The sequence below is a fragment of the Aspergillus mulundensis genome, assembly GCF_003369625.1.
Source record: "Aspergillus mulundensis strain DSM 5745 chromosome Unknown scaffold_4, whole genome shotgun sequence".
In the NCBI taxonomy this organism is placed as follows: domain Eukaryota; kingdom Fungi; phylum Ascomycota; class Eurotiomycetes; order Eurotiales; family Aspergillaceae; genus Aspergillus; species Aspergillus mulundensis.
This window is the reverse complement of record NW_020797892.1, coordinates 2401911-2536447: the sequence shown is the minus strand read 5'-3', so window position 1 is coordinate 2536447 and position 134537 is coordinate 2401911. Positions and strand designations below refer to the sequence as shown.

The window sequence follows — 134537 nt, the reverse complement described above, 5'->3', positions numbered from 1 at the left end:
TCAAGATCAGCCCCGGTGAGCCTTGAGTGTCGCGAGTCAGTCAGGCTGGGCTGCCAGTGTCCGTCCGCAGTCAGCAGTCAGCAAGCATGGCATTGGCAGGCCCTGGCCCCAGTGCAACATTCCTCTGACTCCGTGATTCCAATGCGAAACAAGGTTGGCCTTTTGCGGTCTGCCATGCATCGACTCGTTGGTCAGGCCCGGGCCAGGTACCTAACTACTCCATAAGAGTGCGTCAATAATATAAGTGACTTGCTGCTTTCGTACTTTCGTACTTTTGTCTCTGGCATCGTTTCCCGAACCTGTTCCATTCTTGATGGGCGCGAAGCATGTCTTAGGTTTGGAGTACAGGGTACCTTATCCATGCAGGCTATTTTGCAGGGGCCAGAGGTACCAGTGACATGTCAGGCCGGAGGACGTTGGATCATGAGACCTTGGCGCATCACAAAGTGTCCCGATCTGGCCTCCGCCGACGTCAGGGAGAGACAAGTTAAGACTTTGATCGTTTGACTACGAAGGATCACCTGCACCCGAGTCAGACTCTAATCAAGATGATCGCCCTGTCTGACAGCCTGCCGCCACCGCGATCGTCCACCCTCCCATCCAACACCGACTTCTAGAACGGCAGGATTTCAAATATTCATTCCACAGATCAGGGTGTTGACCGTTCTAGTCTCAGACTTGCTCGACTGTAGTCGTCTCCTGCTCCGTCGTCTCAGCAGAACATTAGTCCATGGTAGGCTGAGGCTAAGACTTGGCCAAAGTTAGAGGCACATACATCCCTCCACACATCCATTCCATCATCCATCCCTTGCGCCGCATCAAGGGACTCTGTCCATTCATCGTTCTGATTAACTGTTCATCGATGAGGGACCCACTGCTGAGGCTTGTACGTGCACTAGATACATTAGGTCTATTGAAAGTTGATACATAAACTGCCGGAGCTCCAAATGATGTATGTAGTTCCACCCGGCTGTTCCAGTTCCCGCCCAGGTTGGCAGCCAGTTCCACCCTTAGGGCACGTTGACGTCTCCAGTCTGGAAATCCGGAGTGGGTTCTCTGTCGTTTGGTCTAGCCCAGTAAGATCGATTATGGGTTAGGTAGGGAACCGTAGGTTAGCTTTACAATTTAGATGCTGCTGTCCGGGGAAGCGAGTCTAGATTCTGGGTACGGAGTACCGAGTCGATGCATGGATTCGTGCGAGTCTCCATGTTCGACTAGCCGCTGCTACCGAGGCTGGATATGGTACTCCATCCAGAGTACTCCGTAGGTCGATACTCTTCGGGGTACTCCGTGGTGTGTAGTTAATCGGAGACCGTGTCCGTCGTTCGATCAGAGCCTGATTGTTCGATCTTTCGCATCGAAGTAGATACGAACTGCCCCGTAGATAGATCCCAACCTGATTATTTCTCGAATGTCAATATTTCCATGATGTCCGTACCATATTCCACGATGAATATCATCTAGCACGCTTTCAGCGCGTCTAGCACAAGATAACAACGCCTATACCTCATCCCTACCCTTGCCTACGCCCGCATCTCAGGGTCGATCGGCGGGAAGCAAGCCGGTTGGCGTATAGCAAAATTGGGCATGTGCTACCCAAGATGATTTTCTATGTATGTACTATGTATGTACAATCGTACATACAGCAGAGGTAGTCCATCCAGTACCTTGGTCCGGATGCAGGCGGTATATCCGAGCGGGTATTGGCCGCGGAGAGTGGAAAAGGGATCCAGCGACGTGGCGCCCGCGCGATGAAGCGATGAAGTCGTTTATTATTATTTTTCAGTCGGGATCGAATTAATATCTGTGCCGTTCTATATCCATCCCATGCCATTAGCAGCGGGTCATGCTAATGCTAGGCTGCTGGTCAGAGGTCTGTCATCGCGGGCCGAGGTTTCCTATCAATTATTGATAATGCCATGCGAGTCGACAGGGTCAACTCCATAGATAATCTGATTCCGATCGGACTTAATATCACGGCAGTTATAGGTACCTTGGAACAGCTAATATCGTAAACGATCGGTTGGCGCCACTGAGCTCAGGCCTCTTGCCTTCACTTCGTCAACCTCGCGGAACTGTCAGCCTCTTCCGCCAGGTCGCCGTTGGCGTTGATGAAACGGGTTGGGGAAAAACGCAAATTTTAATTAGGTTGCGAGATTGATGAGGCTGTGGAGACGCGGATGGATTGGGATTGGCATCGACAGTTGACAGTGACACACTGACAGGCATGATGGGCCTGGGAGCCGCAGGAACAGACAGCAGCGTAACCACAAGTCCACAACCTCTCGGAGTCGGAACGTCGGGTGAAGGAAGCGATAAAGTACGGCCTTTCAGGCGCTCACTAAGATCTCGTCCGATCCCTGCAATAGCGCGGCGCTGTCAGACCAGAGGGCAAAAAGCAACGAGGGCGCTCGCCCAAGATTGGAAGAAAAAGCAAAGAGTTTGTGGACACTAAGCTTGGGATGGTAGGCATATGATGCACCTGCAGAAGATGGCGCATGCACTGACCGGACGTACCTCTGCTACCCTTGCCTTTGCGCCAGAGCATCTTTCCAGCTGCCCTCTGAGAACTCGGGGCAACAGTTCTCGTCTTCCGGCACGTCCCTGCTCATTGTCAGCTCATAGCGTCGATATTAAGATCATTGTTCCAACAATAAGAAGTACGACAACAGTACACACGGGCCCCTTCCCCGGGGGCCATGATTGGGCCGGGGAAGCATGGGTGTCAGAGAGGGCCAGCAGCAGGTCGCCCCAAGAGGCAGCGCTAGGTCCACTGCTGGGAGCGCGTACTTTGGGCGCTTGGGGTGTCAGACTTTGGGGGGCGCCCCCCGGCCCACCTGCAGAAAGTACTGGGCTTGGTCCTGAACAACACCCGACCCGACTCTCGCGATCGAAAAAGAAAATGGATGCATGCATACCTGCTATTATTATTATTATTACTATGATTATGATGCCTCTCTAAGTACCTGACCACTATTAACTGGACACTCGCCCATTGCCTACCAAACAATAATCCCGATCAGCGAGCGACTCTACTCTTCTCTGCTGTTTCCCGCTGTTTCCACCTCCTCCTCTGGCCTTGAGCGATTATTATCTGCTGCTCTGACCACCTCACGCCTGGACTCTCCCTCCATCGCTTCTTCTCTGACAAGTGACCGCAGAAGGGCTCTTGTTTCTTCCCCCCTGCTCTTTCAAACTCTCTTCTGCCACCTCTTCCCACGTCTCTTTTCCCGTCCCCCCACCTTCGTACTTTCGCACCTCCATCCCCAATCGACCCGCCTCTTTACTTACTACAACCCTTCATCAATCGACCTCGCTGTGCATGCTATGAGCAGCCCACCATCGCCCGTCTGATTGCAGTATTTGTCGTTCATGATGGAAGGTTCCTTTCCTCCTTCAAGCTTGTCAACTCCCACGCCTGCTTCCTCCTCATCACCTGCCACGCCCTCTGGCCAAACCCCATTCACGCCTCGCAGGTCCGAGGACTGGAACAAGTACCGCCCTTTCATCGAGCAGTACTACCGCAATGATCAGCTCAAGCTCAAGGATGTCCAGATGAACATGTTGCGGCACCACAATTTCAAAGCATCGTCTGTCCTCCTTCCTTGGTCTCCTGCCCCTCTTCTCTGCATCCGGTTTGGGTTGTTTGCTACCTCAAACTATACCCGTATTGCTTTTTACTCGCATCCTTTTCATCCTTTGAATGCAGTCAGACAGTCAGATCACATCTAACACTCGGCAGGGAGAAACAATATAAAGACCGCCTGCATTCCTGGAATGTCCGCAAGAATATCAAGAACAAGGAGGTCAAAATCATGTATCGCAAGCAGCAGAAAAGGGCCGCCATAGGCAAGCAGACAGTTTTCCGAGTGGCTGGTCAGAAAGTCGATTCAAAACGCATTGCGCGTTTCGTCCGCAGGTACGGACCGAATTTCGACAGCGAGTCTCGCTCTGCTGGAGCCTCTCGAGACGGCGAAGAGAGCCCCGAGCCATGTATGTTTCCACGAGCTGTTCCTTCTGGTATAGAAATTGACCTTTGAACAGCGACTCCTTCAGATATGAGTTATTATACTCCCGAGCCAGACGAACGGCCTACTTCGCTGTCGCTGTCTCCTCATCCAGAGAACCCTCCACATTCCTGTGAGACGCCCGGTTCCAAGGCTTCTGGCACAAAGGCCGCTGTTAATCAGAAGAAACACTTAGATGATTCCTTAAATACTATTACCGACTTCGGAGAGGACGATGACGCGACCCTCCCTCCCGGATTGAAGAAGGAGTACGAGAAGTTCACTAAAGATGGCAACCTCAAACCCATTCCACCGATAGCCAGTGATCCACACGGTGCATACACTATGTACAATCAGTACATTTTGGCGCTCGGCGCACAGCTCGAAAAGGATACAGAAGGATGGCGGAAACCTAGTGACGACCAAACACAATCGACGTTTTGAGTCTAGGACTGTTAACGATCAGGGATGCTGTTAAACAGTCTTAGAAAGCCGCAATCATGAATTCTATCTGCCTCAATGGTAGACAGACGGACCAGAAACTGATACTGTTGCCTCATTTTCTTGCTTCTAGGCCAAGTGGTCTACTATTGCTCTGTAATGTACCATTTCTCTTCAAGGAGGGTCTGCTCGGCACATTTATTCGCTCTCCCCCATTTCTTCACAATGTGTTGGTTATAGAGCACGCATGGGCTTGAATGTATTTTGAGTTAACCAGAGGGCAAAAAGATGATGCGATGACAGCATCAAGGCTGGAGACAAATGATTTCCACCAACTTGATTCGGATGATACCTTATGTCTAATCGCGATTATAGAATTTCCCTCTACCAGTCCAGGTCAGTCTCTGGTCCAAGAGACCCTGGACCGAGGGATCCTCGCAGCACGGTAGATTACCAGACGCCATCATACACTGCTTCTTTTCCTACGTGCACACGTCAAGTCTGCCTCGTCGGGCATCGAACTAGCGGACCCAATGGTCTAGGTCCTATGATCGACCCCCGAGAACCAAGATTGGTGGCCCATATGCCTGAGCCCTTCAAGCCCCAAGGAACGATCGACCCACTGGGTCGGGCCTGTTTTGCTCCTTCCTCAGCATCCACTGGACGGAGACCGAATCCCGGTGCAAATTACAGCATATCGCTACATACTTCTGCGAGGCAAGCTGCAATGAGGGATTTGAGGCGAGATCAGATCGCAGCCACAGCCTTGTCGGTCTCCATGGCTGGCGAGCCGGTGACAACGCCCATCAGGACTTTATTCCCGGCCTTGACGATGAACGAGTTGTATAGACCTACTCTTACACCTGAACATCCTGGCAGTTTGGCAAATTGGCGATAGTATACAAGTTCGACTTCCGATCATCGCACCAAATTAGGTAATATGGCGGTCATTCATCGGATCTCAAGCACGGACCAAAGCTGGACGATCGACTTTAAGCCTAGGGCTTACCAAAGATCTAACTTTCGCAAAAGTCCTTGAATCAGAAAACACAAATCATGCTCGCCATCAATAAGTCCAACCTCCGTTCTTTGAAAGCTGCGTCTTGCAACAACCAAACAAGCACTGGGCAGCCATGAAACAACTGGAGGAATCATACCACACGCCTGCACGAATCTAGGCCTATGTTACGCAATGCAGCCGCGGCAAACAAACACCGGGGGTAACCCGGATCTTGGGACCCAGACATCCAATGCAGGTTGCTCCGCCTTCTCTGGACGGTCGCACAAAGGTGCACACGACAAATACCGACGTAGCTTTTCCGCGAACCAGGGGAACACGGAACGCCAACGCCAAACCAGCATGCGGGGAAACCCCGTCTACCGGAGAACAGGGGAGGGTTAGGTTTGAGTGATTCCAAATCGAGTGCACAGAAGGGTTGGGTATGAAACCCCCACGAATCGGAAGGCAACCCATTCGTGAATAGGATCCAGGCACGAAGGAGAAACTTGGAAGTTGAATGGGATTATCGAAACCTAAGTTTAAGGTTCATAACCTATCTTAAGTGGTGCTAGGGTCAATAGTGACGGGGAAGGATCTGGACATGAGTCGTGATTGCGGATCGTCTCGATAGTGCCTTGAAGCGGTATGCCCGATTTCAATCTTGAAATCTTGAGAAGATCTGTCGGATCATCAGATGCCAGATGTCAACGGAGTAGAGTACGGGGCGCACTACAGTTGTATATCCATCTTGGTAACTCCGTAGTCCGACCCGCTGTCGCACTTCCCCATACTCCTGTTCAGTACAACCAACAGCCGAGATAGATACACCAATGTCCTTTTCGATGCCAATCAAGTAGTTCCGTTAGTATCCCAGAGAGCCGAAACTGTCCAACTGACTCGCGTCCATGTACGACTGTAACCTCCGTTGGCTCCTTACTTGACTTCTTCCTCCTCGCCGTGCTACTGGCTTGGGTTTTGTGCTGACTACCCGTATTGCGATCCCAACCGGCCTTGATGATCAGTGCGACAGTGCACCGCTCCTCCATTATCGGCTGAAAGGGTCGAGGTCTACGGAGTATCTGGTCTTAGTCTAGCTTCGATTCCAACTGCCGATGCAGGTGCGAGGGTCGGGGTGCTGGGAACTGGGATGGATGCAGGATGATGTAACGAGTGGCACTTGCCACCGTTGGAGATACAAGAGCGTCTGCACCTGACAGCTTCAGGAAATAGATTACTCTGTGGACGTGGACGGAGGTCTCGGGTTTCAGAATTAAGATTCATGTGGTCGTGGTTGTGGTTGCGGTTTTGGCAAGAACGTGACTTTTGCCTTGGACTCTCCAGCTTCTCCGACTCTTGAGTCTTGACAAGAATGTCTTTGTCTGTCCCGTCAAAACGGTAGACCTATCCACTAACCCACGTGTCCCGTGAAGAACCCAACAATCAGTCCATACTCCATCGCTTTGGCATCTCGGAAATATATTTGCGGACGGTTTCTGATGCCAATGGTCTGACTTCTTCTGTCAGCGACTGGCAGGACAACCCATGCCCATCAACAGGGCTGTGTTTCAGTGTGATTGATCCCTCAGTAGGCCATGCCTTACTCAGGGTCCTATTAATAGGGGTTGGTGCAGTGGCTTACAGGCTTGGTGTTCTACTGACAATCTTTATCGCTTTAGATAGACTAACGACAGCTATTTTCTCCATTTTTTCGCTGTTGATATTATTCACGTTACGGGCGGGCGCGGCTCAGCCTGTCATGGCTTCGGACTCCGCACTGAGTCCAGTCAGTGCCCACAGTTGGATGAGTCCACACGGGATCCGGGACCGACCCGTCTGTCACGGTTCACACCAAAGTTCCAACAAACATTCAACAGCGGAGTCGATGGTTGGCTAGACGGATGAGGCTATCAGTCAAGGTCTGCATAATGCCCACGGCCAGCCAACGAGCAAGACGGCTTGTGATGAGCCTGAAAGCCTCTGTTTCGGGTTAGGAAGTAAGAGAGCCTCCCGCTGTCAGTGGTCGGTGACAGCCTCCTGCAATATGGCTTAGTCCTTGCTAGCGCAGTTAGTGACGCGACGGCCGACATCGCGACAGGCTCAGCTCATTTTGGCCCTCATCTCCAAGCTCAGCCTGCCAGGGCCAGGTCTGACAGGAGTCCAGCCACAACCCAAAGCTCGCAGCGGGTTTCCCGTCCCCTCAACTTTCTTTTAAGAGTCTGATCTGCGGCCGCCCGCGCTGTCGCTGACGCTTCGTCTTTTTCTGACCTGACGTTGTTCTGTGGGCTACGTTTACTTTTTCGCTTCGTGCATTCGTGCTCTCGACCGCGACCACGTCTATCGCACTTCCGGCGATATGCTGCGAAATCTTGCCAGACTTGTCCCTCTGGCAGTTCTCCTGCCACTGGCTAGAGCGGAAGGGACGGTGCAGGATCTCTGGAACTCCCCACAGTATCCCGATTACACCACCAACTACACAGCCGGTACGACAATCGAGATCAGCTGGCAACATGCCCTTGCTACACAGTTTCAGTTCTTTTGCGAATCCTGCGATATCACGAATGTGGACTTGTGGGTGACGGGGAGCAGTTATACTCGTAAGCTTGAGGGTATGTCTTCTCTCTTTTGTTCATGTTAAGAAGCTCTGCTAACACAGCGAATCCAGCTGGGGTGAATGTCAACGAGTCAACAAGTTACGAATGGACGATTAATCTGGACGACGCGGATGTCGAGGCCTCAACGGAGTGGACATTCCGCTTCCTTCCTGCCGACGTCTCATGGGGCGATAATCAGGAGGAAATCTCCTCTGCCAAATTCAATCTCCTGCCCAAATCCGACAGCAGCTCATCCTCAACTACCACCTCTACCTCAACGTCGACTACTTCCACTTCTACCGCAGCATCGACCTCCACCTCTACCTCAACGACAACAACCACGTCCCCCACGGCCGACCCAACGTCCACAACCCCCGAAAATGCCACCGATAGCGACGGCACCACGTCAGAGTCAAACTCAAATAATGATGGTCTTTCCACAGGTGCCAAAGCCGGCATCGGTGTCGGCGTCAGCGCGGGCTTTATCATCCTCGCCGCTCTGGCCTTCCTCCTCTGGCGGCGCATCAGAGCCTTACCGAATACCAAAGCAACTGGGCCTGAGGGCGCCAATGGGGGATACAGCCAGGCTCATCAAGGGTACTTTGCTGACCCAGCGATGGCCAAGAGTATGCATGCAGCCCCGCCTGCTACGGTTGTCCCAATGTCTGAGTTGGCGGGAGACCATGCGGGAGAGATGGATGCTGGTGTTGACTCTCAACGGCCGCCTGTTGAGTTGGATGCGAGTGGACTTTATTCGCATCATGGACGGTAGTTGCTACCTAATATCTATGCGAGCTGACCAACCCAAGAAATAATAATCTGCAATGACGACGGTGCGATTGACGATATCAATCTCGATACGGACAATTCAACCGTCTTATGCGACATGTGCACGATATATCATTCCGCCTATTCCTCTTTCTGTTTATTCGCATTTATTGCATGGGTACGGGGACACATGTGTATGTCTATTCTTGTTCAGTCTGGTGTTATGTTGATATCCAAGCCTGCATCCATGTATATTTGATTACACTGCTTTTTCCTCTCTACCTACGGGGTATAGACAATATATAATACACGAACTTATAGAACTTATGCATTGGTTTCCCTCCCACAATCCCACACGGATTTGTTTTCCAGTTGAGCAGAGGGGTATGATCGACCAGTCTTGCTCACGATTTCATGTCTTCCATGTCACCACCATGGGCCGGATTTACTATCGTGACATGGGCATCTGCTCCACCAGCGGCCGATAGCGGCCGGCGCCTATGTGCTGGGCCATAGCTGAGCCAGGCCACTGAGGCTGAGAATGAAAGCACTATGTTTTCGGTTTTTATGTCCTTAATATCATACCTTGCAAGAGCTTGTCCAGAGTGGGAGTCCAGACTCAGAGAGACCCAGAAGCAAGGAGAGCTCGGACTCACGAGCGAGGGCGAAAGACGGCAAGACTCCATAATAATCCGGCCCCCAACAACGACGCAATTCAAGGCTATCTCGGCCGTGGACCTGGTTTACTCTAGACTAGACTCACGGGGCCGTGACGGCCCCATAAAATTAACTTGCGAGTTGCCAAGTTGAACTTGACGGTGGCCCAGCTCCTTACGCGCGGGCCAATTGAAGGGCCGCGATTTGGTGATCGATTCGAGCTGTTGATCAGCAGACTCCCGAGCTGCCAGCTAAGCCTACGGCGCTGTTCTTTAGGCCTAGTGTGTTCACTGCCACTTCTATGAAGTATGCCCTGAGCCTGCGTATGACGATGCACTTCCCGGTCATCTCAGACTCAGACTTAGAAGCCTAAAGTACGAATGTGCTGGCCAAGCCTCGTAAACCAGAGTATCCGTGTTTGCCTCAGACTCAGTAATGGGTTATCCCTGTGACGCGTGAGTTCAAACTGAGCGTGTACGGAGCACCTTTTCCTTGATACATCATACGAGCTGTGGCTGCAAGATATACATCACCCGGCGCATCTATGGCTTGTTATCACCTACGCCACAAACGACCTCTCAAGAAATATTATACGAGGCGGAAGTTCCTCCGCAAGTGCTAATTGGTGGGCGGATGGGCATTGTAAGAAAGTAGGCGTGAAGTATACATGCATATAAAGTACCAGCCTTGAGGCTTAGGTGGAGCTCTGTCCAAAAAGAAAAGGAATTTTATACAAGGCGGATTTTACTCCGCAGGATTTAATTGGTGAGCAGATAGGCATTGTGGATAGGCATTGTATGTAAGACAGTAGGCATGAAGTACGGAGTACACATGCATATAAAGTAACAGCCTTAGAGCTTAGAGGCTTAGAGAACTATATCCAAAAGAAGACCCAACAAGCGAAGAATAGAACACTACAACTTCGCCTTCCCCTCCTTCGGCTGATTCTGCCAGGCGAACCCAATCTCCTTGCCAATCCCAGGCTCAACAATAACATTCACAATCGTAACGGTATCGCTCGCGAAGCCCTCCCTCGTAGCCCTCTCGAGCTCCTCCTCATTCCGAACAAAGTACCCCTTCCCACCACACATCGTGGCGAGCATTTCGTACCGCGTCTCGTAGAGCAGACTAGTCGAGCGCAGGCCCTTGGTTGTACCCTGGGCATCCGACGCGGTGGGCTCGGACTTCTTGGTGTCGTTGGCCACAGTTTGGTCTTGTAGTGTCCTCCACGCATCTTCCGAGGTACTATCACCGTGGTAGATGCCCGAGTTATTGACGACAAAGATCAGTGCTGGGATACGGTACCGCGCCAGTGTCTCGATCTCCATCGCGCTGAAGCCAAACGCGCTGTCGCCTTCGAAGGCGACGATTTTCTTGGGCCGCGATGTGCTGGTTTCGGGTGTCGCGTTGAAGGCCTCGTGTGCGGCGACAATGTAGCCCATTCCGACGCCCATGGTGGCGTAGGTCCCTGCGTCCAGACGCTGGCGCGGGTGGTATAGCGGGAAGATGGAGCGAGAAATGTCCATTGTGTTGGCGCCTTCGGAGACATAGACAATGTCCCCATCATCGACTGGCGTCAAGAAGTTGAGAGTCGTTTTTATGATGTGATAGGCGCGTTGATATGTTAGTGGCGAGCCGGGGGCCGTCTGTCTGAGCGCTGCCTTTTCCGCCTTGTCTTCATTCTTGTTGGCCGATTCGGCGAGGAGTGACGGGAACTTTGCAGAGGCCGAGTATTTCCAGTTGGATAGGGATGCCGTGATCTGATCAACGACTAGACTGATATCTCCGAGGATGCCGAGCTCGGAGGCCCCAGCGTTGCGCCCGATCTCCTCCGCGCAGATGTCTACCTGGATTATCTTCGCGCCAGGGGACCACTTCGGCGGCTCACCAAAGTGTAGGATCCAGTTCAAGCGTGCGCCGAGAACAAGCACGACATCTGCATTTTTCAGTGCGGCGCTTCGTGCGCTTGATGCATTCAGAGGATGTGAGTCCGGTACCACTCCCTTGCCCATCGGCGTAGGCAAGAACGGGATTTGTGTCTGCTCGACCAGTTGGCGAATACCCAACTCTGCACGCGCATACGCTGCGCCCTTGCCAATGATTATGAGAGGTGCGCTAGCAGCCTTCAGCAGCTGGGTGGCCTTCAAGATCAACGCTGGATCACCGCTCGCTTTAGGTGGTGCCGAGACGAGCAGGTTCTCTGGCTGCGGTACCTCGAATCCCCGTGCCAGCTTCCCTTGGATAATATCGGCAGGCAGATCGACGAAGGTCGGCCCCGGCCGACCATACCAGCATGTCCGATAAGCATTCTTGACAGCATTTGGGATGAAGTCGAGTGATGAAGCGCGCGCAGCGAACTTTGTGTGAGGGGCCAAGAGGGTGATGGCGTCTAACTCCTGGAAAGCGCCCTTTGTGACGGCGGTGGTCTCAGCTGACCCAGCAAGCACAAGGAGAGGGAAGTTGTTTGCCGTGGCATTTCCAATCTATGCGGGCGTCAATTATGATGGTATTCAAGTGATCGAAGTAGGCAGCCTTACTCCGGCCAAGGCATGGAGGACTCCAGGCCCCCCGACGACAAGACAGACACCAGGGCGTCCTGTCATGTATCCATAGACACTGGCTGCATAGCTGCAAGCTTGCTCGTTCCGGAATGCCACGAATCGGATGCCTAGGTTGATTGCCTCTTCTGCAATCTCGACAACGGGGATGCCGACGATGCCGAAGATGACTGTCACCCCGAGGTCGCGCAGGGTGCGCGCGATGAGCTGAGCGCCTGTTTTCACAGCCATTTCTGCATTATTTCAGATGGTTTCATGGACTGGAATTGACCATGTGCACGATGGTAGCCTAGACAAGAGTGGAGAAGGCAACGGCTGGAGCGGAGAGAATGCGGGACTCCAGTGCCGAGGCAAAGAGATGAGGTCATCCATGATCCAAGTGGCTTCATGCAACAGCGTACATTCTAGATGGGAGTCTGTCGCTAGTATTTACAGATATCCAATAGTATCTAGGCCCAGCCCGATTCATGCCCTCACGCTTTAGAACTCAAACTCCTTGCGGAATATATTGACATCCATGCCCGCTTCGACCGAATCGGCCAGATCCCGTCGGCCCATTTGGCTGAAGACTCGTCGCAGGGTGTCGTAGAGGTTAGTGCTTTGGTTCGCAACAATCATGCGGTTGAGTTCCGCTTCGTTAATGGATCCGTCCTTGCCGCCCACGATCTCCCGGGCGCGCTCTTTTCCTTCTTCCTCGACCACGCGATGCATCGATAAAGCTCCCAGCAGGTGTTGCGCTGCTTCTGGGTAGCAACCGATGTTGATGCACGATACACCTAGATTGTATCGTGCTCGGACAAAATTAGGGTTAATAGTCAAAGCTTGTTCGTAGGCCTCAATAGCCTCCTCCGATCGGCCAGAGTTGGCGAGCGTAGCTCCTAGGCGGTTCCAAAGCAGGTGAAGCTGCTCTCTCTGGTTCGTGGTTCCGGATTCGGTGCTGGCCAGGGCTGTTGTAAAGCAGTCCACAGCCTTCTCGTATTCTTCTGCGCAGTAGAAGAGCACTCCCAGGCCAACCTGAACATCGGGATCCATTTGCGCCCCCGACGGCGATAATTGAGCCGCCTGGATAAAGAGGTCCGTGACACGTTCATGAAGAATTTGGCGGTCAGTGAAGCCCAGGTCGGCGTCTGAGGATAGGTTATCGGGGTTGATGATTTGAGGGTATTTGACCGAGAGCCAGCGCTCGAGTGTGCGGTAAGCTGTCGAGTCATACCCTTCGTTTGTGTATGACACAGCAAGTCCCATGAGGGCATCGAGATTGTTTGGGTCGGCCTTGAGAGCCTGCTCGAGTGCCCGGATGGCAGGGAGTTCCTTCTCATTCTGGGCCTGAGCGGTCCCCAGCATAGTCCAAGCCTTCACATGTTTAGGGTCTTTCTGCACCGCGGCCTCAAATGCCAGGGCTGCCAGGGACAGATTACCGCCCTCGTGCATGATCTTCATACCCTCTTCAAATGGATTGGTGACGTCGCGGAAGACATTCTCCTGCTCGAACGAGTAATCGCCCAACCGAGGCTCCCTGAACCGAGTATTTAGATTGTCGAAACCGTCCCACTCGGCCATATCACCCATGTGTAGATTATCATCAATATTGTAATCGACGTCCTCCGCCAATTTCCTATTCGTTGCCGTCTCAGCTTGAACTCTCTCCCATACGCTCTCAAAATGACTGTGGTCATCGGAACTGGTGATGGGGACTGACCTGTCAAGATCATTCAACTCCGCCTCTATGGCTGCATTGGCCTCATCGTCTAGCTTGCCCTGATCCGCCGTCTCAATCTCCTTAAACTGAGCCTCCCAATTCTCGTCGTCGAGCTCAATCATCCGCCCCTTCCCTTTATCTTGCGTTGCAGCCTCAGCTGGCTGCTGTTGTTGCATACCCATAGGGCCAAAGCCAGGCTGCATCATTCCCATCCCGCCGTAACCCATGTACCCCATACCCATTGGCCGCTGGTAACCACCCATCATCGGAGTCTGCCCGGCGGTAACTGGACTAGCGGATTGCGGGACGCTCATTGTACTTTGCTGTTGGAAACGGGCAAACTCGGCCGGCGTAAATCCCGATCCGTTGTTCAACATGGGACCCTTAGGCCCGGCAAAGGCAGCCTCCATACGAGCTTGCTCTCCTGGGTCGAACTCCGCAGCCCACCCCGGGGAGCCCGTTCGTGGCGTTGTGTGCATCTGCTCTAGTTGTTGCCTCACTTGTTCCATCTCCATCCTCATATGTTGCTGTGGGCCGCCCGGGAGCTGGGCAGACTGTTGGGCGAACTCGTCCATCATCTAAACAGCACATTATTAAGCAGCTGTTCAAGAAGAAAGTCCGGGGGGAGCGCATGTACCTGGTCGTGACCCCCCATCATCCCCTGCGAGCGCATACCCTCTTGCATTCCGGGACCGCGCCCAACAAGCCGGTCTCGCTGAAGCGACTTGTCATCTTGGACATGCTTCGTGAACTGTGTCAGTGGGTTTCCCGCGGTGGAACATTCAGCGCCACCAAGGAATGACATTGTGGGAAAAGCCGCAACAACTGTTACGGCAGAAAGATAGAATAGAAAGACTGATTCGGAAAAGGCTGTGAGAAATACACGGGCGTCGTGAATAAGGATAGGATGGACGAGTGAGGAGAAGTTGGAGGTTCAAGTTGACAGCCCAGATGCTCTGAAACGTGGGGTTCGGCGCGGAAACGCAAAAACCTGCCGAGGTCCCCCGAGTAGTCACGTGGGATACATGTCTCCGTACGGGCAAGAATACTGGTATGGTAGGTTTGTAGTGGTATCTTCGATGATATGCATGAATATATAGTACAGTTTATACGCTAAGAATACATTCAATCAATCCAGATGCATAGGTATAATTGTCCCAACTCCAAAGTGCCAAGATCAAACAGCAACAGGAAAGCCTCCTTGGGCCGTCTTCGTATTGTTGCTAAAAGTCACCAACAGCCGCCGCCCGTAAGGCTTCCGGTGCGCAAGCTTTTCGTGTGCGACCATCGCACTCTGGATATCAAGGAATTCTGCGTGAATATATCCACGGAGCGCACCTGTTTCGCGGTCTACCGTTACCCGCACGTCAATTAGACCAACTAGATCCTTGACGAGATCGTGAAGGTCTCGGTCCGTCATCTCAAACGGCATATTGCCGATATAGAGCGTGTTCGTGGGTTTGGGATTCTTCCAGCTGTTCTTGAGGTTGGCCTGTGCATAGTACAGGGTCACACGGCGTCCCTCAAATACTCGCATATGCATCGCATCGATGGCGCGTTTTGCCGCAGCGTTGCTACTAAATTGTACGTAGCCATACCTGGAGCACCACATAGGTTATGCATTAGCCACGAAGACCCAAAGAGCCAGCCAAAATCATGAAAAATGTGTCAATGACTTACCCTTTGCTAATGCCCCGGTTGTCGTAGATAATGTTCACGCCTTCCACAACGCCGTACTTGGCCATCTGTCTCCTGAGGTCCTCCGCCGTGACGTCGTAAAAGAGGTTCCCGATGAATACTGTTTCCCTGGGTTCATATTGCAATCGCCTCAACAACTCCAGTTTCTCGCTATGGGTCATATGTTTATTTGAAGCAACGGCCATCGCTTCTTTAGCGGCTGCTTCCCTAATTTGCGAGATGTCGAAATTTTGGTCGGCGTCATATTCGTCATCATCTCTTGTGGCCATCTTTGTTATTTGGGCAAGCATAGCTCCAATAGCCGAGCTCCGCTCAAGCTCTTCTGGCTTCTTTTCCGCCGCAACCTTGTACCCGGGTGCCGCTGGGACACTGTCAGCGAGAGTCGTTTGGTTCGAGTCCGTGGAATATGTGTTTCCACTAGCTGCTCCATCTTCTTGCTCCTTCTCCTCAGTCTCTTCTGATGTCTCTTCTGTTAGAACGCTACTCGTAGTCGCAGTATCCGAAGTGTTCGACTCCAGTCCATCTTCCAGATCCCCTTTCACAACTTCCTTCTCAGCAGCAGTCGCCTCTGGAGTCTCGACTGGAGATGGCGAATCCAGCGTGTCATCTGTGGCTCTCTTTATCGTAGTCGCACCGCCCGTATTCGTCACTGTAGGCGTATTCGTCGTTGTACTTGGCGCGGCGACATCTTTCGGTTCCAACGGGCCTTTCGCCTCCTCTGCCGTCGATCTACTGTATAGAAATGTTCGACGGGCAATCACGGGCCGATGGGCGCGCGGTACTGCGGTCAATCTCGATCGGACTATCGGAGCTGGTGACGCCAGAAGGCGACAAGCGGCGCGGCGGAGGGAATACCTACATGGCATCGAAGTAAGCACGAGTTCTAGAATGTCAGTCTGGGAGGGAAGCACACATGTCTACTTCTTTCTAGACATCAAACATTTCCGACTTTCCACGATTGGCAGTGCCAATCAAAAGATCTGTATGAAAAGTTGATGGCAGCGGACAATGCTAGTCACGTGCTGATAACGATAGTGCGCGCCGCAACGCATGGTCTAGGCCGAGTACCTACACTGATTGATAAAGCATGGAAGTAAAAATATATTGTTTCATAAGTATACAAGTGAAGATTCCCATCGTCAGCCGACGCCAGACTTATTTTCACACCGGCCATAGAAATGCTATATTTCGTCATAATCATCATATACACGCCAGGAGCGGAGATGGAGAGCATATTGGTACAATGTCCACAAGGTCCAGGGATAAGAAAATTCAAACAGTGGGGGAAAAGAATCATGGATATCAGGTATCAAATATAACGCTGTCAAATCCACCGGGTGGGTAATATAAAGAAAATGCACTGGAAAAGACAGTGCTGAATAGGAAAGTCATATACTATAGATACCTAAACGTTGACGTCTCATGCCTGCGATAGATGCAACCCCACGGTATTTCGGGCAAAAACTGGATTAAGCCCTTGATAATGGCTTGTGTCGATGTTCATGATGGGCCGTCGTTTTCGTACCCATTGTTGGGGAACAAGTTTGTGGTGCGGGGTAGGGGTCGGATTCTATCCGCAGTGCTTCCCTGCGCCGCTGCTAGTTGTGGGGGTGATAAGGGACCAGGGGTTTGTTGTATATCCATGGGAGACCACCAGGTGCCCGAAGGGTCGAGCGTCCCGCCTTGAATGTAGTTGTCCCAAGCATCCTAGGCCATGTTAGTCCTGTAGGTTAAAGGCGAATGTAAGTAGATTAACGTACCCAGTCAAGATTGACCTGCATATCCGGCATCTGGCCAAACATGTTGTTGAATATAGAGGAGGCACCAGAGGTTGCCTCTGGCACTCCGAATCCCCCGAGACTAGGCAGTGCAGGTTCTGTAGATTTCAAGGACGCATCATTAAACGCTGCACCCTGGCCGATCGGGGTCATTCCACTGCTGAGCAGCCCCAAGGTCATCGCGGCGCTTTGCTTCTCATCTTGAGGCTCGAACGCCGGAGTCACGGGTGTGCCTTCAAGCTTTCCCCGCTGCTGGAGGCCAGTCAGCATCACGCCAAGAACGCCGCTGGCTTTCCATGCATCCATTGTTTCGTCCCGAAGCTCGTCCCAAATATCTTTGCTTCGTTGCACAGCAGCCATCATCTCTTCCCGCCTTTCTCTACCCCAGGCATAGGTATCAGAAGATGTCCTGGAAGCACTTGGCAAATTGTATCCATGGTAGAGATCGAGACACAGAATCGTGGCGGCTTGCAGAAAATCACTAGAGCTGAGCGTTGTTACTCGATTCTGTCGACTGCGTAATCGACCCGTCGGCCGTGTTTCCACATGGAGCATCGACTGAAACCGTAATAACTCCAAGGCTGAGTCAATGCATGTTCGGCGCGAGTGTGTGAACCGCGGGTTTTCCCGAGCCCGAAGAAGATATTTTCGATGGAGCACACATTGCGCTCGGTGGTAAACACTCATCACCTATATGCCGTCAGAATGGGAAAGGCTAGTCGGGTCCAAAAGTCAAGGGACTTACAGAAAAGCGAGACATGATAAGCACAAGAGGATCGAGCGGGGACTCTTCGAAGGGCCGCATAAGAAGGTGTTCCGGTATCATATCGCGCGCTCGGCGAAGCTCCGAGTCCATCTCCATAACTTTGTCATATGACGGATTCTGGAGAGAGGCAGTCTGCTCAATCGCCTGGCCCAGAACGTTCGCTAATCGTGACTTGGTGATAAGGTAGGAAAGTGGGGTGGGCTCGCCCGGCGGCCGCGAAGGGGGAAGCTCTTTGCAGTTTTCGTCAAAATCATCATCGTAGAGGTTGCGTGGAAGCTCAGTGTCACTGTCCGCCATACGGATCATACTAGGCAACCCAACTTGGCAGGAAAAGAGAAGATCGGCCTGTCGAACGAAAGACCACACCCTACGGCGCATTTCGCCCTGGAAAGGCGTGATGTTTGGGAATGCTTTTGAGTCACGGTGATACCCCATCCTCATCGCCAATCGAACGATAACGCCATTGAGAACCCAAACCGAGATGTCCGCCTCCTTTGTTTGGCAGAAATCTCCATGGAGGTGGAATGCCAAGCACTCAATTAGGTACGGATAGGGTTTCGTATAATCAGCCAGCGTGAGACACATCGCCACAAGGTTTCGAAATGTGCCAGCCATATCTAGTGATTTGCCCCTGAACTCAGGAGGTTCATCACCCTCTCGATAATACGACAGCATGGAGAGCCGCATCATGGCAAAGAGCATTCCGATCCAGACAATGCAGGTCTGGGAAGGGTCTTCCCAATGTTTATTGTACTAGATCCAGATTAATCGACGATACCGTAAAGGATGTGCCTAGGACTTGCCTACCTGGGCCTGAAAAGTAGGGCCGTGAAGAAAGTCTGACCCTTTTTGTTAGCGTCCGATGTTGAACGTAGAGCGTCAGCGGGTTTGGTTGAGCACATACGGGTAGCAGGATCGTAGCAGTTGAAATAACGCGCTATGAGCATATCTGTAGTGTATTTCGAAGGGAACGAAGACATGATTTCAGCTCTGCTGGTAACTTTCATGGCCCCGAAAAGCAGGGTAGAGCCAGGAACGTCAGTGGGAAGTTTGGTTGCCTTCAATTTCTCCGCTTGCTCTTCATATTGCTTCTTATGCGTGTGGAAGTAATTCTTCACCTCGGATATCTAGGCGATGGGGTGAGTACACAGACATTGAGGTCCTCAAGATGATGAATTACCTCACTAAGGACAGACGCCCAGTGCGCATCGCTGATGTAATACGACTTGTTGTTATCCACTTTCATGATACCAAATGACTTGGTAACTTGCTCGGTTTCGCTTTCCTCCTGAATAGGAGCATCATCGTCAATGTCCAAATCATGGACATGCTGTCCAGATCCCGTGCTACTGCTCGTTCCGGATATTGCTGCCATGGCGGCTGCAGGGCCTTCGGATTGCGACCCATTGGTCATCAGTGATAATACCAGACCCTCTAGTCGGTCGATTCTGTTCTGCATGTCATCAGGGGAGGTCGAAGCAGCTTGGTTCGCGGAGTTCTTCCTTCGAGAATTGGTCTGAGCGTATGTGCAGGAATGGGCATCCCCGCGTTTGACGCAGTTCTCACAGGGGTGCGCACGGTTGCATTTCAACCTGTCGGACGTTAAGAATCCACTGGCATGAAGGGAAGGGGGGCTTTAAACATACTTCCTATGCCGACAAGGACCGCAGGACAAAGGCACTCGATTTCGTTTTCGAACGACTCTGTACTGACCTTCGGGGGAAGGACCGTTGCTTGAAGAGGTTGTGGAGGGAGGCGTCGGGCTCATGTTGATGTAAAAGTGTTTACCGAGAATTCGAGTATATCGAGCGACAGCCCAGGGCCTGAGAAAGTGCTGAGAATAATCAACCGAGGATGCCGATGATGCTTGACCAGTCACCACTCCAGACGAAGCCTCAGTGCCAGCGCCTACTTAATTAATGAGGTGCCGGCCCACTGACAAGAGGCACAATGTTCGACGAGTGTCCAGCTGCAACGATTCCCAGTCACACCTGCCAGTCAAAATAGCTGAGATCGGTCGCCGATAGCGATACCTTAGATGAATGAGGTGTATAATGGGACTTTGGTTTATTCGAGTATGTGGCGGTCGGTTTGTGCGAGAAGCTGAAATGCACCTGATACGTGTTGGCGGGCAGGTAAGGGCTAAGGGCGGGGTGAGGACGAATACCTGGCACGATGTCGAAATGCAAGCTGGAGGGAAGAGGCGACGAGACTGATAGTGTATGTGGTATTGGTACTCGGCTACCCGCCAGCAATGCTATATATATAGCAGGAGCGAGGATCAAGGTGCAACAACAAACGTGGGAATCGTCTCTGACTCGATAGTGCCAAGATCGATCGCGAACGGTGGTGAGGTACAGAGTTGCGTGGGCAGAGCCAGTCTTGACTCGTAACGTCTATCAACAAGTTAAAAGCACGCGCTATCCCGGTGTCTCTGGTGTTGAATCCGGACGGGCAACACAGTCCCAGCAGAGAAGAAGAGAAGGACCGCAAACGGGAGTCTTGACTCTTGAGACTTCCTAGCTTGGCTCTGCTTAGTGAGGAGGAGACGTTATCTCCGTTATCACCATGAGGCAAAGGCGGTCAAACTCCTGCCCTTTTGGTCAGTTCCGCCTGCCAGACTGTGTTTCATGGACCAGGACTGACCTGCGACTGTGGGATGGCCTCTGGCCTTTCTTTGTTCGTGGATGATCCAGAAGATCGGCTATGACATGGACCGCTCCTCCTACGCTCATCATCGCCAATTATAATCAGCAATGTCCGACAAGCGCCCATCATAGGCTGCCACAGCCTTCGTCACCATGCCACAGGAATCAGGCGCTAGCCCGGGGGCTGAAAATGCTCTCTGAACCGCCTCGTCTTGTTAGTCGGATCCCGGTCGAGACCTCATCTTTCATTTGCTAGTTCGATTGCAGAGTCGCGTTAGGCTGTGGCTTTGCTGGATGGTTGAGTCACATCTCACGTCCACTCCAACAAGGAGGGCAGACAGTGAGGTGGTTTGGTCTGGCATTTCACACCCACTTCCATCTTGGAGCCATACGGAGTCCACCAGCATTGGAGTGCTTGCTCAATGCTGTGCAGGATTATGAGGTTGAGTGGAAGCTTTGGACCTTGGTCCTGAAGTGTCAGACGGCGTCACGGATCATGGATGGGTTGGAGCCCTCAGACTGGAGATCCCTGGTCCACTGCATCAAAGCGGAGGCGGGTCGCAATCATAGTACCATACCCAAGCTTCATGACCAAGCTTCGTGCCTTCAGACAACCGTCAGATTTAGAAGAGACATCATCCTCCTAACCAGCAAAAGACTGCATGCAACGGCTGGAATGTAATATGTAGATACGCCGTAGAAAGCGATCTGACCAAGAAAAGCTATCAAAGTAATAAACTTTTACTGTACTTTTCTCCGGATATGCCGACCGCGTGATCTATCTAGATAATTCCGAAACATATTGGGGCAATAATAGTTACGCGGAGCAGTCTATCTGTTTGAATAAAACATTGAGTAATCGATTGATCAACAAGGGTTGAGTGGTGATGTCGACTGATCAGAGGATGTGCCTGCGAGGCTGCAGTGACAATCCCTCACCTTCCCGCAACTCAATCTATCTCTGCCATAAGGAAGTCAGCCTTGAGCTTCTCGGCGGCTTGTGGCTTGTCAATATTTGTCTCCGGCGTCCGCAGCTTGCTTTCCATCCAATTGTTGCTCTTCTACCTGTATGATCCCGTCCACGGACAGGCAGCTTGTCGAAACATTCTCGCCTACGTCCAGGACTGACTGGCGAAACCAGGCTGCAGTCAAAGCAGGAAACAGCACTCAGCCTATCATACTTGTAAGTCCCACAAGACATCATGCACAAACATCCCTGTTGTGAAGCCTTTTTTTCCCTTTGAACAAAGCTCCATCTTTGTGTGGTGGGGGAAGGAGCAGGCTGGACGTATAAGATCCCCTCAGCAACCGCGTCTCCATTTAAGCTCCTCTTCTCCCAGCGTTCCCTAACTTCGCCTCCTCCAGCTCTTAAAGTCATTTATCTTAACTTGATTTCATCCTAAACATCATTGTTCAGCATCGGCACACACCGAGCCACTCGCTTCAATATTCTCATTTCTCTATCCATCCACCATGTCGAGCGCCGGAGGCCCACCCCAGCGGGGCGGCCGCGGAAGAGGCAGTGACCGCGGTAGAGGACCTGGGGAAGGTAGAGGACGCGGAGGATACCGTGGTGATCGTGGGGGAGGCCGCGGAGGAGGTCGTGGCTTGTTCCAGGATCTGCCCCATCGTCCTGCTCAGGGCGATTCTGGACGAGGAGACTTCAGAGGTCGCGGTGGTCGTGGTGGACGTGGTGGTGGTCAAGGAGGCTCTGATCAAGGCCCTCCTATCCACTCGTATGTCGCCTTTATTTTCCCCTAGAGATATCCAGGTTTGGCTGTCATATACTAAAATTTATCTTATTAGCCCTCCCGGTGGTGCGCCGCAACCCAGTGCCAGAGTCACGCAGGCGGAAAATGCCCAAGCATCATCTCTCGTCAAGAAAGAGCGGTCTGTTGGATATCCCGAACGGCCAGGTTATGGCACCCAGGGACGGTCCGTTCAGCTCTTTGCAAATTATTTCGAGCTCAAGTCTGTCGGAAAGAGTCTATTCCGGTACCACATTGATATCGATGGGGGCCCCCGCAAACCTCCCGGGAGGAAAGCGAAGCAGATTATTAGCCTGTTCCTCGATGATCATTTCCCACAGTTTCGTCGCAGCATTGTGACGGACTACAAGTCGAACATGATTTCGCATGTGAAGATCATGGAGCAGGACCAGGTGCCAGTCAAGTACACCGTGACCTACCGCGGGGAGAAGGAAGACGGTCCTCGAGAAAACCCGGAAACCTACCGTGTAACATGCCAGTTCACAGGTCGGGTTGACCCTGCTGAGCTTCTCAACTACCTGACTTCTTCCAACGCAGCCAACATGCTCCATGAAAAGGCAGAGATCCTGCAAGCTCTTAACATCGTTTTCGGTCATCACCCTAAATCATCTAACTCCATTGCCTCGGTTGGAGCGAACAAGCACTTTGCAATCCAGGATGCCGTTACAGAGAAGTTCAATCTGGGAGCCGGGCTTGAAGCGCTTCGAGGCTACTTTGTCAGCGTCAGAGCGGCGACGGCGCGTCTGCTTGTTAATGTTCAAGTCAAATACGTTGCGTGTTACCAGGAAGGCCCTCTGGGTCACGTTATTCGCGAGTACCAGTACGATAACGGAAGAGGTGTCCCTGCGTTGAAAAAACTCCTTGACAAGCTCAGAGTACGGGTTACCCATATCAAAAGGACGAACAAAAAAGGGGAGGATATTCCAAGAATTAAGACCATCCTCGGTGTCGCCACTCCCAACGATGGAAAGTCGCTCGAGAAGCCACCAAGGGTCAATTGCCTTGGGGCTGGCCCGAACGACGTTTCGTTCTTTCTGGATGCTCCTGAACAGGGCAAGAAAAGCAAAAACATTGCTGGTCCGAAGCCCTCAGGATCATACATCACTGTTGCCGAGTTTTTCAAGCGAAGTAAGTGTCTCTTACTACAGATCGCTCTTTTCACAACAGAACTAACATTCCGAAGACTACAATATCCAGGTAGACTTTAACATGCCTGTGGTAAACGTCGGAAGCATAGCCAAGCCATCATACCTGCCCGTGGAAGTCTGTCAAGTTGTGTCGGGCCAACCAGCAAAGACGAAGCTATCGTCTAAACAAACACGGCAAATGTTGAACTTCGCAGTGCGAAGCCCAGCGCAAAATGCCCGGTCAATTGTCACCAACGGAACGAAAACGTTGGGTCTCGGGGATCATGCCAATCCTACCCTGGTACGTGCACTATTCCCCAACATCAGTACGATCGCTAATCCAATGGCCTTGACAGATGGATTTCGGCATTCAAACGAGCTCCAGCCTTATCACAGTGCCCGGGCGAGTTCTTCCTTCACCCAATGTTTACTACAAAGATGAGAAGTCAAAGGACAAGCAGATTACACCCATGTATGGCAGCTGGAACATGAAGTCTATCCGATTCTCGACAAGCTCCAACCTCCAAAAATGGGCATGCATTCTTATCAATGCTGGAGGCAGGCAATACTTCTCAGCTCCTGCCGACCTCCAGGAGTGTCTACAGCGGTTCACACAGAAGCTTAGAGAGGTTGGCGTGAATGCGAACCCCCCAGTGTCCATGACTCGCCTTGATATTACTGGACAAAGTGCTGAGACTCTCATCGACGCCAAAATCGCTGAGGTAATGCGTCAACATCAACCAAAATTGATATTAACGATTCTGCCCTGGAGCGACACTGCGATATACAACTGTGTCAAGAAGTCCTGTGACATCCGCCATGGCGTGCGCAACATCAACGTTCTCGCCGAGCAGTTTGCCAAGCGCAATGAGCAGTACTTTGCTAATGTCGGCCTGAAGTTCAATCTGAAACTCGGAGGTGTGAACCAGGTTGTCCGACCGAACCAATTGGGCATCATCGGTGAGGGTAAAACAATGCTTGTTGGTATTGATGTTACCCACCCATCGCCTGGTTCCGCCAAAGGTGCACCCAGCGTCGCAGCCATGGTAGCATCTATCGACTCTCTTCTTGGCCAGTGGCCCGCTGAAATTCGCATCCAAAGGGAATCCAGGACGGAGATGGTAGACGCCCTAGACTCCATGCTCCAAGCACACCTACGCCGCTGGGCGGCTAACCACAAAGGCGCTTACCCGGAGAACATTATAGTCTACCGCGATGGAGTCTCAGAAGGCCAGTACGATCTGGTCACAGAACAGGAACTGCCTCTACTAAGGAATGCCTGCAAGGACATCTATCCTGCTCCGGACACAGCGAAGAATCTCCCGCGGATTTCCATTATCATTGTCGGCAAACGTCACCATACCCGCTTCTATCCGACCCGCCAGGACGATTCAGACCGCTCTAATAATACTGTCAACGGCACAGTTGTCGACCGCGGTGTGACAGAAGCTCGCAACTGGGACTTCTTCCTGCAGGCCCATACTGCGCTCAAGGGGACGGCTCGTCCAGCCCATTATTACACCGTATGGGACGAGATTTTCCTCAAGCAGAAGATTACGCCCCCCGCGAAGAATGCAGCTGATATGCTCGAGGCAATGACTCACCATATGTGCTACTTGTATGGTAGGGCAACCAAGGCCGTCAGCATCTGTCCACCAGCCTACTACGCTGATCTCGTCTGCACGCGTGCCCGTTGCTACCTAAGCAGCGCATTCGAACCGGCTACGCCCACCGGTAGCGTCATAGGTTCTAGCGATCCAACCGTCATGGTCGATAGTAATGATGTGCTGATTCATCCAAACGTCCGGGATACGATGTTCTATATTTAAGATACTCTGTTCATGTCGTTCTTTTTGGCTTGTTTTGGCTAACCTCGAGAATATGATATGCAACGGTTTTGGACCCTAGATGATTACTTGGAACCCTCCTGATGCTCAAACGTGTGCTTGGAACTGGTGTAACTATAGGAACTTTTGGCTTTGAGCAATCACTAGCTAGATGGTCATTCTTACACCAATTTCGGGAAGACGTACATAGTTAACAGAATGAAGAATTTGTTTGTCCTACTAGAATATATATTTGCTCACGGATTACCCGCTCGCTTCTTTTCAAGAACATAACATTTCAGTATTTGGGCAGTAAAAGTGAAGGATTTATGTACATTGCTGAAGTTGGTTTGATTTACATTTCTACAAAGATCTAGGGGACTGCCCAAGACCACTGACTACTGAAGCATAGTGGAAGGGTTGACAATTGACGTTAAATATTGGGTATGATATTTGACAGGAACATAACAAGACTGAAGATAAAGAAAGTACGGAGGATGGAAGAAGCAAAAGCAAAAAGAGTTTTGAATGAAACAGGAGAAAGGTGCCTGGTGAGTAGTACAGGGAGAAGAAATATAAGGTACAGGAAACGTACAGTTGGTCCGCCACCAATTGAGATGGAAAGAAGAAAAAGAAGCATAATAAACAATGACAGTCATAGATCCATGCAGGCGTTTACCAAACAGAGTAGCCGTTGATATCACTGGGGATCCCGGGATTTCGGTCTCAAAGTTTGTTTCCCCGGTTAATCATGGTTAAGGTTCTGATTCGCGTCGGTGTGATCCTACTCCTCGTCATCAAATCCCCAGCTCCGCTGGTTGACATTCTGCAATGTCCGACGCTGGGGAGGACGCGCTACCTTGCTCGGCTCAGGCGACTTGTCAAAATGCCATGATGACTCTAACGCCTTAGCAGCCTTGACTCTATCCCCCGTGGGCTTCTTGTTCTCGTGGCTTACGTTGGTCTCTGGTTCATCCCAGTGGCTCTCGAAGTCCTTCTTGCGGTTGGGACCGTTATGCACAACTGAGAGGGGACGTTCTTTGCCGGCTTGCTGCTTGGCTTTCTCCTCTGCCTCGGCGTCTTCCCCCTCTCCGGCGTATAGCGTGTCTTTGTAGAGACCTAGGCCCTTGTTTCCATGTGATCGGATGATGCGCTTGTTGCCTTGCTCTTCGCCATCGGCGATCTGGAAGTGTGTTTCGGCGTCACGTCGGGGCTGCACGACGCGAGGCTTAGCGGGAGGTGTGTCCTGCTCAGGTTCGTCGTCGCTCCAACCGAAGTGGCGGATCTCCTCGCCTCGGGGTCCGCGCTTCGGCTTCTGAGGAGTCGAGAAGTCTTCAAAGTCCCAGTTGTTAACGTGACGAGAACCAGGGCGGGAGGCAGTCGGCTTGACCTCGCGACTGCTGTTATCACCGCCTAGCTCGAAGTGGTCGAATCGCTTGGGGTGCGCGCGGTAGGCAATCTGCTCTGGCTTCTCGCGAGAGGCGGTCTCATCGTCGTCATCGAAGATGCGAGAGGGCGCGAATTTCCTGCCGGCGCCGAGCTTGGGCACCATGGGAGAAGCCTGGACCTCCTCGGGTTCGAAGATGCGGGACGGGGCGAAGTTCTTGCCAGCGCCAGCCTTCGGGGCGATGGCACGGTTTCGCGAGGGCGTCTCGGGCACGTCGTCAATTCCTTCATCTCCTACAAACAGCTCACTGTAGTCACGGGGTGGAGGCTGCGCGGAGGCAGGGGCGCGAGGTGCGTGTACGGCCTGGCCGCGATCTTTGCTGGGAGAAAGGAGCTCGTACAGCGATTCGGCGGCGTAGGGGTCCTTGATGTGTTTCTTTCCGGGAGAGCCTGCGCGGGTCTCTTTCGCTGTGGTTGATGGCTCAGGCTGAGCTGCTGGGGGAGGTCCATTGTCGGCTGGTGCTGAAGCGGAAGCGGATTTGATCAGGCGAGTCTGCTTATCCGCGTCGCGAACGGGCCAGTTGCGAGAGCGGTTTCCAATAACCTCGACCTGTTTGAGGAGCGAAGCCTGGTCCCAGTAAATCCTGACGGTTTGGATTTCATTCTGCGCATTGAATCGGACGATATGGATCTACAGAAGCGACCACCCGCATTAGCACGCAGTCCACCATCGGAGAATTTGTTCATGGGAGAGCGCCCACCGTGGGGAACTTCGCGACGTGATCGAACAGGAACGTCTCGTCTAGGTTAGGGAGGTAAGCTCCACCTCCGGTAAGGAACTGAAGGTTGATCTCAATATCCAGAGACAGAGCGTTGGAGCCTTGTACACTGTCAAGAACAGTCTGAGAATTGATCTTGAGCTCCTGCTGCTTGGTGAGATGTTTGATGACTTTGTCGGCGCCCTTGATCTCAGTGGTAGTCGTGATATAGATCAAGGAGACATCAGACGCCAGCGGAGCCGCGCTGGGGCTCACTAGGAACTTCTGGTACACGTTCAGCAACGACATGGTGAGTATGAGGATTTGACTATGGAGAGAAATGTCCTTGACAGGAAAGTAAATAAAAGAAAGAGGCAAATGAGGATTTGTTTGGTTGCGCAAGAGGCGAACCACGGATGACCGTCACCACGAGTAATGTACTAGCACAGAGAAAGGACGGGTGGAAGAAGAATGCAGGGAAAATCTGGGATTGTCTTGTCTCTGCTTCCTTTATTTACAAGATTCAAGAGTAAGACACTCTGACGGGAAGGTTCAAGGCCTCGACTCTCAAGGAGGCTTCCAACACAAGGACTACAGCACAGGGCGCCACGCGGTATTTCGGCCGCTCTGGCCTCTGAGCAATAACAATGCCACGGGTCTGGTCAATCACAATAATAAGACGTCCGAATTGCAGCGTGACGGCGGCTCATCGACATCAAGGGTTCCTGGATAATTACCCAAATAATGGCCAAGGAGGCCAGGACTGGGGATCCCACATGCGACGGACGCACCAGTGTTTCACCACCACGCCCCCTCCGAGGCCGCGTCTCTCAGGCAACTGTATAAAAACAAGCATAACTGTATCGCCATAATAATAATGAATTGCTGTCATTATGCTCTATAGACTAGAAGATGCTTCAGTTCTCCTTGCCTCCAAATATCTTATTGTGTATCGGTATATTGCCTCTAGATAGTCTCCGCAGCCACTGCTCTCAGGCCACCACTTCATCCTCCTCGAGCGATGTCCGTGAAATAGATCTGCATCAGCCAAAGCAGAATCGCCCTTCTGCAAACAACAGTCTTTGGCCATCGCCAGAACTGCAGAGAGAGTAGATTGTTCAGCTTCAGCGTATGCCTGACCCAGATAATTCGTGAAAAGCCAGCGCGCCTCGCATGCTACTGCTGAGCAATTTCTGGGACGACTCTCGCGACTCGATAAGCTTGGTACCTGCGAATAGAATAGTGATTCTCCAGCGCTCCCTTTCGGGGTATGTTTCAGTGGTCGTAATCGTCATAAGCTCGAGAGCCTTGTATTCTTATAGTGGTCTGCGATAAGGTAGCGCATATTAGTACTGATAAACACTAAGCGCAAAGCAAAGCTCACCCTAGATAATCTTCTTTGATAGTTCCGATCGCATTAATCGCCGCAACATCCGGCTTGACGCCGAGAATCTTGAGTCGCAGACATGTGCCTTTCTCAATTACCTGGTCCGCATGATCGGTGTATTGTGGCGGCACTGTGTTGGGCTCCCACTTGATGTCGGATGGGATGTTCTTCAAATCAATTAGTGTCAAAAACGACAAATGCGCCACCGCCGCCAGGAGGAACGTACTTTGCGCGCAATGAAAACGGACAGTGGGCCAGCCAGGGTGAAAATACCCGTAGGCTTGACTGATGTGACAAGAGCATCAACCTATAAGCAAGTTAGACGCTATCCATGGCCGCGTCGAAGGCGCGCATACAGTCTCTCCTCGGAAAGGCTTCCAGATAATCGCCCGGTACTTGATTGTATATTCAGCTTGTCCGTTCCCCGGCAGCACTCGCCCCTCGCCGATATCGACCATGTCCATGACACATATCACAAAGTGGTCTCCGGTACACCGTCCCTCTTCTTCCTCGTTTAGGCGGTTGATAAGATATTCTCGCACATTCGGTCCGAAGTATGAGGGATGTAACGCGATGACTTTTGTCTCTTCTTTGAGGAAAAACATCGTGAAGGCTCGTCAAATTCGGGGGTGTGATAGTAGACGTATGAGGCGAGTTTGAAGGATAACTCGAAGTCGCTATTCAGCCTCAAGGGCCGTAGGTCTGTATTTGCAGCAGGGCTCTAGAAGGGCGACTCGGACAGATGGATATAAAGCCGCAGCGAGGCGCAAAGGCCGATTGACTGGAAGTGCCGGCAAAAATGATTAACGACTGAAAACTCAACAACTCATGGCCGGTCGCGCAACAAAAGAGTTTGCCGATAAGATCTGAGAAGGAGCGAAAGGTCGTGCGTCCTGTCGCGACCAGAGTCCTCTAAAGAGGCAACTTGTTGTCGAAAGAGTAACAATGAAGCTCTCACGTAGCCGGAGTCTGGTCTGGTTCGAGCCCAGAGCTGACCGCCCGATCATGTGATCCGAGTACCCGCTTACAGTACCGTATGAGCTACTGAGTCTTAAGTACGCCGAGAATCGGCAATTCCGTACTGGTAATACCAGATTGTGCTTTCCTGCGCAGAACCTCGGCTTGCACATGACGTTTATGCAGTCAGAACAATATACACCAATAAACCCGTTGATTGTAGACTATAATTAGGCCGTTATGGCAGCCAGTCGGGGTTTTAAATGCATACAGCCAGTAATAAGTTATGGTTAGCAGCACGAGTGCACTACTCCAGAGTAGGCAGTAAAACGGTCGGCCCCATTCATACGATAGCCGTTTTGATGATCTGGGGTTGGCTCATACCATCACTACCCTTCATTAATCTTGCGGAGACTGGCGGCTTGTCTTTTACAACCCACGCTTTTTCCAGTCCAGCCGCTCACCATTTTTATACCCGACTGCTCCATGATGGCGTTGAACCTTGAAAAGCAGCTCCTCTTTGTAAGTATCAATGTGGCAGGGTTTTGAAGCCACAGGAGAGATTTGCTCACGTCTCTAGTACGGCGCATACCATAACAACCCAGTATGTATTCCCCTTCTTGTCAGTTGGCTTCTACTGACTGGCTTCTAGGTAAACGTTGCAATCCATATAACATGTGTGCCCATACTCTTATTCACTGGAATCGCGATGGTATGCTTCCCGGGTGCCTCCGGAAATCCAGTATCACTGACAGTTCTTACCGTCAATGTCTAGGCATCGAACTCGCCCCCTCTCTTCAAGCTACCTGAGGTTCTTCAGTTCGAAAACCTACCTCCCAACGTCGGAACGATCGCAGCACTGGTCTATGCGGCATTTTATATCCTCTTGGAGCCAGTCGCAGGCGCTCTCGTCGCACCGCTCCTACTCGGCGCCGCAGCTCTTGGTAACCACCTCCTAGCTACGTACGGAATGACAGCAAACTACTGGTTTGGTGGAATTCATGTCGTATCCTGGCTGCTGCAGTTTGTCGGCCACGGTGTCTTTGAAGGCCGTGCACCGGCGCTGCTAGACAACCTGGTTCAAGCCTTGCTCCTCGCGCCACTATTCGTCTGGATGGAGATCCTCTTCTTCTTCGGTTATCGTCCTGAGCTGAGGGCACGATATGAGACAAGCGTGCAGAAGGAAATCGCCGCGTTCAAGGAGAAGAAGAACAAAGCATCGAAGTGAGGTAGCGCAGAGAGCTAGGCGGAAGTGTCGACCTCTATACGGCTGGACTTGGTACCGTCATTTTTATTGCAGCGTTCACGAACTGATCATCGATAATCTCCTTGGTTTTGCAGGCTTTCATTCTTAGTGCTTCAATATTGCTCAAGGCATTAGTCCTGTTTGTGATCGAGATGAATCCACAAGGTTGGAGGTATATGCTGGGAATGCTACTCTGTACAGGGTGGTGGTTAGCAAAGGTGGTGATGTAAACCTGGCGAAACTTGGCGGAATGAGAGCTTAGAACCTTGGAAGGGGTCGCGGCGGGCTCTTAAGCGCAAGATATACTCTGCGCAATCCAACAGTCCATTCTTTAAGTAATAGTCCGTAAAGCAATCATCGTTGAAGGAGAATATCAGGCTAAAAAGAGCGCCTGCAGGTCGTCTGCGGTGGTTATAGCAACGAATGACTAAGGCTACGAGAATATCCGGAGATCCGAAAAATACAAACACGGTGACCCAAAGGGAACTGGGACTGCCAGCTGTCCGGCCCGGGAAACCTCCCGACCACGGCAACACCACGGGTCTGTGGGAGAAGCTGCGTAGAGAAGTCAATTAAGAACAGAGTTAAATGTAACTTTTCCAATAGATTTATACTTCACAAAGCGCCAGGCCGTGGTAACGCAGCTCTATCCGCGGGATGTCGTTTTCATGGGGTGTCCCGTGAGCGCACTAGGGCGGGTTCGGAGGATGCTGGCACTCGGCAAAAATAGGCTTAGTCTCAGTCCAGAGAATCCTCCCAACCCCGACGACAAAGCTCTCCTTCCATCCATCCACACTCCTCCTCTCCTCTCACCTCTTCCCCCAATTACATCTCTTATTCAGAGAAACCTCTCTCCCACTCCTCTGAACCCTTTTCACAATGTTCAGGAACGCTTTACGGCAGTCTAGCCGCACCGTTGCGGCTGCCACTGCCACTGGCAGGATCGCCTCGGTGAGTTGTATCCCTGCCTAGGTCGACGACGACGACTCGATTTACCCGATTCCCATCCGAAAGTCATCTCAATGAGATGGTCAATCGCCTTTCTCGATATCGCCCTCGATTATATACCACCTAGACGCGTTGTGGTTGCGCTGCATCCGAGCTAACAAAATTTGCTTCCGGTCAACAGGTTCGCGCGGCTGTTCCCGGCCCCCTCTCTGCTGCTTCCAAGCAGGTCCGTACCTACGCTGCTGAGGCCAAGGCTTCGCCCACCGAGGTTTCTTCCATCCTCGAGCAGAGAATCCGTGGTGTTCAGGAGGAGTCTGGTCTTGCTGAGACAGGACGTGTCCTTTCCGTCGGGTACGTCGTCGCCTTTGCCGAGTGGAAAAATTTGGTGCCGACTACAACAACGCTCGATTCGTCGAACAAATCACCGAAAACCATCTCGAAATCGCTGTTATTATCCTTGGTACCGTTGACTGACTCGAATATCATCGAACAGTGACGGTATCGCTCGTGTCCATGGCATGACCAACGTCCAGGCTGAGGAGCTGGTTGAGTATGGTTTCCTGACATCACTTGTTTCGAACGCAATGGCTAACATCTAGGCAGGTTCGCCTCTGGCGTTAAGGGTATGTGCATGAACCTGGAGGCCGGTCAGGTCGGTGTTGTGCTGTTCGGTTCCGACCGTCTCGTCCGTGAGGGTGAGACCGTCAAGCGTACCGGAGAGATTGTATGTCGTTTACTACCGTTGTATATCTTCTCGCATACTTACAATCCACCAGGTCGATGTCCCCGTCGGCCCTGAGCTTCTCGGCCGTGTCGTCGACGCTCTCGGTAACCCCATCGATGGCAAGGGTCCCCTCAACGCTTCTGGCAAGAGCCGTGCCCAGCTCAAGGCCCCCGGTATCCTTCCCCGTCGCTCCGTCAACCAGCCCGTGCAGACTGGTCTGAAGTGTGTCGACTCCATGGTGCCCATTGGTCGTGGTCAGCGTGAGTTGATCATCGGTGACCGTCAGACCGGTAAGACCGCTGTCGCTCTCGATGCCATGCTCAACCAGAAGCGCTGGAACAGCACCAACGACGAGACCAAGAAGCTCTACTGTATCTACGTTGCCGTCGGTCAGAAGCGTTCCACCGTCGCTCAGCTCGTCAAGACTCTTGAGGAGAACGACGCCATGAAGTACTCCATCGTCGTCGCTGCCACCGCTTCCGAGGCTGCTCCCCTCCAGTACCTCGCTCCCTTCACTGGTACCGGTACGTACTCGTGATTTTCTTCATTATTTCAAGCAAACTGACCACGTTCGGAAGCTATTGGGGAGTTCTTTAGAGATAGTGGAAAGCACGCCCTGATCATCTACGATGATCTTTCCAAGCAGGCCGTGGCCTACCGTCAGATGTCTCTTCTGCTCCGTCGTCCCCCTGGACGTGAGGCCTACCCCGGTGACGTTTTCTACCTCCACTCTCGTCTCCTCGAGCGTGCTGCCAAGATGAACGAGAAGCACGGTGGTGGTTCCCTCACTGCCCTTCCCGTCATTGAGACCCAGGGTGGTGATGTCTCCGCCTACATTCCCACCAACGTCATTTCCATTACCGACGGTCAGATCTTCTTGGAGGCTGAGCTCTTCTACAAGGGTATCCGTCCCGCTATCAACGTCGGTCTTTCCGTCTCCCGTGTCGGTTCCGCTGCCCAGGTCAAGGCCATGAAGCAGGTTGCCGGTTCCCTGAAGCTCTTCTTGGCTCAGTACCGTGAGGTCGCCGCTTTCGCTCAATTCGGTTCCGATCTCGATGCCTCCACCAAGCAGACCCTCAACCGTGGTCAGCGTCTCACTGAGCTGCTCAAGCAGAAGCAGTACTCTCCCATGGCCGTCTCCGACATGGTTCCCCTCATCTTCGCTGGTGTCAACGGCTACCTCGACAACATCCCCGTCGCCAAGATCCTCCAGTGGGAGTCTGACTTCCTTGCTCACCTCAAGAGCAACCACCCTGAGGTCCAGGAGACCATCGAGAAGGACGGCCAGGTCAGCAAGGAGCTTGAGGCTAAGCTCAAGGACATTATCCCCAACTTCAACAAGTCCTTCAACGCATAGGTGAGCAAGCGACATATTTGTTGATTAGCCTACCATGTATTGTTTCAATATCCTGACTCTGTGTGTATAGACAAGATAGCTTGTACAATTGATCCACTGTTTTGTTTCTTCTTCACCGAGGCTTCTTACTTGTAGCTGTGAAGCAAACGAACCGGTGGGCCGAGAGGAAGGTCTCAAAATATGAATAATATCCTGTACGTTTAGATGTTTTTTGCGCGGCAGAGGACTGCATCGGACGAACAATTGAGTAATGGCAAGTCCATGGGAAAAGGAGTTGCATGCTCTATGGTTGGTCTTCGGCTGGGATTCCTTTGTCTACATATATGCACTCGAATATGATTTCCTTTGTTTGTTTCTATACCTATATCAATGAAGCAACGTCTGCTCTATTTGCCTTCTCCACGAACCAGTATGGACAGTAGTGGAATTTACAAACTGTGGACATGCCACGTAGATGCAGCAGGTCAATCTCTGCCGATCAATGCCTCTGCGCCCATGATTTGATCAAGCTTTCAATGCCATATAGCTGAATGAGGTCACAGCTAAATATGGCGAGCTGGCTGAATGCGGGATGCTGGTTATCGATAAGCGAAGTTTTCCCGCCCTAAAATTTCAAGGCCCCTCCACCACTTATGAAACGGCATTGACTCATTCCCAGATCTTCTCTCTAGTAATAACCTCATTGCGCAACGATGGCTACCCCTTCAGAACCCGCACCTTCCAATTGTAAGGTTATGCTCTCGAAGCATGTCGCGAACCGCCTGCTTGAGGAAGTCTCAGAGGGTGTCAAGACCCTAGAGAAGCCGCCTCACCTAGTTGGATTCCTGGCGAACAATGACCCCGCGGCGCTGATGTACGCGCAATGGACCGAGAAGACATGTCATGAAAAGTGAGCATTCTTTCGTTCGTATCTTGTTCTACAATGCCCATGGCCCCGCGCGCAGCCCAGTGCGGTGCAGTTCAAGCCTCGACCTGGCCGTCCGTTGCGCTGCGTTCCTCTACAATCACTACAGCCCGGTGCCTACTTGTATCTCGTAGCTAACGTAGTCCCTTCTCTGCACATAGTGGATTCCGCTACTCCCTCCGCGAAGTGCACCGCGATAACCTCGAGGAAGCCATCCTAGCCGCGAACGTCGATTCCGACGTCGACGGCATCATCGTATACTACCCCATCTTCAACAACCGACAAGACCAGTACTTGCAGCAGATCGTCGACGTGTCCAAGGATGTAGAGGGCCTCAGCCATCGCTATATCTTCAACATGTACCAGAACATCCGCTTCCTGGACCCGGAGACCAAGCGCCAAAAGTGCATCCTGCCTTGCACGCCTCTTGCCATCGTCAAGATCCTCGAGTACCTGAACATTTACAACACTGTTCTGCCGTATGGCAACCGGCTGCACGGCCACACAATCTGCGTTGTCAACCGCTCTGAGGTTGTTGGTCGGCCGCTTGCTGCGTTGTTGGCGAACGATGGTGCTTGTGTCTACAGTGTCGATATCACAGGTATTCAGAAGTTCTACCGCGGCACCGGCCTTAAGTTGGGCAGACACGAGGTTGAGGAAGTTGAGGGCATGGAGTTGAAGGATATTGTTCCTCTGTGCGATACCGTTATCTCTGGTGTACCTGGGGACAAGTACAAGTTTGATACTAGCTTGCTGAGGGACGGTGCCGTGTGCATTAACTTCTCAAGTGAGAAGGTATGTTTCCTTTATATGACGACTCCTTGGACATATGCTCATACAGGCATGAGTAGAACTTTGGACCTGAAGTTAAGCAAAAGGCCTCCCTCTTTGTGCCTTCAATCGGAAAAGTCACAATCGTCGTTCTTCTCCGGAACTTGCTGGTAAGTCGCAAGACTTTTAAGCTAAACATACCCCAAAGGCTAACCACGTTTCTCGCAGCGTCTCATTCAGAACAAGAGAATGGATGACATCAAGCCCGCTGCTGCTACTGAGCGACCTGGCACTCTTGAGGCTGCTTCATAGGGAGGCCTCGTTTTTCCCATGGACTGACCTGTCAAAATATGTTACCGAGCGCATACAGACATAGATTTCCCTGTTCCTATGTTAAGCTTTTATTTCTTAAACCTGCATAAATTCCGCTTGTCATGCTGATAACCTAGATAGAACGCAAAAAAGGTATAAACGCCGCTGGTACATACATCAACGGCTCGAGCGCAGTCATGCCGGGCTCGTAAACCGACCATGGTCGAACCCGTACCGCAGAGTTGGTGAGAAAATGACAACTCTTGAAAGTGCCAGAGAACATGGATCGGTCATTCGAGATTCATATAAAGCAGCTGGATTTGGCGCATTTCATGTCTCTGACTACCTTCGCTTCTTCGCACTCTTGGTTTCCTTGCTATCAGTCTCTTCGACTCCCACGACGCTAGCCATGCCACCGGTCTTCTTCTGAGTTTCCTGAGCGGCCAAACGCAGCACGTTGATCTCCTTGGCCAACCACTTGCGCAAAGGCTCCGGGTGAAACGTCCCGTCGGCGGAGAACCAAGCTGTAAAGGGTGACTCGATCTCCTTCTCCTCGAGAATGCTGTCTGAAGCCGATTTATACTGGATCTTTAGCTTGTAAAGAGGCGTATGTTTCTTGGCAGACGAGCGAATCGATATCTATTCCCTCACGAAATCAGCAATAGCCCAAACTGTCAATGACGGCCTCAATCTTGCTTTCAAGTAGCGCAGCAAGTAGACAGATAGAGATGGGATAGCCACATACCGTCTCGCCAGACTTGCGCTTCCCCCGGAAGACCTCGCTCGCCTCAACAGCCCAAATCCAGTACGTGAGCAGGGAGTTCAAGATAAAGTACGAGACCACGGCGGCAATAACCCATGACGACGTTGTCGCCTCCCAGCCTAGCTTGCGATCTGCGTAGAATGTAAATGCGGCGATTGCTACTGCGCTGTAGCCGAGGGCGAAGCGGACATTTGTCTTAAAGTGGTCTTGCTTGAAGGTGTAGGGTTGCGGGAGGGTGCTGAGGTAGGGGACTAGAGCATCGTCGGTTGTTGACTTGAGGTCTGTGTTTGAATCATGCAGTTAGTTTGTGCGTTGACAGTTGAAAGAATGTAATTCATAGACTGCATATAGAAATATGGATTGTTAGACTAGATGTTCGTGAGCTTACCATTGGGAGAGTAGACGGGCACCTTTGGTGCAGCTTCTGAGGCCATTGTAAGGTTTGTTATACGTAGGGAATGGTGTAGCTGGACCCAGGAAGACGCGACGGTGACAAAAGCAGAAAAAGAAGTAATGGTCCAGCGTGGTATGTTTGTCGCTGGTGTATGCAGTTGCGGCGAGCTGTCCCTTTCGGAGCTAAAGCGGCAGTACGTAGATTAAGTCCCGCCGCCTTGTCGGATCTTGTGGGGATCCATGCTCTAGCCTCCAGCACTTCTCTTGTCACCACCAGCTACAGCTTGCACCGGGCCAATTCCTTCCACCAAGATGGCATTGCAAGGCGTAGAGCAGACGATCCTCCGGGATCCGGCTCTATTGTGTGTACTCTGTTCACTACTCTCCCCATCTCAGACGAGAGACTGACCTAAAACGCGCAGCTACTGGATCTTGATCCCCATCTCCATTGTCATGGTAAGCTTAACCCTCCGAGCGGTGATATGAACAACTCTAACTAGCTTAATAGATCTTGACTGGGATGCTCCGTCACTATGCCACAGTCCTGATGAACTCGCCCCCGAAGCCTCCCGCGACCCTAGCAGAATCCCGGGAGCGTCTCTCCCTCTTCCGAGGCGTCAACCTGCGTAACCATGCACCCGCCGTGCTCTCGAAAGAGGCCTTTGAGATGCGAAAGAACTATCTCGTTACGGGCTATCAGAATGGCGCTTTCCTAAAGGATCCCAACAGTCGCGGCCAACCCCCCGCGAACCCGATGTCGGATCCTGCGGCCATGGAGGGCATGATGGGCATGATGAAGGGAAACATGATGATGATGATTCCGCAGACTTTAATAATGAGCTGGATTAATGCCTTCTTCTCAGGCTTCGTCATTTGTGAGTGATCCACTTCGCCTTTGTGGCATTCGCATGCCGGGTGCTAACGACTCGGTGCAGTGAAACTCCCTTTCCCTCTTACCATTCGCTTCAAGTCGATGCTGCAGTCTGGTGTCATGACTCGTGACTTAGATGTGCGATGGGTGTCTAGTTTGTCATGGTATTTCCTTAACTTGATGGGACTGCAGTCTGTTTTCGGATTCATTCTTGGCAGTGATAACGGTTTGTCTACCCCTTTCCGCCCCTTATATTGCACTCGAGTCATTCCCCTGGCTAACTATTGCTAGCTGCCAACCATATGGCCCAGCAGATGGGCCCTCCTGCTGGAGTGAACCCGTTTCAGCCTGGCCAAGATCCGCACAAGATGTATCTGAATGAAGCGGAGAACCTGGAGGTGTTTGAGCATTTCTCCATCCTCGACGGCATTGAGGAGAGAGTTCTGCGCAAGTATGGTGCTGCTCAATAGCGGGTCAAATAGTGCCTTCCGATATGCTTCTCTGCATTTCCTGGAACTTTGGGTGTTTTGATATATTGGGCTGAACAAGAAATATAGTAAATAGACGTTTACGATGATCCAAATACATTGGGACCTTAACTTGATGCATAGGATCATGAAAGTCATACACTAGAAAACCTGGGCCTGTCATTTCTGTAGCCATTTCATGAAGTCAATAAAGTCGTAATCCATGTCGTACTTAGGAAGTATAGTTGATAACTCCGTCCAAGACCCATACCTCGCCGTTTGAGACTTGCTCTGCGATACTGCCAACTTGAATGCCGCTCGGCTCAATCTGAGAAGCGTCAGTCAGCACCGAAATAGTTGTCCTCCATTCTTTACGCAGAAGCACTCACGTATATCTTATCCCCGTCCTTCCTCCACTTCAACTTATCTCCACCAAGTGTCTCCGCCTCTTCTCCCTCTTTCCACGGACTCTGAGTGACAACATGAGCAGTAACAAACCGTTCCAAATTATGCTTCGCTCGGTCTTGCCCTTCGTCACCTTCATACGCCTGCATCTCTCCAAACCTCTCGTAATCATCGGGATTCTCCCAAGGCTTGCGCGGAAGGTCTTGTATAGCGCTATTGCGAGGCGCTAAAACCGTCACATTCTGCGAGCGGTCATTCAGCCGAGCCTCAACTGATTCAAACTGCCGAGTGAGTGATGCAAAGATGTTGATGCCGCGGGTCTTGGGTAGGACGTCAGATATGATAAGGTCATTATTGCCGCCTTGCGCCGCCGCCGCACTAGTATCTTCTGATGAAGATGCCATCGCTGCTCCTCTCAAGGGCTGCTGGTTGCTTAGCCACTCTTTGAGGCCGTCGAGGTCCTCTAGGCTTCGCGCGCGGCGTGCACGAGGGTTGTTAAGTAGCGGCTGCGGGATACGTTTGCGGGAGATAAAGAATGGTAAGCCCCACGCTATCGAAAGTGTGCAATACAGGAATAGGAAGAGAAAAATTATTGTAGTAGATAACGGTCGCATTTTCAACTAGACAATAAAGCTGACGTTTTGCCAACCTGTTTCTCAGTCCTCTGCAGTTGGCTTCTGTCCATCGGGATCGGAGTTTGGACCCATGACGCAACCCCCTTCGATGGCGGGCGGCGCCCCCACGTGACTCCGCGGAGACCCGATACGGTAGAGAGTGGGATAGACGGCACGTGATCGGCATCGATAAGGGCCATTTGGGGGACCACAAAAAAGCGTCATGATCATGCCAATTGCTTTCGCGCGTCGTTGATAAGGTTGATTGTGAAGATGTCGGCCTTGCAGACGTTTATGCTGGTCGTTGACCATGACAAACAGGAAGCTAGGCAGATTGCCGAGCGAATTGCTCAAGGTACTGAATACCCCTCTATGAGTTACCGAGACCACGCGCTAACAGTTGCGGACGAATAGACGTCGAAAGCAAGAAGACGACACTCGTTGAAATCGTACAGTCGCTTGGAGACTATGTAAATGACGAAGATCCACTACTCCGGGGCAAGGCCGTTTCCTACTTGAGCGCTGTCATAAAGGCGCTTCCTCCGAAATTCCTCACGAGACAACAAGTCCAGGTCCTGACGACGTTCTTCTGCGATCGGATTGAAGATGCAGGCGCTGTTGCTGGGCTCGAGACGCTGCAGAAGCTGGACAGATTCACCAAGGAGATGGCTGAGGAATTGGCGATAGCGTGAGTGCTGATCCATCTATCCGGATGGCCGCATCGCCCCGCATTTGTTAGGGCTAACATGCGAGTATACAGACTATTCGAGAACTTCAATACCTTGCAATCCCGTGCGCAGTCTCAGAGGTTCCAGGTCTACCAGCTGCTCAATGAGCTGATGTCTAACCACCGATCCGGTACGTCGCATCCTGCTTTCGCCGCTATCTTATGCTGACCGGTTAGTCCTACACAACATGGGTGATACTTCTCTTGTTGGAACAGTGGATCTCATGACGGGTGAGAAGGACCCGCGCAATCTCATGTTGGTGTTTTCTATCCTCAAGGTGATCATGGTTGAGTGGGATATTTCGAGACACGTCGAGGTAGGGTTTCTTTGACTACATGGGTTCCCAATCAGTAGCTGACTGTGAAAGCTCCTGTTCGATTCTGTCTACAACTACTTTCCCATTACGTTCAAGCCGCCACCAAACGACCCTTATGGGATCACCGCGCAAGATCTGAAAGATCGCCTGCAGGACTGCATATCCTCAACGAGCCACTTTGCTCCGCACTCTATCCCAGCATTACTGGACAAGTTAGATTCGACTTCTCAAAATGTCAAGGTACGCAATTAGCGCCAATATCCACGTGCTTACGCACTAACATTCCAAAAGAAAGACGCACTGAACGCTTTGATTGCCTGCATCAACTCGTATAACCCAGACACCGTTTCAACGCATTCGATCACGATATGGGAGACGCTCAAATTCGAGATCCTCAACGCTCAAGAAGAGTTTCTGTCCGACCTCTCTCTCAAGGCGTTGCACGATATAGCAAAGCGTCTATCGGAGGGTGTGGCGCAGATACATGACCAGCTGCCTCTCGCTCAGTATCTGCGACCTATCACCAAAGAGTGCAACGAGCAACTACGGGAACCTCAGCAGAAACAAGCCAAGCCCGCGCAAAATATCCTAAAGGCTGTATCAGAAGCCTCCGCAGCCTCCTTTACCTTGATCGTGCAAGTCGTTGTTGCGCCTCTTTTGACGCTCTACCAGGGGGCTGACGGTATCACGAAACAACGTGCTCTTCTGGAAACGTTGACACTACTTTTTGAGTCAGCGATCACTGTGTTCGGGGAATGGACAACGCGGAGCCCCGAAATACCGGATGAGAACCCTTTGGTAGAGTTCAAGGATCAGTTTTCGGATATATTTGGACAGGCCTTGATGGGTACAGTCAAAGAAGAGGTCTCCTTCCGCATTTCTGCCCTGAAAGGATTCTTGCGCCTGTCGGCCCTGCGGGGTTACTTTCATGAGTCTGAGATCGGCTTGTTTGTGCAATATCTCAACGAGATTCTTCTGAAGGAAGAGTCAGAGGGCCGTGATGACTTGAAAAAAGAAGCCATAACCGCACTAGCTGAGATTTCCAAGCATCAGCCACAACTGATAATGGACATCACCTTCCCGGCCTTTGTGGCCACTCTTCCTGACTCCGATGAGGGCACAGATACCAGCTATCTGTCGACCCTAGAAACACTGGCTCAAATCAGTGTTGAGAAAGCCATTTTTGAGACGCTAGTACGCCGACTTCTAACCAAGCTGTCCCTACTGTTGCAGAAAGAACAGCCAGGTTCCGCGGCTTACCCAAAGGCTATCCTCCTGACCATCTTCTATGTCATGAACCAGAGGAAATTGGAAGGCGATCCCAACCTAGAGATGTACTATGATAAAATAGTGGTAACTCTGTGTCAGGCTGCCGCAGCAACCGCTTCTGGTAAATCGATGAGCAATATTCTAAGCGACCCCACGGTGCTCGACATACTGGGACGGCTCTGCAACCTCATCGTTAGGTCGCTTCCAAGGGCAAAGCAGGATGAAGTTACAAACAACATTTACACTCTGTTTGCCTCAGCCGATGACTTTCAGCCTGTCCCATTGAGTCAGTCACCATCTGATGACCGGCGACGTACGATGATCCTGTCGACCTTCCTCCTGGCCGGATTGCCGGCAGACTCAACACTTCCCCACAGCGCCGCCAACATGGCCGACCTTCTCGCAGATCTTGTGAAGCTGTCCATAGCCGAGACCTCACCACCTACCCAGCTCGCCATCCTCCGCCACATTGCCCTCCTCGTGAACAAATTCCTTCCCAAGTCGGACCTCGGTGTCGCAAATACCTTACTGAACTCCCTTCTCCCTACAGACTCTACGCCGGCGTCAGAGACCACGCCAGAAACCATCAAAACCGTCTTCTGGCTCTCCAAAGCCCTCATCCTCCGCCTCGCTCCAACAACAACACAAATCCTTGCTTCTCTTCTCTCTCTCCTTTCTTCCCCCTCCGAACAAACAAGCACAACGGCCTCCCGCGGCTTCGCCATCCTTCTCAAAGACGACGACATCCTTTCCCCCACAAACGGCGCAAACATCCGCCTCCTCTCCAAACAACGCGTCTTCACTACTCTGATCCCCCTCATCTCTTCCAAGATCCGTGAAATCAACATTCAAAACAGCGATGCAGCCACCACACCAAAAGAACATGACCACATCAAACCCGCCCACCTTGCAGCCCTCTCAGGCATCCTCTCAACCATCTCCCCCACCCTCGTCATGCCCGAACTCCCCACCCTCCTTCCTCTCCTCCTACAATCTCTCGATCTCCAAGCAGCAACCCGCGACTCTTTCGCCGTCCGCGCCGCCACGCTGCAAACCCTCTCCGTGATTATCCGCGAAAACGGCGTCGGCGTCATAGAAGAATGCGGACACGTCCAGAGCCTCGTCACCCGACTCCTCAAGACTGCCGAGCATAATCGTTCTGCCTCCGCTAGTGGCGGTGGAGCCGTAAACGCCCCCCGCCTTCGCGTTGACGCCCTCCGGTGCCTTTACTTGCTCGCTCAGCCTCCTTCCGCGGAGAATGCTCCTGCAGTAGCAAGGGCCGGGAAGCTATCGCCGTTTCTGCCCGTTCGAAGCCAGGTTCTCCGCGCGCTGAGGTTTGTTCTTGATGATCCGAAGCGGGATGTTAGGAAGGCTGCTGTTGATGCGAGGGGCGCTTGGCTGAGGAGTATTGAGGATACAGAGGATGATGATTGAAGAAGAAGGATGGCGTATCGAAGATCTTCTCCCGCCTATATAGATAGATAAATAGAGGAATACGTTATTTTCTTGAGCTACTTAACCGTAGACCCTGATCCTAAATTCACGAGGCTACTGTAGTTTATGCATACGCGTCTATTATTTTCAGACCCTACGAAAGGGGCGTCATTAGAATCATGCTCGGAGCTGTACGAAAGCATCATTGTTTGATTAGTGTCTTTCTTGTCTTCAAAGCAATGTCTAGCTATTTCACAGTCTGTGTCCCCCGTCACGGACTTCGGATCTGACATTAGAGAGTTTGGTACATGAATTAGGTCAATCCACGTAGGATAGATCAAGGATGAACTATTTCAATATGAACCTTAAACCGAGGACGGAACATGGGGAAGGGTAAATCACGTTGGTTGGACCGCGTTGGCATAGATCGAGAATAAACAGGATCAACGTGGACCGTCAAATCGAAGGACAAACGTGGATGGGGGTGGTGACTTGCTCCGAGGTCGGAGTCGAGATTGCTTTCCGTGCCCTACCTTCCAACGTTCCTACCGTAAACTACCAGAACTCCTTCTCCTTCTTCTCTTTCTCCGCTTTCTGATGCGCAACGATGTCAAAGGCGTCGGCGTTCATCGTCTCCTTGACGCTCTCAACTTCCTTGACACTCTCAACTTCCTTGACACTCTGGATTTGGTAGTAGTCGAAACCTTTGCTAGTCTGCAAAGTACCCTGTGTCACCGGGCCATGATTGCAGGCTCCAACAATATCCATCCTTTTGACAACTTCTTTGGCCAGTCCTACCATCTGGGCTATACCCGCCGCACCGACTGCTGCCGCTGCAGGGCTCTTGGGTGATGATTCCTTGAGAGACAGACCGGTATTCCCGAGCAAGTCGGCGCTGCACCACTCCTCGGTCTTATGACCTACTTCGAGGGCTGCATTTGTAGCGAGAATGGTCTCGATCGGACGGCTAACAAGTGAGAGCTCGTACCACGCTTTTTGCCTTTGGATCATCTCCTCCGGGTTGGTGTAGCGGGCTCTGACATATTGATTGTCCAAGGACGACTTAGCCACGAAACCGACGAACAAGTCCTGCACCTCCGTAACTTGGAGAAGGATATCCTGGTTGTCACCACGCGTGTATTCGCCAGAAGGAAGGTACCGATGTCTGGTCCAGCGTCTCATGACCACCTTTTCTACGCTGATCTTGCTTCCCTTTGGCAGCGAAGTGTGTATACAAATGTTTTTACCCCCTGGAATCCAAAGATGCTCGGCAATATGCTTCGCACATTCTTCGACGTCCGGATGAGATCCAGGTTGATACTGAGTGGTAGCCTCAATCACTGCGCGTGCGTCCCAGATACTTCTGGGAAAATGCATATTTACTGCTCCTAGGGTTGCTTTCGGGTTTTCGATGGAGGAGCGTCCCTGCTCGTCAATGACAACAATAAGCAGTTCGTCTGCGCTTGGCCGACAGTGGAACTCGTATTGCACACAGTACTCGTCATACCGCTGTTCAAATAGTTGCGACTTTCCTTCAGCCTTGGACGTTCGAAGGTCAATAATATGATCAATTTCAGAACCACAAGCGGTGAGCTTGTTCACAAACTCGGTAGAGGGCGCGGAAACTCCGTTTCGGGGTTGGAATATCTTTGACCATTCGGCCGGAGACATCAAGTTGGCATTCTGCGTCCGGGGCATGAGCGGAATCAACACGAGCCCGAACTGGATGTCAAAAGTGACCGGGCCAGGAAATGACTCGGCTGCTTCGAGTATTGGCTGCAACACTGCGAACAAGCGCTCAGTGTCTTTATCGACGCTTGTCTTCCGAAGTTTCTCGGTTGTTCCTTTCTTCTCCGCATCGTCTACGGGCTTCTTCTTCTTCGGCTTCCCCCATGCATCATCAAGTGTAGCTTGTTTTTTAGCTGAGGCGGCAGCTTTGCTGGTTGTCTTTTGGGCAGGCTTCGAGGCTTTCTGACCCATGATTCGATGGTACTTCCTGGTCGTTGCCTCATCATTGCCTTGTACGGTTTCGGATTTGGTGGCCCTTTCGAGGTCACCAAGTATCCGATTCTCAAGCAATCTGCTGTAGTCCCGTTGGCATGGCCTAGCTGGGGTTGAGGGTGTTTCGGCCGAGCTATTATACGAAAGATACAGATTTTTCAACCGCGTCTCCTGCTTCTCCTTCGAGGCCTCGAATACCTCAGAGTTTGAAGTAATTGAGCCGCTGGAGCTCGCGGGCCCGACTATGTGCAGCCCCCGAAAATCAGCGGATTGACCCTCAGTTGGTGCCGTAAGCTGGGCACCAGATGAGCTTAGAAGATTTGGTGCTTCGCTAGCGGAGGACGGTGGTGGATGAAGACCAGTCATCGTGATCTGTGCCTGCAAGCGCTCAATCTCAATGGGTTCGACCGACGTCATCACGTCAATTAGCTGCCCTTGCTTAACAGCAAGCCCATTACGAGCCTCGCTGGGCGGCCTGCTTTGTATGTTTGTGACGTTCTCATTGGACCTTTTGAGTTTCGAATTGCTACTGGAATTCTGGGTTACTAACGATGCGGCTGGTCGTGAGATAATATTGGGTTTGGTGAAGCACATAGCAGACCCCCCGGATGATGTGTTACAGTTGCTCAGAGATTTGGCGACTTTGGCGATGGGGGAGTGTGTATTGGGAGAGCTACTCGGGTTTGAGCAGTCCATCACCGAACGCTCTCGAGGCGAGTTCCTCGTTTCAGGTGAGCTCAGCTGCGACACAGAAGGGGCAGTCCTAGGCGTTTCGATCTCGAGGCTTTGCTTTGCGCCAGCTTGTGACTGGATTGGCCTTCGCAACTTGATTCCCGGTAATTTCTTGGGGGCTTCCACATTCAGCTCTAAATGTTCCGTCCATTGCCTGACTTCTTTTTCTTTCTCTGGAGAGAGATTAGAAGTACGGAGCATCAACTGGGTTTCGGCATCATTGGTTTCCGCCGGCGAGCCCAGCGCAGTAAACTCATCCTCTTTGCCAATCTCTTGAAAGACAAAGGGATTCCAAATGCGCGATTCACTGTTCTCACCTCTGCACACCGGTGGCTGAAGGAGGCTGTTTGAAGGGTTGTAGTTCCCAGTGTCCTTGTCTAGGCAATAAAAGCAAGTGACGAATATTTGTTTCATAGACGAATCAGCCAAGACGTGGCGAGGCACATCGGAATGAATGTCGTCAAACTTTTGTATCAACAATCGACTGCCAGGTATGGTGACATCGAGAGCGAGATTTTCAGTTTTTCGGTCGCATAGATAAGACTTCCTCGAGAGTCAGTAAGATAAAACAGGAAGGTTAAAAGTAACGTACCAGCGGCTTCTCAATTCGTGACAGCCTCTCCAAGGCGTCGTTTACATCGTCTTCCATACGACCAGAGACTTGAAGGCTCTCAAAACCATTGGTGGAAGTTATCTGAGTTCCAGTATGTTTTGCAAGTTCATGCAGTAGCTCGTGGTGCTTGTTTGAGCCAAAACATCCTACACCTCCCGCGGTTCCTGACCAATTCTTTGTAACTTGCGTAAAGGGGTGGGGTACGACAGTCGCAGGTTCATCATCCAACGGCAGTAACCCTCCGGCGTCTTTATTATAGGGCTCGTCCATTACGGAATCATGGTCTCCGAGAGTGGCCGGAAGGTCCAACAAGCGAATCCTTGGTGCCTGGTCCGCTGATCAGTACGGTACGGTAGGTGAAGAATCGCCGCCAACTTACATCAAGCAGGTCACTTGTGTCCTTCTGCCTTTCAATAAAGGAGGAAATGAAGATGGTGATGGGACTTATCAATTCTTCGAGTTGACCCTTGATCACAAGTACCTCTTCAGCTTTAGAATACTCGCAGTGGATATCGGAATGCGGATATTTGTGGCTGTAGGGGCGTCCATTAGTGAGTTAGAAGATCAGTGTTTTAAGGGAAGCATACAGCAACTCTCGTTCGAGTTCTTCAATCTAAGTAGAGCTCGGTTAGCGAGGCATCAACATGAGCAACCTCGAACGGTAACTTACTCCGGCGTCTTCAAATGCGTACATTGACGCGTATATGAAACGCTGCTTGAATCGGTCCATAACTGCGGATCCAAGGATGCCAACAAGGACTATACGACCTCAAAGGAAACTGAAGTCTCTAAACTAGTATCAAGGAGACAAAAGGGTTCGCCACTGAGTCAGGAGAACAAACAGAAGATTGTTTCCTCGATAAGACTTCCGTGGTTGGGCCCCAATATGGAGAATTTCCTGTCGATGATCGTTGGAAACGTCAAATGACCTAAGAAGGCGTGGTTTGTGTGAGTATCTAGAGATGAAAAAAGGAAGGTGCAGAGTAGGCGAGAGAATGGAGAGAGGAAGAATCTAAAGAGGATCAAGGGAAGAACACCAGAGCTGGTCTCCATGGCGATGTCACCAGAATTCTGCGGCGACAGGTGAAAACCTGTTTTGACTTACAGTGACCCATCATCCAGCCCAGATAATGTCTCTGGCTGTGAAAGAAAAAAGTTGATTGACAAGTGAAGACATCCAAACAAACAGTATTCCTGCAGTTTGCCGCAGGTAGGGAAAAGAAAGAGAGGACGGGAAGAGGCAGATGCAGAGTACCCGCTACCTAGCGAGCAGTCACCCGTTGCTGCCTTAACCATGAAACTCAAGGCTCCGTGGCAGGGCTAGACCTGGCCGCTGCCGAAGGAAAAATGTGCCTAGGGCAGTGTTGATCAGCTCATGGAGAGGTTTGGCCGTAGATTCAGATGTCTTACAATGGATGTCTATTAGGCTCTAAGAATAGAAACGTACTGTAGCTGAACAGCAAGAGAGAAACACCCCGTCTATAGTATTTCCCTGGGTATCAAGAAGCCAGAACTCCAAACCATGCCAAATATCCTCACCATAAGAACGAATAGGGACATGGCAGACCATTGATAATATACAATCTCCCAAGCGTGGATCTGCAACCGCGGGAGACTCCAATTCGCCGTTATATGCTTCGCAAGAGGCTGGAAAGCAGGGTATGTTCAAACTCCCAAACGTCGAGTCAATGCTAGATTCTTGGCCATGCAAAGCTCTGTTTGGCTAAGAGACGCGTTAAGGCATTCGGGCTAAGGGCTCATTCGGCGTCGTTGACCTCGCGTTTGACTTGTAAGACCCATTTCATCTGACCCTCGGTTTCTTTCAGGGATGCAAGGGCAGCGTCGAGCTTGGCCTGGCCCTGCTGGTTTTGTTCGATCAAGTCTCGCACTTCTTCGTCATGCGCTCGCTTGTAGGCCTCATACTGCTTGAACAAGGCTTCGAATTTGGCTCGTTCGAGTTCAATCTCTCGGTCTTTCTGGGCCATGACGGAATCCAACTGGCCTAATTGCGAATTTGTTTGATTATGTGCTTCTCTCAACGCAATGAATTCTTCCCGTATACCTTTCAGCCTCCGTTGTTGGTCGGATCGTTCGCGCTGCCCAGATTTCGCCAAGACGTCGTACTGAGTCTGGGAGTGATGGGCGACCTCTTGTAGTTCGGCGCACTTTTGATGGAAATCATCTTGCGCTTCATCCATCAATTGGCGAAATCTTGCCTTTTCGTTATCCGCTAGTTCCCGTCTATCCCGTTCGCCTTGGAGCTCGGCGCGCAGCTCCTCGATCTTCTTTTCCTTACGTGAGAGTGAATGTAGGTTCATTTCGTTCGAATGTTCAAGGTTGCGGAGACGGTCGGTCATATTCTGTACCTGCGTTTTGAAGGCTTCGTTCATCCGTTGGGTCTCCTCCGCGCGAGACCGGTAGACGCTGCATTCGCGGGTCAGGCGCGCGATATCTTCTTGTAGATTGTGTATGACACGTCCGGACTTGCCCGTAGCTGCGTGGCCGACGGCGGAAGACCATTCCCCTGCTGTCGCATCACCGTTCATGGGGTTTGGTGATCCGTTACTGATATAGCTTGGAGGCGGACTTATTGTATCTATGGCGATGAAGAAACAATTAGCGCACTGCCATTTGAAACGCAAAGGGAGAATAAAGAAAGGCACCAACCCATTGTATTCTCCACAATCTCTGGGCCCTTAAGTCGCTCGGGAGAGTCGACCGCAAACAAACCATTGTGCTGTGACATGTTCAGCTCTGTATCGACATGGGGCAAGCTGATGCGAGGAGCTCGAAACGAATTTGGTGTAGCTGGCACATGGGGAGTGGAGTTAGCATTCTCGGTTTCGGGTTTAGACGACTTTTTGGTCCGACCAAATCGGACTATGCTCGGCATGACGGAAATCGAGAGGTAGATTTATAAAATCGGCCGTGATGTATAATAATGGGGTGCAAATAAGAAGACGATAAACCCAACAGGCGAACAGGTGCTTTGCTGATGACGACAATGGCACATCTAGCGGTCGCACTCCACGAACTCCGGCAGGTCCGACATGAAAGGTTCACAGTACAATGCGAAAAACCGGGCAACATGGAATGCAGCGTTGCGGGCACGGGAGGGAGTTGGAATCATACCAGAAACAAGACGAGAGCCTGATAGGGGAAAAAAAAAACAAAAAGAGAGATCTGCGGTAGGAGAATGTTTATTGTTTGTGTCTTAGGTGCTGTGAGGATGATGTTAGCTATTAGCATCGCGCTTAGAATGCATTGGCCAATTGCCGAGACATCAAATTGCGGTGGCCAGGACAGGTCACAGGAGAGTAGCTGGACAAGGCAACTTACTTATGAAGGCTAATGATCACTTACGCATTAATGCATGTAGGTATAGAAGCAATGTCCAAATTCTAAGCAATTGTCCGCTGAACTAAACAATAACAATAAGGACTGGCGAGGTTGCTGAAAAATAGAGAAAAGGGTGATTAAGGAGAGAGAGAAAGGGGATTAGCCAGTGCTGTTATATTAAGCTGCAGCACAAATCTGAATAATCTGTAATAATCATAGATAGACCAATCATGTCAAGCAGCTAGAAGAATAAATGATGTGTCTGGGGCCGCTGTTAGACGGGCGCTAAAGGCTGCATGGGCTTGGGTCCAACCATCAAAGGAGTCCAGGGAACAATGAAAACCAGTCCCAGACTTCTACACACACTATCCATAAACAAAGCTCTCTTTCTGATTACCAGGTGCCATTCGGTGAGTAGAGATCTAGTTCAATTTCTTTTGATAAAACTGCACACTGCTGAGTATAGGTGTGAGACTTGATCGGCCCCCTGCCTGTGACAAACAAGCGCCGGAAAATAATTATACTTGGACAAAAAACAGAGGCGCAAAACAAGCAGCGGGATCAACAGAATGACTGCCAGCTGATACTGATAGGTACAAGACTTGCGCAAAGCAGTGACAATTCGGACCCGTCAACTGTCCAACCAGAAACTGGCAGAAACTGGATATAAATAGCCCCGACTGAGCTTCGATATATACACGACCGCAATGCGGAATGGTCAACCAGCTCCTCCGACACAACCACCTTCCGTGAAACGATTCGATCGATATATAGGCGGTGTCCGTGTTGGGCATCTCTAGTCTCAGGCGGCAAAATAAACGACAGCAGCTAAGGCTGCCAGCGTCATCTCCGGAGAGATGTATCGGACAGTGACACCGTCGTTGGTGTTCGAATGCGCCGTGCTTTTACCCGAGGTCATGTTAACGCGGGCATACGAGCTATCCAAATTAGGAATATAGCCATTGTTGCCTCTCTGGACACCGTTCCTTGCGCCGCCGAGCGGAGGGGTGCTGTCGGAGGGAAGAGGTGCGTTCTTGGACGGTGAAGGTTGTGCAGGCCCCTTGCCAGGCTGCTCAGCGAGAGTCACAAGACCAGAGTAGTTGATGTGACCGTCTTGTTCGATCTGCAAGGCATAGTCGGATCTGGCGGGGAGGGACTCTTCGGGGATCCATGTGTATGAGCCCCCTTGTGCGTCACGCGTCAGGACTTTGAGGGTCTTGAGGTTGCCGGACGGGCCCTGTCGCAGGGTGATAGTAGCGGGCTGACGTGGGTTAGCAGAGGCGGTTGCAAAGTGAGGTTGCGGGACATACAGCGTCTGAATCACCCTTCCAGTACATGGTGGCTGGCTTTCCAGTGTAGACAGTTGTTGGCCACCTGGTGAATGCCACGGTGGCCAAACTGACCTGGGCGAAACACACGCAGGTTGCGAGAAGAGGCTTGAAGAGATGCATCTGGAAATATCGTGGAGCGAAAGGAAGAAAGGATTTAACGTTGCAGAGCAAATCTGAAGTCGGATGAGATAGAAGTAAAAGTGCAGCTGACGATGGGATGATCTGAAGGGCGAACGCAGAGGGGAGAGGGAGGATAATGCGAGGACCTCAGTTTGTTGACGGTCTGGAGGCGTCTCGGGTTCCAGGCAAGAGCAAGAGCGATGTTCAACCGGTCGTGAGTGTCTGGGGAAAGAGCTATAGATCTGACCGGCGATTCTTGGTTACTCGCTACTCACTCTGCCGTGGACGCAAGTCAGACATCGTCGAGTAATGAGAGGGAGTATAGAGATATCTACGAGCGCATTCTGAGCCTCTTATTTACGCAATTCTGGGAGAAACGGAGGGGGAAGCTTCGAAATACATAGCATTCCTGTCAACTATAGCAATGGATGGCATGGACTTCGAGAATGCTCCAAGATTGCGACCATGAGTCTAGTAGTACATTCCATGGTTAGATAATATGAGATTCTTTGACTCCGTATCTTTTTTAAGCATGTCAGTTTCCGCTCTGCTGGAAGCCCACTTCTCTTCGCTGTGGGTTTGGGAATACTACCGGATGCGGAAATGACCTGGGCATCACCATGCTGGGAAGGCGCCCATGGGGCGGGCCATTTCCGGCTCCTGCACTACAGTCAGTCTTTACCATTGCTCCATTCCTCTATCATCACTCTACCTCTCTGTTTAACCTCACCGCACACCATTTGACTTACTCTTCGATCTGCCATGCACTCGTTACTCAACCCAGATCGAAGAGACTATCATTTCATGCCTACTTATAAATGATATAACCAGCTTTACAGTCATTCGTTGAACCTACACTCGTTGAAACTATATCGCTCGCAATATTCTCCGCTCACAGTACACACATTTTCTCATTCTTCTCCACCATTCCGACCCTTTTACTTCTCTAGAATCGTACGACATTGGTATACTTCAAAATGCGTGAGGAAGCCTCGACATCAGTACAGGAGCCTGGCGAACCCTCGTCTGAGGCCGGGGTTGGAGCCGAGCGAGAACGCTCAGAAACAACGTCCACGAACGGATCACAGCCGCGCTATTATCGCTCTTTGGACATTGGAGTCCGGCAAGGCCCAGACGCGGAGCCGGAGGCGCCTACACTTATTGCCGATACGTTGGATGGTCCAGAGCCTCTAGAGATGGCCCGGCTGGAAGCGCTACAAACCCTCGATGCATGCCGCCATGTGATAACGTCCCTCGAGTTGACGAGATTACGCAAATCCCGCAGTGGCCTCTACAATTGGATGGCGTTTTGGGAGCGGCTGTACAAGCGCTCATTCGCGTCTATGCTGTCTGCTCGGGTCATGGACGCTTTAGTTAAAGTTGATGTTTTATTCCGCACCGTTGCCTATGATCTCCATCAGCTTGCACAAAAGACAGAGCTCGCTATTGTGAGTGCTTCCTCCGAGAAAGAGATCATTCACGTCCTACAAAGGATGGAAGACGAGGTCAATGCACGGCGGAGACGAAGACGTCGCAAAGCCAAGCGTATCCTCGAGAAAATGAGGGTCAATATCGAAGCAATCCCGGTCAAAGTCAGTGACGAGCTTTGCGACGACATGAAACGCGGCGTATTTGCCCTAGACGTGTATTGTGACTACCACCCAGGGGACGAGAGCGCGGAACGAGCTGAGCGCATGTGGTCCCAGCATTTCATCAGTCAACCTATTGGTCTAGTCGCGGTTTCTCCATTCCTCTACCGGCAATGGCGCGAAACTATGCTTGTCGACATTCCTCCTTTGCCTTTGACGGCGTATCATTCGAATACTCCTCGGCCTCAATGCCCTCAGCGGAGTGTTTCTAGGGCTTGGACGGATGAAGTGAACGCGGAAGATAGTGGTTGGCCACTCCGGCCTGCTTCCGCATGAATGAAGTATGCCATAGAATACAGTATCAAGCCGAAATACAGCATCAAGCGGGGGCAGGCGTTGGGTGTGTGATTTGTTAAATTAGCTAGAAATCTTTACCCAGCATTGAGTTTGGCGGTGATATTGGGTAGGTAGTATATGATTCGGAACAATCATTAATCGGCACTGGTGTGGAAAGCTTTGGTATTATCTAGTGAGAAACGAAACGGTGAAAACAAGACACCAAGTTATGAGAAATCCCACAAATTTCGTAGCAGATTGCCTGGAGCCGTATCCACGCCCCCATCCTCTTCCAGCAAACGATCAGTAAATATACGCTTCGGTATCTGGTATTCCACGACAGGAACTTTCTTGAGCGGCTTCTCTCCGGTGCCCAACTCCGCCTGCAACATACCCTGATAGGTATAATCTAAGAAGTCTTCCAGGTTATAACTATGTTTCGTGAACTGCTCGGATATGATTCGGGCAATAGACGCCACGTTCGGATGATAATGAGACTGCAGACTCTCAATTTCCCACAAGCTACTCTCAATAGCCCCGGTCTGATCTGGGTCAGACTCCTCAGGGTCGAACGGATCGTCCATGCCTTCTGCTTCTAGCTCTGCTTGGAGCTCCTTGTCTCGAATGACGCGGTGAAGCATGAATGTGCAAGTCGGGTGATCCTTGAAGAGATTATAGATGAACGGGACGATCGCAACGATAGCTGGCGGCGGTGCATTGAGCGCTAGTCTAGAAAGCCGCTTGATGAAGCTCGCGACAAGCGTTGCAGGAAGATGAGTAGAGGCAAGGAAGGTATTTAGGAGGCGGAAAAAGCGGGAGCGGTGTTTTGAGTGAAGGAGGTCGGCGTCGAGCAGAGAGTAGAGCTTCGGGTAGAATTGCGGGTAGTCGAGGTTCTTTTCCTGGATGAGGTAGAATAGGCCTGAGAGGGCGAGGAGGGAGGTTGCGCCGCCGACGTTGTAGGAGTCTGTGAGGAAGTCCATGAGGAGTTCTGGGCGGTTGAACCAGGGCTCGATGTGGTGGACCATGATGCGGAGAAGGGTTTTGCGGAGCGGTTGGGAGAGATTGTTGCGGAGAATGGAGAGCCAGGCGTCCTGGGCGCGCTTTTTATGGGAGTTAACGGAGAGCAGCTTCTTGTTTTGCTTGCTGGCTTTGCTGTAGAAGTTTGTGTATTTGTGCTCCGGGGTGGGGACAGTGTCGCAGGTTGAGAGGATCGTGACGAGGGTTTCGAGGATCTCGGTGCTTCGGGCGGTTGAAGCGTATTCGCTGTGGGATGCATTAGTACCACTTGAGGGTGTGAAATCGGCTTCTGCAAAGACGCACCCAACTTGCATGAATGTATAGTAGGCGACATCGTCGTAGGGCTTCAAGAACTTCTCGAGGAATTCTGATCGCAAGGCCTGCCCGTCTCTGGCCTCAATCACAGCTTCGAAAACGTTCCGGAATAAACCCGATGTCCATGCCTGAGTGTCGTCACCAGGGATATGTGTCGCACGTTCGTTGAGGAGGCGCATGGCTAAAGTTAGGGCAGTGATCTGGTGATGTTAGCCCTGAGTCTGACATACAATCCGAAGCGCAACTCACCTGGGAGGAAGCATCACTTCCACGGACAATAGATTCCAGCAACCGCTGATATTCCCGACAGCGCTCCCTCAGCCATTGCACGACAATCTTCTCGTTCTCCGCGGCACGCTCAGGCTCTGTCAAATTTCCGCCAGCGATTAATCTGCTGAAGACTCGGCAAAGCGACACTGCGACTGCCAGGTCCGGATTCGCCCCTGACCCATCCTCACTGAGCATAGATATAAGCGTCGCGATGTTGTTGTAATGTTTCCTGGACTCGGAGATTTGGTCTTCTAACTGCTGTATCCTCGCCATGGTCTCTGCGCTCGCATTTTCTGCGACGGCTCGACGTTTCGAAGACGGAACACCGCTCTCCTTGGAGCTCTTTCGCTTCTTGGAAGTGGCTGACTTATCGATAATTGAAGGCATTATGGCTGCTGGGCGCGAATGACCGTTCTCGACTCAAAAAAGGCAACAATGCTCTTGCTGGTAAATTCCCTTGTCTCATCTATAATTTTTCGGGCATTCCTCGGTTAGTGGTTTTTCCGGTGACCGCACCATTGCTGTATCGGGACTAGCGGCCTTCCCACAAGCCGCCATCCCGACTTCAGTTCTCCTCAATTCCGTTCACCCATCACATCCTGTCAAGGTCTGACTATCGCTACAATGGCTTCGCGTCTTGCTAAGAGCGCCATTGGTACGCCGCCAACCATTCTTTGGCATCGCTTTCAATAAATGATAACAGTTACTGACCCCCAGTAGGCGTCACCCGGCTGCGCCCGACCCTTCCCTCGCGCAACGCTGCTGCCGTCACCCTCTCCGCAGTCCGTTCTGCTTCCAACGTCCCTTCCGAAGACCCAAAGCAGAAGGCCCAGTCGATCCTCGACTCTCTTCCCGGCAGCTCCCTGGTCTCCAAGACCGCCATCCTCTCCGCCACCGCCGGTATCTCCATCGCCGCCATTAGCAATGAGCTCTACGTGATGAACGAGGAAACGGTTGCCGCGTTCTGTCTGCTCAGCGTTTTCACCGCCGTTGCCAAGTACGGTGGCCCTGCTTACAAGGAGTGGGCCGATGCCCAAGTCCAGAAGCACAAGGACATCCTCAACGCTGCCCGTGCCGACCACACCAACGCTGTTAAGCAGCGCATGGAGAACGTCAAGGAGCTGTCCGGTGTTGTTGACCTCACCAAGCAGCTCTTCGAGGTTTCCAAGGTATTTAGATGGCCACTTCGAGCGTCAGCTCGATGCCGTGTGTGGGGACAATGCAGCTAACAGTTGACAAAGGAAACCGCCAAGCTCGAGGCCCAGGCCTACGAGCTCGAGCAGCGCACCGCTCTTGCTGCCGAGGCCAAGCAGGTTCTTGACTCGTGGGTTCGCTACGAGGGCCAGGTCAAGCAGCGCCAGCAGCGCGAGCTCGCCGAGACCGTCATTGGCAAGATCCAGAAGGAGCTTGAGAACCCCAAGACCCTCCAGCAGATCCTTAACCAGAGCGTTTCTGACGTTGAGCGTATGTTGCGCAACCGAAAATCTTCGGCCTGAACAAAGCTGACAGTTTCGCCCCGCAGGCATCATGTCCTCCAAGGCTCAGTAAATGGAGTTTGCTTGGTAGCTTTGCTATCAACTCATGTACAAATTAAGACCTGTTTCTGTGCTATTTAGACATATCAATACCATCTTGATTCAAAAAATCTTATGTGGACTTATACTAGTTACCCCTGTTGCTTTCCACGTGTTTTGGACGTAGCATTAGATTCCGTCTGCCACACCAGCGCGGAACCCCTTAACCACTCCCTTAATTAAAAGGGGTTTAGCGCCGTCCGGAAGCGGAAGGCAGTCTAAAAAATTAAAAAAGTACATCCCTTATTAAGGGATATAATTTTTTAATAAAATTAAGTTTAGCACCGCACTAGTGCCTATTTAATATTTAAGATTATATTATAATTTTAAGTTACTTAAGGTTATTTTTTTAAAGTTACTTTACACCAAAATTTATATATAAAAATACCTTTTTAAAATAAATAACTTTTAAAACTTATTTTAAAATAAGCTATTAAACTCCTAGTAGCAAGAAACTTAGCTTTTTTAATTTTTAATTTAAATTTTAATACCTTTTATTTTAAATACTGCCTTGTAACTAAAGTTTTATATTAATTTTTTTTAACTAGTTATGTTAATTACCTTTTTAATAACCTAGGTACCTTTAACACCTATAAATTTACTTATATAAAAAGGTACCTAGTTATTATTTTTAATACCTGCACTGGACGCGTGGAAAAAAGCTAGTAAAAATATAACTTAAAAAAATTAAAATACTAATTTAACTAAATATATAATAAGTAATAGGCCTTAAAAGTTTTAAAATATAATAAATATTAGGTTTAAGAAAAACTCCGGCCAGGTTTAATATAATTAAAAAATAGCTTAAAAAAAAGCTTTTAATTTTATTAATAATTTTATAAAATAGGTGTGTATAAAAGTAACAGGGAAGAAATATATTAAAAATAGCTATATAAAAAATACCTTAGTAAAATTTATAGCTTATTTTAAGTAAGTTAAAAAAAAAAAAAAAGCTTAAAGGTAAGCCGCGGTAATATAATAAATAAATATTAAATATATAGCTTAATACTAGGAAAACCTAACTAAAAATTAAGTAAAAAAATAAGCTAAAATAAGTTTAAATAAAGTTATATAAAAGTTTTTTAACATGCTAACTAAATTACTAACTAACACTAAAAATATAAAAAATCTAAATTTTAATTTTAAGACCTTAAGCTGCCCTCCCCCTATTTAAGTAAAAGTTATAAAAAAAATATAATAAAATTATTAAATAACTTTTTTTTAAGTAAATTTTATATAAATTTTTAATTAAATAATCCTATAATATGCCAACAAGAGCCCTGCTAAAAAAAATTTTTAAAAACTTAAAATAAAAATAAATTATTTTAATTATTAGTTAAAAAAGCTATAAAAAACTTAGGGTTAAATATTAGGCTTTATAAAATAATTAAATAAGTGCTTTGCAAAGTAATTTATTTAAATATTTTTTTAAACTTATTAATTATATTTAATAAAATTATTTTAATATTAGGTTTTTTTTACCACCGCGAAGGCATGTTATAATATTAATTAAAAAAATAACTATTTAATACTTGGCTATAATAAAAATTATTTTAATATATTAATATAACTTAAATAATAGGTATTTTTAATTTTTTGTAATTAAACCAAAAGCCTGCTTAATAAAAATTTATAATAATAAAAGCTAAATATTAAATACTTTTTTATTAGTTATTAATTTTTTATTTACCTTTTTATATAGCGTGATAATATTATATTTACTTTTATAAATATTATTTTTATATATATAAAAAGGTTCTTGGCCTTTATATATATTTTTTAAGGTTTTTTTTATTTTTAATTTATTTTATATAAAAGTATTATTTGCCTTGCCTTTATACAGGCCTTAAAGTAAGAAAATAAGGCTATTAGGTATTATAAGGCCTTAAAACTTTATTTGTTATCACCACTATGGTGTTGCAACTGCGCAGTGTTGCAATAACATAATCCGGCAGCCTAAGGCCGCCTGGCGGAGGAACTTCGGCGCCAATCTAACCGCGCGCCAAGGCAGCGGTTAGCCATGTAATATATAAAACACTAAGTTTAACTTAAAACTTTAACTTAAAAAATTAGTAATTAGTTCCTATTATAAATATACAACACTTTTTTATTACAGTAATTTATGTTTTTTTAAGCTTAGCGTAGTATATAAAAGTACCTTATAATTTTAATTGCTTTTTTTTTTAAAAAAAAACCTATTTTATATAATAGTTAAGCAGTAAACTTAATCCCAGGGGCTAGTAAATAAAACTTTAGTAAAGTAACTATAAACCCTAACTTAATAACTAACTAACATGCCTAAAAAAAAATTTATAAACTCCTAACTAGAGGAACCTAAGGGCACTTTTATAAATAAAAATTAAATTATATAGGGAATGTTAAAGCGCGAAGCACCTGCTTAGGGACATAAAAATAAAAGTAATAAAGAAACTGCTAAGGAGCTACAGGCAATACTAAATATAATTTTAGTAAAAAAAAAGAAATTGCAGGAACAAGAATGTTATAAAAAAAAAAARAAAAAATACTAATAAATCCGTGCCTAAATTAAAAAGGCACGCTAATAAATTATAATAGCTAAAGCTAATTAATAAATATATAATACCCCTATTTAATTTATTAAGTAACTAATAGTTCCCTGCTAAATAGACTTTAACACCCTTATAAATCTTAAGAAAATTATTATAAAACTGGTTGTAATAATAGCTACGTGTTTTAAAAAGGATTTTTTAAGGGAACTGCTATTTGCAAAATTATACCAAGTAAATAATATTAAGAAATTTAATAATTAAAAACTAAACATGGAAATGTACTTTAAAACCTTTTTAACCTACTATCTTAATAATACTTATAAAATATCCTGGTTTATTAAATTCCTAGTAAAAAACTGCTAACGTGAATAGTTTAATATCCGCAAGGTAAAACCTATATTTACCTGGAAAAAATTTCTTAATGCACTAGTTAAAATAATTAATAATAAAATAATACTTATTAATAATTTACTTATTAAATAGGGCAACGCAAAATAGTAACCATGGTAAATTATTAAGTAATTTATGTAATTACTAAATTAAATTAAGAAATATTTACCTTATAAATATAAGGACAACCAGCGCAGAGAACACCTATATTAAAAAATCCTAAAAAATATGTAAAAAAAATTCCTTATTTATAAATACTAAGAATTAAAATGCTATAAAAACTACGTGTTGTATTTAACTAGTATTAAGAATAACATGCCTAAATAAAAAAAGACTATTATAAAAAAAAAATAAGAATTTTTAAATTAAACACACACTAGGTTATTAGTAATAAAAGTTAAAGCGCTATTTACCTTAAAAAAAGGTGTAAAAGTAAACACTGGCATAAAATAGCCTAGTAATTTAAGTAACCACTTATTTATAAAAAAACCATACCCAGGCAAATACCTAAACTACGGCTATATTAAATATTTTAAATAATATTACTAGTTGCCGGGCGGAGGTTAAAAAAAAAAGCACCTTTATAATAGTAACCCTTAAGTAAATCTAGTAATATAAAAAATATAAAACCCTAAAGCTTTACACGGTGCAAGCTTTAGGGGTTTATATAAAATAAAGAAGTGCGCCGCGGGCCTAGGTAATTTAGGTAAAAATAAAAAAAAAAATAAAAAATAATAATATGCAAGAGTTCTTATTAACTTTAAAGTAAAAGTAAATTTTATAAACTAGCGCTGGGCAAAGTCTTATCTTATGTAAAATAAGGGATTAGCCTATAAAATATATATAATTAATAGCTACATGGTAATATCCTACAGGAGATATATACTTATGGTTTATGCTAAAGATTTTAAGCGCAATATATGCTATTATTAGTAAAACTTTAAAGCTATTAATATTAATAGTTATAACATAATTTTAGGGTTCCCGTGGCTTTTAACTATAATACTTATTTTAAATTAATGTACTAGTAATTAAATATATAATTAAAAAGTAAAGTATAATTTTAAATACTTGTAGTATATAATAATAATATAAGAATATATTATAAAAATTACTGCAGGAGTTAAAGTGCTTTTAGTATAAATTTTTAAGTAAAAAAACTATGTTATAATACACCTTAATAAGGTAAAGGTTAAAAAAATCCTGCTACCTAAATAATACTATAAATATATAAATATATTTTTTAAAGTAAAGGTAAATATTCTCGCGTTTTACTACTTATATAATTATATAATTAAGTTATAACCTAGTGCTAAGCCTTTAAGTAAGTATATTTATTTATTATTTTTAAAAAAGCTTAAGGTCCTACGTGAATATATTAAAAAAGCCCTAAAAAAAAATTAAATATATTTATTAAAAAGCCCTGCGGGAGCTCCGGTGCTATTTATACTAAAAAAAAATAATAGCTTATATTTTTATATTAATTACTAAGGCCTAAATACTATTATAATTAAAAATATATACCCCCTACTATTACTTAACGCGACCCTTAACTATTTAAGAATAAAAAAAATTTTTATATAGCTTAATTTGCGCGATATATACCACAGGCTTTAAATTTATAAAAAAAATAAATAAAAAATAGTGTTTAAAACGCGCTTTAGGCTTTATAAATACTAAATTATGCCTTTTAAACTAGTAAATACGCTAGTAATATTCTAATTTTATATAAACCACGCCCTAGCTAGGCTAATTAATGTAATTTATATTACCTACTTAAATAATATTATTATTTTCTTAAAAAATAAGAAGGAGCACAAATAATATATATAAATGGTTTTTAAAAAACTGCGTGATTTTAAGCTATATATAAAAGTTAGTAAATACTTATTTTATATTAAAAAGATTAACTTCTTGGGCTTTATTATAACCACTAATAAAATTAAAATAAAACTAAAAAGGGTTTAAATTATTGCAAAGTGGCCAATGCCAAAAAATATAAAAAAAGTAATATTTTTTTTAGGATTTTACGGCTTTTATTAAAGGTTTATTAAAAACTATAATTAAGTTATAATAATATTATTTAACCTTATAAAAATTAACACGGTTGCAAAATACCTATTAAAAAAAAAAGTATTAAAAGTATTTAATATATTACGCCTTAGGTTTACAAAGTGGCCCTTATTAAAATACTTTAATTTAAAATTATATATATAATTATAAACTAACACCTTAGGGTATGCTATTACTAAAGTACTATTTTAGCTAGTAAAAAATATATAGTAATATTTAGTTACTTTTTAATTTTATAAGTTAAAGAACATAAAAACCTATTATAAAACCCATAACTTTAAGATGCTTATAATTATGGAATACTTTTAAGTTTAAAAACATTACTTTAAAAAAAACAAGTTTCTTATTAAAGTACTTATAAACTATAATAACCTATAATAATTTATAATAATTAAGGACCTAACACAAAGGCAAGCGTAATAAGCTAAAAAACTTATAGCTTTTAACTTTATTATTAAGCACTATCCAGGTGCAAAAAACCTAGTAAATACTTTAAGTAAAAAAGCAGACTATATTCCTAAAAAAGGGGAGGAAAGAGCCGCAGGCAGGATAGTTTTTTATAAATTATAAAAGTAATTAAATAATTAAATATTATTACACCCTAAATTTAAGTTATAAATAAATATGCAAGTAGCTATGGTTAACAAAAACTAATATATAAATAAATTATAATTAAATATTAGGAAACTACTATAAGTAGCCTAAGACTATAATAAAAAGTCCAAGAAAATAAAGGGCAATCTTACAAATTTAAAACATGCAAAAAATTTTAAGTAATAAAAAGTAATAAATAATAGCTTATTATATTTTAAAAACTAAGCCTATATACTAAAATTAGTGGCACTACGCAAAAAAATTATAAAAGTAAATTATAATAAACCCTAAGGTAAATACCAAGGTATTAATATTATTATTATAAATATTTTATAAAGGTACTATTAGCTAGACATAACTAAATATATTAAAAAGCATGTTAAAAAATATAATAAATATTAATAAATCGCGGTTTATAAACATAAGCCATATAAACTTTTAAAATTATTAAACCTACTAAAAGCGCCTGTAAAATGGATTAGTATGGATTTTATTACTAAATTACCACCTGTAAAGTATAATAAGCGCGTGTACAACGCTATTCTAGTAGTAGTTAAAATATATACTAAATTTATATAGTATATTTCTTGCTTAAAAAGTATTAATATAAAATAACTTGCAAATACCCTTATAAATAATATCTTTTGTTTTATTAGTATACTAAAAAACATGGTTAATAATTATAAAAGTTTTTTTACTAATATATTTTAAGCCATGCTAAGCCACTGCCTAGGTGTAAAATAAAAATTATTTACTATATATTACCCGCAAATAAATAGCTAAATTAAAAGGTAAAACTAAGTTTTTAAGCACTATCTTCGCGCTTATATTAACTAGTATTAAAATAATTAGCCATGCTGGATTAAAATAGCGTAATTTATAAATAATAACATGTATAAATAATTTATAGGTTGCACACCTACTAAGGCCCTTATAAACTTAAAAGCTATTATATATATTAATATTAAGGGACCTAAGCATGTGTTAAATATTAAACTTTAAAAAGCCATAAAATTTAAAAAGATTTATATAAAGCTAGAAAAGCAATTATAAAAATTAAAAAAAATAATAGCCGTGTAGTATAATAAAAAGCATAAAAAAATAAGCTTTAAAATTAATAACTATATTATACTTTATATAAAAAATATTAAGTTCGCGAGGCTAAATTATAAATTAAGTAAAATATTTATTAGCCTATTTTTAATAATTATAAAATAAAAAAGGTAATTATATAAGCTATTACTTTTATTAAATATGCGCTGGTTATATAATATTTTTTATGTTATACTTTTAAAACCCTACTAAGGTGACCTATTTTAAGCGCTAAATATTAGTTTTATACTGGTGGACAGTAAAAAAGAATACTTTATTAAAAAGATTTTTAATATTTATAAATATAAAAGCAAAGTGTAATACCTTGTGAAGTAGCAGGGTTAAAATAATATAAAAAATAATATATAAAAGTTAAAGGCCCATGTGGCTAAAACTACAGCACTTAATAAGTTTAAGTAATTTTATAAAAATAAACTATAAAAAGTAAAAAAAAGGCGTACTTAAAAGTCTACTCTTTACAAGCTACAAGTAATTATAAAAAAAAAGAAAGTATTTTATTTCCGCTAATTGGCAGCGCCCGCAGGGCCTTTAATAAAATAAAAAATAAAATAAAATAAAAAATAAAACTTAAACAAGCGCCTAGGCGGCGCGGCGCGCAGAACCCTAAATACTTAATATAAAAATAATACCTAGTAAGGCATTAATACTAACCCCTAATATAAAAGCTAATTAAATAATAACCCTAAACAGCGTTGTAGCGCAATAAATACCGGACTAGAATAAACATAGATTTATAATAGGATTAGTAATATAATATAAAGTAAATTAAATATATAAATATATAGTTAGCGGCTAAAGCCGCGCTAGTATAAAGGGTAAAGGTAACTGCCAAGGCAGTGGTGGTGGATGGCCTAAAGGCGCGAATAAAAACTACACGTAGTATTAGTATAAATAATATTAGTAAAGTATAATTATAACTTATAAATAATAATATTATCGCGGACCACACGGGCACTAGCTAAAAAAAACTTTAAATTAAATATTAGTATAACTAAACTAATAGGAAGGATAACTGCGCCTGTAATTATAGTAGCCTGGATAGTTATAAAAAGAGTATTATAAGCTTTTTTTAGTACTATAATATTTATGTTTTTTTATAAATTACTATTACTAATATATATAATATTATATAGGCCTAGGACCCGGAGTAGTTCTAGCTAAATTATAGTTATATTAAATATAATATACTCCGCCGGGGTCCTGTGGCTATTCTTATAGTAATTATATTTTTTACCCGCGGGCTTAGTATATTTAAAATACTAGGTTACTACCTAAGTATAAAAATAATAACTAATTTTTTAGGTAGTAAAAAGCACGCACTAAAAATAACAAGCCTAAAATAAATTAAGGGGTAGTAAAGCAAGGGGGGCCAGGGCGGGTACTAAAAAAGCCAGGGCTAGGGCTAAAAGTTACGCTAAAGGCACGGGAAAAATAATAATAACAAAGTTAGTGGCAGGGGCAGCAAGGGCGGCAGCGCAAGTATAATAAGAATAAGTTATTTTAAAAGGCATGTTAATAATTAATACTATAAAGCATGGGCAGGGGAATATAATCCCTATATATTAAAAATAAAATAAAAAATAAAGGCTAAAACCAAGGCTTAATTACCATAATAAAAAAACATAAAATAAAACACTATAACAAGCTAAATAATTACTAATAATAATATTTAAAGTATAACATAAGACTATATTAGGTATTAAAGCAAGAGAAACATAAAGTAAAAAGCAAGCATAAAAGACCTTAAAAAATAAAACAGGGTTAAAAACACGTAATATAATAAAGGCTATAATAAAGGTAAACTATATTTAATTTAACTGCTAAAAATAGTTTTAAAAACATAAAAATAAAAAGAATTAAATATAAAAAGCTTATTAACTAAATTAAAAAGGCAAGTGCGCAGTAAGGCATAAAAAAAAGGCAGATAAAAGGCTAATATAGTAATATATTAATAGCTAAAATAAAATAACCACATATTATAAATAACTATTAAAAGTATTAAAAAAAGTATAAAAATAAGGAGATTTAGCTATCTAAAAATTAAAGCCTTATTATAAAAATTAAGTATAAAATAAAATAAAATATATGGGCCTAATAATACCAACACGTGGCTAATACTACTAAAATAAATAATACCGCGCTTAAAAAGCATAAAAAAGGGTAAATATAAGGTATTTTAACTTTAAAAATATAATTAAATAATTAAAAAGTAATAAAAATATAATAAAAAAGGTGTATACTTACAGGTGCCATCTTGCTTTAAAAGTTAAAAAAATTTAAAAAAAAAAAAAAAAAAAAAAAAATTGCAAGGGCGCTTTAGTATTAAAATTAAAATATTATACCTAGCTACTGCAGGCAGTAATGCTATATTTAAACCTAGTAATAAAATAAGGTAATTAAATTAATTTTTTACCCCTAACTTTAAACATAAATTACACGCGAACTATAACACTTTATAAACCTAAAAATAGCTTATTTTATAGCGCTTAATAAGATTTATAATTTAAATTACTTTTTATAAAAAAAAAATATAAATTTATAAATTATAAGGGCGCGATTACTTAAAAAAAAAAAGCATTATTATTACTACTATAATGTTATAACTACATAGTATTATAATAATATAATTTAGCGGCCTAAGGCCGCCTAGCAAAGGAACTTTAATGCTAATTTAACCGCGTGCTAAGGCGGTGGTTAGCCACGTGATATATAAAATACTAAGTTTAACTTAAAACTCTAACTTAAAAAATTAGTAATTAGTTCCTATTACAAATACACAACACTTTCCTATTGCGGTAATTCACGTTCTCCTAAGCTCAGCGCAGTATACAAAAGCGCCTCACATTATTTTATATTATTTTTTATACCCTAAATAAAAGAACTCCTAATTTTTAAATAGCTAATATACTAGTTTAAAAGTATTATTTATAAAGGCTTAAATACATGTCTTAGGGTTATAGGCCATGGCTAATTTATAGGCCTTTATATAGGTTAAAGTATAGTATTAATAAAGGGTTTTTTTAAAAAGCTAAGTAATATAAAAAATAGTATTAATATAAATAAATAAAAGTTAAGGCCTACTTTTTTTAAAAAAGGCCTTTATTATTTTTATTTAATATAAAAATATAAGGCAAGTAAAAACTAAATATATTATAACTTTAAAATATAGCGCGTTATAGTAATAATATTTAATTTAATTAAGGTAAAAAAAAAGTATAAAAATATAAATTTCCTAAGTATTAAAGCTATATTAATTTATTAAGGGATTTTTATATAATTTTATATACTTTTAACTTATTAAAAATAAAAAAGCTAACGCTCCCGCGGTATTTAGTTAAAATTAAATTTAAAGTATTAGTAAAGCTCTGGACCTTGGTAAATATAGTTAATATTACTTATTAATTAAGTTTTTTTTATATATATTATTAAAACACTTATAAATAGTATTATTTTATTTATTTTTAATAATAATAAGGTGGTGGTAATATTTATAATAAGTAAATTTATTTTATTTATATTTATATATAAATTAGTATAAAGGTTAAAATATTAATATTTTACACCTAGTTTAAAATTAACAAGGCTTAGTAAATTTTACACGTGATATTAAAGGACGTCCGAAAGCGGTAAATTGGGCAGTATTAATATTAAAAGAAGAACCAAATTTTTGGTGGCAGACGGAATCTATTGGTAAACGAGGCCATCATCGTTAAGCGGTCAAACCTCCGTGCTTTCCCTTGCTTTCATCAAATTTCTCATCCCCGTCAATTTCTCAATAATTCCGAATGAAATCATTGTCCTATCTGATTCCACCTAGCTAAACTAGCTTTAGCTTGAAGTATGTCTTTATCGCTTATCCGTTAAGCTTCCACACTTTTCGAGCTGCGCTTCTACACATCTTCATCCATAACCACATTTACCGTTTCCCCAAACTTAAATCCAAGAATGGTGCTTGGACAACGTCCGATTCGACAGGGGAGAGTTACGACCTGATGAGGCTAAGGATTGTGCGCGGCAACAGATTTCAGCTTCAAGCCATGGAAGGCTCGGTTACTGGGCGGCTAATCCGTGCTGAACCATGGGCAGAGGAGTGAAAAACAAACGAACATGACCTCAGGCAGTTTGCTATATTTATTCGACGACGGAATTATCTCCTTGCCGTCATTGGCTTTGAGCTGACACAGCCTCCGGCGCAGCGATCTTCTCCTTACCCTACCAAGCTACCACTGCAACGGTATAGTGGCGGAGACAGCGTCAAAGAGGCTGGGCATTGTATATTAGCATTCATTGCCCCAGGATCTGCTGCTGCTCATTTTCCGGTTCCATTTTCGCTTCACGTCGCTCACCCACTCATTGAGATCCGTTTCAACTTCCGAGTTTCCGCAACAGACAACCCCACGCGATCGACTTTCATAGACACGATGCCGTTGCGCGAGATCCTCCATAAAAAGGACCGGCTGGACAACGCCAGTGACCAATATTCACCAGGTACATTCGATGCTCACGCAAACCCGGTACCTGAGATCAGGTTCATCCGCTCCGACACCACTACCCAGGAAATCATCATCCCACCTTCGCAACCGGGTGATGATGAAGATCGCCTAGCCTCCCCGCGGCCCTCCTCCTCCTCCTCCCATCGCAGATCGCTGAATCCTTTCCACCGCTCACGGACACCGTCCGAATCGCAGGAACCTGGGTCGCCAAGGGAGCCAAGGGAACGACGGCTATCCAACTTCTTGCGGCGCGGCTCTTCGTCATCTTCCGTCAACCTTCCGCCGGACCTTCCGCGGATAGCATTCAATGCTGGTGATGATCAGGAGCGCGAAGCACAATGGGAGAAACGGGCGACTGTTCTTGCGCAACGAAGCCCGCAGTATGGATCACCGAGCCATTCGCCTGCCCCGTCCACGAGTCTTGGTTCGGAGAACGTACGGCCTCGGTCTCGAAGTTCCAGCCACAGTCGGGTAAACGATCCGCAGGGAGATGTAAGCTGTGCGCATGGTTCGTACGGTGCAAGCGGTTATCTAACAGGTCTCCAGGTCAATATTCTAGAGGCGATCAGACTTCATGAAGCTGGTGGTAAGAGTCTTTCTCTACCGATATGGGAGATTGCATTCAGTGAATTCCTGCTTACTGTTGCCTTTCCACAGAGCTGGAACAGTCGACAAACATGTTTGCACGATTAGCGGACCCCAATGGTGCCAACAATGCCCTAAGTCAGGTGCTCTACGGGCTTGCTCTGAGGTAAGGGTCGTGGTTGCCCTGGGAGCATACCGTTTTTACAAATAAACTTCTCTTCTAACTTCAGACCGATCATCAGGCATGGCTGGGGCTGCACTCCGGACCCAGAGACAGCGGTGAACTATCTTTCCGCTGCGGCGTCCAACTCGGCATCCATCGAAGCCCAAGCTCTCGAGGCAGGGCTCAAGAAAGGCGGCGCCGCCAAAGGCGAGCTTGTCCTTGCTATTTTCGAGTTAGGAAACTGCTTCCGCAATGGCTGGGGTGTGAAGAAAGATCCGGCAGCGGCGCGACAGTACTTCGAGACAGCTGCCAATCTAGGCGATGCGGATGCCATGAACGAAGCTGCCTGGTGCTACCTCGAGGGTTTCGGAGGCAAGAAAGACAAAGTAAGTGGCTGGCTGAATGATCTTCCTCTACGCAAAGCCGTGGCCCTCATCTTTACTTGGGCATCCATGCTGTTATCTCGCTTCACTGTTCTGGCACCGTTGAACCCTAATCCATGACTCGCCAATCTTCCATTCAGCTAATCCCCTCTCCTTCTTAGTTCATGGCTGCGAAATATTACCGATTGGCTGAGGGTAAAGGAAACAAGATTGTGGGAAATTCTTGGTACGTCGACTCAAGTCCTTTGCTGCCTTCTCCTTCATGTGTTGCGCGAAGCATCAAACAAATATCTTGACAAGGAGTCTTACAAACAATATCTGCGACATGGTATGATGATCAGTATGCTGCATGCATGGATCACGGCTTCGGCAATGTCTGGGGAGCGGCAGCTGCAGCTCAGTTGATAGGTTCTCCTGGTATCTTCTGCAACTGCGCCATGCAATCCGGCGTCACCGGTCCAGCCAACCATAGCCCCATGCTCACCAACCTCCCCTCTTTTGCTATCCCGGAAAAATTGGTCCAGAAGCTGGATTCAGGCTGACATTGACCTTGGCTTTTCTAGGATTTGGAAAGACAAATACGATCCCAAGTAAATCCGGCATCTCCCAGCCCTTCTCCAAAACGGGTTGGCGCTTGTAATCGCGAACCGTCTAGGCGCCCCAGCATAGCCCTATCACGCCCCCCAGGGCCCCCACAGCCCGCTTGGTGCTTCCGGTTCTCATACATACAGATGGGTCAAACGTCCGTTAGTGTTTATGCTCTGGGGCTGAAAATGCACGCATCACATCATTGCATCGCAGTCGCAGCTCCTGCTCAGCGGTCCAGACTACGGCGGCTCCGGAATCATCAGACCAAATGACTTTTGATTACTGGATTGCCCTTTCCCGCTGCACGCAAGGCGCAAACCAATACGAATCTGTCCTCGAGGATCGACTGACATCTTCCCTTTAGTCGCTTGGACCACGCAATCCCCTCATAGTAGGCTCAACGTTCTTCCCACCATGGAAGGCAGGGGAGATCCCCCGCCTTGGGTTCGTGACCCAACGCACCTGAGATTCGAAGCCTCATCTTTCTTGGTGGGAACCCAATCTCTTAGGCGATCTAGACCTTCGTGCTTTGTTTCAGATTTTGAACCCTACAGCCATTTATCGTGTCATATGCCTTATCCTATTCGCTTCTATCTGTATCTCGTTTATCTACCGATATCTCTTCTTCCTCGTTCAATTCGCGGATGATATTTCTCGCTTCGGGACCTCCGGAAGTATGAAGATCTCGAAGTGGGCAAGGGAGCCCCTACCGACCGGGCAGGGACTCGACCGTCTGTCTGCGGTCATCGTATGTTTTGTTTTATCCAAGTAGTCCACGGAGTATATCTCAGCCACTTGGTTCACCCATCTGAAACCGCGTAATTCCTCCGTTTAAATACTTTACGGTCAGGATCGAAATAAGCAGTACACCCATAGAAACAGCCGCTATAGCACACGCCATCCAGGTAACTCGCACCCGAGGGGTACTTAGTGCTCCGTACTACCTGCTTACTCGCTTATCCCCCTCACCAACCTCCGGGACTCCTCTGCGGCTCCTTCCCCTCTTTCACCCACGGTGACCCTCCAGCTGCGCACAGCCCACGCTATCTCTGTATTCCGTGAGTCCGTACGATGCCCACCAACCTGTCAAAAGTACGGTAGGTCGCACACGAGAGACCGGATCCCACCCACCCTCCATCTCCCGGAGTCTGCAGTACAACGCGAGATCGCCCATCGTTCATCCCCACCGAAACACTCCAGCGAACCCTTCGCCCAGTAGGAAGTAGACGGCCTCGCCTCCCGACACATGATGTACGCAAATACATCCATGGCGCGCTGGGCCGAGTGCTCCGTACAATGGATATGTGTGGGGTGCCGGGTTGATCCATCGTTCGTCACGCAGCAGTAGTAGCAGCGAGTCGCGACGGACGGAGGACATGGTCGCCCGCGGTGTCTACGGGGTGTGGTATCGGTATCACCATCGGACTCTACTCCGGAGTAAAGTCTGTTCGTTCGAACGAGATCGGATCGTCGATATTTGATGGACTGGACTCCAGACCGGGGTCCGGAAGTGGTGGGCGCGGTCCCGGCCGCGAACCTCAAGGAGTCAAGGCGAACAGGCTGAGTGAATGACTCGTGAGCCGCGGCCTGAGTCGTGGGACCTAGACCTGGACTGCATGGAATACCGTACTCCGTATCTATGATAGTCGTCCATTGTAACCCGTACGGACCTCATATTACTCCGTTCTTACTATAGAAAGCGAAGACTTTTCCAGAATTTGCCTTTTTGGGCGGGGTTGGGGATCGTTTGCCTTCTTTTTCCACTCTAGAACGTTCAACAAAGGCGGGAGAGTCGGCTTTTGTGCCCGGCCGCGTGATCGCTATGTACTGCGGCACTGCAGTCTAGGTATCTCCGGTGTAGAGACGGGAAAGGACCGAGGCCAAGGAAGGCGTTGTGGGTATTTACTAGAATCTTACGGAGTACGTCTCCGAGAACAAAGCACGTGGGGGTCCAAATGGATCAAGTCATCAGTCGTTATGTTTGTCAATATATACAGTACAGGTTTGTTTAGGTCCAAGAATGGTAAGATGAAGCTGGTACACACGCTTTGAGCCACAAAAGAAATCGTTTTGAGTGTGAATGCTTCAAGGAGTGGAAGGCCGGTCTGATCTATATCTGTCTGGAGGGTGTGACCCAAGCCAGATCGAGACAGACCAGACCGGGAGAAAACAAACAAGAGCAAAGGGTGACCCTGTCGGAGTATATAGAGACAAACAAAGGAAATGATGAAGATCGGACAAGGAAGGTAGAGGTAGGTAAAGTAGGGTAAGAATGGAAAACGCTGAAAAGACCACCCCGGTGGCAGCCCCGCTGCCCAGAAACAGGAAAAGAAGAAAAAGTAAACAAGTATCATCAGACATTAGAAGGACATCTCGGTTCATAAACATATCAGTCGTATCATCAGTAATCGTAACACAATTGCCGTCCTCGTCCAGTCGTTTGATCCAACCCGCATATGCAACATAAAATCATCAAAAATAAGAACCCCAAAGATAGGATGTAAAGAAGTAGAATGAACAAATGTTGTCTTCGTTCGGCTCTGATCCGACTTTTTCGGTGGTTCAGAGTAAGAGTAGCTGAGGACGCCGAGCCCTCAGCTCATGTCGGACTACCCATAGTGCAGTAGAATGACGCCGAACGAAGGGAAGTACAGAGTGTACAGAATGCAGAAGCGCTTTGGCGGCCTGTGAGATCCGTTCCAAGGCATGATCCGGACGCTGATAAAACCACGTGTACGCCGGTAACCCGCAGAAAAGTATCAAAACATCGCTAAATTGTCGCACAGTCATGAAAAAGCTAGTCGATAACATATATCCAGGCGAAGGAAACGTAAGCTGTTCTATGCATGTATATGGCTAAGTCTGGCTAAAGCTGGCCAAAAGTCGTGTATCGTTAGATTTGTCATTGAGAAGGACGTCAAAATCGTGGGTGAAGGTAAAGTGAGAAAAGCAGATTGGTCTCTTGGAGGAACGGGGGCGGCAGAATGGGAGCTGTCTTTGGATCGCTGATGTGGGAACTCCTGGTCTACTCAGGCTAGGGGAAGCCTGAAGCTTATTCTCTGGCGGCAGGAGCGCCGTATTCCTGAACCATTCGTCGGAAGTCGCGAATCACCTTTTCAGGAACACGGTCCCACATGAGGGACCGGGAGTAAACATCAGAGGTAGCCTTGTGAGGCATCCTGGCCTGCGCTGCATTGCTCCTCATCGCAGCCAATGCCTGCTGTAGATTAGTAGGCTGCTGTGACTTGTAGCCGGCGCCAGTTTCGTCAAACGTGGTGAGCGAGTTATATTGTTCAGCGTTGAGAGCAAAAAGCTGCTCCTGCTCCTGTTCCTTGGTTGGCATCGCAAGACTCTCGTGAAGCTCGTCCAGGTTCGACGTGGAGGCTGACCCCGTCATCTGAGCCATCTCCGCACCGGTAATAGTGGTGGGGAGCGGACCAGCAGACGACGAAACGGCAGGCTGGTTTGACGAGTGCGTAAGCTCTGGGGGTGACGAGGCCAGCACCGCCTTGAGAACATTGGCAGACTCTGCGCGGTATTCCTCAGAGAGACGCGGAAGGGAGCGAGCCGGAAGGGAAGCGCTGTTAGAGGCAATAAAGGCACCGAAAAGGAGGCACATGTAGAAAGCATTCCAGCTGAAAGGATACTCGTTGTTGGCGGTCTTTTCGGAGGCTTTCTCATTCGCGGCAACGACCATAGCTTGCGAAGGCTGAGCGGCATGGCCGACGGGGTCTGCGTCCAGAGAGAGGCCGTTGACCATGGTAAAGTCTTCCCAGGGGCTGCTCTCCATGGTCAAGTGCTCAAAGTCGGAAAATTCAGTGTGAGCGTTAGATTTCCCATGGCGCTCCATTTTTTCTACTGTCTCTTTGAGAACATTGTTCTTCTTTCGAAGATCGGCTGTCTCCAGGGTGTGAACGCGGATGAGTTCGTCCTTTTCCATATGCAGGCTGTTGATGTACTCCGAGATCTTCTGCTGTGTAGCCAACCATTCGTCCTTCTCGCGAAGAAGTTCAGATTCGCGCAGTCTCATATTTTGTAGCTCCTCCTCGAGCTCGTTGATGGCCTGCGTGAAATGTTTCTTTTCTTCCTCAAGTTTCTCGGTGTGGAGCTTCTTGCGCTGTCGAGAATCCAAACTAAACACCTATTAGCCCTTCGAAGCAGAGACTGTAAACGGGATGTCACTTACGCGGCCTGACGGTTCCTCAACAAGCGTTTCTGTTGCTTCAGCTCCTTGATCTCTTCCTCGTTGGTAGACTGGTTGATGAGATGGTCGATATTGTTTAGAGTCCTCTCGGCCGGGATTTCGAAGCGAGCGTTCTTCTTCCGAATGCCATCGCGACGGACGCTGAGAGGGGAGCTATTTCGGTAGGTAGGGCTGTTCTTTGGTCGAGAGCCATGATCAGGTATGTCGGTCGATGCCGGCATCCAGCCCTGACTTGACTGCGGTGACATGGCGACAGCCCCCGACGGCGCGAAACCCATGTGCGGACGATATGACATGGACGGCATACTGACAGTATTTACCGGGCCGACAGCACCACCAGCGAACGGAGCGACCGAAGTATTTTCCATCTCGGTGGGGTAATGCTCATACATAGCAGATGGTGTACATGAACCAGAGTCTTTGGAGATCGGCCACTGTTGAGGATGAACGTAAGGCAGTCCATCCATCCTCATGAAAGGATTTGGGGCAGATTCAAAGAATGGGTGGCCGACTTGCGAACTATGACGAGACTGGGTGCTGGATACTGATTGGGAGAAATCGGACCAGACTGAGTCTCGATGTTGGAAGGTGTCTGGGCCCTGCTCGTACGAATGCCTTCGGTGGTCGGCAGCGGATGTGAAGTCTGGGGACGTTGTATCAAGGATCTTGTCGTCTAGTACGCTCATTTCGTCGTCTTCAGGATATGATGATGATGACTGTGTCTTTACGTCCAAGGTGGAGGGATGCTGGTGATAAAAGTCAAAGACTGGTTGGGAATATCTTGCCATGACTGGGCAAATGAGACGGAGCGAAGAGCGACGAAGAAGAAGAGCCCTTGAGGTGATACAAGAGGCGGTGTGTTGATGTGCGGGGTGGGGGTACAAGAATAGATGTAGAAGAGAGGTAGATGGACGAGGATATGAGAGATGAGATGAGGAGAGGGCGGAGGAGGTGATGATGCGATAGATGAAGAAGACAGGAGGCCAGAGGCAGATACCGCAGAGCGATGTAGAAGGCAGGTGATGGAGTGGGAGGGGAAAGTGAATATAACTACCTGATCGCGTTATGGAGAGGGCAGAGGGTTGTGTACCTGAATCCGTTCGCCAGGAAAATCAAATCAAAAAGTCAGAAAAAATAGAACAAAATAACATTCAACCCAAGAGTAGCAAAGATCAAATCAATGGCAGAGACTCTGGATCGACCGATTCAGACATTCGGCGGTCAGCAAAAAGTCAAGAACGAGGCGACGATTTCTGAGGGCTTCCGAGCTTAACGGGCCTCGATTATTGGATGCTTCGTTGGGCAGACGTGCAGCTCGGGGCAGTTTGGCATTCAGAGCAGATGAATAAGCATCAAGAGGAGATCCCAAACAGTCGCTGCCTTAGATAATACTGGGAACCGTGGACCCTCGGGCGATCCATACACTGTAAACAGAGCCGTGGCCTATCAAGCACTCTGCTCGCTGTCGTTTGCGACACCCTCCCGTAACCCGTTCTCGCACGGACGGCCTTCAGGACGATCCAGCAATGGGTATCCTTCCACTACTCACAGCCCGACTCTGAGCCTCCATCACATCCATCCCCGGATGATTGGTTTTCCGCTCCCTCTTCGCCCTCAAACAGTCAATCCTTCCTGTTGATCAAGTGTACCTGAGTCTGCCCCATCTCAGCCGTTCATGCGCCTCTGCTTGAGGACTGAGGATGCTGCCCAAAAGGAAGCCGTCTGTGCGCTTGGTCAGGGTGCATCATCCAACTCCATCTCATGATCGTTTCGCTTCTCTTTTGGGTTAAAGGTAATTTCGGATTACAGAGCCAAAACGCCCAGTCATACGCTCTGCCCGCAGAGAGTCTCCTGTTTGAGACGAAAGAGGGGCAGCGATCAGATGAATGATTGTATAGGCCGTCTTTTTCTCAGCCTGGCAGAACCAATCAATCCCAGCTTAGTGTGACCCTCCCGGCGGCCCATACAAGGTTGGACGCTCATCGCTGCGACAGTGCGACTAGAGGGGTAGGCCGAGGAAAAAGTACTGTACTGACTGTCACTGCCCTTATGGCATTGTGACCCAAGCATGTCATAGTTCCAGCTTCCCTGAAAAAAACCGGTATCTCTGGTACATTTAGGGCCGGCCCGTAGGGATCCAGGGCTCCAGTGATCGATCAGTGACGGGCCCAGTCTGGTTTAGTGTACCAAAGACGTACTCCGTATCATAGTAGTGACTGGCATAGTCACGTACTCGGAGAGTCGGAGCAGGCTCTCCGTGTCCGTGCTCGGCCGATATGGCGATGCTTGTAGTACTACCGAAGCAAGGCGGATGCATGGAATTTCAATCGATTCCGTCAGAATAATTAGACCCCGTCGAGAAACCAATTTGCTTGCTCAGTAGGAACTAGAGGAACTTATTAGTGCCCCTCCTTCCTATTGCGGCCGTTCTGCTCGAGCTTACCGTCAGTCTCCCAAAGACGAGCTGCCATCTATCGGACCGCGGTCCACGCATAATCCAAAAAGAGTAAGGAATCAACTCTCAGTGATCTCCCAGGCGGGGTGTCAACCGGGACGTTGTCGGAGATTGCTGAGGAGCATAGACATCATCCGTCCCACCGTGTCCACGCAATTGCCGGAGTATTGCACGTTGATAGGGGATTCCTCGAGGGCTGTTCGAGCCAAATGGGTGTCGCACAGGGACAAGGCGGGTTGATTGCGGCAGAGCTTCGCTGAGACGAGGGCGATCGATAGGTTCGTCCGGTGTTGCGCATGAAGTCACTGCATCCTTACGTGCCGGGTCACGGGGCCGCAAGACACTCCTCGACTCAGTTGACTTACTCACCCAGACACTCTATTTAGGTCTACTCGGAACGGGCAGGCAACGAATGCGCCTGATGCATTAATTGGCAGTATTGGCACAGTTTGGTTGTTAGGAGGACCGAATCATGTCGATGTCCTCCTCGGGCAATGCTGTCAGAGCGCATAACTCGGCGGGTAGTACAGCGTGACTCTGCATCAGATAAGATGAAACATCAATCAGGGCGTCACTGGTCCTGGTCCACCGTTATATGCAGGAGGCATGATTTGCTCTCCTTCTCGAAGCATCATCGTCAAGCTACCTTCCTGGTCAAGGCACTCCATCTCCCGAGGCCCGCCGTCAACTGGAGAACTACGAAACGTATCTACTCCGTACTTCTGTCTCCAACGAGTCCATCTTTACGGACCAAAGACTCTGAGTCACACTGAACGCGTTTCAGAAGTCGCGAATACCACCAGACGTCATCGCCTCTGCCACGTTCTCCAGCCTGACCGTCGTCGATTCGCGAAGTAACAAATGCCGGTGTCCATGGAACAAAGACCACGGCACCTCGCCCATGTCTGCGAGGTACTTGAATCAATAATAGGAGCAGACAAAAAGGAAGTGGCGAGGTGCCAGATAAGCGAATGGGAACTCTCCCGTCGCCCTTTGGTCTCGTCCTCATGCCTACATTATTTGATATCGTGGATTATTCAAGGCCCAACCCGTGGATCCCGGCGTGCGCAATTCCTCGAGATGGTATCACGATGAGAACCTTCTTTCTGCCTCGACAAGTTAGATGCGCTGGGCCTTCGACTTCGTTCGGACAAGTCATCCTATGACCTCTTGGATCCTTCTTTCCTTTCGAAGCATATGCTCCCGCGGCGACGCAGAACTCAGAAAGACAGTAGTGAGGCTTTCTCCTCCGAACCTTTCGCTTTGGTTTTCTGAGACCGGACGATACTCTATATCGAGAAGGCTCACCCTACGGTGACGCTGCTAGAGACGCCATTCTGGCGGTGTACAAGCGCGGCTGATCCAATTGCAGGACAGGGCGCGATCATTCTGTGGAGTGTTTAAATCTCTTCACCCAAATCAGGACATCCAAAACATCTCCGTAGATAGTCCTTGGCTCCATTCTAACGTCTATGACCGAATGATATGTTATTGCTCTCGGGCGAGTCGGAATATAGACTCTACGAGGCATCATTACCTTACGGATACAACATTAGAGATCGCTAACAAGGAGGAAAACAAGGCTTGAGAGGAATCTGCCTTTCAAGGTAAGTAATCTTCCGAAACTCAATAGTCATACAAGGCAGAATCATTCATGATGTTAAAGGAACGTTAGCCGAATTATGGCTGACATTGGCTTAGTTCCATGAACCATGCCGATCCTTCTCGGACCAGCTGCACGATCTAGTGCCCAACGTTGATTCTGAACTTTAACGGTGATACAATCTGGTCATGCCATTGCTGCTTATAGATTGTTCTACAATGGACATATCTCATGCACGAGACATAAATGGTCGTTGTGCACGAAGGACTCCAAGAAACGCTGCGTCGCAAGCTCAAGGTCCGCGCGCGGTGCACCATTACCCTGAGTTGCGCAAAGAGCGGTAAAAGAGCCCAATCAGGTACTAAGACTGGGACGGAAATCTTGATGTCGAAAGTATCAAGGAGTTACGGTCGAGGTTCAAGACTTTCGACATCCAGGCTCGGTTTCAGTTGTAGTTCTCCCAAGCAGCGGTCAAGAATTGGAATATGGACTCCTCGGCCTCGATTCTACGGATATTTCATGTGAATCTGAGATAGGAGTATTACTTGAAATGGGAAATGTATCCTGACTCAATGATTATGTGGATTCTTTCTAGAAAGTTGGACTCCGTTCTCCATGTGGTGTGCTCGGACTTCTCCGTATAGTTCCTGGATATCTGCTTGCCGGCACAACCAGCACAAAACAGATTACCTCAACAAGAAGACATGCTGAACTAGCCAGGTACTACAGACGCCCTAGGCGCCAAAGACCTTACAGTGAGAACTGAATGCCGGGTCCCGGTAATGCAGGATCCAGCATTCAGCGCCCGACTGAAAGATGTGCACGAACAAAGAAAGACTCGGCCCTCGAGGCTCGCAGTCCACCTGCCTGCCTGCGGTAATCTCCCCTGGACCACCGCACGTTCCAACTACAGAGTTGGGCCCTAGCTTGCCAATCTCAATCTCTACAACAAATGAACCATGAAGAGAATCGCCTGGCCCCTCAACGCGTGGTTAACGCAGCAACACACTGCGGATGTACCCTGAACTCCGCGATGGCATTCATGCCCATCTCCAGCTTCGCAACATACTAGCCCTCTCAAGTCTAGTGCAAGTATTGCCTCGCATTGCAGCAGTCTAGTCTACATCCACACTCACAGATCACCCCAAGGGTCAGAGCCAAAGCTGAAACCAAAGCAGAGCAATGCAATGCAGCTTTCCAGTCGATCCCGCCATCCGAGTGGCCGTGGGCAATGAGGCCGACTGCTCCACAGGCCACCTGGACCAGTAGGCATTTGACAGCCCGGGGACCAGGTACAGATACATGCTTCGTACAGCGTGTCTTCGGTAGCCTGCATAGCCAGGGCATGGCATGGCGATGCAATGCACGAGTTGGGTACTATATTAGTTGATGTGGGTAAACATCCTAGTGCGAATCCTGCTGGGCGGTTACTACCTGACGTAAGTTTGATTTGGAAGTTGGGGCTTTCTTTGAATTGGAGGTCGGTCTGGTAGTGACTCATACTTCTGGGTGAGAGTGAGGGGAGTCGGATACTTGGGGATGCCCCGGGAAGAAGACCATATTGCGGGGTTCTCGACTTACTCTAGAAAAAGAAAGAAGGTAGGTAAAGCTAAGCAACTTCATTGAATTCCTAATCTCGTCATGAATGAAGATATTCTACAACCTTGATAACCATCCAATACCGCGCCATATAACTCCCGAAAGAAACTGCGAGAATCATGCCGTACAAAGTCGAAGAGGGTATCTGGGGTATCTTCAAGAAAGCAATAACGAGTGGATAGTCAACTATGTATCCAAACTGAGAGGATTCTCGCTCTATCCGCCCTCCTCGTGGCCCCGTCCGAACGCCGAATGCGAGCCAGCCCAGAGATTACAGACTGCAAGTTAGTGATGGAGTACAATCAAAGCCGGATAAAATCCTGCTGCTTCGAGACTTCACCAGTTTCTGTTCCTTCAATGAGTTCTGCCTCATCCGAAAGGTAATCCGAGTCGACATCATCGGAGCCGATTTCGTCGAACTCCTCTTCATCGCTGGAAGCATCGGATTCATCGTCACCTTCAGCTTCTTTAGGAGCAGCATTCTTCCGAATCTGTCCTGCGCGGTCAACATGGGGTAGTCGGCAGTGCTTCTTCTTGCAAACACCCGTGTTGGCATAGTCAGGACACTCGTGAACATGTCTCTCCTCGCACATCTCGCCCTTCTCACAGTATCCCAAGGTCGCAAAAGCCCTGCATACTGGCGCGCCAGGGGTGACTCGTACGTGCGCATAGCGACACTCAGGGTTAGAACAGCGACCTCGAAGGAAATGCACACATGCAGGAGACCTATGAGGTGATGGTTCATGGGACAAATCACAACTATTACCTGCGCTACACTTGCCAGTTTGAAGGAAGTCTTTGCAGATAGCGACTTTGTCGGGATCGTGGATGTATAGACATGAAGGCCCCTTGTAGCAGGTACCTAAACAAAGCCGTTGGTTAGCACAGCTCCCTGGGATCCATGCAATGGCAAACCGAATGACAAAAATGGAAACCTGAAAGTTTGGAGGGAAGAATGGGTACCCGTCGTAGTGAATCTTTGGCATAGCTCGTCCTTTTTCTTGACTGCCGAGGGCATTCTGCAATCGTTAGTCTGTACTAACAAAGAGCGAATCGGACCAATCACCTTTTCGATGTTACTGCACCTAGTCGATGAAGATTGCCGTTCTTGCTCCGGACGAACGTCACTCCAGCAACCTTCACCCTCTTCGGCGTATTGTTCGCAGTGTTCGGGTCATCTAATATATGTAAGCCAGCTCTCTCTACCAGCATGGAATGAGTGGGAATCGCACTAGAAACTCGGATCAGCTTGCCACCACCGCGGGAAACACGAAATGGTATGTCGTTGAGAAAGATCTGATACTCCCCAGAAGATTCTCCAGGTACAGCGGCCTGAGGCGCAGAGCTCGAGGCAAACTGTCTACCCGCGCCCTGTGCGAACTGCAGCACCTTCGTCTGCTCAATCTGAGCCTTCTTCTGCGCTTTCGCTTTACGCGTTTCTTCCAGAGCCTTAACTCTCTTCTGGGCCTCTTTATCATAGACGGCGGAATTAATCAGTTGCATATGTCGCGCGTGCTTCGTCACCCAAGAATTTGGTGTCGCCGAGCGACTAGTCTCATCAGTATCTATTGCCATTCCGTCAGGCGTCGAGCTTTGCGAAGCGGGGGTCGTGGAGTTGTTGAGGATAAGGGTACGGTGACGGTGAGGGGCTGCGCCACGTCCTCGACCATATGGTCGCCCACGATAAGGTGCCCAGCCTGGTCGACCGCGGTAGGAGGTGTGCCGCGCGACATGCGGACCGGAGTGCAAATCATTGTGAGGCGACTCGCTTGGAGTATTTCCATTCTTGAACCTGTTGATCTGGCCTGTGGAAGTTAGCAGCTTGAATTGGTCAACATGTCTCGCAGAGCGCGTACCAGCAAGCTGACTGATCTTGGCCATCAAGTCCTGGTCCTCGGACATCTTGGCCACAACTTCAGTACTTCTCTGTTAGCTTGACAAATATCTTCACCTTTGCCTTAATGCTGCGGTGGTGGGATTAGACTCGAGGTAGAGTGATGTTGAGGGGGTAAAGTGATGAAAGCTACAACTCCGCAGTGGCGCATATTATGAATGAGTCACGTGCACGTGCCCTCGCCGTCACAGGGCATAGAGTACGTAGTCCACTGTGCAACTAAAGGCTAAGCGAGAATGAGATGATACTAAACTGAAGTTATGATTGTATGTATGATGTGATTATTATTGACAGAATACCCAAGCGCCTGATTGAATAATCCATACCCCCAGAAAACGCCGGAAGTGCATATGCTACAGTAGAGAAACTTCTCTAAACCACATTTTCAAACTGCATGTCATCGTTATCCATGCCGGAAGCCATCGCATCGGTCTCTGAGCCCTCGTCAAAGTTGTAATCGAGACCAGGAGCGGCTTCTTGCTTGACATCCACAGCATTCGAGTAATTGCTCTCTCTCGCCTCCGGCTTCAGCTCCCACGTCATGGCAAAGTCGCCGGATTTCACCAAGTGGGCAATCATCTCCAATGTCTGCTTAAGATAAGCCTCCGGTTGCCGAAGTCTAGCTTTGAGTGTCTTAAAAGGCCAGTATCTGTACTCCCGGAAGCACTGGTAAATAAGATCCAGCAGCTCGTTCTGGGGCATACGAGTGGTCTTGTTTTCTTGTGCTTTGAGTTTCGTTGGCTTCGTCGCTTGCTAGAGACATAGTTAGCCGGAGTTTGAAGGTGTATGCGATTCCGAAACATACCACAAATGCGCCCTGGTCTCCAGGCAGAGCGTGTCTCTGGTTGAGCAACTTGGCTGGCATCTTGTCGACGTACTTGACTTCCCGCCTCGGCTTCAGAGCTTCCAGAGCCTTCTTCTCTGACAGGATCCTGAATTCTTCGTTCTCAACGGGGAGGCAGTTGAACTCTTCCTTCACATGTCCCACGAGAGCAGTCCGCTCTAACACCGGGTCAGCACACACCCAGGATTCTACCAGACCGTACACATACTTGGAATTGTTTTCCGAACGTAAGGCTCCCATTTATTCTTCCTCTCTTTTCTCCTCGCCTCGCGCTTCATCGACTCGTATAGAGCAGACCGCGTCTCACCAAAGGTTATCATCCGATTTTCGTAGCCAGGAATGTCCTTCTCCGTAAAGAGATATGTGTTCTGAGTCATGTGTAGCAAGTTCTCCGCATTCACCGTCTGCCGCGCCAAGACGTAGTCCTTCGGAATGTCGCGAGTCTCCTCTGTTTCGTTGAGGCGCAAACTGACCTACAAATCACGCTTAGTTAGCCGGCTTCGAGTCTGGTGAGTGAAAGTCCTGCGCAAATCCCCACCCGTTTAGGATTCTTCATATCTCCCTCAATCCTCACTGTGCCGATTTGAATTTCCTCGTCATCATCCAGCTTGGACCAGTGTTCCCAAAGCGACCGCGGTATTCGAGAAAGCCATAGACTCTGTCCCGCACTCGCGAAATCTAGATCGCCATCATCCTCGTACAGATCCTCGTCGTCGATATCGGCGAGAATAGTGTCTTTGCTTTCGGGATCCGGTTTAATGTAAGGCGAGGAGGCGTCCGGCTCCTGCTTGATAAAGGAAGACATGGCGCCGGGCTTGAGAAGCGGGGTTGGACGAAAGGGCGCAACAACTGTAAGCTTACGGCAGTGCGACTGATGGTACGCAGCTATAAGTGAGCGACTGCAGCGAACCAGCGAATACCTCGACTGAGCAAGGCGCAAGCGAGTGGTTGTTGAGATGATGCAAAGGCGGTTCTGGACTACCGATTCTATGCGTCAAAGAATTGCAGAATTGAGCGCAGCTGAAGGCGGTGAGACCGCTGTACTACCATGCACGCTGCATTGTGACAACTATGAAGAGCGCGCCACCTTAGGAGCTATACAGAGCAAGGAGTAGTCATTAGTACTCTATGTAGAGTCAGAAGCCCTATAGAAGGTAGGATAGCAAGGCTGCTAAGGCTCGCCACGGTCAAGCAAGGTTAAGTATAGTCTACTAAGCTTTTAGTGGTCAGCAAAATATATATCGGATGCCGCCAGGGATATTTCCCTTCCACCTTATTCAACTTCCGAGGAATTCCAACGTTACCATATCAAGAGAGCGTCTCGCTGGAACCTTGATGCTGATATGTGCTCACATAGTATATAGCAGGAAATAGCACCACTTCGAGATCTATTTTGTCCCAATGGCTGCCTCGTCTCCCGTAGCAATACCTACTGTAGGTAGCTCTTATCGATAAGTGCACCTTAACATCGATAAGTGCACAACCATCTCCAGCTTCACCAGCCATCAGCATCCCCACTTCCGAACACCGCAGCTCTAATTCCTCACCAACACGACCTCATGCCGTCTCAAAAGATAACATCCGCCCTCGCGGAGATAGAATCTTCTGCAAACTCTCAAAACAAGTTCCAACTCTACAACGACCTCCTCGCCGAAACCGTATCAACATCGCCCGAACCCCAGCTCGCCGACGACCTCATCTACTATCTCGACTCAGTCCTAAGCGAAGATCTCAGCATCGTCGCCGCCCGCCCAATCCTCGACTCCTTTATTGAGATCCTACGGAAACTCACACCTGAGACCCAAATCAAAGTCGGCCAACACGCCGTGACCCTCCTCCAGTCCCGATCCACGTCCGTCGAGGAGCAGGACGCCCAGATTCGCGAGATCCTAGCTGACGCATACGAATCTGAGGAGGAGTACATTGCGGCGGCGAAGGCGCTTCAGGGGATTCACATTGACAGCTCACAGCGGCTGGTTTCCGACTCAGCAAAAGTCAAGCTATGGATCCGGATCGTGCGATTATACCTAGAGGAAGACGACACAACTAGTGCGGAGGCATTCCTCAACCGGATCAAGAACCTGCCGAGCAAGATCGAGGACCACGAGTTGAAACTACACTTTCGACTCTCCCAAGCCCGAATCCAAGATGCCCGCAGACGCTTTCTAGACGCCAGCCAGGAATATTTCGCTGTTAGTCTCGCCCCCGGCGTGGATGAGAGTGACAGACTCCAAGCCCTTGCGGCCGCCATTCGCTGCGCCGTTCTCGCACCGGCCGGCCCACAGCGCTCTCGAACTCTAGCAACATTATACAAGGATGATCGCGCAACCTCCGTTGAAGAGTTCGGCATTCTAGAGAAGATGTTCCTCGACCGTCTCCTCACGCCGGAAGAAGTAGCCGCCTTCTCGCAGCGTCTAGCCCCGCACCAGCTCGCACAGACCGCAGATGGAACAACAGTACTCGACAAAGCCGTCGTAGAGCACAACCTCGTCGCCGCAAGCAAGCTTTATGAGAACATCAAGACCGACGCGCTGGGCGCTATCCTCGGCCTGCAGGCTAGTGGGGATCTAACTGCGGGTGAGAAGGCCGAGGCGTATGCGGCGCGGATGGTCGAACAAGGGCGGTTGAGTGGGAGCATTGACCAGATCGACGGCATTATCTACTTCGAATCAAGTACCACTGCTACAGGGCGCCATATAAGGCAGTGGGATGCTGGTGTGCAGGGACTCTCGGAGGGGGTGGAAAGGGTAGCGACTAACATTGCGGAGGGCCATCTGGTATGCTGATATTCTTCTGATTTGGACAAGCTGAAATGACGATGGAGCGAGTACGCTAACATCTCTTGTTTTCTCTATCTAGAATTCCACTGCACAAACAGCTCACTAATACGAAGCGGCAACAGTCAGACTATTAATGAAGCTCATGATTGAACACTCATAATGAAACCAATACCTCCTGTAAGAGCATCGACAAGCTGGATTACCCAAGCAAGGGAGCCATCTCAATACATTGATTATCATCTTTCACATGACTAAAAGCTGCGTGACGACCTCAATCATAAACACTCATATTGGGTATAAGACATTACATTGACACCATTACATGGCCTCCATACATAGGTAGCAGAGGTAACCAGCCCTCGACTTCAAATTCAACATACCCGTCGCCACTTGACATACCCAACGTAGGTCAGACCAACCAGCGGTACATGTACCTGCTTACTCTGCAGGTGCCTGTCCTAGAGTATAGACCATAACTCAGGTCTGCGCTTCGGCGGTCTTCCGTCGCCAGGACGAGAGACCGCGCGCGTCGGGAGGTATTCGACATGTCGTCTCATCCAGAATACTGTCGCGCGTGCATAGCAAGAAAGGGATGTGTAAATCGGAGTCCAGACTCGAGGGCCTTGACATAGGGCGAGATCCAAATTAAGAGCCGTATTTCAAACTTGATTATGCGATCGAATGGACTGCCCGCTATTCTGCACGACATCGATTTCCGTGCGAACCTCAATAGCCAGCGGGCTTGGAGGACTCTGGAAGCTAGAGATATCACGAGGAGAGCGAGAAAGTGAGAGGGACCTATCCGCGCGCTCCTCAAGCTTGAATGCAAAGAATTTCTCCGAAGCAGGCGACTTTGCGGCTGAGAGGGGGATCTGGGAGATCGAGGTATCGGTTCGGTCTGTCGGGACATAGTACGCTGCGTTGTCCTGGCGAGCCCCTGATAGCTTGAACTGCGGGAACAAGCCACGAATGATGGGGAGGCAGGAGCATGTCAGACCTATGGACGGCTCGATGTGTGTCCATAGCGTTGCTTTGTATACTGTGTATGTAACGTCCGCGGGGTCGATCCAGAAGAGCACGACGATGCGGTAGATAGAGGCAAGGCAGACGATACCGCCGATGGCAAAGACTCCATTCAGCGCGAGCTTGTCTTGCCACGAGCGTTGGAGGTTCCAGATCATTGGGATTGGGAGGGCGAGGATGGCAAAGTCCACGAGGACATTGAAGACTTGATTGACGATGATGAACTTAGTGCTGTCGAAGCAGGTGCCGGTTATGGTGTGGTCCCAGTACGCGCTTAGGGGGCGGCATTGGAGGCCACAGGCGACGAAGATGGCGGCGCCCCAGAGGGCGATTATCATGTTCATAACGAGCGAGGTCCACTGGAAGGAAGGGATTGTGAAGACGCGGCGGTAGAAGCAGACAAAGGAGATTTTGGTGAGCGGGCTGAGGGCAAAGTAGGTAAATTGGTTTGCTAGGAAGATCTGAGGACTGAGTTAATGATAGTCCCTTGGTCAGGGTTGGGTTTGAAAGCACCTTGTAGAAGTTCTGGATTGTTTCCTCGCTCAAGTCTGCCTGGTGAGAGCCGTTACCTCCAATTAGCACCCCTACGGTGCGGTTAGTGACTGTTCTGAAGGTATAGCGGTGCGTAGCATGTAGACATACACAAGACGAGCTCAACAAGCATTCCGAGAAGCAATATGGCGGAAAGGAAACAAAGATAGTCGTCCATGCCAAACCGAACTCTCCTTCTGTATCGAGCAAGAATCCGAAGAAGAACAGCAGCAAGGGATAAGGCAACCAGCACCGTCACGATTGCTATCATAGCACCACCTCTATGAGTTAGAGCCATCCTGGGGGTCGAGTAACGCGTGAAAAGTCCTAGACAGAACGAAGGTCTGGGATCAAGGAAAGTATAGTCGGGATGTTTCAAAACACGAAAGTGAGGAATGGAGCAGCACCAGGCTAGATATTATCGGCGACTGCCCAGTCCGACGGAGAAAAACAAGCCAGGAAAGAAGAAGATTTTGGAGGAATAGGTTTAGGGTAAAGGGTATATGTAGTAGCTCATCTGTTCCAGGCTCCCGAGTGATGAAACTACAAGATGCCCCCAGAAACGGTCAGTCCGATCAGCAGGGTCGGCGGCACCTACTCGCTGTATCCATGCTCCAGTCTTCGGCAGTGGCGGACGAACCGGCATGGAAGGGACTCTGGGGCATAGTGCATAGCTTATTTCGGCGCGCAGAGATTGTCAAATAATGCATGTGTTCAAGCGGCCTATTTGCTGCTTTGAGATATGGTGCAGATATGAGGAAGGCACTGTCAACTTCTGAAGACATGATTGGCCTCTCAAAGAGAAATAACAGGAGTGTCGTCATGCATATTGGTTCTTGAGCATCAATGAGCTGTGGAACCCGGAGCAATATGCCTGTCAAGCGAAGATCGACCACACTATGCCCGTTCGATAGATCGCCACGAACCACGGCCCAAAGCAAGCTAAGAGTAAGCTTAGTTGGAGTGCTGTCACCCGTGCCCGCCTCGAGCAAGACAGTGGATCTTATCATGGTACTATTTGAGTCAAATGTGTGCCTTCGACGCCTGAACGCGCAATGCCAACTATTAGGTAGCCCATACTATATCGAGGTCCAAGCAGCAGTGTGGGATATCCTGGATGTCGTCTCCTGCAAAACATGCCTCAAACAGCGTAGACCGAACGAGTCACGAGACTGAAACTTGTCTCAGTTACCGAATTTCTGGGAGCAAGGACGTTGGCAATCTCCTAGGGCTGCGGCGGATCCAGGATGCGACAATTGGCTGACAGGTGAGCGATCAGTGATCACAAGTGCGCTTTTGATATTTGGATGTCTTATGCCGATTGTGGTCCATACTTAAGCCTCAAGGGTCGAGACCGTTGATATGCATATTCGGTATAGAGTAATATGGCCGACCTCTGAAGGTGACCGTCGCGCAGGAAGCCCTCCCGAGTCGGAGCGTGAGTTTGATAGCTTTTTGGTGCTCTGCTGATCTGCAGTTGAGCTTCCAGTTGCGTGCAATGGGCCTCCACGGATACACCATGTGCCAATAATGAGCTTGATGAGCATAGTGATGATGTTGACGGATGAGGGGTGAGGTGTTGGTGGGCGGAAACGAGAGCGCAACCGAAGATCATCCCGGCGCTTCTCTTCCAAGGTTCCCCAACCACCTGCTCTCCTCGTGCCGACTGAACGGTCAACAATCACCGACTCAGCGCTCTTACCGAGCCAAGTCATGATTGCCATCCTTAACCAGGTCATCATCCAATGGATGATCGCATTATCATCGGCTTCGACTTCGAGAACGAGATGTTTGCGCCGACTCGACCGTTGATCCAGGGGATACACCACCCGGGATCTTCACCTTCTATACCGGAAAAGTCGTGGTTTGATATGGATTGACTCTTCCAAGCTTCAATGCTTTCGTGGATTCAATGGATCGATAGTAGTGTCGGTTATTGGCAATAATATGGGGTAGACTGTTCACCAGGCCCATGCACTCGGTAGCTACCAGGATGTTGGCAATACTATGGCGGAAACATCCACGATAACGTTCCACACGGGCTCCTGGACACACCATCATCATGGACATGTTCGATTCCGGGATCAGATGACTGACAGCTCCCCTCTCTACGCTTCTTGCCGCCTTGCCAGAATTTCGTGTTCTCTGTCCTCGGGACTCGGTTGGAATTTTAGAAATTGGCACGGACGGGCCACGGCCCACAGCACGGCACTTGCACCCACCTGCTCCCACTCGAATGGAGCTAGCTCCACGTTTTGCGCCGCGTGCTTTGTCTACCTATGGGGTAAAATTGGTCCAACTACTGGAGGCGGCGAAGAATAAGCACTAGGCTGCGAGGGGTACCTAGACTACCGCGATAAAAACGCCTCTCTGCCTTGGTGGCATGATGCATGGTATCCTGACTGCACCAGCCGTGGTTGCTTAACAAGATCAAGTGCACATCCCTCGTATTTCGCGATAACCTCGTGGCCTGGTATCTTGGTTGATCGTCGATTGACTCGCTTCCCTGACAATGGCAACCCCGACTCCCTCGGTAATTCCTTTGATCATCAACGGCAAGGAAGAGCTTGCTTCAGCAACATTCAATGTGATCAGCCCTTACACAAACGAGCCCTGCTGGGCTGCAGCGTCCGCTTCTCCCCAGGATGCCATCCGCGCAGTTGAGGCAGCCGAATCAGCTTTCCCCGCATGGTCCCAGACTAAGCCGACTGTGCGACGAGATATCCTGCTCAAGGCGGCGGAACTGCTTGACAGTAGACTCGAGAAGTATGCCGAGCTTATGCAAACCGAAATGGGAGCGGATGTAGGAGCGTCGCAATTCTTCGTTGTTCCCCTGGCCATCCGTATGTTAAGAGAGGTGGCAAGCCGCATCACCTCAATATGCGGAAGTGTACCTGTTGTCGAGGCGGAAGGACAGAGCGCGATCATCTATAAGGAGCCGATGGGAGTTATTTTAGGAGTCGTGCCATGGTAAGTTTGCGTGCTGTCAAAATTGTATCGGACCAGGACTGACAGTATAGGAACGCACCATACGTGTTCGGGGTTCGATCTGCTGCCTGCGCCCTTGCTGCCGGCAATACGACAATTCTCAAATCGTCTGAGCTCACGCCCTGCTGTTACTGGGCGCTGACTCGCGCCTTCCATGACGCCGGACTGCCAGATGGATGTCTCAATTTGGTAGCCTGTCGCCCCCAGGATGCGGCCGAAGTGGTCAATGCCCTGATTGAGCACCCAGCCGTCAAGAAGGTTAACTTCACTGGAAGCACGGCAGTAGGTCGGAAGATTGCCCGTGTCTGCGGGCAAAACCTTAAGCCGTGCTTGATGGAGCTAGGAGGAAAGAACAGTTCGATCGTGTGCGCCGATGCTAATATCGAAACCGCGGTTAAGTCAGTAATTGCTGGATCTTATTTGAATGTATGAGCAATCAAACCTTGAGGAGGATTTCCGTACTAACGACCTTAGTCCGGCCAAATTTGCATGGCGACAGACCGAATCCTTGTGCACTCGTCCATTGCACCAATATTCGTGGAAGCCCTGAAGAATGCCCTACAGTCAATGTCAGACCCATCGACTCAACCTCCAACCTTGGTCAACGTTGCGTCCAAAACGCGTGTGCAGCGGCTAATTGAGGGTGCCCTCGAAGCTGGTGCTCATGTAATTCACGGACCCGTAGCCACAGAAACCGACGCATCAACTTCTGACTCTGGAGTTCGAATGCCGCCTGTCCTCCTAGGTGGAGTCAGGGAGGATATGGCCGTATGGCAGGAGGAAGCCTTTGCGTCTTTGGCAGCCTGTATGGCATTTGAAACCGAGGAAGAAGCGATCCGGATTGCGAATAGTAGCGGGTATGGGCTGTCAGCGGCGGTATTTACTGAGGATCTGCGTAAAGGGCTGGCAATGGCTAGGAAGATACAGTCTGGGTAAGTCACTTGCTTCCTCTTCTCTTCTGTCAGACTTGGCACCGTTGTCCGGAAGATAAAACTTACAAGTCTTTTCGCAGCGCCGTGCATATCAACAGCATGACCATCCACGACGAGCCAGTCTTACCTCACGGAGGCGTCAAGAACAGTGGCTGGGGCAGATTCAACGCCTCTCAGGGCCTGGAAGAATTCTTGGTCACGAAAAGTGTGACTTGGATGGATTGATAGTCTCCTGTCGGTAATGAGATAATGCACGCACTTTCATGTGGAGTCTACCACCAAAACAACAAAGCCCTGGATGGCGCTAAGCCTCAAGTCAAGGATGACTGCATGAGTGAATAACACTTCTGTGTGTAAACAAATTCTGCACGCTTCGATCCCCTGCTATACACGTGATCTGGTGTTTTGAGTGAGATATCGAGTCCAACACAACTGTGTTTCCCTCCTCACGACATCACTCCTCCCATCCCATCTCCTTTCAATACCTCTCTACCACTCTCGGAACCATAGTGCTCTGGCCTCAGCTTGGTCAGGCCACTTGGAAACAATGAAGGCCCTTGCCGACCTTCCAAACGAAATTGTCCTCCATCTAGCTGAACACCTTTCTACCTCCTCGCTCAACGCACTCTCCCAGACCTCAAAATGGTCGAACGATTTGCTGTCCGCTGAACTGTACGGCCGCGCAACTACGTACCATTTCGAAGATCAAGACCATCCCTTGATCTGGGCTACAGAGAGTCACAAAACCTGCGCCCTACTTAAGCTGTTGCCCTACTGCAATGACTGTTTCACCCTCACTGCAGCGCTGCATACCGCAGTAGATGTCGGTAATGAAGATGCCGTTGACATCCTTCTCAATGAAGGCGCGGATCCGAATATCATTGGGATGGTATCTACGGATGAAGAATCTGGCGAGCTAGTCGGGCGCAGAATACGAATCATCGAAGCCAGTGGCCATGGACGTTACCTCATTGTCAAGCGCGTCTTAGAATCTTTGCCTCATCTGATGAAGGGCGCTGCAGGTATAGTCTATACTATTTATCGAAGCGTCGACAGGCCCAATATTGGTGCTAACTCTTTCCGCAGGCATCAGAAAGCCCAAGTGCCATGAGCTTGTGACCCTGCTCCTCTCATTCAATGGTGCTGTGGTACACGGTAAACTCAAGCTCGCTAAGTTTATTTTCGATGAGACGAAGCTCTCCTTCCCCCCCGGCGTCGGTCCTATACTGTTCTATAAGGTCCTCGAGCGCGCCGACGTCAGTGCAATGTCCTTCATTTTCTCCAGAAGGCACGAAATCAACAGCCGTCCCAGCCTCATTGTCCTGCCTGAGCAGAACCCGTCAGAGCTTGGCTGCAAGCTGTCTCACACTCACGAATACATCAACTGCGTCTGGGAGGGCGGCCCAATTCTCAGCACCATCGCGTTGTTGTATGACAACAACCCCAGACCCCAGACACGCCCTTACCAAACCGACGTGATGGCCGGGGAACTCCTGGACTGGGGCGCCGATATCAACGCCGTCGACCCAGACAACGGACAGACAGCCCTCCACGTGGCAGCATACATGTCCGACTACGTCCTGGCTGAGCTCCTCCTAGACCGCGGCGCAAATGTCAACGCCGTCGACAATGACGGTAAATCGGCGCTTGTCCATCTGCTCGAGGACCCCGAGCCAGTCTGTGCGGAAGCACTACGTCAAATGGTCCTCATCTTCGTCCAGAAGGGTGCAGACGTGAACCTCCGCGTCTACGGCGAGAACGACCGCACGGCTCTGCATGTTGCTTCGGCACTGCCCGATTACCCGGGTCTCTTGTATGAGCTCTTGTATACCAATAAGGCGGAGGCCAATGCAAAGGACTTATTGGACATGACGCCCCTCCACGTCGCCGCCGCGAATAGCCACATGGAGGCAATGAAGACGCTTATTCTCTGTAACGCGGATACGGAAATTGAGGATGTCTTCGGCCGCCGACCTATTGATATCTCCAGAAGCCTGGGTCACGTTGCTGCCGTGCGCTTGTTCGAGCACGTTGAGCGTGAGAATGAGGCCTCGACCCCTGGCCAGGTCCGCAATGGCTGGGTTTTGGAGCTCCTGACTTACCGGATGGTTAGAAATCGCTTGGGGATCTAGGTTGCTCCTGGCTACTTGCATCTGGATTCTGGGATTTAATCTTTCAGAATATTTCATCTTGTTGGTGCTTTTGAGTTATGCCTCGCTTGAGGTCTGCCCGGCGACATTTGCGACTGATGCACAGGCAATCTTGAACGGGAACATGTGCGTTGCTCTTGACGGAGCCTACTGTACCGGCGAATGGGTCTCTAGCTCTCGTCCACGATTTTCTTTTTTTCTTTTGTCCTTTCTCTTCAGGAATACCTGATGGGTTGATGTTTCTACACTGTTTCACGTCCCATGCGGCAGCGGAGTTAGGGCTGTTTTGCTAGGCTATTCTGACCCCGACCGGCTAAAATGACTTACCTAGGTTATTGCTGGTCCTGGATAGCCTCGCACTGGCATTTCCTTTCTTGTATGCTAGCTAGCCCGTGCGGCAGAACAGATGATAGTTACATAGGTACTACGTAGGTAGAAACCGAAAGCCCTCGATCTCGCTACTCCTTCCGTGCGTGCACTTTATCCAATTCGCGGTAAATATCCGAGCGCATTTATCCGGGCCCGATTATTACCACCAATGGCTGCAGGTATCTCCCCTGTACTTCCCCCGGATTCGGCTCTTCTCCGGCGTAAATGCCTCGCTAGTTTGCTTTGGTATGAAGTGGTTCGATGCAGGAAAGAGGGTCTTTTCGCTCAGTAGTTTGTCCCAGCGTCAATAGCTTGGTGATCGAGGAGCAGAACTACCTAGACACAGACGAGGAACGGAGCGCATTCCGCTCCGCATTAAACTTGATGAATATGGCGAGATTCATTGTACATAATGGACTGAGTTCCTCGAAGCGAAGAAATACTCGTAATACCCACCGTGTTCCCAAACGGGCGAGAACGTCAAGATGCAGCTGAAGAACGTACTTTACCGGGGCCTGCCCTTTGCAGTCGCAACCATCGCGGCAGCCAAAACAATCAACCACGCCTATGAATTCAACCCCGTCGTCGTCTCCGGCGGCGGCTACATCACAGGAATAATCGCCCACCCTACTGAGAAAGACCTACTCTACGCGCGCACAGATATTGGGGGTACATACCGGTGGAGTTCGTCCGAGGACAAATGGATCCCACTGAACGACTTCATCAGTGCAGCCGATGAAAACCTACTAGGCACAGAGAGTATTGCGTTGGACCCCAATGATCCAGATCGTCTTTATCTTGCGCAGGGGCGGTATCTTAGTTCGGAGAATGCTGCGCTCTTTGTTTCGAGCGATAGAGGTGAGACGTTTGACATCTACCCAGCGCCGTTCAAGATGGGCGCCAATGAGCTCGGACGGAATAATGGGGAGAGGTTGGCTGTGAACCCCTTCAAGGCGGATGAGCTGTGGATGGGAACTAGGGATGCGGGTCTGCTGGTGAGTGAGGATGGAGCGAGGAGCTGGAGGAACGTGACTGGGTTCCCGAACGCGAACGCGAACGGAATCGGAATCTTCTGGGTGATTTTCGATCCGAGAAGTGAGGGGACCGTTTATGTTGGTGTTGGCGTGCCTGGGGGAATTTATGTTACCAAGGACTCCGGTGAGACCTGGAAGGCTGTACCGGGCCAGCCGCTGGAATGGGATGAAGATGTTCTTGTCTTTCCGGAGGAAGCGCAGCCGCAGAGTACAGGACCGCAGCCGATGAAGGGTGTACTGGCGGAGAACGGGGCACTATATGTGACTTATGCCGATGCGCCCGGGCCGTATGGTGCGACTTATGGCGGGGTCTATGTCTATAACACGACTTCAACCGAGTGGACGAATATCACGCCGAATGCTGACAACTCATCTCCGCCGCCCTTTGACAATCAGACATTTCCGGCAGGAGGGTTCTGCGGGCTCAGCGTTGATTCAAAGGATCCGGAGACACTCGTGGTTGTGTCTCTAGATCGTGATCCCGGTCCGGCTTTGGACAGCATGTATCTCTCGCGTGACGGTGGGCGGTCCTGGAAGGATGTATCTCAGATCTCAACACCACCTCGCTCAGGCGGATACTGGGGTCATCCGATCGAGGAAGCCGCGTTCAAAGACGGCACTGCTGTTCCTTGGCTGAGCTTTAACTGGGGCCCTCAATGGGGCGGTTACGGTGCTCCCTCTCCTGTGCGCGGGCTGACGAAGTTTGGATGGTGGATGACGGCTGTCCTCATCGACCCTAGTGATTCTGACCATGTTCTCCATGGCACTGGAGCTACCATCTGGGCAACTGACAACTTGTCCAGTGTGGATAAGAACCAAGCACCTGACTGGTACATCCAAGCTCAAGGAATTGAAGAGTCCGTTGCTTTGGCCATGGCAAGCCCTAACGGCGGCAATTCGCACCTCCTCACTGGCCTGGGTGATATCAACGGATATAGGTATGGTGATCTCGACGTTCCTCAGCCGATGTTCGAACTTCCGGTATTCTCGAACTTGAATGCCCTCGACTGGGCCGGTCAGAAGCCAGAAACTATTATTCGTGCCGGCCCCTGTGGACATAACTACACAGATGGTTGCGGACTTGCCGCGTACTCAGCGGACGGTGGCAGTTCATGGACAAAGTTCGCTACCTGCATTCCCGGCATAGAGACTGGCACCCCGAATCCTGGGGTCATAGCTATCGACGCTTCAGGCAAGAACATTGTGTGGTCCTCGGCAATGACGACGTACTGGCCAACCCTGCAGGCTATCACGACTCGCACGAACGAATCCGGTCCGTATGTCACGACGGACCTAGGCCAGACCTGGGTGTCTCCCACCGGTTTAAATGTGCAGACTCCCAATATTAGTGCGGACAGAGTCCAACCACGAACATTTTATTCGTTTAGTGATGGGACGTGGTATCTGAGTAGGGATGGTGGCCTTTCATACCGCGCCTTCGAAGCCAAAGAAATTGGGCTACCAGCATATTCGGGTGCTATGCCAATCGCGAATTTCAATAGAGCAGGCGAGGTCTGGCTCGCGCTTGGAGACTTGGGCATCTACCATACCCGCAACTTTGGCAAGAGATGGTCGAAAATTACTGAACGCGGAGTAGCAGCAAGACACCTGACAATTGGTGCTGGTGCGCGACGTTCCTCAGGACCAGCGCTTTTTATTGTCGGGAAAGTCGCAAGCCGTGGCCCGCTAAGCGAAGACGGAGTGTATCGCTCAGATGACAATGGTAAAACCTGGGTGCGAGTAAATGACGAAAAGCATCAGTATGGTGGGATGGCAATGATCCAGGGTGATCCTCGGGTGTATGGCCGTGTTTATCTGGGTACCGGCGGTCGAGGTATCATCTATGCTGATATCAAGACGAAGCGCGAGGATTGAGGGTAAATTGTCTAGATTGTGTGCTCCCATAATCTCAACTACCTGTGAAGCGAGACCATGGCCTCAAAACCAATTTTCGCAGAGTCGATCTTCACCTTCCGCGGTTGGACGAAGATAACCCGAGTTGACGAAGGCCAAACAAAATGAGATTTTCTCTTCAATGACACATCTTATGTTACCCAATAGCCAGAATCTTCACGGTAAAGCTTCTGCCGACTCAAATCCGATTGTAGAGGCACCCGGTCTTCTCCCGATTTAGTTGCTCGGTGTTGTTTCCGAGCGAAGTAGGAAGTTCGGGGAAGATGACACCGAGGAGCTTCTAAACGCCTGACAAACTGATCATTGACAGCGCGCCTTCGGGGTGGTGTCCGGCGCTAGAGACAGGCAAGACACAAGAGAGAATTATTCCGTAGTTTGCGTCTTCGCCCGCCCAATTCCCTTTACCGTCTGTTTGTAATTGTCGGCAATTGAAATTTCCAGAAAGGAAGTACTGAGCACCTGACCGCGGCGTTTGACACAGCTTACGTCATAGTTGAGAGACCGATGTGATCAATTGCCGATGGCATGATTTTCGAGACAGAGAGAGAGGCTAGTATGAGCCTATCGTGATCTTGGATACCTGGGAGAGAGCGCATAATGCGCGACATGGAGAGAGTGAATAAGTTGCGCGGTACTAGCTCTTTGCCCTTGTTCTTGCAGAATTAAAGGTTGCGATGCTCGGTCCGAGGCATTACCGGATTGGTACTGGTGCAAGAGCATTGGAATGGCAGATGTGAAGAGGGAGAGGTAGATATAAGAGGCATTCGGTGCTGTAAAGGGCTTTTGCTAATATTTCATCGCAGGCCGCTCGGCATCGGTAAAATGCCCCGTCGATGCCGCTCTGAGAACAGGCACGGCATTCTGAAGAGTACTCCCACGGCTGGAAGGCTGGAAACCTTTCTAGCACTGATGTCTAAGACAATATGCTGAGAATCTGATTGGAAAATCCTCAAGTGAGCCGAGAAGCTGATGAGACAGCTGAAAGAATCCGGGGAAGATACCGTGACCGTGGATTTGCATGTGAAAGTTGCGATGTCATCGACGGCCCCGAATGACCTGCTCGATGGGGATTGGGGAGATTCGTCCAGTCGAGTGAGCATGTGAAGTTTGATATCCAGTGTGCCCTGGTCGATCAAATGGTATAGGTCACGATATTTGATAATGGTCGATGGAGGTGGATGGACAAACCAGCACGCGGGAAATGGCCTTTACTAAGAGCAGTCCACTCTCCCCGGACTGCAGTCTGAGCTTGTCCCCATACTGCGGAATACGGGGAAGAGCTCTACATGTTGGAACGTAGGCCCATTAGAGAAATACAGATTTTATAGATAATCAATATATACAGCCCAAACACCTGAGTATCGTAATGTCTATATTAACTAACCAGTAGTATACATGCCGGTCGGACTCAACAGGCCGCCGTACCGTGTGGTGGCAGACCGTCAGTGAGCCTCGGCCGAAAAAGCGACTTCTCCCCCGTCGGCTTCTGAACGAGTCCTGCTCTTAAGACCTTCTGCGGCCCTCCGCTCTTTGTCTTCCTTCACTATTCTACCTTTCCTCTTCCCTTTCTCCTCCATCCCCTTCTTCTTTAACCTCACATCACAATCATGGCCCCTCGAGTAATTGTTGTCGGTGGTGGATGTGAGTATTCTCCCTCCCTTTATTGCACTCTCCCCCGCATTAGCTGACTAGGCTCCCTCCTCAGTGTCCGGTCTCAGTGCCGCCCACACCGTCTACCTTAACGGTGGAAATGTTCTCGTTCTTGACAAGCAAGGTATGTCGCTACCGTTCCTACGCTCCATATTCCATCCACCGGCGAAATCCACCAGAAACACCGGATTCCCAGGAGCATGCAGTCCAGCCGCGATCAACCGAGGCTAACCTTCCCCAGCTTTCTTCGGTGGCAACTCAACGAAGGCCACCTCTGGTATCAATGGTGCGCTCACTCGCACCCAAGTCGACCTCAACATCCGAGATAGCGTCACGCAATTCTACGATGATACCCTGAAATCCGCTCGCGACAAGGCTCGCCCCGACCTCATCAAAGTCCTCACATACAAGTCCGCTGCTGCCGTAGAATGGCTGCAGGACGTCTTCAATCTCGACCTCACACTCGTTTCTCGTCTCGGGTAAGCTGCTCTTGGCTTGTTCAAGCAGATTTTGTTCGTATTCTGATTTCTCTAGTGGCCACTCCCAGCCCCGAACACACCGTGGCCACGATGCCAAGTTCCCCGGTATGGCTATCACATACGCTCTCATGCAGCGCCTAGAAGAGCTCGCCGAGTCCGATCCCGACCGAGTTCAAATCATCAAGAAGGCCCGTGTCACGAGCGTCAACAAGGAGGGTAACGTTGCTACCGGAGTCACATTTGAGGTGGATGGCGAGACGAAGACAGCGGATGGTGTCGTTATCTTGGCAACTGGTGGTTATGCTGCTGATTTCGGCGATTCATCACTGCTCAAGCAACACCGCCCTGACACGTTTGGTCTGTCCAGCACCAACGGCACTCACGCCACTGGCGATGGTCAAAAGATGTTGATGTCCATCGGTGCCAACGGTATTGACATGGATAAGGTCCAGGTCCACCCTACGGGTCTCGTCGACCCCAAGGATCCCACTGCCAAGTTCAAGTTCCTCGCCGCTGAGGCCCTCCGTGGTGAGGGTGGTCTTCTTCTCAACTCTGACGGTGAGCGATTCTCTGACGAGCTTGGTCACCGTGACTATGTCTCAGGTCAGATGTGGAAGGAGAAGGAGAAGGGAAAGTGGCCCATTCGCCTCGTCCTCAACAGCAAGGCTTCTAAAGTTCTCGACTTCCACACTCGCCACTACTCTGGTCGTGGACTGATGAAGAAGATCAGCGGCAAGGAGCTGGCTAAGGAGATTGGTTGTGGCGAAGCCAAGCTGCAGAAAACCTTCGATGACTACAACGCCATTGCTGAGGGCAAGCAGAAGGATCCCTGGGGAAAGCGCTTCTTCCACAACCTCCCCTTCAACGTCGATGATGAGTTCCACGTTGCCGTCATGGAGCCTGTGCTGCACTTCACTATGGGTGGTATTGAGATCAACGACCGCTCCGAGGTCCTCAATTCTGAGCATAAGCCCTTTGACGGTCTTTACGCTTGCGGTGAACTTGCCGGTGGTGTCCACGGTGCCAACCGTCTGGGCGGTTCTTCTCTCCTGGGTTGCGTTGTTTACGGTCGTGTTGCAGGTGACAGCGCTAGCGAGTATCTCTTCAAGAAACTTGTTGCTGGTGGCGGCTCTTCTGCCCAGCAGCGTCTTGGCCAGATCTCTCTGCACATCGATCCCTCTACACCTGGCAAGATCTCCGTAGAATGGACTGGGGCTGGTGCTGCTGCTCAGGCGAATGGTACCGACCCCGCCGTCTCCACGGCACCTCTCCCCGCTAATGCTGATGCCCCTGCTGAGACATCAAAGCCGCCGACTAAGCCTCCTAAGAAGTTCAGCATCCCCGAGACCGAGTACTCGATGGAGGAAGTGGCTAAGCACAACAAGAAGGAAGACTTGTGGATCGTTGTCAAGGGTATCGTTCTCGACGTGACCAACTGGCTGGACGAGCACCCTGGTGGTGCCAACGCCTTGTTCAACTTTATGGGGCGTGATGCCACAGAAGGTAAATTCTAAACCCATCTTACTCTAGTCAGCATAATACTAACGCGTCGGCAGAGTTCGAGATGCTCCATGACGACGAAGTCATTCCCAAATACGCTCCTCACATCGTTATCGGCCGGGTCAAGGGCCAAACTCCCAGCCTTGAATATTAAGAATGAATAGATGGACATATCAAAAAAGACAAAACAGTGCAATCACCTGGATACATACCCTTGCTTCGCTTTCTTCTCTGTTACGCCTTGATTTGTCATGATATTAGCTATGTTCCATGTAAGATACAATCTATTTTTTATCTTATATACGACTTTACCTAGAGTTTCGTAGCTAACGTCCTGCCTTGGCCAAGGCTTGGGTACTGCCTTAGTATGATATGTTGCATTTGCCTTCATCCGGGATATACTGTACATACATATACTTACAAAATAACGATGTAGATCTTTGGTATCAATGCTGCATGTGCTTCAAAATCATTTTCAACCTTCGAACCGCGGGCCCATCTGCCGCACCAGCAGAGTCCCTGCTAGATTCTATCTCCTTTACAGCCGCCTCGAGAGTGGGTTGTAGATAGCCCCAGACCTCATCGTGGTATTTCTCTTCTACAGAGACCCACTCCGCCGCACCAGGCAAGCTTGCCAAAACGGTGTCTCGGAGCGCAGTTGCGTGGGTAGCCGATGCAGCCGGAATCGCGTCTAGGAATGAGCCGATGTCGGGAACGAGACTGAGGGAATTCAGCTGGGTCTGACTCTGTTGTGGCCTCTGAACGTCGGGGGGTAACTGGCGGCGGAACGACTCAATCATCTGGATCTCGGCCGGGGTAAGTTGAGGTGGGGAGAGTTCTGTCTCGAGGTATTCTGGAGGCTCGTTGGCTGAGGGAGGGAATTCCGGGTCGAAGGTTTGATCGGTCAGGATCGAGACTACGGCGTCGCCGTCGGACGGGATTAGGGTTGATGCTGCGGTTGCTTCATCGTGGTAGGTTGAGGTTCTATGTGCAGACTCGGACTCCGACCTAGGAACCGAGCTTGCTGTAGCCTTGCCCTTGCCCTTACCCTTACCCGCATCGAATGGATCGATTGTCTCCGACAAATCCCCGCCGTATGTATTCTGGAATTGATCCTCCGTGAGCCCAGGTAGCTCGAAACCTCCCGACTGAGTGGTGGGCGCTGATCTGAATGTTTCCGCGGGGCCGTGGGCGCTTGGATCGCGCGAAGATGAAGAAGGAGGTCCGATAACCTGGCCGTACTGTTCTGCGGCTGCTAAGGCTGAAGAGGACGAAGATGGCGTCGCCTTGCCATTATCCGACAGTAGATGCGCCGTGTCTCCCGAGGAAGCAGATGAGAAGAAGGCATTTCTCGCAAGTCCAGAGGCTGATTGCTGAATGCGCGAACCTAGAGACGCAACATCTTGGCTAGAGTCTGCAGAAGCATTATCATTCTTGTCTGGGCGGCGTTGAGCGTTCGCAGGCCTGTTATCGTCAGAACTACCCCGCTTCTCGTGGTCGGACATGGTCGGGCTAGTCGGTGCGGCTGCTGCGGCACCGCTAGGAGGGGAAGCTGTGAGAGCGGCAGAGCTAGGATCCTTTGCTGGAGCTTGAGCTGGAGCTGGAGGGTGCGATCAGTGGTTATATATAGTAGTCAGGTCTTGCCGACAGTTTTAACTGCGATGGTTCGGGTCAGAGGATCCGGAATAGGTAGGAAGGATTCAGCAGGTGCATGTGAATACTTGATCAGATCACATATTGCGATAGGACTGTAGGGAATTAGAACAAAAAGCAGTGCAACACTGCAAATAAAGAAATAAGCAGCGGCGGGCTAGTTTTACGCAGCCCGATGGTCATAGCATTAGAGCTGCATACAAAGTCGGTCGGAGCAACTACGGTACTCGGGTGCTGTTGGGTTGGGCACTGGCCCACAGGATGGGAGCAAGTCTGGGGTGAAGAAGGATCGAATGTTTTTGTTCTGGAACCTGCCGAAAGTCGGTGTATGTTCCAGAGAATACCCAGGGAGACAAGCAAGGCGAGATGGATCATGGTTGATGTCAGCGCCCACTCTGGCGGTTGGGTTTACGGGCAGCCACTACCACCACTCCGAGAGACGACTTCTCCCCACCACCACCGCAACGGGTCTTTCCAAACCGCCTCACCTCAAGAATCCAACATCCCCGTCATCACCCTCCCCCCTCCCGACTACGATCAACGCCCACGCTCGTTCTCCTCATCAACAGACCCTACACTCTGTTGCTGGAGCCCGTGGTTGTTGCTGTCGCTGCTTGTTCGTCTCTTTTGCGGCGAATTAGTACTGGTTATCGCCCTCCTCACGACCCGAAGGGCTCACCAGAAGAAGAAAAAATTATTCCTTCCACCGACAGCTTTCCCTACTCGACCTTTGTCAGCCCAGGCTATTAATCATTTGTCCTCTTTATTCTGCAACCGATAGATCAGTCTTGCTTGTTTCTGATCCACGTTGCGACCTTATTCCAGCTTCTCCCAATCTGTGCTCTATAATCACGCCTTATCTATCCTCGAGGCTCTTTCCTGTCGGAACCATTCGATTTCTCGCCTTTTAACGTTCCTCAACTACCCTGTCACGTTCGCGAATTGCGTACCCGAATTATAACGATTTTTGACCTCGCCTTTGTCTACGACCCGGTCCCCACGAACCCCGCTTATACTACCGTCTTTCAAGATCCAACGTCTGGATTCTTGATCTTCGTCCTTCTGATCGCCATCGACCTATCCAAGAAGGGTCGCTTTTGAAAGAAAATGGTGGACAGGGACCCAGGTACACCTACCTGGAAATTCACCCAGTGAGTCTCCCTCGTCGCTCCGAATCAACCCTGCCTATATGATACCTTGGTTCATCATGCAACTGTTTTTGATGGGATACGGCACCGATGCTTGAGTGTGCTCATGGGCTGCGGCGTTATTACATCTGGCTGCTCAGTTCCCGCAATTGATACTAATGGCTGCGCATAGATGCTTTGGCGATAAAGGCGACGTAGAAGACATCACTGAAGGTACTTCAACCCCCACCAAAGGACTGTTTCACAACTTCAGAAGCTAATGTTGACACTTCTTTCAGCTGATATCATCTCAACTGTCGAGTTCGACCATACCGGAAATTACCTCGCTACAGGAGATAAGGGCGGGCGAGTTGTGCTTTTTGAGAGGAACGAAACGGTAGAAGCACCCCTGCACGCGATCCAAATTCGTGGCATATGGTGCTGACAACCTAAACAGAAGAAGACATGCGAATATAAATTCCACACCGAATTCCAGTCACACGAGCCGGAATTCGACTATCTAAAATCCCTGGAAATCGAAGAGAAAATCAACAAGATAAAATGGTGCCGGCGCCAAAATGCGTCGCATTTCCTACTTTCGACCAATGACAAGACAATTAAGCTGTGGAAGGTGTTTGACAAGTCCCTTAAAGTCGTTGCAGAGAACAACCTCTCTACCGAGCTTACTCCAGGCGGTGTTGGTGGTGGAGGGGCGCCCAGGGCGCCCCGCGTATCTTTCAAAGATCCTTCAGCTTTGAAACTCCCAAGAATGACACATCACGACACTGTTGTCGCAGCTGTACCTAGACGGACATACGCCAACGCCCATGCATACCACATCAACAGTATCTCTGTCAACAGCGACGGAGAGACATTCATTAGCAGTGACGACCTGCGAGTCAACCTGTGGAACTTGAATATTCAGGACCAGAGCTTTAACATTGTCGATATCAAGCCGGCGAACATGGAGGAGCTCACGGAAGTCATCACAGCCGCGGAATTCCATCCTACGAGCTGTAACTGGTTCATGTACGCGAGCTCGAAAGGGACGATCAAGCTCGCGGACATGCGGCAGCGGGCACTTTGCGATACGCACCACAAACGTATGTATCCTCACCATTGTATTCGCTCTGTAACATTCGCGGTCCACCGACTAACTTTTCCTTCTGTAGTCTTCGAACAAGAGGAAGACGCTTCTTCTCGTTCCTTCTTCTCCGAAATCATCTCCTCCATATCCGACGTAAGGTTTTCTCACGATGGCCGGTACATTGTATCACGAGACTACCTCACGGTCAAGATTTGGGACGTCAACATGGAGCGACAACCTGTGAAGACAATTCCTATCCATGAACACCTCCGACCCCGTCTATGCGATACGTACGAGAACGACAGCATCTTTGACAAATTTGAGGTGGTTTTCTCTGGTGATGCGGAGAACGTTATGACCGGCAGCTACAACAACAACTTTATGATCTATCCTACCGATCCAGCTAAGGAGACTGAGATTGTGCTGCAGGCCGACAAGTCTGCATTCAAGGCGAAGAAGGTCGGCGTACCAACGCCGATGAACAAGGGTGCCAATGGGAAGAAGAGCAACTCCAGGACCAGCAGTCCCGCCGGCCCTGGCAGCCGCATGAAGAAGGAAACTGATGCGGATCACATCGATTTCAACAAGAAGATCCTGCACATGAGCTGGCATCCGTTCGAGGATAGTATCGCTATTGCCGCCACAAACAACGTGAGTGCCATTCATAACTATTCGCCTCTGCAGTAAGCTAATATCAATGCCAATTTAGTTGTTCGTCTTCTCTGCTCTCTAGAGGCGACTGCAATATTCGCTGTCGCAGTGCTGAGGTGCATCGGCCTTTATCGTGATCGAGACAACACGGGCACGGGGAGAGGGCCCTCTACCATTCTCAAGTTACCGGTCCCACTTCCGAACATTATCTTTGTTTCCTCCGCGTTCCGTTTATTGGAGTCAGGTTGCGTGCCTCTCCCAGTCTCTTCTTAGCTCGATCGCTACCTACTGACCATGAGACCACTATACTACCGCTCCCGGGGCAAAGATGGTGATTTGAATGGTTTCTTGACGGAGGGAGAAGGGCGTTTTACTGGGGTTCACATAGACGCAGGCAGCTGCCCCAGATTGTTTCCATCTCCTTTCTCTGATATTAACCCTGTATTCACTCTCGGCGCCTTTACTGCAGCAGTACGTTTATTGCATCGGAAGACAAGCTTCTCTCCCACGACCATGTCGTCGTGGACGGGTTAGGCGGATGTCATTGCCAAATGACTGGGACTGACTTGGTATTGGTGTCCGCTTAGCGTTACTCGAGTAGATAATAAATTCACGTCAGTTATGTATACCCGGATTCGTGAATGCCATAGGCCGGTCTACCCTGTACCCTACCTGCTTCAACTGGGGAGTACACTTCAACTGGGAGGCCTTCTGGTTTCAATAATGACGTCGGAAACCTCAGGCTCCGCTGCCTCGGAAAAACCGCACTCCCGTTATCAGCCACTAGGCCAATCCCAGCCTAGGGCGGCCAAACCTCTCTCCGCCTTCTCTGGAGACCATCCGTGATCGGTCGCGCGCAAACCATCGTCGCCCAGTTCGTCTGCTTGTTGCTGGCTTGGCTAGTCGGATATACTTTCTCGTCCTCTTTTGTCTCGCTGAGAATCTCTTGTTCTATATACTTGATCCTTACTTTCTGCGGATTTGCGTTTCCTGCTGCTAGCAGCCACGAAATTCAGTGATGTTTCTGTGAAATGAGTGGGAAGAGAAACTGATCCGTGCGAAAAGGATTAAGAAGCCTGCAACGAGACCAGGGGTTGTCAACAGCTTCATACCTCTTTTCTACAGTGACTCTATTGTCTCCGAGTGCTTTGAAAGCCGCTGTTTTCCTGAAGTCCTCTAGAGCACTTTCGTGCGCCAGGGATCATGAACTCTGGGAACGATAGCTGGCACCCAGGTGGCCCGTCGCACCCTAGCATGGATCAAATGAATCAACAGCCTCGTCCCCTGGGCACATTTGGGTATGTGATACACCGACCGCAAACAGTTTCATCTTATCTGGACATGAAAGCTAATATGTTAATTCTGCCGCTTTTAGTCAAAACCCAACCCCCCAGCAAGGTCCGGCCGCGCAGCCGTCAGGGCCTGTCCTCCCACCTCCAGCCGGTTAGCTTTGCCTCTCCACCGTGCAATCATATAAATTGTCTGGCATAAGAGACTAACATGTTTACTTCTTCAAGCGCCCTACCACCCGTCCGGTCAACCGGGTGGACACTCGCTGCCGGGGTTGGCGGAGTTGAGCCAGACCCATGGCAACCCCCACCAACCACCCTCATACGGTCAACATGCCCCTCCACCCTCACATGGTGGCGGACATTCCCTGCCAGGGATCGGCCAGGCAATGCAGCACCCTTCCCCTCAGTCGATGAACCAGCAGGAACGCGAGCGGGATTCCAGAGAGCGAGAGCTGATTGAGCGACAACGTCAGCAGGAGGAGATGGTACACAGAGAACGTGAGCGTCAGCGTGATATCGAGCGGCAACAGCTTGATCGACAGCGGGATCAGCAGGATCACCCTGTGCAAAGCCACACCGGGTCGATTCCTTTACACCAACCGGTGGCGTCAAAGGTTCCGAATACTATCCATGCCCCCGGCGGTCTTTTGTCCAACTTAGGGCCAAATCCGGCCAACGGTCCTCAGGGCGCCATGCAAGCCTCTGGCGGACCCGCTGGGATCTATGGTCCTCAGATTCCGCACGGTGAAGGAACTCCGAGGTCATACATGCAACATGCTGCTGGGCCACAAGGCCAGCCGTTGATGGCTTTCAATGGTCCCGGGCCATCAATCCCTGGAAATGTTGCTGCACTTGCCCAGGGCCAACAGCCAATTCTGAACGTGAGTGCAGTCGTGTTACTATCGCTTGCCAGTGGCTAATAAGTTGACATCATCCATAGGATGCGCTTTCATATCTGGATCAGGTCAAGGTCCGCTTCGTGGATCAGCCAGATGTGTATAATCGGTTCCTTGACATAATGAAAGATTTCAAGAGTCAAGCGTAAGAGATTGAAATGTCGCTCAAGGAACCTACCACTGATTCTATTAGTATTGACACGCCGGGGGTGATCCAACGCGTTTCTAATCTGTTCAACGGCCATCCAGCGCTCATTCAAGGGTTCAACACTTTTCTTCCGCCTGGTTATCGGATTGAATGTGGTACCGAAGATAACCCAGACGCGATCCGAGTGACAACGCCCTCAGGCACAAACACTCTCAGCATGCCACGTGCTCGCCATACGCTGGACGGCCCAGGTGACCTCGCCCCTTCCGCCGGGCTTGGTCCTCATGGTCGTCCTGATTACTATGAACATTCTCGCCAGGGATGGCAACAACAGCCTCAGGCCCAGCAACCGCAGGGCGGTTTCGCGGATTCCCCAGGCTCTCGTTTAATAGGCGGTTTGTTTTCACAGCAAGCGGGACAAGGGCAGCCACAAGACCATCATTATGAATATGCTGGCCAACAAGAGCCACCGGTTCCGGCTGGTGGTGCGGCGCCAACTCATGGGCAGGATCAGCGGGGTGTATCCCAGCTTCAAGGCGCTGCCTCAGCAGCTTCAGCCGGTCTAGGTCGAGCTGCTCTATTGGGAGCTGGGGCTTCGGGCCAAGGACCAAGCCTGACTCAGCCAATGAACAGTTTGGCAGGAGTCGGAACCGGTGTCCTGCAAGGTGCGCAAGCGGATTTGAAACGTGGACCGGTGGAGTTCAACCATGCGATCAGTTACGTTAATAAGATCAAGGTTTGTCCGGCCGATATAACTCGAATTCGTAAAGGCTAACTCGACGACTTTTCAGAACCGTTTTTCGAGCCGGCCAGAAATATACAAGCAGTTCCTCGAGATCTTGCAAACATATCAGCGCGAATCAAAGCCAATCGGAGATGTGTACACTCAGGTCACGCAGCTCTTCAATTCCGCCCCGGATCTCTTGGAGGATTTCAAGCAGTTCCTCCCTGAGTCTGCAGCTCATGCGAAACAGCAGGCTGCTCTGCGTCAGCAAGCAGAGGAAAACGCGCCCATGAGTAATTTGCGTGGTGACCCTAACTTTGCACCAGGCTCTCTATCTTCCCAGACTCCAAATCGCGATGTCAAGATGCCGCCGCTTGGTAATTTCAATGTCAAGGACTCGGCGAAAGAGGGCAAAAAGCGTAGGAACGGGCCTGGCGCTCCTAGTCTAGCTGGTTCTGGTGTTGGCCCTGCTGGGGGTGTTGATGCTGCACGTATGGTCGACTCGCAGGTTGGACGCGGGCAACCCATGGCAGCGAGCAATGCAAACAAGGTTAGTTTTTGCAAGCTTCTCTCGACTTTGCATATCCGTTTGGATATGACCTCGCTTTGTTCCCTCGGCGGTTGTCTTTTGTCCTCGCTCTTTGATTTCGCTGCGTATATTCAATGTATGCCTTGGCTTGTGTCAGCTGTAACACAGCATACATCTCCTCCCCACACTTTCTTTTTCTGCCTACTTCCAACTACTTCGGAAGATTGAATGGCCAAGCTAATTTTCCGCAGAGAGCCAAGGTCCATCACACGAAACCTTCACAAGCAGAAGCCCCAATTGTTTCTCCTACTCTTGTGCCCGCTCTACCTGAGCCAGTCCAGCCGACTTTTTCTTTGACGCCGACACAGGAAGAGTTTGCCTTCTTTGACCGCGTGAAGAAATACATCGGGAATAAGCAGACTTTCAGCGAATTCCTCAAGTTATGCAACCTCTATTCGACCGATCTTATCGACCGGCATGTGTTAGTGAAACGGGCAGCTGGATACATCGGATCAAACCCGGAACTCATGGCCTGGTTCAAGCGATTTATGCACGTTGAGGAGCCAGAGGATAAGATAATTGAAGTCAAGCCCAAGCAAGAGCCGGGAATCGTCAACCTATCACACTGCCGGTCACTCGGGCCCAGTTACCGACTCTTACCCAAGCGGGAGCGACAGAAGCCCTGCAGCGGTCGCGACCAGCTATGCCGAAGCGTGTTAAACGATGAGTGGGCCTCTCACCCAACGTGGGCGTCTGAAGATTCCGGCTTCGTCGCGCACAGGAAGAACCAGTATGAAGATGCCCTTCACCGCATCGAAGAAGATCGACACGATTATGACCATCATATCGAGGCTTGCAACCGGACCATTCAGCTCATCGAGCCCATCGTTCAGCAATTCCTAGTTATGTCGGAGGCGGAGAGAGCTGCCTTTAAGCTTCCTCCTGGCCTCGGCGGTCAGAGTGAAGCAATCTATCAGCGTGTCATCAAGAAGATCTACGATAGGCAGCGCGGCGAGAGGATTATTAAAGAGATGTTTGAGCGCCCTTGTCACGTCCTTCCTATCGTCTTGTTCCGGCTCAAACAAAAATGCGAAGAGTGGAAGGCTAGTCAGCGCGAATGGGATAAGATCTGGCGCGAACAAATGCAAAAGGCCTACTGGCGCAGTCTCGACCACCAAGCGATTGCCAGCAAGGGAACCGACAAGAAACTGTTTGTGGCCAAACATATCCAGACTGAAATCCAAGCCAAGCACGAAGAGAGTAAGAATCTGCGCAAGAGCGGATTCCAAATTCCAAAACATCAGTTCGAGTTCTCCTTCAAGGACCCAGCTGTCCTTATCGATGCGACTCATCTGCTGCTAACGTTCATCGACCGCAACTCAGCCGGCTTTGGCGCCGATCCACAAAAGGTCATGATGTTTATCAAGGATTTCATTCCAGTGTTCTTCAGCATGGATCGTGACACATTCCACGTTTACATGAACGAACTCTCTAACGGGACATCGCCCGCTGACGAGGGTGACGATGAGAGCTCAGCTGCTGATGATACCGCGACGCCGCGCAGCAGCCGGAAGGGGCTCACGAACAAGAAGATTGGCCTCCTCCGTGATGTTCTCGAACGCCGCAGTGAAAAGGCGAACCAGACTGACAAGGAAGGCAGCGCACCGGCCAGCCGTGACGGTACGCCTGACGCTGTTCTCATTCCTTCCACCCCGATTCCGGATCCGACAGAGACATTTGACGTTGCAGAGCTGAAGTGGATGGAGCATCCCGGACAGGGCAACTTCAACCAGCAGCGCGAGTACAACCTCAACGAGACCTACGAGAAGAAGGCACATCATCTGTATGCGAACCTCAACATCTACTGCTTCTTCCGCACATTTGAGATTCTGTACTCTCGCCTTCTTCGTATCAAGCTGCACGAGAAGGATGCTCATGATGATGTCCGCCGCGCGCTTGTCATGAAGCCTGCTCAAGAACTCAACCTTATTGACAAAGTTCCAACCGACTTCTTCTACGACACTGACCCTAAGGCGAACCTGTATCAGCAGATCGTGCGGATGTGTGAAGAGGTCATCAAGGGGGACCTGGAGACGTCTCATTTGGAGGAAACTCTCCGTCGCTACTACCTGCGGTCTGGATACCAACTCTACAATTTGGAGAAGATGTTTACCGGCATTGCCAAGTTTGCAGGCGCCATTTTCAACGGCGACTCGAAGGATCGCAGCTCGGATATCATCAACCTCTTTTTCAAGGAGCGCGACAAGAAGGAAACCACGCACAACCTGGAGATCCAGTACCGCAAGCAGGTTGAGAGACTGGTCAAGGACAGTGAAATCTTCCGCATCACCTACGTAAGTTTCTTCCTGCATAAACAAGGATCTGTCTAACCTGCATAGTACCCGAACAACCAGAAGACGACAGTCCAGCTCCTGACCCCGGAAGATGCGACTTTGGAAAACGAGGAATTAAGCCAGGAGGCCCGCTGGTCGTACTACGTCTCGGCCTACACAATGCGGGACCCAACAGAAGGGGTGCCGTTTTCACAGATGCGCATGCCTTTGCTCAAGCGGAACCTTCCCGGCAAGCTGGAGCAAGAAGAAGAGTATAATCGCTTCTATCGCCCACTCGTCCACCGAGACGGACTTATCATCCGCATTTGCGCCAACAGTTATCACATCCTCTACGAACCTAGCAGCTACGACTGGTGGTATCGACCGGCTCTCCCATTGGATGAATCGACCGAGGACACGGCCAAGGAAACCGCAGCTGTCAAAGAAAGACGGCGCGACCGGTTCACCGAGAAGTTTGTCAATAACCCTAGCTGGGCCCATGGGCTTAGCAAGGACGAGGTCGACAAGTCGAACCAGGAGTTCCGGTCTTTACTCAAGGGCCCTGATGCTGAAGAGGGTGAAGCCAGTGTCACTGCTGCTTCGGGATCGGACACTCAAGAAAACAAAGACGACGTCGAGATGCCGGACGCGGAGAAGGCCCCTGAGGCCGAGTCCTGATGATCACCTTTTTATGGTCCTTTGCTTAACATTCTTATGGGTTTGTGATTCACGGACGGCGGTGCTTTTGGGCAACTCGGAAGCGTTGCTTGGTCATTTAGTCGCACGGGTTCTTGGTGAAAATCTACGTTCAATCTTTCATTGTGTTTTCTCTTCTGTCGTTGTTTGATTTCTTCGGCAGCAGTGTATCTACTTTATCACGGCATGATCAGCGCGCTCGGCCAACGGATGTACGATGATGGGTTTACTGCTTTGCGAGCCTGCCGGTCTTGAGGCTGCTGGCAGGGGATTTGGTTTTTGGGTTGGCGTCCAGGGATTCATTTCATCCTATTCCTTTTATGTGTATTTTAGAGGTTAACAAGACTCAGGTTCTACATGCCTTGACAGTGCGGTGTAGATTAGTAACAGCTGGAGTACCGTTAGCCCGGCGAGGCAACCGAGAGACCGAGAGCGCAGGGCTGGCCAGCTCCGTGTGGCCGAGCGGCTTTACCGATACAGACCGAGACTGGGCCAGACCCGGACTTGTCTCGGTGCTCGTCTGGGCCGGGGTAGATGGGAATCATGGAATCAAACTGGGACGCTCTTCAGGTTCAAACACTTCGGAAATATCTTACTCTATACCTATATACGCCGTTAACTATAGCTTAGCAATATGCTGGCTGCTATTGGAAACTCGCAGAGTAGTTCTCTTCCTGGCTGCAACCGTGACGTCGCCCAGCGTCAGGCCGAGAAATCGCCGAGTGACGTCAGGCTTTCATCTAAAAGTGTCGAACTCATCTCCTCTGCAAACGCCCAGAGTGCCCACCGTGAGACGCAATTAGCTATGGTATGATCGCTTCCGGATCGCTGAAACAGGTTATAAGATATAGAGAGCCAGAGACACTGCTGTCACAGCTGGAAACAGCCCGTTGAAGTAGAATTGTTGCGCATTAGAGGATCTTGCTACACAGACAACAGCCTCACCGGGACCCTCACTGATACGGAATACAATCAATAGTTTCACGGTTTCACCTCCGGTACTCCTAGTGGGCTTCTCCAGTGATCCCGTAAAATATCCCAGCTCTCTCCACACGGGGGTGGCGGCGTGGGTATTGTTATCTTTCTTAAAGCTCCCCATCCCACACTTTCCCCCCTTCTCCCTTCTTTTCTCTCAAGACTCTCTCCGCTCTCTTTTCTCCTCTCTCCCTCCCATCCTCTCCTTTCCCTCTTCTCACAATGTCGGCGTCCGCCCTCCTCAGGAGCCGTGTCCGACGGCCCTCGTACCTCAACAAGATCGCCAAGGCTGAGGACTTGATTGACCTCTTCCCCAATGGCTCTTACATCGGCTGGTCCGGTTTCACTGGTGTCGGATACCCCAAGTATGTTGCTGTTTCAATCAATAGAAAGGAGGAGCTGCTCATAATTTTCTAGGAAGGTCCCCACGGCGCTCGCCGATCACGTTGAGAAGAATGGCCTCGAGGGCAAGCTCAAGTACACACTCTTTGTCGGTGCTTCGTCGGGTGCGGAGACGGAGAACCGCTGGGCTCGGCTGAACATGATCAACCGCCGGAGTCCTCACCAGGTCGGCAAGGAGATTGCCAAGGGTATCAACAATGGTCAGATCAACTTCTTCGACAAGCATCTCAGCATGTTCCCGGCCGATCTTACCTACGGCTGGTACACGCTGAACAAGCCCAAGAACCGCATCGACGTTGCGGTCATCGAAGCTTCCGCTATCACTGAAGACGGCGGCATCATTCCCGGTGCCTCCGTCGGTGCCTCTCCCGAAATCGTGCAGATGGCAGACAAGATCATCATCGAAGTCAACACTGCCAGCCCTTCATTCGAGGGTCTGCACGACATTACCATGTCTGAGCTCCCTCCCAACCGCAAGCCCTACCTCATTCTACAGCCCGAGGACCGCATCGGAACTCCACACATCCCGGTCGACCCCGAGAAGGTCGTCGCTATTGTCGAGTCCGACTACCCCGATCAGACGCAGCCCAATTCCCCTGAAGACGCTGCCTCGCAGGCCATTGCCTCTAATCTCATCGAATTCCTCAAGCACGAAGTCAACCACGGCCGTCTCCCCAAGAACCTCCTCCCCATTCAGTCCGGCATCGGTAACATTGCCAACGCCGTCATCGGTGGCCTCAGCAAGGGCGGCGCTGACTTCACAAACCTCAAGGTGTGGACCGAGGTGCTACAAGACTCCTTCCTCGACCTCTTCGACAGCGGCAACCTCGATTTCGCTACCGCCACATCCATCCGCTTCTCTCCCGACGGCTTCAAGCGCTTCTACGACAACTGGGAGCGCTACGCGGGCAAGCTCCTCCTGCGCTCGCAGCAGGTCTCCAACTCCCCCGAAATCATCCGCCGCCTGGGCTGCATCGGCATGAACACCCCTGTTGAAGTCGACATCTACGCGCACGCCAACAGCACCTGCGTCATGGGCTCGCGCATGCTCAACGGCCTCGGCGGCTCTGCCGATTTCCTGCGCTCCTCCAAGTACAGTATCATGCACACGCCTTCCGTGCGTCCCTCCAAGACCGACCCCACCGGTGTCTCCTGCATCGTTCCCTTCGCCACGCACATTGACCAGACCGAGCACGATCTCGATGTTATTGTTACCGAGCAGGGTCTTGCCGATGTCCGTGGACTGAGTCCCCGTGAGCGTGCCCGTGTCATCATCAAGAAGTGCTCTCACCCCGACTACACGCCTATCCTGACGGACTACCTCGACCGAGCGGAGTTTGAGTGCTTGAAGAAGGGTATGGGCCACGAGCCTCATCTGCTCTTCAATGCCTTCAAGATGCACAAGAACCTCCAGGAGAAGGGGACGATGAAGATCGACAGCTGGGAGTGAATATAATGACTAGAACTGAATTGGTTACGGTATATGGTATACTTGGATGGCGCATTGGAGCTTTATATGGTACTTTAGGTAGTTTGGTCTAATTGCACATTTGCAATCTTCCACTTCAACTCAATTATTCCTTCCTATCGCATATTTCTCGACGATTGCGAGCCCATGCCCCATGCAGTCATCCGCCAAGTACCGAATACGAGCACATTAATTGTCCCAACCGGGTCCGCGATGTCTAGAAGAGTCCATTGGCTTCTGTCCATTGATATGGAGATATGGCATCGGACATACTCTTAACGCCTCGCGACACCGGGTGCATTCCCCATGCTTGGCGGAGATAACCAGCTCCAGTCGGAGATAGACGCCCTGGCGCTGATTATTTCCTGCGATATTTCTAAGCATCTTGTCTATAGTCACGGTTCGTATACGCTTTGTGCAGCTATATAGACCTGCTATATCCCCTCGTATTCCCTCTCCTCACCAACGCTCAACCAAACCCTATCTATCTACACCAACCAACCCGACCACCAGAATGTCCACCTCAAACTTCATCTCCGCAAACAAACTCCACAAGACCCGCATCCTCCTCCTAGGCGGCACCTCAGGAATCGGCTTCGCCGTCGCCCGCGCCGCCCTCGAACACGGCGCCTCCGTGATCCTCTCCTCATCCAACCCCGAAAAAGTCACCAATGCCATCGCCCGCCTGAAAACCCTCTACCCAGACGAGCCGTACGCCTCGCGCATCGCCGGAACAGCATGCGACCTCGGCAAAGACGACGAGGCTATCGAGGCGGAGATCGTGGCGCTGTACGAGTTCGCCACGAGGCCGGATCTCTTCGGCTCTGGGTCTGGCTCAGGGACAAGTGAGGGGAAGGTCCCAATCAACCACATTGTTTTCACGGCGGGCGCCGTGCCACGCACCCTCGCACCCACGGATCCAAATGTGACCGCGTCCTACCTCCGCTCCCTAAACACAATCCGCTTCATTGGCGGCGCCCTCGTCGCGAAGCATGCGCCTGCTTACATGCCCAAGCCAACCACGGGTCTCACGACAACACCCAGCGCGCCATCGAGCTCGATTACGTATACGTCTGGCGCGCTGGTGGTCCGTCCCGCCCCCGGGATGAGCCTGGGTCTTGCGGGGGCCGGCGCGATAGAGGTCTTCTCGCGCGCGTTGGCGGTTGACCTGGCGCCGCATGGGATTCGGGTTAATGCGGTTGCGCCGGGGCCGGTGTTGACGGAGATGCTGGAGGATATTGCGGAGAAGGGGCAGGGGGGGCGGGAGGGGGTTCTTGGGGCTTATGCGCGGGAGACGGTGCTTGGGAGGGTTGGGGCGCCGGAGGATACGGCGGAGGCGTATTTGGCGCTTATGAGGGATGGGTTTGCGACGGGGGTGTTGTTGAGGAGTGATGGGGGGTTTACGTTGAAGTAGATGGGTAGAGTGGGATTGGGTGGGCTTGATTAGGGCTGAGCGATGAGTATGGGGGATGGGTTGGACGGGCCTGGACTGAATATGGTAATATGTTTCCATCAGATCGATTGAGAATAGGCACTGGTAATTGTAGCTAAAACAAACGCAAACGTGACAGCATTATAAAGACTCCATACTCCTCAGAAAATATATATACTCCCCCAATGTTTATTCCACCTTTGCCCAATTATTCGTAAGGCTTGTAGTTCCCGCCAAAGACCCTGCAGCAGGCGACATTAGCACCTCCACAAGTGAAGAAGACGAAGGCAGCACATACTTATTCCACAACCACCCCCCAAACCCCGTCGAGGCATCGGCGTTCCGCTTCGCCCACCCGCTGTCAACATTGTACTTCTTCGTGTCTTGGAGGCCGGCGAAGAGTCCGCGGCCGGCTGTTGGGTGCTGTTACACGGAGAACAAGTCAGCACCTATATATTGACGGTGTGGTATTGAGGTGTAGGGGTGTAGAGCTTACCCGATGCTCGACGGATTCCTGGCGAACCCAGAGATTCGTCCCAAAGTCGTTTTTGGGGGCGCGGGGGGCGTCGGATGGTGTTGATTTTGCGTTGGCCATTGTGTTTGTGTACGGGTTGTTATAGGTAATTGTTCTTATAGTTCTCGAGGCTCAATAGACAGACTCTGGTGCAGGTTTTTGTACAGCAAGAGTAGCGAAACGAGGTTGATGGCTCGGTTGGTAGGGTTGTGTAGGTAAAGCTATGCTTCACAGTCCGATCGAATTGCTTAATAGTGATGAATGAGAAGTAGGGCACCCCTACCAAACACCGACGCCTTTATATCCCATCCATTGGACAACAGGACCTGATCGCAACCATGCCAGCCCGAATCCTGGAGAAGCACGGAGTATAGAGCCAGGAACGCATGATTCCGAATCACCTCACCTCACCTCACCACCACAACGACCCCGTATAGAATGAGGCTAGGTAGAGTAACCCGGCAAGAATCCTTTGCCGCTCCATACCGACGTCGTGGTGTGTGGTCTGAGCCTAGTCTGTCAGTGTCAGGTTAACGTCGGCCTGGGCTGGGAGGCAGGGATCGACTTGCTTGGAAATAGGCCAATAGGATTGCGAGCATATCTAACGCAGATCATTCTGGCATCTGGGAATTCCGAGCCTTTGGTATGGCATGATGTAGTTCGCGGAGGAGTGCTAGTATAGTTGGGCGTTGTGTCGTTGTGTCGGTGCGGGTGGCATGATGCTGGCTGGGTTGAGTTGGGGGCTGAGCTGCGCCGCAGGAGAGCGAAGGATGGGATGGCACGGGATAACCTGTTCTCGGGGAAAATAGGATCTTGAAGCTATGTTTTCCATCAACGGTGTGAAAACCATGTGTAGAGAGAATCGAACATGTTCGAGATGCAACGAACCATCGTGGCAAACGAGTGTTCCCAGTCACCTCGAACGACTTGAGTTCCTCGGAGCCCTCCGCGCTGCAGGTCAACATGTCATTTCGTATCATACCAGCTTGGCTCTCCTCATGGCGTCCATGCTCATACTCTCTGGAACTCCGATCCAACCACAGACCGCCACCGCGATCAACCCATGTCATTGCCATGCCATGCCTCCATCCCCACCCGCTCCAGCTAAACCTGATACATTCCCCAGTCCCTCGCAGATCAGCCCTCCAATATCCTCGCGAACATCATACACTACACTTATCTCGAATTCAAGCTACTCGATGAACTTCCTCTCGGACTACAATGCTGGTTGGTAGGTGAAGGAGGTCTTGATCATGAAGAGCTGAACATTCAATAGCCCAATGTATATATCTCTTGCTCGCCCATATAATCAGAATGTCGTGAATCATATACTACACACCATCCACATCCTATATAAACCCACCCGGCGATGCCTCCGCCTCCCTAGCCTCACTCTCAACCCTCTCAATAGTCGGTCTATACGTCTTCCTCTCCCACCCCGGAATCCCATTAACAAACGTAATCGGCGAGCGCGAGCTCGTCTGTGACTCTCCATTCCCATTCCCATTCCCGCTGACACCCTTCTCCGGCTCCGCCTCGTTGGGAAGCGGCCTCAGTCCAGCGACAGCATCATTACTTCCCGGCTCAGGAATCCAAAGGACCCTCGTGCTCGCCAGCGACTCGGGCGCTGGGTCCGCGCCAGCCGTCGAATCAACCGGCACGATCTCGTCGAATTTGGCGTTCCGCGTTGCGCGCAGGATGGTAGTCGGCGAGTCGGTGAAGGCTATGCCGTTGTCCCACATTGTGAGGAGGCCGGCGATGATGCAGAGGAGGGAGATGAAGACCGAGAGGCCGTAGGCTAGTAGGAGGTTGCGCTGAGAGTAGACGTATTCGGTTTGGTTTGGGTGGATTGTTACGTTGACGGTTGGGCCGAGGGAGGTGTTTCTAGTTCAGTTTATCAGCCTGATCTGCTCTAAATTGACTTGGATAATGGGTAAGTTGGGCAGAGCTACGACGTACAGGAAATACGGACTGCCAAAGAAGCTCAGGGTGATATTCTGCCCTAACTCAGACGCAACGTCTAGAATCGAGCCTAGCGAGTCATATGTTGTGTTTCCGACTCTCTTGTTATCGTTATACACCAGCTGCCAGATCTGCTTAGAGTTGACAAGTGCCGTGGAGTAGATCTGGGTGTCGGTGCAGGTTGAGCCGCTCTGGACGCATCGTCCCTCCAGGACGTCTCTGAAGGCCTTGAGCATGGCCGTGTACGCGAAGAGCTGGTCTTCATTTGCGGGCTTCGGTAACTCGTGCTGGGTGTGATCGCGGACGCGGCCGAGGACTTTAAGGTCCGTGATCTCGGTCGATTGAACGCCGTTTGTGAAGTTGAAGTTCACGGCGTAAGAGGCGTTGTATATCCCGCATTCAACGACCCATCGTTTGTCCAGGGGCATAAAGGGCGAGACTGTCATGATCAGTTTGCCCGCAACGTCGGCGTTCCTGTCCCCATTATCGGGGCCTGGATAGGACGTATAGACTCGCCTATGCATGGCGTAGGAGATGTTATCGGTTTCGGGCGTGAAGCCTAGAAATGATGTCGAGTAGAAATTGTTGGCTCGTGACCAGTCGTATACTTGCTGGCTGACATTGGCGCTGGAGTTGCTGCACTGTATCAATGGGCTGTAGAAAGAAAGCGAATACGATGAGTTTGGTGCTGGAGCTGGGATGCTAGGGATCGTCCCCTGGATGACAGCTCCGGTTATAAAGCGAGATACGCTGGGTGTCGGGCCTGTTGGCCCACCGTCGTCCATGGTGTAGAACTTGTCGAAGTCGAAGTCGATGGCTGGCATTTGCTGTTCTTGCAGCATGGTGCCTATCGTGGACCGAACTGATAGCGTCGATGGAGTAACGACAGTAACTAGAGGAATGCACCTGATGCATATTAGCAAGCCCTTGACAACGCAGTAGAGCATCTACACACCACGAGATAAGCCCTAGTACAGCCACGTTGGGACCTCGAAGCCATATATGAGGATCGAAGAAGTTGAAGATGTTGCCCCGGATATCCCACATCGAATCCAACGTCGACAGCCTAACTGGCCTCGAACGCAGAATCCACCAGAGATTCTGCACGCAGGCAATACCAACGCCCGTAGTCAAGAACGTCTTCGTCAAAAAGGCGAGCCCAGTCCCTACTCTCAGGGACCATTCCTGCTGCGTCTGCCCGGGGACAATGGTACCGTTCAACGAGAAGTAGTAAAAATGATGACCAAGCGCCAGTCCCAATCCAATAATCCAGCACACGCCCATAGCCGTCGGCATCCTCCAATGGATGCCATCTCGCTTTTTTACCGTGCCGCTGTCTATCAATGACCCGATTAGCACGCAATGCCCGTAAAACAGAGACACAGGGCAAGTCCTCACCAGCCAGCGCGCCACCCTTTGAATTCGAAAACATGTTTGCCCGGAACATTTGTAAAACATCTTTCTGGAAGCCTCCTGCAGGGAAAATTCCTACGCTTAAGTAGCAGTAGCCACTTCATCCTCCAACTCCGCGCAGGCGCTTAATAGTATTTTTAGCGGGTGGGCAGCCATTCATAGCGAGCAGTCGGCGAACAGAAACGCAGGGGGTTGCTGCTGTCATTCCCCGCTCTCGGGAGAGCTACGGAGCTCCATTGGCCGTAGGAGTTGTGATTGAGGCTGTAAGCGTGTAACTGGAACGTAGTGCGAGTGTCGGTCCCTACCCGAGTGAGGAGAGAGTGTCGGTCCCCGGATTGCACAGCCATGGTCGAATTGGTCTTATCATGCGACGGTGATTCTTGCTGAGCAAGACTCTCTTTTCAGGTTGAAACAAGCGTTGCTAGCATGGCTAGGCTGAAGGGTTGGAAAAAGCAAATTTGTCTTTCAAGCGTGTTGGTGAGTGCCTGGTCCAATTTTGGTCTGACATTTGAGGTAGGGGGACGGACCACGTCGCTATCCGTCGATGACGATTAATACCTCAAGTCTTCAACCTAGGCAATAAATATTGAACCTGGATTTCTGTAATTATGAAATGGTCGGTTGTCCCTGATGGGAGTGAAATTGAGACGGAGGAGTTGAGAGATGCGAGGAAAGATATAAGTCCATTCCGCCAGCGTGACTAGCACAACATGACAATGGCAGGGCATGGGAAAACGACTTGGTGAGTTCATTGACTTTATAGGCAAGATACTAGTGATAATTTGTATTTATTGCCTCGTCGCCTAGCTCTCAATACTACACGAGCTGGCATCTATTTTCATGGGAGCTGCTGTCGCTACTTCTTCGTCGAACAATCCAGAAGACAGAATATTTAGTAGATGTTCATATGAGAATTCGATTAGGTTTAAGATCATAAGCCCGTGGAATTAGCATATACAAAATAGAAACAAAGTAAACCGGCGGATGCAACCCAAAGTAAACCAATCGATATAAAGGACAAGAAGGTGATATATTTACTACAGGAGCATAAAGTATACGAAGAAGTGAGTATATGGGTCCAGTCGTGGAAAGGAAGCGACACGACGGACATAAAAGAACAACAGAAGAGTTGCATTTAGAATGCCGCGCGACTAGGCTCCAGGGCGATTGACTTATTTGAACTGGTCAATGCATCCCCAGTGCTGCTCAACACCGTAAGTGTCAGAGGAAGCGAACTTGGACTTCCAGCCGTCGTTGGCGTAGGAGAAGAAGACGGAGACACCGCCGACCTTCTCGAGAAGGGACTTGATGGCGGTGGTCTGCTCGGCCTCGCCGGGGACGGCCTTTCCGTTGGCGTTACCGGCGTTGGGCCAGCCGGTCTCGAGGTTGATGACGTCCTTGCCAGAGCAGACCTCCTTGAGGTCGCTGATCTGGTTGCTGACGAGGGTACCGGCCTCCTCGGCGGTGAACTCAGCGTTGAAGAAGGGGTGAAGGTTGGCACCGAGGATGTCAACAACAGGGCAGAGAGTAGAGCCGCTGGCGAGCCAGGTATCAATGGGCTCAGCAGTGGTGACCTGACCAGTGTAGCCGGCAGCGGAGAAAGCGCTGGCGGCCTCGGAGATGAAGCTGGCGAGCTGAGCAGCAGAGGCAATCTTCTGGTTAACGACTTCGTTACCGACAGCGATGAGAGAGACAAGGTCCCACTGGCCCCAGCTGGTGATGTCGGAGAACTGGGAACGAGCGCCCTCAAGGCCAGTGGAGCTGTCAACGCTGACACCGAGGATCATCTGCAGACTGTGGGTCTTGCAAGCCTCGCCGACGTACTCAAGGGTGCTGCAGTCAGTGCCGTAGACACGAACGTGGGAGAAGCCCTTCTGCTTGATAACAGCGACCTTGCTCAGAACATCGGACTTGCTCATGCAGGTTCCGTCGTTGTTGTAAGGAGTGAAGGTCATACCCATCTGGGTACCGCTGACACCGGTGGGGACGCTGGTGGCAGAGGAGCTGGTGCTGCTGCTGGTGGGGACAACGCTGGTGGTAGAGACAGCGCTGGTGGTAGGGGCCTCAGTGGTAGGGACGGCAGTGGTGGTGGGGACAGCAGAGGTGGGGACAGCAGGAACGCTGGTGGGCTCGTTACCGTTGGTGTAGGGGCAGTAGTAGACGTCCTCGGTGCGAGTCACAGTGACGGTGGTGCCGGGGTTGGTGTAGGTACCAGGGGTGACGGTGGCCGGGGTGGGGTAGACGACCACGGTGGAGGTGGGCACGTAGGTGGTCGTAGGGGCGATGGTGTAGGTGCCAGCGGAGGGGCAGACGTAGGTCGTGGTCTCGATGACGCTGGTGACGGTGCTGCCGGTGGGCTTGACGGTGGCGTAGGGGCAGGTGATAGTCGTAGCGGTCTCAACGATGGTGGTGACACCTCCGTAGGTGTGGGTACCGCTGGGGAGGTCGGTGGTGGTAGCACCGCAGACAGTGGTCGTGTCGGTGACGGTGAGCGTGGTGGCGGGGATGGTGTAGGTACCAGTCTCCGAGTAGCTGGTCACGCCGGGGGTAGGGAGAGTGACCACAGGGGTTTCGACCGGAGTCTCGACGGGAGTCTCGGAGGGGACCTCGGAGGGAGTCTCGACCGGAGAAGCAGAGGACGTAGCAGTGACCGTGACGGTGCTGGTGCTGGTCGACTCGACGGTCTGAGTGGTCTCGGAGGTCACGGTGCTGGTAGGGACCTCGACGGGGGTGCTGGTGCTGGTGGTGACCGGAAGGGGGATGGCTAGGAGCCGTTAGCTCGTCCCGACAATTGACAATGAGTTGACAACTTACTGGTTGGCTCGCCCCAGTAGGTGATGACCTCGGTTGTGCAGCCGCACTCCTCCTCGGGAGCGGCGGAGGGGGCGTGGAGGGCGCGGTGGTGAAGACCCTCGTGAGCATGGCGGCGCATGTGCATGTCCGCAACGGCGGTGCCGGCAAAGGCGGCCGCGGTGGCCAGGATAGCTCCCCTCATGTTGTATAGAAAATAAACAAACGTTTATGTCGAGTCGATTTTGGGGGTTTTGTGTGTATAATCGCAATGAATGCCCGCTGAAAGAGTGAAGCGGTGGTCAATGGCACAAGTGCAAAAGAGCGACGGGGAGGAGGCCTCTGGACCGGTGGGAAGCAGAGAGAGAGAACGATCACCGGGAGAAGAGGAAAAGGTGAGAAGAAGAAGGGCGAGGCAGGAGAAAAGAGGGGGCCGCGAGGAAATTAGGGCCAATTCATTCTGGGGCTTGGGGAGCAGGTTCTGGCGCAGGCGAGGCTGGTGATTGGCAGGCGATGTTCTGGCCAGGATCAGAGAAGAGTCGAAGGCTGAGGCAAAAGGGGCATCCTGGGCGAATGCTGATCTCCAGCTTGGAAGGAGCGGGGCTGCGGAAATTATACTGAAGCCACCAGCCACTGACAGCCCACGCCAGCTCGCGTGGTTTCCTCTTTCAGTAAGGTCATAACATGGGCTCCACTTGCTCTTCGCCGTTCCCTTGCAGACTTGGACTCGGACTCTGCAAACTCCAGAGTCCAGAGTCCAGCCTGACTGTTGTCGCTCGTATACTTGGTCATCTTGAATTGGCTCTTTCATCAGATAAACGCCGAAGACAAGATAGACAGCGACGTGGTGCGCAATCTGCGAGAGCGACACGTCTTCGGAATAGAGTTTCAAAATTACCATGTGAACTGAAATCCTGTTTCAGGCCCAGGCGAACCTTCATGTCATCTCATCCGCCACCGGCATTTCTTCTGACAAACAATCTCAGATGTCTCTGGATTCTTCAGTTGCCCTGCCCACTGCAGAGACGACTGAGACATGGTTCCCACGTTGACTCCAGCCGGCAAAACAAACAGAATCCCCGAATCTTGGAACATCCAAATTCATGGTCAATTTGTTCCAGCCCACTTTTAACCGTAGATTGAGAGCTGCCACTGGCCGGGTTTCCCACAGCCATCGTGCGGTCCACCAATAGCACTGCTCTCGTGCCTGACTACCGTTACGCAATACACACCGCCGTATCTTAGTCAGGGGCGATTCTCATGATGATGGATGACGGTTGTGATGGCTCAGCCTCACCAAGACGCCGGAAGGCACTATCAAAAGGTGAAACGAAAGCTCGATAACGTCCACTACTATCGAGGTCGAGGGCCTCGAGGCTCATTGCTGGCTCAGGAAACGAACGAGCGGCAGTCGCAATCAGACGGAACAGACTCGATTATTGTCAATAAACCGGTCGATCGCCACCGAGGCAGAAGGAACAGCGAAGATCCAGCACTTCCTTCAAGCTTCAGAAGCCCATCGCTGGCCCAGTGATTTGCTTCCTTTTGATTCGAAGATACTGATACTCCGCGGAGCACGATGCCGACTCTGCCGAGACCCGGGGGCCGGCATCCACCCCTGCCCTCTCCAAGAGATCTCGATTTTTGACTGAGAGCTCTTCACGTCGGGTCTACCCAGAGTATGACGTGCACCGCTCTACGCCGGGAATGGGATTGACAGGCTCTACCGATTTCTACCTCATCGTGACCTCCCATATCCTTTAGGTGGTTGAAAGCTCTTTCGCAATTCAAATGGCCCGGCTTCTTCCATAAACAAGATCTTCAAGCTCGCCGCGCGACTCTGTCCTTTGCGGCAACGATCAGCTGAATACGGCGGTCTCGAACGAGATCCGGGTTGCAACTATTTCCACCATCAATGCTTGGCCGAAGGCTCTTTGAGGCTAAACAAAGATCATCGCGTGAATGCTCAAGCAGCGATAGCTGCCTCTGCCGCGCTGCGCTTGTTTCACTTCGGAGTCACCAATTTAGGAGCGTAATATGTCGATGCCTATTAATATCGTGGGAGCACTAACTGTCTGACGCCGACGGTTCTATCATTGTCGCCTATGTTTTCAGGAGAACATCGTCCGCGAGCTTGAAGATAAGCCAGTCTCGAACAGAGTTGATCCCTGGTATCGGCTCGAGACTCAAATCGACTTGACTTCTAAAGTCTACCCTCGCTCCGCATTCAGGGACTCAGGGGAAACGGCTCGGCGCCTCGGATGTCTTAAAGACGGCTGTGGGGTGGTTTCTGAGACCCCTTTCTATAACGGTCGACTCCGCCCACGCTTTCGATAGTGCACTTTGAGGTCTCCAAGACTTCAACTCACGGAGTCACGGTCGAGGCTTTTACGTCCTGATCGATTCAGGAGACACCAACTCCCCTATCCCGACCATCTCCTTAATATGGATAGCGACGGAGGTGCTAGCTCACAAGTTGCAACTCGCGAGCCGTAGTGCCTTTTCCGGAGGCTTTAGAGTCGATTCAGAGATGTCTTCTTGTGAGACGTCAAATTTTCGTCGCTATCGACTATTCTCTCCACCTCAGCTCACCTTGACTTGGGGAAAGCGACAGTCCCCGCAACTAAAGTGGTAGCTGCTGTTCTTCCGCTCCAGATCATACCCTGACTCCTGTCGTCTGTCGAGATACATGCATTCTTCGCTTCTTCAATCGTAACGCAGAAACACAGGACGATCGGAAGAGAAGTCCACCAAGGCAGATGCCTCAGACATTGGAACACATTTCCGTGGCAGTTCAGCGCATCACTGGTCTTACATGCTCCTACATACTGGAATACCAGGCTAACGAAATCGTCAAGCTCAAATGTCATTCATACTCGCACTTCATTGGCATAGTACATACAAACAGTCAAAGAGGATTGATCTCCTTTGGCTTTGCCGACCGAGTGAGGTCCAGTGGTGCATCGCGATATTTATATGTACGCAGGACGCTATGTCGCGACCAAATCCACCGCGATGAGTCTTCATAAAATATGTACCCATTCTCTCCTCATCGCGACCGCATAACCCTTCCACCTTTGCTAGTCCTCATCCTTTGTAGATCGTGTCGTGCGGAGAGTGCGCCGGTGAAGGCCAGTCAATCAATCGATGTCGACTGGGCGTACTCAGCAAGTATGCAAATAAGCCAATTAATGGCAACGCTATCCGAAACAAAACAATTAGCACAACCACGGCCCAAACCCGATAAACAGATATTTCGGGGAGCAAACATACCGCGTCACTTCCGCACGTCAGCGGCGGACAGCACATGATGTTCATGGTTGAGTTGTCGCACGCGCGGTTGTTAAGCTACAGCAAGCAGAACAATTAGCCTTGCCTGCCATCGAAGTTTGGCGGGGATTCGGATGCGGATAGAAAAGGACGTACACCAATACACGAAATCTGCGTCTTGAACTCGGACGGCATGGCCGTAGCTGTCGTGGCTCCTGCAGCGAGGACCGCCGTGAAGAGGGTGAGGAGTTGCATTGCGTCTGCTTGCTTATCGGTACTTTTCTTTGGTAGGAGGGAGCGAGAGAATTGGTGTTGCAGAGGATACGTCAAAAGTAAGTTTTCTCCCGGAATTCCAATCCTTTAAGCTATCCTACCCCTTGATTCAACTCTCTTGACACGCGGACCTCGCCATGACGCAACGTGGGTACGGATTTTCAGGAGACATTCCAATGTTGTTTGACAGCTCCAGCTGCGTGCAGGGGACAACCCTGTGGGCAAATCAGGGCTGCGATGGTAGGACGGATCTGCAGAGCTGATACACGGTGGAGACTGAGATGATGGTTGGTTTCTATATTTATGTGACTGAGGTGAGGGCCGTGAGGGCATTTGCTTGTCTGCCTTGCTGGCTGGGGTATGGGGGCTGGGCGATGCGATCGCGGGATCGATTTGGATGAGATTCTGGCTCGATCTTTGATCGTGATAAGGTGGGGTTCTACAATGAGCACAGTACCTAAAGGACCGGCGGGATAAGAACCGACAGTTGCTGTTGAATGTATATCCAAAGCAACTCTCGGGGAATTTTGATATTCGGCAACTTTTGCGTAGGCCCTAGCGAGGATATATAGTTCTGCCGTGACACTGGAACATGATGCTGGAACATCGCCGAAGACACGATTAGCAAGGACATCATACTGTAAGCGTGGTAGAGGGCCTGATCGTGGCCAGACCATCTCTCTCATACCACTCGCGTAGATGTTTCGCCTTCTGCCTCTGCTTCCTGCCCTCGTTTCACCTCATACCCCTAGGCATCTGATGCCCGAAGTCGCGAATCAGGATTCTCTCTCCATACGTCGGACACGATTTGTGCACACATGTAGCATAGCTGTTTAATGCAAGAAGGATGATGACCACTTCCCTCAAGGTATAGGAGAAAATAGGTAGATCTTGGTTAAACGTAGGAGGTAAGAAGGTATCAGAAGATATCTCTAGTGGTATAAGCACATGGAAGCTGGAGCCGATTACAAGGCTTCCAGACGTGAGATCTGCAGCTAACAGATTCGAAAAATTCCATTGACAGGTACAGCTAGAAATAACCAAATAACAAACCAACACTGGCAGGATATTTTCTTGTTCGACATATTCAACCCAACCCCCAACTCACCTTCCCCAAACTCTACCACTCTACACCCCCTCCCCCATCCCCCCACGCACAGGAACTTCGCCTGCCACATTCACACTCTTCTCGCCAACACCCGGACCCTCAAAGACCCTCAAACCCCCAATCTCCTTCTCCCGCCTCACCTCCTCCTTAACCGCCTCACTAACATCAACAAAGACATGGCCCAGCGGTCCGCGCTCCGCACTCCAGCCAGAGCACTCAACGCGGTATCCCTCATCGGGCTCAAGCACCTCAAAGTCGTTCCACGACCGCTCAGCCCGGTTATCCCAGTGCAGCTCGCAGATTTTCTTGTCGCCGTCGAAGAGGTCAAGCCAGCCTTCGCTGCCGCGGCGGCCGGTTGCGCAGACTTCGCCGAGGCCATCGGAGGGTATGGTCATTTTGTCGATGGAGGATTCGGTGAGGGATTCCGAGGGGTCGTCGGGGGAGTGGAAGTCGCCGCTGCATTGGCGGGTTAAGGGTTAGTTGTAACTGGGTTAGTAGGATGGGAGGGGAGGGCGCACGGGGAGACGAGGGAGTCGCGGATGTTGATGTCGCGGTTCTTGAGACGGTCGCGGATGTGGATGGAGATCCATTGGGAGTCGAGGGGGTCGGATGGTTCCATCTTGACTGATTGATTGGACTGTAAGTATAATGATAGGAATGAATGGGTTGTTATGTGGCGGCTGGGTGTGAGGAGACGGAGAGAGGGGAGATCTGGCACTGGGCAGTTTATATGCTTCTTGCGGGGTATTGCATGGTCAATTGTGTGGACCCGTGGATGCGCGCTTGTTGGCTCTTCGAATGTGATGAAGTCATGATTAACCTTCGGTGAGACAGGGGATGTCTGATAGGATGGGATAGGTGGTTGAGAGGGTGAGTTTCCAATGGTCGGCGAAATAGAAATCTGGAGACGGACAGAGGCGGAGAGAATGCGGGGAAGCTGCCACCCATGACGACTGCTGCAGGACTAAAGCTGGCGATCATTAAGCCATTGTACTTGAATGATAAAACCGATCAAGCCTCAAAACCGTGTACTATTTTATTTGTATTCGGTATGATGGTAATCACACAAAAAGATATCAAAACTATGTGCAAGTGATGATCGCCTGGGCAATGAGATAAACATGGTCCGGATGCCCTCCCAAATGCGGTTCGTACAAATCCGTGCGTAACAATTCGCTGCAGTAAGAGAGAGTACCAATGTCCGTGCAAGTGCAAATCCTGTGTATTATGTATTATCCGTCGCAGACATGGTCCGCTTGTATCCGCTTCTATAGACTGCCGTTCATATAGCCTAGAAAATACCGAATCTTTTCTTGCCGTCTGATCATCGTCAGTAAAACTCGAGGATTTGGTTACCCAGACGTACCGCTCTTGCGTTTCTTCCCGTTGGCATCCGCAGCGGCCAGCGCTGGGTTCACGCCGTCTGCCGCAGCTCGGATTGCTGCGATACGGTGCACCGCTCTGGTATCCCCTTGATCGGCCGCTTTGACGTACCAGACGTTGGCCTCCAACGGATCGCGTCGACATCCAATGCCCATCTCTGTGAAGTATCCTACAGCATATTGCGCTTTCGCCAGCCCTGCCTTCATTAGACGGATTTTTTCTGGAAAATAAGAAACTTACCGAGTTCAGCGGCCTGCTTGGCCCATTCGTATGCCTCATTCTCGTCTTTCTCCAGCACCGGCTCTGCACCAACTAGGTACCAAGCACACAGTGCCATCATTGCCAACGGATGCCCACCTTGGGCAGCTCCAGTATAGAAGTGAATGCTGAGGGCAGGATCTTTCGGGCAATTCAACTTCCCGTGCTCGTAGGCATCGCCAAGACGGTAGCAGGCCTCTACATGGCCCAGGTCGGCCGACTTGGTAAAGAGTTGAGCAGCATAGGAAGGGTCGACAAAAACATCGTCTCCATAACCAGTTTCGTGGAGCAAGCCGAGTTCGTAAGGTGCCGAATTGTACTGAGCATCGGAAGACTCTGCCGCTCGTTTCAACCATTTGATACCTTCGCGATATCGCTTGCCTAAACCCATGTCTCCTGCAAGGCACGCCTTGGCCATTCGAAGCATAGCCCCTGGATGGTTTTTCGAAGCCGCCTGGCGATAGAATTGTTGAGCTCTAGCCGCGTCAACTCGAGTCCCCCAGCCAAACTCATAACATAAAGCGGTCCGGTAGCATGCCTCGACGTGGCCGTGCTTGCTTGCAGCCACAAACAGAGAGAAGGCGCGATCGTAGTCCTCCTTCCCCTTGCTAAACAAGCCCGAGGCGTAGCCATCCGCCAAGTAGTACTGTGCAAACGGATAGCTCCGGCTGGCCAGCCCCTGGAATATCGACTTTGCTTCTTTCAAGAGGTGGGCACGGGTAATTTCGTTAGAAGTCTTGTCTTTATCTGCGGATATTGATGGCTTGCCGCCCTCAAGTACATCATCTGGCATTTCCAGCATGGCGTTGACCATGAAAACGGCAAATTCATACTGAAGGGCCGAATCATCCGTCTTTTTTACATTCGCCAAATACATATCAAATGTCTGCTTATGGCTCAGCAACGATGCGTTGTTTCCGACAGAAGATCGAAGATGAGCGTTGCCGAAATGAACTGGAGCGGGACCTGGTTGAGGATATGGCGCGTTGAGAAGGTCAACGAACGAGACCGGTCGAACATCAGGAGAGCCAGAGTTCCTGGATGAGACACGGGGTTTGAGGTAGGGTGATGCCTGGGGAGACCCGTTGTCCGACGCAAAAGAGTACGTTGACCGTGGCCGCTGCGGTCGTTTGGCTGTAAGGTGAGTGTTCGTCGCCGGGGTATTCTCAGCTGATCCTAGAACAGGTGTGGACCGAGCAGCCGCCTGGGAGGGTTGGTATGGGCGATGATGATAGTGCAGTGGCTCGAAGTTCTCAGACGGTTGTGCCATGCTGTCAATGCTGCCACGAGATGATGTGTTTTGACTACCGGAAGGGCCATCGCGGTCGAATGATGACCCGCTGTCTTTGCAAACGATCTGAGGCTCATCATGCGGCTGAGGTTCTACAGCAAAAGATGATATGCTGCTGGCAGGGGTGTGTCGATAAACCATGTTCCCGGACGAAGGCAGAACTCCGACTGACTGCTTTCGCGGGGGGTACCCTCCATGCTTTGTGGGGTTGTCATCCAGCGTCAGGTTGGAGAATGCAGCATTCGGCACGTGTGATGTGAAGTAGTCGTCATCAGCATTCCTAGCTGTCGGACTCTGCGTTTCAGATTGTTCCAAGTGACCGTTTACACTGACGGAGGGGACAGACTGGCGCTGAGCTCTCTGTACAACGTGTCCCAGCGGCGCTTCCGGTAGTGATTTGCGTGCGACTGGAGAGGTCGGCGTGTAGTTTGAATTCCGTGGCGTGGGCTGAGACTCGCGATGAGACGGGGAATGTGGGGGCGAAGACGGATGATATACGGGCGGAGGAGATGGAAGAGGATGAGGGTGAGGATAGGTGCTGGCCACGGGGCTCGCCATTGTTGCGCAGTCGACTATGCGCGTCACCGAACCTATGGCTGACTGTGGTCGGTTTCCGAATCTCGTTGTCGTTCAACGAGGGCCTGGGCGGATGCAGGTGGTACGAGACGAAGGAGCCTATAATCCGGACATGGAGGGTTGTATGACGATGGCCGGGGGCGGTCGAGGAGGCCTCCAAGCGAGCGCAGCGTGTGAGAACGAGAGCAGCTCAGTCGACGAGGAGCCTGAACAAGCGAAAGATGGATCGTCGGGGAGCTTATAAGAGTCAGACGGGGGATGATCGGTTGACTGAGGGAATCGCGGGCCCACAACGAGCGACAGACAGGACCCTATTGAGATGTCAGAAGCGAACGGCAGATGAATGGCTTGCAGAAAAGAGTTTCGCACGGCAAAACACAAGGCAGAGACAATAACAATAAACGAAGGTAACAGTAAGAGAGAAAAAGAAAGGTGCAGGCAGAACGAACGAGAGAAGAAGAGGCGCAGAGGGGCGGGGGAGAACGATGTGGATGAATCGGACGGTAAAGAAAATGGGCCAATAATGGCAATAATTGCCAGCTGAGCGGCGGTTGGGCCAAGCGTTTGGTTTCCGGCACAGGAACTCTACCAAGATACTCCGTTTACTGACACTGCGTAGGAGCAAGACTTTATCATTGAACACTGCTTCTCTTCTATTCCGATTGTCGCAGAGATTCTTGACTCTATATTCAGTACTATCAATGAATGCAGGCGGCCAGAATAGATTCCGTCTGCCACACCGGCGCGGAACCCCTTAACCGCTTCCTTAATTAAAAGGGGTTTAGCGCCGTCCGGAAGCAAAAGGCGGTCTAAAAAATTAAAAAAGTGTATTTCTTGTTAAGAAATGTAATCCCTTAATAAAATTAAGTTTAGTATTATACTAATGCCTGTTTAATATTTAAGGTTATATTATAATTTTAAGTTGCTTAAGGTTATTTTTTTAAAGTTATTTTATACTAAAATTTATATGTAAAAATACCTTTTTAAAATAAATAACTTTTAAAACTTATTTTAAGATAAGCTATTAAACTTTTAGTAGTAAGAAACTTAGCTTTTTTAATTTTTAACCTAAATTTTAATATTTTTTACCTTAAATACCGCCTTGTAACTAAAGTTTTATATTAATTTTTTTTAATTAGCCACGCTAATTACCTTTTTAATAATTTAGGTATTTTTAATACTTATAAATTTATTTATATAAAAAAATACCTAGCTATTACCTTTAACACCCGCATTAAATATATAAAAAAAAGCTAGTAAAAATATAGCTTAAAAAAATTAATTTTTAATTAAGGCCTGTAACGCTAATTTAGCTAAATATATAATAAATAATAAGCCTTAAAAGTTTTAAAATATAATAAATATTAGGTTTAAAAAAAACTCCGGCCGGGTTTAGTATAATTAAAAAATAGCTTAAAAAAAAGCTCTTAATCTTGTTAATAATTTTATAAAATAGGTATATATAAAAATAATAAAAAAAAAATATACTAAAAATAGCTATATAAAAAATACCTTAGTAAAATTTATAGTTTATTTTAAGTAAGTTAAAAAAAAAAAAAAGCTTAAAGGTAAGCCATGGTAGTATAATAAGTAAATATTAAATATATAACTTAATATTAAAAAAACCTAATTAAAAATTAAGTAAAAAAATAGGCTAAAACAGGTTTAAATAAAGTTATATAAAAGTTTTTTAATATATTAACTAAATTATTAACTAATATTAAAAATATAAAAAATCTAAATTTTAATTTTAAGACCTTAAGCCGCCCTCCCCCTATTTAAATAAAGGTTATAAAAAAAATATAATAAAACTATTAAATAACTTTTTTTTAAGTAAATTTTATATAAATTTTTAATTAAATAATCTTATAGCATGCTAATAAAAGCCCTGCTAAAAAAAATTTTTAAAAACTTAAAATAAAAATAAATTATTTTAATTATTAGTTAAAAAAGCTATAAAAAACTTAGGGTTAAATATTAGGCTTTATAAAGTAATTAAATAAATATTTTATAAAGTAATTTACCTAAATATTTTTTTAAACTTATTAATTATATTTAGTAAAATTATTTTAATATTAGGTTTTTTTTACCACCGCGAAGGCATGTTATAATATTAATTAAAAAAATAATTATTTAATACTTAGCTATAATAAAAATTATCCTAACGCGTTAATATAGCTTAAATAATAGGTATTTTTAATTTCTTGTAATTAAACTAAAAGCTTGCTTAATAAAAATTTATAATAATAAAAATTAAATATTAAATACCTTTTTATTAGCTATTAATTTTTTATTTACCTTTTTATATAGCGTAATAATATTATATTTACTTTTATAAGTATTATTTTTATATATATAAAAAGGTTTTTAGCTTTTATATATATTTTTTAAGGTTTTTTTTATTCTTAATTTATTTTATATAAAAGTATTATTTACCTTGCCTTTATATAGGCTTTAAAATAAAAAAATAAGGTTATTAAGTATTACAAGGCCTTAAAACTTTATTTTATATTACTTTTTATATCTTAAATAAAAAAACTCCTAATTTTTAAATAGCTAATATACTAGCTTAAAAGTATTATTTATAAAGGCTTAAATACGCGCCTTAGGGTTATAGGCTATAACTAACTTATAAGCCTTTATATAAATTAAAGTATAATATTAATAAAGGGTTTTTTTAAAAAGCTAAGTAATATAAAAAATAATATTAATATAAATAAATAAAAGCTAAGGCCTACTTTTTTTAAAAAAGGCCTTTATTATTTTTATTTAATATAAAAATATAAAATAAGTAAAAATTAAATATATTATAACTTTGGGATATAGCATGTTATAATAATAATATTTAATTTAATTAAGGTAAAAAAAAGGTATAAAGGTGTAAATTTTTTAAGTATTAAAACTATATTAATTTATTAGGAAATTCTTATATAATTTTATATACCTTTAATTTATTAAAAATAAAAAAGCTAATACTCCCGCGGCATTTAATTAAGGTTAAATTTAAAGTATTAGTAAAGCTCTAAACCTTGGTAAATATAATTAATATTACTTATTAATTAAATTTTTTTTATATATATTATTAAGGCGCTTATAAATAGTATTATTTTATTTATTTTTAGTAATAATAAGGTGGTGGTAATATTTATAGTAGGTAAATTTATTTTATTTATATTTATATATAAATTAGTATAAAGGTTAAAATATTAATATTTTACACCTAATTTAAAATTAACGGGGCTTAGTAAATTTTACACGTGATATTAAAGGACATCCAAAAGCGGTAAATCAGGTAGTATTAATATTAAGAGGAGAACCAAATTTTCGGTGGCAGACGGAATCTAATAACCCGGCTGACCAAAAGCAAGACAAGTCCAATCAGTTTCGCCTATATACAGCACGCTCCCACGTCCAGACCGATTCCAGATGCCTGCTGCATACTTGTGCTCAATATGCATGCATCTCCGCAGAGGAAAGCAGATGCGCCCCAGGTAATGATTATAACAAGCCTTACCGGGCGCCAGCTCAACTCATTAAATACGAGGATCACGGAGTATCTACACTCTTCAGTTCATCCACCGGGCAGTGGGACTGGGCACCACCACAGCGACCACACCCACCGACTCTCCAGGAGTTACTCCCGAGTCCCGTCCTATATTCCCCACCTTCCTGAACTGCGTGAGGCTGAAAGTGACCTCAGATCACATCAAACTGGCGGGAAATGACATGGCAGCAGCAGACTGACAGACTGCTGCAGCCTGCAGCCGAAGCGAAGGCCGGTGGCTTGCGGGGACGTTGAGAAAGCTGGAATGGGCGCTTCAGTTCCCTTTTTATTGGCGGGGAACTATTTCATGGTACCTCTAACAAGCTCGATCTCGTATTTATCCCAAACCAAGGGGCCGCGGACATCAATCATAATGGTCGTTTGAGTTGTCCCAAAAAATCACGGATGAAGTGAGGTCTTGGATTTACTTTTACTCCAGGTGATCTGTCTTACACTATTCGTGGTTAAGACTGGCCTTATGCACGATGGTTCTAATAATAAAGAACCTCGGCTACGCCAACGCAGCAATGGTTTCTTCAGGCTTGGTTGCACTTGGGCAGAGCAGTTCGTAAGACTGAGACAACTTAACCGGGCAATTAATCTATGAAGAACAGACCGTAAATTGAGCGCAGCGAGTGAGGTCCAGCCACATCGTCGGGCACCGGTCGGTCGGCTATATATAACCTTTTCATGTTCTCTTGAGTTCGAGGTTCGTCGTTCGGCAGTCGGCGGGTGGTCTGCGGAGTATTCTTGATGACTAGAACAGTGAACTGAGACATCATACCGCCGGTGTTCACCGGATCCCGGAAGACCTGGATGCCGGGGATTTCTTGCTGTACTATATGTACCACTGCAATGCCTTCTGTATACTTTCTGATGCAAAGCAACTCAGTTTCCAGTCACTGCATGAGAGGGATACACGGAGTTGCCCACGGAGTAATACAACCCAGTATACCATGTAGATCCGCCAATATCCTCGAACGGCGTTCCCGGAGTCCTTCTTCGAGAGAGCTGATATTGAGCGAACGCCATCTGACCTAATAGATATTCTGATAAAGCAGTCATTGACTGAGTGGACCTGAATCTAGATTGACTTCAATATCACCAGTGATTGGCAATATAACTCCTGTGATCGATAGATAAATTGATAGACAATGGCTTCGGAGAGTTTCTTGTTGAGTGCGCCCGAATCCGGGCCTGCGACCTCCAAATCTTAAGCCCGAATCTACAATACAAACTGTGGCGCAACGGTGAGCAGAGGTCCCTTGAGCCGGTAACCGAGCGACAGGGGCATTTTCCTGGA

The 134537-nt window shown here is 49.2% G+C and overlaps 41 protein-coding genes across 41 annotated transcripts; 19 read left to right on the top strand and 22 right to left on the bottom strand.

Annotated features, from left to right (window-relative positions):
• Positions 1 to 3375: 3375 nt before the first annotated feature.
• Positions 3376 to 4451, top strand: DSM5745_05241 (Clr5 domain-containing protein; the record flags this gene model as incomplete). Its single annotated transcript, XM_026747257.1, has 3 exons — positions 3376 to 3590; positions 3743 to 3993; positions 4045 to 4451. 3 exons carry the CDS (start codon positions 3376 to 3378, stop codon positions 4449 to 4451), a joined length of 873 nt encoding a protein of 290 aa, XP_026604737.1.
• Positions 4452 to 7801: 3350 nt separating this feature from the next.
• On the top strand, positions 7802 to 8811 carry DSM5745_05240 (uncharacterized protein; the record flags this gene model as incomplete). The annotated part of the gene is made up of 2 exons (XM_026747256.1): positions 7802 to 8054; positions 8111 to 8811. 2 exons carry the CDS (start codon positions 7802 to 7804, stop codon positions 8809 to 8811), a joined length of 954 nt encoding a protein of 317 aa, XP_026604736.1.
• Positions 8812 to 10378: 1567 nt separating this feature from the next.
• DSM5745_05239 (indolepyruvate decarboxylase family protein) lies at positions 10379 to 12253 on the bottom strand (the record flags this gene model as incomplete). The annotated part of the gene is made up of 2 exons (XM_026747255.1): positions 10379 to 11947; positions 12002 to 12253. The coding sequence occupies 2 exons, from the start codon at positions 12251 to 12253 to the stop codon at positions 10379 to 10381; spliced, it is 1821 nt and encodes a 606-aa protein (XP_026604735.1).
• A 249-nt stretch (positions 12254 to 12502) lies between these two features.
• Positions 12503 to 14526, bottom strand: DSM5745_05238 (Peroxisomal targeting signal (PTS1) receptor protein peroxin 5; the record flags this gene model as incomplete). Its single annotated transcript, XM_026747254.1, has 2 exons — positions 12503 to 14299; positions 14359 to 14526. 2 exons carry the CDS (start codon positions 14524 to 14526, stop codon positions 12503 to 12505), a joined length of 1965 nt encoding a protein of 654 aa, XP_026604734.1.
• A 372-nt stretch (positions 14527 to 14898) lies between these two features.
• On the bottom strand, positions 14899 to 19731 carry DSM5745_05237 (uncharacterized protein; the record flags this gene model as incomplete). Its single annotated transcript, XM_026747253.1, has 9 exons — positions 14899 to 15319; positions 15402 to 16274; positions 16945 to 17126; positions 17180 to 17887; positions 17943 to 18716; positions 18771 to 18802; positions 18868 to 19090; positions 19144 to 19555; positions 19610 to 19731. The coding sequence occupies 9 exons, from the start codon at positions 19729 to 19731 to the stop codon at positions 14899 to 14901; spliced, it is 3747 nt and encodes a 1248-aa protein (XP_026604733.1).
• Positions 19732 to 22084: 2353 nt separating this feature from the next.
• DSM5745_05236 (putative RNA interference and gene silencing protein (Qde2)) lies at positions 22085 to 25336 on the top strand (the record flags this gene model as incomplete). Its single annotated transcript, XM_026747252.1, has 4 exons — positions 22085 to 22347; positions 22418 to 23508; positions 23564 to 23808; positions 23864 to 25336. 4 exons carry the CDS (start codon positions 22085 to 22087, stop codon positions 25334 to 25336), a joined length of 3072 nt encoding a protein of 1023 aa, XP_026604732.1.
• Positions 25337 to 26117: 781 nt separating this feature from the next.
• DSM5745_05235 (uncharacterized protein) lies at positions 26118 to 27786 on the bottom strand (the record flags this gene model as incomplete). The annotated part of the gene is made up of 2 exons (XM_026747251.1): positions 26118 to 27410; positions 27481 to 27786. The coding sequence occupies 2 exons, from the start codon at positions 27784 to 27786 to the stop codon at positions 26118 to 26120; spliced, it is 1599 nt and encodes a 532-aa protein (XP_026604731.1).
• A 1071-nt stretch (positions 27787 to 28857) lies between these two features.
• DSM5745_05234 (DNA-directed RNA polymerase II subunit RPB7) lies at positions 28858 to 29469 on the bottom strand (the record flags this gene model as incomplete). The annotated part of the gene is made up of 3 exons (XM_026747250.1): positions 28858 to 29031; positions 29091 to 29171; positions 29221 to 29469. 3 exons carry the CDS (start codon positions 29467 to 29469, stop codon positions 28858 to 28860), a joined length of 504 nt encoding a protein of 167 aa, XP_026604730.1.
• Positions 29470 to 30310: 841 nt separating this feature from the next.
• Positions 30311 to 31049, top strand: DSM5745_05233 (2-hydroxy-palmitic acid dioxygenase MPO1; the record flags this gene model as incomplete). Its single annotated transcript, XM_026747249.1, has 4 exons — positions 30311 to 30343; positions 30402 to 30425; positions 30474 to 30533; positions 30597 to 31049. 4 exons carry the CDS (start codon positions 30311 to 30313, stop codon positions 31047 to 31049), a joined length of 570 nt encoding a protein of 189 aa, XP_026604729.1.
• An 897-nt stretch (positions 31050 to 31946) lies between these two features.
• DSM5745_05232 (F1F0 ATP synthase subunit alpha) lies at positions 31947 to 34096 on the top strand (the record flags this gene model as incomplete). The annotated part of the gene is made up of 6 exons (XM_026747248.1): positions 31947 to 32018; positions 32197 to 32366; positions 32509 to 32565; positions 32619 to 32739; positions 32792 to 33263; positions 33318 to 34096. 6 exons carry the CDS (start codon positions 31947 to 31949, stop codon positions 34094 to 34096), a joined length of 1671 nt encoding a protein of 556 aa, XP_026604728.1.
• Positions 34097 to 34788: 692 nt separating this feature from the next.
• Positions 34789 to 36083, top strand: DSM5745_05231 (methylenetetrahydrofolate dehydrogenase (NAD(+)); the record flags this gene model as incomplete). Its single annotated transcript, XM_026747247.1, has 4 exons — positions 34789 to 34985; positions 35162 to 35795; positions 35852 to 35941; positions 36000 to 36083. 4 exons carry the CDS (start codon positions 34789 to 34791, stop codon positions 36081 to 36083), a joined length of 1005 nt encoding a protein of 334 aa, XP_026604727.1.
• A 342-nt stretch (positions 36084 to 36425) lies between these two features.
• DSM5745_05230 (signal peptidase complex subunit 2) lies at positions 36426 to 37280 on the bottom strand (the record flags this gene model as incomplete). The annotated part of the gene is made up of 3 exons (XM_026747246.1): positions 36426 to 36671; positions 36829 to 37127; positions 37235 to 37280. The coding sequence occupies 3 exons, from the start codon at positions 37278 to 37280 to the stop codon at positions 36426 to 36428; spliced, it is 591 nt and encodes a 196-aa protein (XP_026604726.1).
• Positions 37281 to 37551: 271 nt separating this feature from the next.
• Positions 37552 to 38580, top strand: DSM5745_05229 (ER membrane complex subunit EMC3; the record flags this gene model as incomplete). The annotated part of the gene is made up of 5 exons (XM_026747245.1): positions 37552 to 37601; positions 37662 to 37695; positions 37748 to 38114; positions 38175 to 38336; positions 38402 to 38580. The coding sequence occupies 5 exons, from the start codon at positions 37552 to 37554 to the stop codon at positions 38578 to 38580; spliced, it is 792 nt and encodes a 263-aa protein (XP_026604725.1).
• Positions 38581 to 38809: 229 nt separating this feature from the next.
• On the bottom strand, positions 38810 to 39386 carry DSM5745_05228 (uncharacterized protein; the record flags this gene model as incomplete). Its single annotated transcript, XM_026747244.1, has 2 exons — positions 38810 to 38905; positions 38967 to 39386. The coding sequence occupies 2 exons, from the start codon at positions 39384 to 39386 to the stop codon at positions 38810 to 38812; spliced, it is 516 nt and encodes a 171-aa protein (XP_026604724.1).
• A 483-nt stretch (positions 39387 to 39869) lies between these two features.
• Positions 39870 to 43343, top strand: DSM5745_05227 (MET18/MMS19 family protein; the record flags this gene model as incomplete). Its single annotated transcript, XM_026747243.1, has 6 exons — positions 39870 to 39951; positions 40011 to 40284; positions 40357 to 40454; positions 40501 to 40640; positions 40692 to 40880; positions 40932 to 43343. The coding sequence occupies 6 exons, from the start codon at positions 39870 to 39872 to the stop codon at positions 43341 to 43343; spliced, it is 3195 nt and encodes a 1064-aa protein (XP_026604723.1).
• Positions 43344 to 43898: 555 nt separating this feature from the next.
• DSM5745_05226 (uncharacterized protein) lies at positions 43899 to 47383 on the bottom strand (the record flags this gene model as incomplete). Its single annotated transcript, XM_026747242.1, has 5 exons — positions 43899 to 46619; positions 46669 to 47016; positions 47069 to 47222; positions 47277 to 47302; positions 47360 to 47383. 5 exons carry the CDS (start codon positions 47381 to 47383, stop codon positions 43899 to 43901), a joined length of 3273 nt encoding a protein of 1090 aa, XP_026604722.1.
• Positions 47384 to 48446: 1063 nt separating this feature from the next.
• On the bottom strand, positions 48447 to 49582 carry DSM5745_05225 (uncharacterized protein; the record flags this gene model as incomplete). The annotated part of the gene is made up of 2 exons (XM_026747241.1): positions 48447 to 49285; positions 49357 to 49582. The coding sequence occupies 2 exons, from the start codon at positions 49580 to 49582 to the stop codon at positions 48447 to 48449; spliced, it is 1065 nt and encodes a 354-aa protein (XP_026604721.1).
• Positions 49583 to 50830: 1248 nt separating this feature from the next.
• On the bottom strand, positions 50831 to 51479 carry DSM5745_05224 (GPI anchored serine-threonine rich family protein; the record flags this gene model as incomplete). Its single annotated transcript, XM_026747240.1, has 2 exons — positions 50831 to 51289; positions 51339 to 51479. The coding sequence occupies 2 exons, from the start codon at positions 51477 to 51479 to the stop codon at positions 50831 to 50833; spliced, it is 600 nt and encodes a 199-aa protein (XP_026604720.1).
• Positions 51480 to 52456: 977 nt separating this feature from the next.
• Positions 52457 to 53404, top strand: DSM5745_05223 (uncharacterized protein; the record flags this gene model as incomplete). The annotated part of the gene is made up of 1 exon (XM_026747239.1): positions 52457 to 53404. The coding sequence occupies one exon, from the start codon at positions 52457 to 52459 to the stop codon at positions 53402 to 53404; it is 948 nt and encodes a 315-aa protein (XP_026604719.1).
• A 227-nt stretch (positions 53405 to 53631) lies between these two features.
• noc4 (ribosome biosynthesis protein NOC4) lies at positions 53632 to 55393 on the bottom strand (the record flags this gene model as incomplete). The annotated part of the gene is made up of 2 exons (XM_026747238.1): positions 53632 to 54936; positions 54986 to 55393. 2 exons carry the CDS (start codon positions 55391 to 55393, stop codon positions 53632 to 53634), a joined length of 1713 nt encoding a protein of 570 aa, XP_026604718.1.
• Positions 55394 to 55630: 237 nt separating this feature from the next.
• Positions 55631 to 56502, top strand: atp4 (F1F0 ATP synthase subunit 4; the record flags this gene model as incomplete). The annotated part of the gene is made up of 3 exons (XM_026747237.1): positions 55631 to 55661; positions 55727 to 56175; positions 56248 to 56502. 3 exons carry the CDS (start codon positions 55631 to 55633, stop codon positions 56500 to 56502), a joined length of 735 nt encoding a protein of 244 aa, XP_026604717.1.
• Positions 56503 to 67699: 11197 nt separating this feature from the next.
• On the top strand, positions 67700 to 69022 carry DSM5745_05220 (tetratricopeptide repeat protein; the record flags this gene model as incomplete). The annotated part of the gene is made up of 4 exons (XM_026747236.1): positions 67700 to 68263; positions 68318 to 68357; positions 68429 to 68522; positions 68599 to 69022. 4 exons carry the CDS (start codon positions 67700 to 67702, stop codon positions 69020 to 69022), a joined length of 1122 nt encoding a protein of 373 aa, XP_026604716.1.
• Positions 69023 to 72542: 3520 nt separating this feature from the next.
• DSM5745_05219 (putative bZIP transcription factor) lies at positions 72543 to 74482 on the bottom strand (the record flags this gene model as incomplete). The annotated part of the gene is made up of 2 exons (XM_026747235.1): positions 72543 to 73623; positions 73677 to 74482. The coding sequence occupies 2 exons, from the start codon at positions 74480 to 74482 to the stop codon at positions 72543 to 72545; spliced, it is 1887 nt and encodes a 628-aa protein (XP_026604715.1).
• Positions 74483 to 79653: 5171 nt separating this feature from the next.
• Positions 79654 to 81253, bottom strand: DSM5745_05218 (CCCH zinc finger protein; the record flags this gene model as incomplete). Its single annotated transcript, XM_026747234.1, has 4 exons — positions 79654 to 80213; positions 80267 to 80370; positions 80418 to 81156; positions 81208 to 81253. 4 exons carry the CDS (start codon positions 81251 to 81253, stop codon positions 79654 to 79656), a joined length of 1449 nt encoding a protein of 482 aa, XP_026604714.1.
• A 364-nt stretch (positions 81254 to 81617) lies between these two features.
• On the bottom strand, positions 81618 to 82894 carry DSM5745_05217 (transcription factor IIF subunit TFG2; the record flags this gene model as incomplete). Its single annotated transcript, XM_026747233.1, has 4 exons — positions 81618 to 81998; positions 82051 to 82247; positions 82298 to 82562; positions 82628 to 82894. 4 exons carry the CDS (start codon positions 82892 to 82894, stop codon positions 81618 to 81620), a joined length of 1110 nt encoding a protein of 369 aa, XP_026604713.1.
• A 754-nt stretch (positions 82895 to 83648) lies between these two features.
• DSM5745_05216 (uncharacterized protein) lies at positions 83649 to 84875 on the top strand (the record flags this gene model as incomplete). The annotated part of the gene is made up of 1 exon (XM_026747232.1): positions 83649 to 84875. The coding sequence occupies one exon, from the start codon at positions 83649 to 83651 to the stop codon at positions 84873 to 84875; it is 1227 nt and encodes a 408-aa protein (XP_026604712.1).
• A 653-nt stretch (positions 84876 to 85528) lies between these two features.
• On the bottom strand, positions 85529 to 86721 carry DSM5745_05215 (uncharacterized protein; the record flags this gene model as incomplete). The annotated part of the gene is made up of 3 exons (XM_026747231.1): positions 85529 to 86353; positions 86406 to 86476; positions 86535 to 86721. 3 exons carry the CDS (start codon positions 86719 to 86721, stop codon positions 85529 to 85531), a joined length of 1083 nt encoding a protein of 360 aa, XP_026604711.1.
• A 1036-nt stretch (positions 86722 to 87757) lies between these two features.
• On the bottom strand, positions 87758 to 88138 carry DSM5745_05214 (uncharacterized protein; the record flags this gene model as incomplete). Its single annotated transcript, XM_026747230.1, has 1 exon — positions 87758 to 88138. The coding sequence occupies one exon, from the start codon at positions 88136 to 88138 to the stop codon at positions 87758 to 87760; it is 381 nt and encodes a 126-aa protein (XP_026604710.1).
• Positions 88139 to 88935: 797 nt separating this feature from the next.
• Positions 88936 to 92475, top strand: DSM5745_05213 (uncharacterized protein; the record flags this gene model as incomplete). The annotated part of the gene is made up of 5 exons (XM_026747229.1): positions 88936 to 89393; positions 89444 to 89837; positions 89886 to 90343; positions 90854 to 91365; positions 91430 to 92475. 5 exons carry the CDS (start codon positions 88936 to 88938, stop codon positions 92473 to 92475), a joined length of 2868 nt encoding a protein of 955 aa, XP_026604709.1.
• Positions 92476 to 93347: 872 nt separating this feature from the next.
• DSM5745_05212 (Oligoxyloglucan-reducing end-specific xyloglucanase) lies at positions 93348 to 95771 on the top strand (the record flags this gene model as incomplete). Its single annotated transcript, XM_026747228.1, has 1 exon — positions 93348 to 95771. One exon carries the CDS (start codon positions 93348 to 93350, stop codon positions 95769 to 95771), a length of 2424 nt encoding a protein of 807 aa, XP_026604708.1.
• Positions 95772 to 97417: 1646 nt separating this feature from the next.
• On the top strand, positions 97418 to 99593 carry osm1 (putative fumarate reductase Osm1; the record flags this gene model as incomplete). The annotated part of the gene is made up of 5 exons (XM_026747227.1): positions 97418 to 97451; positions 97516 to 97584; positions 97702 to 97939; positions 97995 to 99442; positions 99496 to 99593. 5 exons carry the CDS (start codon positions 97418 to 97420, stop codon positions 99591 to 99593), a joined length of 1887 nt encoding a protein of 628 aa, XP_026604707.1.
• Positions 99594 to 99885: 292 nt separating this feature from the next.
• Positions 99886 to 100944, bottom strand: DSM5745_05210 (uncharacterized protein; the record flags this gene model as incomplete). The annotated part of the gene is made up of 1 exon (XM_026747226.1): positions 99886 to 100944. One exon carries the CDS (start codon positions 100942 to 100944, stop codon positions 99886 to 99888), a length of 1059 nt encoding a protein of 352 aa, XP_026604706.1.
• Positions 100945 to 102398: 1454 nt separating this feature from the next.
• DSM5745_05209 (protein phosphatase 2A regulatory subunit CDC55) lies at positions 102399 to 104039 on the top strand (the record flags this gene model as incomplete). Its single annotated transcript, XM_026747225.1, has 5 exons — positions 102399 to 102453; positions 102519 to 102616; positions 102677 to 103322; positions 103392 to 103957; positions 104016 to 104039. 5 exons carry the CDS (start codon positions 102399 to 102401, stop codon positions 104037 to 104039), a joined length of 1389 nt encoding a protein of 462 aa, XP_026604705.1.
• A 1121-nt stretch (positions 104040 to 105160) lies between these two features.
• Positions 105161 to 110557, top strand: DSM5745_05208 (transcriptional regulator SIN3; the record flags this gene model as incomplete). Its single annotated transcript, XM_026747224.1, has 8 exons — positions 105161 to 105255; positions 105333 to 105400; positions 105475 to 106130; positions 106190 to 106290; positions 106339 to 107029; positions 107085 to 107567; positions 107798 to 109900; positions 109946 to 110557. The coding sequence occupies 8 exons, from the start codon at positions 105161 to 105163 to the stop codon at positions 110555 to 110557; spliced, it is 4809 nt and encodes a 1602-aa protein (XP_026604704.1).
• A 1215-nt stretch (positions 110558 to 111772) lies between these two features.
• coaT (acetyl-CoA hydrolase ACH1) lies at positions 111773 to 113402 on the top strand (the record flags this gene model as incomplete). The annotated part of the gene is made up of 2 exons (XM_026747223.1): positions 111773 to 111915; positions 111968 to 113402. 2 exons carry the CDS (start codon positions 111773 to 111775, stop codon positions 113400 to 113402), a joined length of 1578 nt encoding a protein of 525 aa, XP_026604703.1.
• Positions 113403 to 113934: 532 nt separating this feature from the next.
• On the top strand, positions 113935 to 114834 carry DSM5745_05206 (oxidoreductase, short chain dehydrogenase/reductase family; the record flags this gene model as incomplete). Its single annotated transcript, XM_026747222.1, has 1 exon — positions 113935 to 114834. The coding sequence occupies one exon, from the start codon at positions 113935 to 113937 to the stop codon at positions 114832 to 114834; it is 900 nt and encodes a 299-aa protein (XP_026604702.1).
• Positions 114835 to 115060: 226 nt separating this feature from the next.
• On the bottom strand, positions 115061 to 115447 carry DSM5745_05205 (uncharacterized protein; the record flags this gene model as incomplete). The annotated part of the gene is made up of 3 exons (XM_026747221.1): positions 115061 to 115094; positions 115151 to 115275; positions 115349 to 115447. 3 exons carry the CDS (start codon positions 115445 to 115447, stop codon positions 115061 to 115063), a joined length of 258 nt encoding a protein of 85 aa, XP_026604701.1.
• Positions 115448 to 116715: 1268 nt separating this feature from the next.
• Positions 116716 to 118760, bottom strand: DSM5745_05204 (uncharacterized protein; the record flags this gene model as incomplete). The annotated part of the gene is made up of 4 exons (XM_026747220.1): positions 116716 to 117250; positions 117326 to 118234; positions 118284 to 118665; positions 118727 to 118760. The coding sequence occupies 4 exons, from the start codon at positions 118758 to 118760 to the stop codon at positions 116716 to 116718; spliced, it is 1860 nt and encodes a 619-aa protein (XP_026604700.1).
• Positions 118761 to 119913: 1153 nt separating this feature from the next.
• On the bottom strand, positions 119914 to 121736 carry btgE (putative cell wall glucanase (Scw11); the record flags this gene model as incomplete). The annotated part of the gene is made up of 2 exons (XM_026747219.1): positions 119914 to 121505; positions 121556 to 121736. 2 exons carry the CDS (start codon positions 121734 to 121736, stop codon positions 119914 to 119916), a joined length of 1773 nt encoding a protein of 590 aa, XP_026604699.1.
• A 4466-nt stretch (positions 121737 to 126202) lies between these two features.
• On the bottom strand, positions 126203 to 126801 carry DSM5745_05202 (aegerolysin family protein; the record flags this gene model as incomplete). Its single annotated transcript, XM_026747218.1, has 2 exons — positions 126203 to 126638; positions 126701 to 126801. 2 exons carry the CDS (start codon positions 126799 to 126801, stop codon positions 126203 to 126205), a joined length of 537 nt encoding a protein of 178 aa, XP_026604698.1.
• A 672-nt stretch (positions 126802 to 127473) lies between these two features.
• chs3 (putative chitin synthase activator (Chs3)) lies at positions 127474 to 129672 on the bottom strand (the record flags this gene model as incomplete). The annotated part of the gene is made up of 3 exons (XM_026747217.1): positions 127474 to 127502; positions 127549 to 127761; positions 127806 to 129672. The coding sequence occupies 3 exons, from the start codon at positions 129670 to 129672 to the stop codon at positions 127474 to 127476; spliced, it is 2109 nt and encodes a 702-aa protein (XP_026604697.1).
• Positions 129673 to 134537: the final 4865 nt, after the last annotated feature.